This window comes from Artemia sp. Qi Xiang Cuo, chromosome 1, assembly GCF_049724085.1.
Source record: "Artemia sp. Qi Xiang Cuo chromosome 1, ASM4972408v1, whole genome shotgun sequence".
In the NCBI taxonomy this organism is placed as follows: Eukaryota; Metazoa; Arthropoda; class Branchiopoda; order Anostraca; family Artemiidae; genus Artemia; species Artemia sp. Qi Xiang Cuo.
This window is the reverse complement of record NC_142794.1, coordinates 84,359,754-84,464,482: the sequence shown is the minus strand read 5'-3', so window position 1 is coordinate 84,464,482 and position 104,729 is coordinate 84,359,754. Positions and strand designations below refer to the sequence as shown.

Genomic DNA, 104,729 nt, shown 5'->3' with positions numbered 1-104,729 from the left:
AACAAATGAACATAGTCAGTTTACCTTGTAACTTTCTCTTCATAGTTTTTTTTCTTTTCCGCAACTTCAACTATTGTAATTTTATTTACAGTTCTCTAATTTTAGTGACCAGAGATTTTGAGGTAACGTGACTGAAAGCAATCAAGCGGCCTCACTGATGACATTACGCAAGAAACCAGGGAATGATAAAAAAAACAGTAAGCTCACTGGTGTCCAGGAAGAGTACATATTGCACAGTAAATTCTTTAGAGATCGGCCAGTAACGCATGAATGGGCTCTGGCGGTTATTTACATGCAGCAGAGAACCGCATAAACTTGTATTGGTGGTTTTTTTTTGCTTGGCCATATTTCAATGCCCACTATTTGTACAAGTCATTCTACTACATGTAAGCAAACCCCAAGAGATGGGAAAATAGCACTTTAATATCCGAGTAAACAACAAACTGCATTGTCAAAAAGCTTTTTCCACAAAATGTTTTTCAAAGAAAAATAAAGAGCTCCATCAAGCCAAAAATGAGCAGAAATAAAAGTCAAATAACCTTCCAAGCGAAAAATTACCAAAATCACCATAAATAAATAAATGAAAATCAAAACGAATTGATATTACAATACACGACGGGGTCAAACCCTAAACAAGCAACAATTACCATGATCAGTACTGAGATCCCCATCCCTTCTCAAGACCCGAACATAATTTGTACTTTACTGAAAAAAAAAATGACCGTGTATTGTCAGTTTACTGTACATACAGACATTTATCCCTTGAAGTTTTAATAATTTTTATTTATCAGAGTAAAAAAATATGAAATCAAGTGAAATGTTTTTTTTTTATATTTTCAGTAAAGTATAAATTATGTTCCTGTGTTGAGAAAGGATGGGGGTTGTCAGACCTACTCATGTTAATATTTGCTCGTCAGCTCTTTTGATTTATTTAAATTGCAAGAGCAAGAGTAGTAATAGTGGTAGCCCCCTAAGTTCCAACTCAGTACCCCAAGTCGTTCTTTATAAATTGCTAAGGTTTCTCAATGGTAACCATACACACAGTGCCTTTTTATTTAGTTTTAACGCAGCGTTTAATTTCAAAGCATAATGTGCCAATTGCATAACTATGGGGCGTTGAAAGATCCAATATCCCTAGAGACATAGTTGCTGAGCCGTCCTGCTATGCTGAAGAAAATGGCTGTCTCAAAATTTTGATTGGATTTATTTAAATAAATGGGCTTTTTGAGGAGGGCTGTTTGCCCTCTTATCTCTTTGTACTCTTAAAAATAGCACCAGGACTTTTATTTTTGAATCGAATTAGCTCCTTTAAAAGTTTCAATCACATTTCTCTGAAAGGATCACCTGAATACCCTTTGTCTTTTTGGAAAGTAAATGTCAAACATGCATACCTTTCTCAATAACATATACTATATGCAAAAAGGTAACGAATTGCCTAACTTACAGCTTTTGCCCTGGGGGCTGTGAGAGGGGTTGACATCCCTAAAGTCATAATTACTGGATCTTTTAACAACACTGAAAAAATAATGTCTGAAAATTTTGATTGGATGTTTGTTTTGAAAAACAATGGGCGTGGAAGAGGGTGGGTGGTGGGTCTGGTTGCCCTCAATTCACTTTTGACACTTAAAAGAGCACTATGACTTCCAATTTCTAATCAAATGAGCCCTATCCAAAGTTCATACGACTACCCATTAAATAAAACCTCATATCCCCCCGGGGCATAGCTTACAACCCTTGCCCCAGGGGTCTGGTGGGTTTCTCAACCCTGGAGTCTTTGTTATATGTTCTTTGGACTATTTTTAACCAAATGGCTATTTCACAATTTTAATCAGATACGTTTGCGTTAAAGAGGGTGTCATGGGGGGGGGGGGGGGTCTAGTTGCCCTCTATCACTTTTGCTCTTAAAAGGGAATATAACTTTCAATTTAAAGTTAAATGAGCATCCTCTAAAGCTTATACGACCACGCTTTCCATAAAAACCTTATAGGCCTTCGGGGCATAACTTACAACCTTTGTGACCAAGTTCTTTGGGGTTGTTTCAACCCCGAAGGCCTTTTTATAAAATGTTTAGACTATTTTGAACAAAATAGATATTTCAAAAGTTTCATCGGATGAATTTTGGGGAAAGAAGGCGTGGGAGGGGGCTAGTTTCTCCTATTACTTTTGAATTTTAAAAGGACACTAGGAATTCTGACTTGCAACTGAATGAGCGACATCCGAATTTTATACTCATATATTATGTTTAAGAGGTAATTACTTGGCAAAAAAAAAAAAAAAAAAAAAAAAAAAAAAAAAAAAAAAACTGTCGTCCAAAGCTATCTCAAAATTTTGGTCGGAAGCACTAGGGGGAAAAGGCACGGGGGGGGGCTGGTTGCGGTCCGATCACTCCTGATTTTTAAAAGAGAGCTAGAATTTTACACTCAATGGCTATATCATAATTTTGATCGGATGTGTTTGGGGAAATAATGAACGTGGATAGAGGTGTTCGCTTTTTACGCGGATGGAGAAGGGTTGCCCTCCAATTACTTTCGACTATTAAAAATGATAGTAGAACTTCTGATTTCCGATGCAATGAGCCCCCTAAAAAGTTTATTCGACCACGCTTTCCATAAGAAAACCTTATATGCCCCCAGGGCATAACTTATAACCCTAGTCCTGAGGGCTCTGGGAAGAGGTTGTCATACTCAAAGACATAATTTCAGGACTTTTCAACTGCGCTGAACAAAGTGGCTATCTCGAAATTTTGATTGGATATACATGGGGAAATGATGGGCGTGAGGGAGCTTGTCGTCCTCCAATCACTTTTGACTATTAAAAAGGCCACTGGAAATTTTCACTTCAGATCCAATGAGACACCTATGAATTTTATACCGCCACCCTTTCCATAAAAACTTATATGCTCCCTATGCATAAATTACAACCCTTGTCCAGAGATCGACGGGGGTTTTAATCTTCAAAGTCATATTTACTGGACCTTTCAACTACGCTGAACAAAATAGCTATCTCAAAATTTTGATTGGATGTATTTGAGAAAATGATGGGCATGGGGGGGGGGGGCTAACTGTCCTCCAATCACTTTCGACTATTAAAAGGTATTATAAGTTGCAGTTTCTAATCGAACGAACCCCTTTTAATGTTTCTACAACAACTCCTTTTATACGAAGTGTCATGGTCTAAAAACAAAAAGAAAGAAAAAAAATACATTGTACCCAAATCGTTCCTGTGTTTATTTATGCTTCTTTATAGCCCCGGTGTTTTAAATATCTTTGTTTTGTTTTTTTTTGCACTTTTGTTGCTAGAGAATTCATTGTATAACACCCGAATCAGAAAAACTTAGTGAAAGAAAAGACTGTTATTTTTTGTTGATTTTTTCTTCCAATAATCTTGCTCTCTAGACACCATTGTGTTTATCAGTATCTTTTATTATCACTGACTTTAACTATTAAGTCGACTTGACTTGTCACCATTATATGTAATTTTTAGCTTGCAAGCTACTAGCATATAGACGCTGAGGCCGAGAAACAATATTACTAACTTTTCTGTTTTCTCTTCCTTTTTGTGGGTTCTTACTTACTTCCATGCTAAAATATAGGATTAAATCACATCAAATTCAAAACACATATGAATTCTTCAAATCTTAAGGTTCATTTCACATCCTCTGAACTTGCTCACTGTCACCTAAAAAAAAATGCCACACCACTTTTACCGCAGCACGAGTAGCAAAGTACAGAAAAGTCACTGCTGGTAATTTTTTCTTTCGTTTGACACGTTAAAATTGATTTTCAAGTGAGCACAGAAAGCTGTCACACCTTTCTTTGGAAAAACAGACTTTCCATGGAAAAGTACAATTTTCTGTGTCTACACACTGCAGTGTAACAATGACCGAAAAATTGTGACAAAAAGTAAAAAAAGCTGACTGAGTTTATCAATGCTGCCAAATCTAAAAGTTCTCTTTTGTCAAAAATTGAAAGTAAAACTAATTATTCGCTAGAAAAGTTGATAAATAACTTTTTAGTTAGGATTATTGCAATTTTGTTTTATTTTCTCTTATAAAAATTATGGTAAATAATGCAAAATTACCGCAAAGTTTTAATAAAAAAATAGACAAGATTGTTCAGTTAGAACAAATATTTTCTATTAAATTTTGGTTTCTTTTGGAGGATTACAATAGCGTAGTACTTTCATTATTCTTTTATATAAAAAGGTGGGGGAGGGTCAGGGTTTTTCTGAAGGGGAAGGGGGGTCACAGGCCAAGGAATGATGGATAAAACTTTAAATTAAGGTTTATATTTTCAATTGATTTCTAGAAGGGGGGGGTTATAAGTGCATTTGATATGGGGTAAAAGGTCTTCGTAAAATAAAATTTTTGTATGGGCCACAGAGCCAGAATACCTGTGAATGCCCTAAACTTGTTGGATCAATGTAATGCAATTTTCCTCTCATTTTTATATTTTTAAAATGATCATATGCTAATAATTTAATTTTTTTCAGTTCAACAATGTCTTAAAATTAGAGAAGGATATTTACCTAAATTTCCTTAAATTATCTTACTGTCCTTTAAATAGGTTTTTAAAATATTTCAAGTGACCGTTTATTTTCCAGCTTTCTTCTACTAGATTACAGCAATCATGATCGGAAGAGAGGTCGGGTCTCGGGGATTTGTGATTGACGTAAGGGACATGGGCCCTTGATCAGCCCAATATTTGTATTGAATATATAAAAAGGTTTATTACTTTTTGATGACAAATAATGCTTTTTTTCACATAATGCTTAATGTTTTTTCACATATCATTTTGCTGCCGAGAGACAAAAACAAAATTTGTTCCCCAAGTACTTGCGGACGAAGTTTTCAATCCACAAGTTCCGATTTTGCATAATTAGGAAGAAAAATGGGCTAACTTGCAGTGTATTGCATAAGTATGCAGTGACAAAGATCCGCCCATCAAAGGATAAAAGAAATTAGAATAACGATATTTTCTCCATAAAATCTTTTTCCAATATACGAGTCTTTTCAAGATACTTTTTTACATCCAAATCAGAAGTAACAGAAATTCAAATTTTCTGCCAGATTCAATGACGCTGCTGAGAAGCTCTAGCCAAACGAACAGATTGCTTCATATCTTGAAGGCGTGGAGTCTTAATCCTGAATACTTCTATATAAACCTATATATATATATATGATATATATATATATATATATATATATATATATATATATATATATATATATATATATATATATATATATATATATGTATATATATATAAATGTATATATATATATATATATTTGTCTTTCCTGCATTGGTCTTCAGAATAAAGATATTGAAAACAGTAAGACGCCACACGAACAAAATTTTCCAAAAACAAAATCCATGTATCTTTTTTCTTGTATTAGGATTTACCTAATATTAGTCGAATCTATGTCGAATCGATAAAACTCGGGACGAAAGGGTAAACTTGTAAAAAAAAAAAAAAATTGAACGACGTACAAAATTTACTTAAATATAGGAAGTATAACGATTGAAGCAAAACAGAGACCGAATCAATTCAATATTTAAACACAAAATGAGCACTTCACCTTCAATACGATTTAAATATTCTTGGAAGCAGGACCATCGTGAGGAGGACCGTCTGTGCTTATAACACTTTCTGAGAACTTGTACATAGATACGGAAACATCAGACTTTTGAGTGACATTTGATTGGTGAGAAATGACAGTGTTTGGGTCGGTCATGGGATTCGCTTGCCAGGAAGCCATTTCAGCGTTCACTGATCGTAGCTCCGATTCCATGTCTTCCTTTAAAAACAAAACAATTTAGCTCTCTTCAAATAAGCATATAGTTAATTTAAATAAGGCATAGCTAATAAACAAGTCACTCGTATTTAAATATTTTGTTGTTTATTGGTTGTTTTTTTTCAATGTGACCGTTCCCTTTTATCTTTTTTTCCTGGTTTTCGATTTTTTTTTTCTTGTTTATATTCCATATGAATTTTCGTTTTTGCATTTGAACAATGCTTTGTTAATGCATGTGGTCTGGTTTTAATTTTTGTCTTCTCATTTTGATTTTGACACAAAACCAGACGCCAACTGATTGAATTTAACTCCAACTGTGAATTTGAAGTAAAAATAAACCAGCTATTACATCTTGATTAAATACTGGAGTTACCGTAAAAGTTCAATTTACCGTGACTTAAATTTCTAAGGAGCAGGGCTTTTTCGTACGGTCCGTTTCAATCATACATTTAGAAACTTAGTTACAGTGAATTTATTAAACTTGGTAAATTAGGATAATTTTTTTTTTATTCTTTTACATATCTTTTTAATTACCTTTCTAATATCTAATAACAAAAAATGTGAAAGACAAGGTTAAAATCCTTGGAAAAAAACCTAAAAACCCATTGGCATGTAACATTAAAAAGGATTTTTATTCATCTCTTTTCAAAACAGTTCTCCTAAAATTCGAAAACAAATTCAGAAAATAGCAAAAAAATAAATAAATAAATGCAGCGTAATAATGGTAAAAAGTAAAACTAAGGACAATTACTGAATAAGGCACGGACAATTCTTCAGAAAACACCCAAATTACATATTGAAAGGTGGTCTGGCGTATTCCTGCCATAAAATACCCCATCCCCGGAAAATTCCCCTGGAGAAATGTCTCCAAGCGTAACATTGAGCAATCAAAAAGACTAAATTACTTCAAAGAAAAATAAATACGAGAAACACAAAGCGAAAAAATTCGGGTGGAATTATCAAGTGATACTTATAATATAAATAACACCAAGCATGTGATAGTACGAAAATAACCTTCTTTACACAACTGAGAAATAGTTCTTAGTCCCCTTTGGCAAAATCATGCACTCAATACTCACAATGAAATCAAATCAAGATAGGAACAAGTTTCAAGGTTAGATTGAGTATTTTATAAAAATATTTTCAAATAGAAGCTTTTGCTGTAAAGTCTCACTCTTTTGTGTCATATTCTATACTACAAAGAGAATGGGAGACTTATTGGAGTTGGAAGGACAAAAAAAATTACAAGCCTTACTGAGTTCATAGCGCATGGCCAATAAAAGAGAAAAAATGAAAGGAAACTGGATAACTGATATGGTTAAACTAGCCTTAATGACTGTATAACGGCTAGTCACTACATATGAAGAGAGTTCAAAAGGAAAACTGATATTGTTTTCAAGACCTATTTTAAGTCAAAATCCAGTCACACAAGGAAGGTCTAAATTAGTTTGCAGATTTCAGCATGTCAAGTAGGCTCGTTGATTTTAAGCTAACAGGCCGACTGGTGACGAAATTCTGTTTTATTTTACCCTCCCCTCTCCATATTTTAGAATGAACAAAAAGACAATTATGCAGCAGCTTAGGCTGAAATGGAACAAAATCACAAACACTACAAGGCTATGGTAAATCTTTTTTTCTGACACTACTGCCAGTTTTGCATTCTCACAAATTCTCCTCATCATTTGCCACACTCATTTAGTCTAGTTAGAGATAGCACCAGTCCTATTTTCAGTGATATCTTCAGCACTGACCTCTCCTAGTGACTCTTCAGTAGATTAAAGCTATTACTACAAAGACGATATACAGTTGCTCTCTCTTTCGAATGGTGCTGAAGCAATATCAGAGCCAACGATAGGTAGAAAAAACTGATCACAGAAAGATGTAACATGAGTACTTTAAAAATTCAAATGCTTAAAACATTCTGTGTAAAAAATCTAAATAATGTATCAACCCTTATATCTTCAATCAAGACCATATGTCAAAAACATTTATAAACGTTTTGATCTTTATAGCTTACTGAAGAATTTTAATTTATTGGTTGCAGCAGTTGCAGCCCATAGTAGTTGCAACTTAATAACGCTTTTTGAAAAAAAAACCGCAAAGTTCGAAAAATTTTTGTTTAAAACTAATCCAGGAAGGATTATTGCTATATAGGTCTATCTTGATAACGAAAGTCTGGTGCGTAAAGAAGCATTAAGAGATTTGAAAATAAAAGAAAATTAAAACTCCCTAAAACAGCAAGGGATCGAAAACAAAAAGTTAACCATTGAAATCACCCTCATCCAAATCCTACACTGGAGGCTTTGAGCCCCAAATCTTCAAAACCAGAAAAATTGCTTGAATACCAGTGAAACGTCTCCTTTTTGCATTTTTGTTTTCAGCTAAAGAAACTATGGGTTCTAAAGAAATACAGATTTAAACAGTACCCTAACTCAAATAAGCAAAATCAAGCAACCACAGTTAAAAGAGTATCTCCAACATTCCACATCCCACAAAGATTTAGAAAATAAAATTTAACGTAACAAAAAGTACCATGGTTAAAAAGTATGGTTAGCACGTTATAGATAACCGCATTATAGTTGAGATAATGAAAATATATCACCGAGAAGAGAACAACTTCTCACAAACCAATAAACTGAAATTTAATAACCTCTTCTTTCATCATCTCTTTAGCAGCTTCCATTTCTAAGTAATATTTAGGGGCTGTAATTCCAAAAAAGTCTGCCAGAGCTCCACCAGCATAGTCACATGCCGCTAAAGTTTTAGAGCCAGCTTGAGAAACCATAAACAAAATCCAATCTGACCATGGCAGATCGCGCTGAAATTAGGAATTTTACAAACTAAAATTGACTGAAAAAACTACTTAAAAATGACGCAAGAAAAACTTCAAACTAAGAAAAGTCACATACAAAATATAAAGAATAAAGAAAAAGATAAAGAAAAATAAAAGATAATCTGACCGTGACAACTCATACATAAATACATGAGAATAAAGACGAAATAATCCAAAACTACAATCAACCACGAAAAGCCACATATAAAAGCCAAGCCAACCAAGGTATCGTACAATGAGATTTACGATTCTTACAAACAAATATTGATTTGAAAAAAAAAAGCTGAAAAATAGAGCATAAAAACTCTAGATTAAACTCAAGCAAGAAAATGATCATATTAAAGCTAATCTAACAAAGATAGGTTGCGCTGAAATGATTAATTTTCGAAACTGAAATTGATTAGAAAAGCAAAAAAAAATTCTTGAAAACAGTTAGAATACCACACATTAAGGTTAATCTGCCCATGGTAGCTCGAACTTATATGACTAATTTTAAACCTAAAATATATTATAAAATAAAAAATTGATTGAAAATGCGGTCCGAAAATTGGCAAAAGATATTAATATCTCCAAACGACACGAAAATCTCCAACGACTCGCACTTATATGAATAATAATAAAACTAAAATTATTTAGAAAAAAACATGCTTGAAAATTCTGCATTAGTATCCCCAAACTACACTCAACCAAGAAAGTATAATTTTTCTCCAGATCGTATTAGATCAATCAATATATGAAAACCTACGGAGCAACGAAACCAGAAAGTCCTGGGCTATAAGCCAATATATCCACAACCATTCTTAAATTTGATAAATCTATGGAATGAAGACACGTTCCTAGTTACGTAGCAAAAAAAATAAAAGAACTGATAAAACTAGTGAAAATTTAATTATTCCCCAAATAACACAATTAACTATGAAACATGTGTTTTTATTTGCCATAGTAGCAGCCATGCTTTCTTTAGATTTTCTCTCATTAGATGGATAATTTCTATTATCAGTCTACAAAATTTAATTTCCTTGGTCTAACGATTTGGTTTTTTTTTCTTTTTTTTTATTATTGCTGAAGTTCTTTTAATATTTTCAATGAAGGATTTATATTATGAAAGGTTTTTCTTTTTGAAAAATAGGCTATCTTTTTGATTTTACTTTCAAATTAACAGGTAAATGAGTTATATTAGTGCTTGCAGCTTTCCTTGTAAATTAATTAGCGTCGCATAACAGACTATAGAATGAACTACACATGCTTATACCTATTATATTTATACTTATTAGAGAAACAAATATATTAAGTAATACCATTTTTCGAATAAAACAAACACAAAAACTATCCGTGTTCTTTTTACCATGAATGTCCGAAATCTACTGAATGTCGACAGTCAACGGTGAATGTCAACAAAAACATAGTCATAATAACAAAAACATAAGGATATTTAAATATCCTTATTTTTGGTTTTTACCGGAGAATGTCGACATTCATCGTGCATTAATGGTGAATGTTGAGCATTTTTTAAATTTATATTTTCTTCTCCGTAATTCAGTCGCGATACATTTTTCACCACTATTTCTGGGAGGAATGACTAAGAAGTAATAACAAATTTTACATAGCGTAAATTCCGGATATGACTTGATTACTGAATTTTATACCATTATCTGATTGCAATATCTTATTTATTGCAACAACTTGAACTACTATGGCATTTGAATTGCAGAAAAGACCCATGTTTTTAAAACTGCATTTGTTTGTGGAACATTTCTTTTTGCAATTAAACCATATACAGCCTTGCACCCGCTCCTCGAATTAGCTGCAACTGCTTCTCTCAGCGAAATTTTGTGAAAATCAAATCTCATACGATAGAAAGTAACTTTTCTTTACAAATTACAAACTGATTGCGTGTGTAAAGCTGCTTGAGGGTACCATTTTCATTTGCAAATTTATAGAAGTCGGTTGTCAACAGCAACCGGTAAAACATGTTACATTTGAAAACATTTCAAAAGCAATGACAGTTTCTGTAAGTTGTTCTGGTTTCGATATTTGCCATTTCTTCACTAGGCAAAACAGAAGAGGCTTTTCATGCACTGTCTTAACATCTTTCAACATAGCGCAAATTTCGGATATGACTTGATTACAGAATTCTTTACCATTATTTGATTACAACAATGCAGGAACAAAAAATGTTAAAAATCTTGAAAGAACAAGATGGGCTACTTTTTCCGCCCTATTTGTTCAATTTATTAAATCTAAGGATTGGGTTTTCAAGATTTGGGGTTTTCCCTCTCTTTTGGACATTCATAGGATTGGGCTTTAAGGATTAGGTTTTTTTCTCTTTTGGACATTCACTGAGTATATCTATTACTGTCGAGATACACCGGTGAGGGTCCGAATGCACAAGAACTGATGCATTTGGTGTTTGCTGACATTCACCATTTTTGGACATTCACGGTAACAAGCCCATATTGAAGGAGGTGAAATAAGAATGAAATAAAGAAAAAAAAAAAAAAAAAAAAAAAAGTCAGAAAAAAAAACCAATTTAAGGTTTTATTCTTACCATTCCTGACAACAGCCTCAGCACCAGTAAGAGTAAAAAAGAGATATTTTAAAATTAACAATACATTTTTATCAACAAAACTAAACAACAAATTTAAAACTTGAAACGATTAGAAATGCTAGATGATTTCGAATTCTAAAAGTGTTATTTCTGTTACCGACCCCTTAGTTTGCTTTGTCCAATATGATACTGATTATGTTGTATTTGCTATTAGCATTGTTATTGTTGTTTATTGTTGTGTTGTCTTTTTATTGTGTGTTGAGTTGATTATGATATTGTTGGTTTGGTATGTAGTGTTTAAAGGTTTGATTATGATATGATATTGTATGATATGTTGGTTAATAGCGACGAAGACCCCACTGCCTTTCGATCATAAACAATAAGTAGAACAATAGGGCAATTTTTTATAGAAGACAGTAGAACTCGACTTTAAATGAATATTTCGACCCTACATCCAAGGGCCGTCCTAAGCAAAACAAATGAAGAAAAAAACAATATAAAAGAAACTCATATGAAAATTCAAGTGTAAAAACTAAAAAAAAAAATTCAAAACAGTCTAGCGTCATTACTTCAATGAAGTTGAACTTAGGCCTATAAAATTTTCAAGTATAAAATATAATTATAAAAGTAGACAATATAAAATTTTCCTGCATAGAATTTCAAGAAGAAGTTACATTAGTATCTTCTGAAAAAGTGGTCCGTATCATAAAGTCGGATCCTGAAGATCCTGTCATAAAAACAGTTATTAGCAGAATTCAGCACTCCTGCTATTAGCACAAAAGACATCAAATCACCCCTGAAGGCACTTTTAAATTCATAAGACATTTTTCACTTAAAACTTTTCACTTAAAAAGAACACAACCATTTGTAGGATTTTAAACATTCTTCAAAGGGCAACTCTGATAGAAATCAAACATTATATGTTGAATATTCACTCACTCTGTTTGAATTTCTGACTTCTTAATTACACCATTATCCTTAGACTTATAATTTAATGGGTGCAATAATTCTTAAGCTCAAATTATGGAAAAAAATTGAAAGACGTTTGTAAATGCGCATGCTATATACAGTTATGTACTAAGTTTCCAGACACTCAAATTATATTCCTGGCCTAATATTTGTACTTATTTACTTAAAACAATTAAGAAAAAAACATAGTTAACATAAACCACAGTTTCTGTAACATGCTTAGTTTTATTTAAAGCTATCGCAGAAATTGAAAGCTATTTGAAAGACATGTAGGTTAAAAACTGTAATGTGCTTTTTGATACACATGTTGCAATTATAGCTACATATGTGAAATCAGTGACTTCAAAACAATTAAACACCAAGAACGGTTTTGAAATATTAAATTATAATGGTTTGATATAGCACAACCATTTTACAAATTTAATAATTTTTAGTCAATTAAAATTTGCTAATTTACAATAAGTCCCGTAATCCCTAGCTGGTCATGAGTAATAAAAAATGGTGTCTTAGGATAAAGTTGTGACATGGTAAAGGCAATCCAGTATAAATGAGCCACTCAACGTGCACAAAGGATAGTTGGGGTGTCCTTTATTACAAAAAGTCAGAAAAACACTTTTGAAACTCGTCAGAAGTGCATTTATAGGGTCATATTTATTTATTTATTTGCTTTTTTTGGTTTTTACAGCTCAAACAACGATTTTCAAGTCCAAACATCACATTTTCAGATTCAGGCATACATGGAAGCTTATAGGCTGAATTTTAGGGGGGGGGCTTACCTGGCCCAATCGGCACTTCCAGTGCTGTATAATTGAAATCGCAAGACAAAATATCATAGGCAGGGTGATGCGCTGACTATGATAGCTGCCTATGTCTTGATTTTTATACCAGGGCACTTCTTATAGAAAGCAATGTCATAGGAACTTCAAAAACAGCTCATGGAGGGCAACCAGCTCCCCCTCCCCAAAACACACCCGATCAAAATTTTGGGATAGCCATTTTTTTCAGCGTAGTTTAAAGGTCCGAAAATTATAACTTTGAGAATGACAACCCCCCCCCCCTTCACAACCCTCAGAGCAAGGATTGTAAGTTATGCCCGGGGGGGGGGGGGGTTTAAGGTGTTTATAGAAAGGGTGGCCATATAAACCTCAGAGGGGGCTCATTTGATCGGTAATTTCTACTGGCCTTTTTAAAAGTCAAAAGTGTTGGAGGTCAACCAGATCCCCCCCCCCCCTTGTACACCAATCATTTCCCCAAACACATTCAATCATATTTTTTTAGATAGCTATTTTGTTCGTTGTAGTTGAAAGGTCAAGAAATTATGTCTTTGAGGATAACTCCCCCCCCCCTCTCCATATACCCCAAAGGGCAAGGGTTGTAAGTTACACTCTGGCGGCATATAAGGTTTTTATAGAAATGGTGGTCGTATAAAGTTCAAAGAGAGATCATTGGATTGGTAATCAGAAGTTATAGTGCTCTTTTTAAGAGTCAAAGTGATCAGAAGGCAAATACCAACCCCCCCCCCCCCACACCCAAACACACGTCGTATTTTCCCGTAATGTATTTGATAGAAATTTTAAGATGACCATTTGTTGTCGTAGAAACTTCGGAAAGGGCTCAATCGGTTGGTATGAGGATGAGAACCCCCTCACAGTCCTCAGGGCAAGTGATGCAAGGTATGCCCTGAGGGCATTTAAGGTTTTTATGGAAACGGCATGTCATATATACTTTGGAGGGGCTCATTCGATCGGAAATCAGAAGTTGAAGAGCCATTTTTAAGAATCAAATTTATGGGAGGGCAGCTATACTCTCCCACGTCATATTTTCCCCGAATGCATCCGATAGAAAATTTAAGATAGCCATGTGTTCAAAAATATTCAAAAGATCTCATAACATGGCTTTTGGGGTTGACACAACCCCCCAGAGTATTGAGGTAAGGGTTTTAAGGTATGCCCCGGGGGGATGTAAGATCTTGTGAACTTTAGGGAAGGCTCATTTGATTTGAAATGCAAAGCTCTAGTTCCATCTTAAGAGTCAAGCGTGATGGAGAGAAAATATCCCCCCCCCCCTCCCTGATATCCTCTTTTCCCCAAACACATTCGATCAAAATTGTCAGATAGTCATTTTATAGCCAATAGTCCAAAGAGAAATTAACAATGTCTTCAGTAATCAAATATAATAAATTTTTGGGCGGACGTTGAACTAAGTCAAAACAAACTATGAGCATGTGGACTTTCAAAAAGGTGACAAAGCAATATCTCAAGAACAACTTATATTATTAAGTTAGATCTTTAAGAGTTAGTTGTGGGGGATTTTGAACTAGCCAGAAGGCACTATATGTTTACGTTTATTTTCAAAACTATAGTTACTGTAACTAATGACACTAATAGTATTAAGGTGAAATTTCTAGGAAGCGCTTAGGGGGAGTTCCAATTAAACGAAAAACTGTACAGATGCAGATTTTCAAAAAGGCACATGAGCAATATCACTGACAGCAGGACTCTATAATACCTAGAAATATCATTGATACATTTAAAGAAGCTACGGTAATTCGATTCAAAATTAAAAGTTCTAGGGTCCTTTCTAAGAGTAAAAAGAAATTGGAGGGCAATCAGCTCGTCTCTCAAGTCGATTTATTCACTAAATCCATCTAGTCAAAATTTTGTAGACAAATATTTTGTTCAGCATAGTAGAACGGTCCAGAAACTATGTCTTTAGGGAACTATGTCATTGGGCATGTCAAACCCCCACAATTATGCAATTGGCCAATTATGCTATAAAACTAAATGCTACTTTAAAAATAAATCAAACGGCTTTGTTTTTGTAGTTGCCAATAAAACAATACAGCAATATATCGACAACAAATGAGGGTATGAAATTGAAGCTTTTGGGGCGAGACTATTACTACTTCTGCTCTTAAATTTTAAATAAATAAATATATTGTAAATGTATCTAGGCTGTCAAGTAGCATAGATAGAATCTTTTGGGAGTTATATTAAGTTTTATTTTTTTCAGGTCAACTTGAGGAGGTATAAAATAAAATAAAAAAAACTATATGTGTCAGGATTTAAAATTGTTGAAAAAGTTTCTCCCAACATACAAATAGCAAGCCAAACTATGGATTCTTATAGAAAAAAAATCGAAAAGATATAAAATATTATTTTTTCATGAAAGTGACTGTCAATAAAAAACGAACAGAAATTAATCTAAAAAAAACTTTTTCCACAAAACAAGTTTTTCAAAGAAAAGTAGAGTTCCATGAAGCCAAAACTGGGCAGAAATAAATTCAAGTAGTCACCCAAGCGTAAAACTACCACAAATCACTATCAATAAATAAATGAGACTCAAGGCAAACTCAAAACGAGCAAAAACTAACATTAGCAGGGCTGATAGCCCCCTTCTCAAGACCAGAACATAATTTGCGCTTTACTGAAAACAAAATATGTTTAAACGTTTTCCCTTTTTTTACTTAAATAAGTAAAATACTTTTTTTGAAACTGACAATCCACGGTCATTTTTTTTCTTTTTTTTCAGTAAAGCCTAAGTTATATTATGGTCTTGAGAAGGCATGGGGGTTATCGGTTTTTTCTTTGAAAAATTATACTGTGGAAATAGTTTTCAAATTGATACAAATATATGACCCCGTCATTCAGCCAGGGGGGGAGCTGGCGCCCGTCCCCCACCCCCTTAAGGGTGCCCATGCCAGTAATCATCTAAGCATAAAACTACCACAAATCACTATCAATAAATAAATGAAACTCAAAATGAACAAAAATTAGAACAACTGGCAGAGTCAAACTCGAAAGAGCAAAAATTAACATTAGTAGGGCTGATAACCCCCATGCCTTCTCAAGACCAGAACATAATTTGCGCTTTACTGAAAACAAAATATGTTTAAACGTTTTCACTTTTTTACTTAAATAAGTTAAAAACTTTTTTTACTCATTTTCTTATCAATTCTTTATTTTAAGAAATAAATTTCTGTATATGTAAATTAAAATGAAAAAACCCGGTCATTTTTTTTTTTTTTTTTTTTTTTTTTTTTTTTTTAGTAAAGCCTAAGTTATTCTGTGGTCTTGAGAAGGCATGAGGGTTGTCAGCCCTTCCAATGTTATTTTTTGCTTGTTTTGAGTTTGACTTGGCTATTTATTATAATTTCTGTTCGTTTTGAGTTTCATTTAATTGTTGATAGTGATTTGTGGTAGTTTTACGCTTGGAAGATTATTTGACTTTATTTCTGCCCATTTTTGGATTAATAGAGCTCTTTACTCTTCTTTGAAAACTTATTCCATGGAAAGTTTTTTTTTTAAATTAATACAAATATATGACATCGTCATTCAGACAGGGGGTATCTGACCCCCCCCCTTGCCCCTCTTTTATGGGCGCCCATGCAGGCATATTTTCTTTAAAACTTTTACAAGCAAAGGCTTAAATGACCAAACTTTTGAAGAACTGTACTGGTGTACTCCCAGATCTTTCTTTAATATACATCTTCCTATGGAGGAAGACAAGGCTAGCACTAATGGACGTGCTTCAATAGGCTAAGATGATTGTATTTTACATACAGGCATACACTCAAGATATCCCACCGAGATCTACTCACTCATCTCCCACTAGAACAACTTCTGGAGTAAAATAATCAAGTAGCCTAACAAAACATACTAGACGAAGTAATTTCTAAGCCTAAAAAACTAGAAACATTCCTCCAAAGTTGTTGGCTGAGAACACTGAACATGGCTTACAATATTTATGTTTTCTCGAAATGAATTAACAGCCTCTTCCACAATAATAGAGTCCATGTCAGCTTCGTCTTCATCTACCTCTAAAGTCCCGTCACTGAAGTGGAGTATCTTTTTCTTTTTTGAATACTCAGTATTCACATTTTCTTCTTGAGTGTCTTGCATCATTTCGAGTAGGTTGACTAAAAACAAAACAGTAAAATCAAACGTTTTCAATATAAATGTTACAATTACAATAGCAAACAAGTCAAAAGAAGCCTATTTTTGGACGCATCCTTCCCCTGGGACCTTTTAATTAGTTTTAAAATTAAAAAAAAAGGTAGGGAGCCCAAAATTACTGCCCGTTTGGTATCTTTTTGAGGGGATTTACTGTATCATGAGACTACAACATAGCGACCCAATTTCTTACTAATTTTTTTCAAACAGTTTGTGGTAACAAACTTTGAGGAGCAAAACAAGTTAAAAGTAACCAAAATTCTAGAAAAGGCTTTGGTAAAATAAAACATGTACATTACAAAATCAGATTTTTATGGTGACTGCAAATATATGAAATTCGTCTAGTTTTAAGTTACCTATAAAAATACAAGCCGAAGAACATCTACGTGTTTTCCGAGGAAAGGGGAAGAACAACTTCCAAAAGGCAAGCGATCTTCATGAAAGTTACACGATCAAATTCAATAATAATAATAATTCATTTAAACCCTTTTTACATACATAAAATGCAATTAGAGGAGTACAAAAATACAGAAAAACAAAATAAAAATGTAAACAGTAAACAAGAAAACAGTAATTCAACATATGAAAGGACTCTTTAGAAGTTTAAAGAACCTATCGAAAAAATTGTTAAATTTTGTTCCTTTTTTTCAAGAAGGAAAATCACGATATGTTTTTGTTATTATTTTTGTTCAGGGGCTATGATCTTAACCACTAGTCATAGATGTCTCGTTTGGGCGGAAATCAAAAGTTCTAATGGCCCTTTTAAGAAACCAAAAATATTGTGCCAGGATGAACTGTCAAGTAAGTTTACAGACTACTACAATATAATTTTTGATTTTACACGGATCTGTCTTTTATCAAGCGCCTGATGTCATAAGTTATCAAGTATCACAGTATTTGACCCATATTAATTGAGTGCTTAAAAGTCAAAGTTGTCGGTAATTGTGTGTAATTTTTTTGTAGTGTTCTTCTCGTTTTTATTTTTATTTTTTATCAAACTCCTCTAAGTAAGTTTTGTTGCGTACAGAGGGTAAAATCAACTTGTTACTATACTAATTAGAGAAACTGGAAAATAAACTCAGCAGTGCAAAAAGAAAGCTCAACCTATATGACAGAGCATATTGAAAAGAAATTGAACCCACATATAGGGATATAATTATATGTCCTAGGCTCTTTCCAAGTAAAAAACGGTGTGATCCCACCACTTCTATTATAATCTGAGATCATAATTGCCTTATAATCCATGAAAAAAGACAAAGCTCTGGGACTGGAAAACTATGATATTTTGATCACAGTATCAAGACGTTTCCTTAAGTCTTTATCTGTTTTCATTACATGCCTACTCCTATGCAGTGGGGTCAATTCACGAAAATTTAGGGGATGATGGGATGTATTTATTGAATAATATATATATATATATATATATATATATATATATAATGATGGCTATTTTTAAGTTTTGATGTTACAAAAAATTAAACAAGAAAAACGGGTTTTAATTTCTATAAAGCAGTGAATACAAACACCTAATTAAACAAAAATACTCCGAATATTTCGGCCCCACATCCGGAAGCCTTTCTCAACGGAAAAAAGAAATTGAAACAAAAAAAAGTTCTTTTTTAAAAAACCTTAACTTACATGAACATAAAAACATACTAAACAAACAAAAGAAAAAAGATAAATAAATAGGAAAAGAAAACTCACATATTAAATAAACACTTCCATTCACTAGCCTATAAAACAAAATCGAATGTTTATATTGATTGGAACACGCCTTCTTACAGTATATAAATGGAAATCTATCAAAAAATGAAAATATATTTATACTTAAACTAAAACAATAAAGGTCAGCTAACCCCCGGCCCATAACCCATAATTAGACCTCACAAGTTCATCACCCAATATTTGAACTACCAATTGAACATATTCGTTTGCTTGCAAGCTTAGTTGCAGTTCGTTTACCTTCCCCTGTATTTAAACAAGTCTGACCTTGGTCCACAAGGTCCTATTTTTTATCAGAACAATTATTAAAACCATTACTTGTTGAAAATTTCACCTACTTTTTAATTAAACTATTATAAATCGAATTGATCCTAAAATCCCCTTCATCTCTATTGATACTAATACCCCCATATATTATCTTTTTTATTTCTATAATTTCCCTGAAGCTTTGTAAAAGTCCTACAGACGTATCTGCTATTTTTGTTTGATCAAATAAAATACTGTGATTAGGAAAATTATAAAGATATTATGCAACAGCTGACTCAAACGTTTCTGGTGTTTTGTTTTGTTTTAGAGAGCAATCTATGGCATTCTTGTGTTGCTGTAGCCTATTTTCTAAAATCTGTTGTGTTCTTCCCACATAAAATTCACCACAAGAGCATGGAATTTTGTATACTCCCTTTTGCAAATTTCTCGGTAACTTGTCTTTCCCTTTATTTAACAAGGAGCTTATAGTTTGTCCTGATTTAAAAGCTGTATTTATATTATGTTTTTTTTTAATTCTCTTCTTAATTTTTGTGACAATATTGGGATAAAAAGCAAAGTTATGTAATTTGTTTCTTGATTTGACCCATCTTCTTCTAATATTTTTGGTTCCGTCAGCTTTTTTTCCCTTTTTTCAATTATTTGAGAAATCATATTTTCCGGATAGCCATTACCTACTAGAATATCCTTAGATATTCTAGTTTTAGATTAAAAAGTAAATAACTTTTAGTTATTTGGAATTACGGGGAATCACAAATTGAAGGTTTTTTGGAACATTTAAATAATCTGGGAGGAGAATTAATTTTTACAATTGAAAAGGAAACAGAGAATAAGTCACCGTTTCTAGATATTTTGATCCATAGAAATAATAACGAACTAGCGTTTTCAATTTACCGTAAACCGACTAATAACAACCGTTACTTGTCTTTCGCATCAAATCATCCGATCCAGGTAAAAAGGGGTATGGTTACTTCTTTAGTTGATAGGGTATTAAAATTAGCATCACCAGAAAACATAAGCAATGAACTAATTTTTATTAAGGATATTCTAGTAGGTAATGGCTATCCGGAAAATATGATTTCTCAAATAATTGAAAAAAGGGAAAAAAAGCTGACGGAACCAAAAATATTAGAAGAAGATGGGTCAAATCAAGAAGGCTAAATAGTACCAACTGAATAGCCCGCCTGCTGTGAATTAGAAGAAGAAGAAGAAGTCTCATTATAGCCATAGAAAGCAGAATAGAACCATACTTTCCATGCAGCTTACTATTGGAAAAACGATCAGTCAAATGGGTAACCAAAATAATCCATAGACAGTTTTTCAGGAAAAAAATCAAAAAATCGTCATCCATCTTTTCGAACACCTACACTTCCAAACCACACTTGATCACTGTGATCACTTTAGCTTCCAATATTCTAGTCTTTGTTTACAAACTTCCTATTTTTTCAAACTTTCTTCAACTGTGAGGAAACACTGTGACCTTGGCTATTCTACTTTTAACATATTCACAGCACCCACCATCTTTACTAATACTACTGCCTAGATAAGTGAAGCTGTTCACTTGATCAATCATCACGTTACAGCACATCATCTCTTCACCTTCACTTATTCCCATTCAAAGTGACTTAAGTCTCCTTAATATTAATTTTAAAATCTATTCTTACACTCTGAACTATGAAAATTGCCGAAAATTAATTCTTTTTGCTAAACATTTTCATCTAGGAAATAATAAGCAAAATTTAAGTCCAGGAGAGTTTTACTTCCCTATTTGGTTCCATTCTCTCCCAAGTCAAGTCAGTGGAAATGACCAAAATAAATGGGTATAGAATGCAACCTTGCTTAACCTCTGATTCAAAACGAAACCAACTACTAACCTAATTTCCTACCATTATCATATCTCTTTATCAGAAGAATGAAAATGAGCATAACTATCAAATCAAAAAGAAATTACCTGACACTGATACCAGCTTGAAAGATTTAGCAGTGGCTCTACAAGCCATTTTTTCATATACAATTTTGTAGGGCCTTAAATAATACGGTACTAAGAGAAACAAGTGAAATCAGAACACAATTATAGCCATTGGTGCTTGCTTGGCCTTGAAACATACCAAGTATAAAATTTTTCTAAATTTTGAAACACCAAGCCCAAAAGTTTTGCCATACTGTCCTAGGGCCATATCTAGGAGCATTAAAAGGGAGTTTATTACATTGTCAGAAAAGAATCCATGATATTTGGAAATGGAACAAAATAAGAAACCTAATGGTGCTACTTTTATTTTATCAGTATTAGCATGTTCCTTTGGGAAATGGTTGACCACTGAAGTGATACCGCACAAAAAGACCTTCCTAAGCAGTAATTGAGGTTCTGGATCCATTCTTAAACATTTCATTTGGAGAAATTCTTGTTGGATGGCTCTCCTGAAGCAAACATGGTAATAAAATAGAAATAACGCTATTAGATTATTTAGGCGTATTTTATGCTCTTTCCAAATATTATGGTAGATTTTTTGACAAGGCAATCTCCACTATTGATGGTACCATTTACAGTCCTGAATCATACGTATTTTTTTTTTTTTTTTAATAATTTCATACATGTTGGTAGTTCCATTTTTGACTGGATGGAATTTAGTTTATCCTAAAACTAAAGCAGAACTGGGGATAAAACTATCAGTTGAAATGATTTTGAAGTGTTGATAGGGTAAAAATGGAAGCAAATATGACAATCTGATTAGGCTAATAGAAACTTACTGCATATTAAAAAGTAATGATTTAGTTGTGTTCTCATAGTTTTTTATAAATTACCATGAAGAAGGGATATATTTGGGACATTGAAGGGGAATGGGGTGCATTGTCAGACAATCTACCTTGATATTAGCCATAAAGAATTAGCATACGGGTACTTTTTTCCGTTGCTTAGCGAGGATAGAAGTTAATACACCACTTGCTTTTTTTCCTCTTTAGAATCTTTTTAGATTCCTCTTCCCAGAAACATAAAGACCCAAAAGTACCTTAACCAATTTCTGATCCATGTTTCAGAGTTACATCCCCCTGGGTTAAAGCCATCCCCTTACAGAGCTGTTGAAGCTGAAGCTGCCCACAATAATAACTAGTTTCCAAAGCCACGCTGAAATAAAATTCGGCGGCAGCAGACACAATTATGTAAAAGTTTTCAGCAGCACACCACCAAAAACTGATCAGCGGCATGTCACCAATTAATTGGTGTTTGTAATATTTTTAGATTTTTTTGCTTGTTTTTAAAAGCTTCAAAAACTATATTGGCATCACCTCCTGCTCCAAATGTGGAAAAGACAACCATAACTCAACATTTCGTCCTGCTCCTGAGCCATATTGCAAAAACTGTAAGACAGTAGGACACAGTGCATTTCAAAATGATGAATGCCCCACTGCCCACCCACATGTGGATATTCTGAGAATATCAACTGAGCAAAACATTACTTTCTCAACTGTTGCAGCTAAGTACTCCAAAGCCAAGTATTGTCCCCTTCCATAATAAACAACTGGGGAAAACCCCCGACATCCAAGCTAATCCCCATGCAAGCATTTCTTATGCAAACATCCTCAGGGGTAAGAACAATAACGAATCTGTCCCAGGAATAACCCAGTTGGCCAATGTTAAGACTTGGGCAAATCAAAGCACAGCCCCAACATCTGCAGTTACTAATCAGATGAATAGCTCCAAATTCCAAAATCTGGGCACATTTCTGACCCTAAATCACCTTATGTTGACCTACAGACAATCAGAACATGTCAAAGCTAAACTCACAGGGAAAGCAATAACCACACTTCTAGGCCAAGAAGCTTAGAGATAAACTAACACCACATTCGAGAAACTTATAAATGAAGTGACGTTTCCTCCTGCTTCTTAGAAAGGAATTCATTTAAACTAGTCCAAACAGAACACAGAATTCTAAAGTCAACATTCCTTGGGTCCTATGGAAGAGGGATAAAAAAAGACAAACAGACTGCAAAGGAAAAATGCTCCCTCAATAACAAACAAACAATAACTCTGAATTTATGTCTTTGGAATAAAACATGAAGGAAATATTAAACAGCAATGAATAGTTTCAAGATTTTGCAATTGAATGTTGTGTCACTAAATGAAGTGATTGAAGACATAGATCTATGTCTTATGTCATAGATCTATGACTAACCATATTGCAACCCTTATTAAAATTCATGCAGCCAAAAACATTCCTGTTCCCTCAACAATGTGATTCAAACTAAAGACAGCAAATTGGATCCTTTTCAAAAACCAACTAGATAGCACAAATGACACAACTACCAGCCTAGAGGATTATATTGAAATTAAAGCCAAAAAGCTAAGTGACACTCTTTTAACAGCAGCAGAAAATTCAATAAAGAAGTTCTCAGACCAAATTTCTCTCTCTTCATAAAAAAGAGTCTAACAAAATCTGGTGGAATCTAGACTGCAGAAGTGCAGTTCTAAGTAAAAAGAAAGCAGGGAATATGTTCCATACGTATCCAAGCCAAGTAACTTTCATTGCTCTTAGGGAAGCTGAAGCTTTAGTGAAGAAAATAGTCGTAAAGGCCTAGCACTCAGCCTGGAAGCACTTTGTATCCAAAATTGACCATAATTTGCCTTCAAGTCAAATTCATTCATTTATAAATCGAGTGGCTGGCAATAATAAAACTTATAATTCAAAGAACCCATGTCTTATAACAACAGAAATAACCTTAAAGACCAACAATGATATTACCAGAGCAATTTGTTATTCATTTCAAAAAAGAAGCACCCACAGTACATAGCACAAGATCTAGAGTGTGCAAGTTGCATGAGAAAACTAATTTCAAAAAGGAACTTGTATGTCTATTTACTAAATCCAAGCTAAAGGAAGCTTTAAGGATGTACAATTCCTCTTCAGCATCAGGAGAAGACAAAACAAGCATTCAATGGATCATAAAACCAAGAGAAACTTTCCATGATGCCTTACTTCATGTATACAACCCTGCATGGACTACAAAAATATTCACAAGGATATGGGAAAAGGCCATTATAATTCCAATCAGGAAACAAGGTAAACCTCTAGATCTAATCAATTCCTACAGCCTAATCTCACTACTACCAGTGCTTGGAAAACTTTATGAAAAAATGCTGCAGATGAGGTTAGAGTGGTTTTTAGAAATTTATAGAATTCTACTTAATTCCAAGAATGGCTTTCATAAGGGTTGTAATACTGTGGATAATATAATCCAACTTGAAGCAGCTGTAAGAAATGCTATAAATAGTGGCAAAGATGTGATAGCAGTATTAGTTGACTTTGAGTCAGCTCTTGACCAAGTTTGAGGTATTTCATTTGTCAAATTCTAAAAGGGATGGACTGTCTTAAAGAAGTCATATACTTCCTCTTTAATCATCCATCAGATAGAAGCTATAAATTTTGGGTGCAAAATGAGCTATCCAGTATTTCAGCATTGTATGTTGGGCCCACACAAGGGTCCCCACTCAGCCCCCTTCTTTTCTTATTAGCTTAAGCAAGTTTCAGCTTAGCAGTGATTCAATATCCAAACTTGAATTTGCAGATGACTTGGTTCTATGATCAGCAGGTAGAGATATAAATAGTATTTCGAATAGTATTAATTTAGCATTAAAGGAGTTAGTATCCTTGTCTGCTGTATTTTCACTACCTATCTCAAACTCCTAAGACAAATGCAATCATGTTCCACAACAAAAAGTCCATTACACCACCAAATTTATTCCTCAACAATGTGGAAATTGAATATATTGTAGCACCCCAGTTTTTAGGAGTATCAAAAATTCCAAAAGAGTAGTGTTGCTCTCAGACTCAAAAGGTGCCATTCAGCTTATTGATACTATCCAATGGAGTACCATGGACACAGACCTGAGGACAATCAGAGATGAATTAATCAGTATCCAAAATAGCTTTATTAATGTCGAATTCCAGCACATCCCCAGCCACCAAGGCATCAAATGTAATGAGGTAGCAGACCAGCTGGAAAGTAACTCCTTGAACAATCCAATCAACAGCAATTTGAAAGCCCAGACCTTCAGAAACATATTCAGAAGAAGAGTTCCTTCAAAAACAAAAATACCCCTTCCATGCTTATTTTTGTAAAGGGCCAATAATATTCTTTAATGTAGAATTAAAAGCAAATCTGTGATCCTGAGAAATTAGGAGTTTACTTGGCACAAACAACTTTATTCCAGAATCCCTGGACCATGTGATTTTTTAATTCCAATTCATCAAGCAAGAAGTAATCAATATCAGAAAGATGTTCAGTAAAGCAAACCTCCAGCCTGACATCAATGTGTTACTGCTCTCAGGCCTAACAGCTGAAAGATGACAGTACAGAAGTATATTCAACTTCCTCCAACACAATAATATCTGAGAGTAGATTAGTAAAATTGTTGTGAAGCCAAAAGGAGACTGCTGTGGACTCCAGAAGGCTTGACATTTCAAGAAGAAGAAGGTATCATTTTTTTATTGAATCTTCACCTAAGCAAAAGTTCTTGAGGTCCACAATTCCTTTTCAGCTTTATTGCCATGACCAAACCTCAGACAAAATAAAGACAAGACATCAATCTTAACTTCTCCCTAACATTCTTTTAATTCAAATTATCAACAGTGAGACCTTAAACTTCCTTGAAATTGAATTAATATTACCAAATCAGGACATTTTAGTTGAATTTAAATTCAAAAACTTAAATTAAAACAAATTGATTTGCACTATTACTAGAGCAAAAAAAAAACTCAGTGGGCACCTCAAGGGAATATGCTGTATATATCTTACTTCCTGTCAGGATTTCCTGGTCTTGCAGCCTAAATTCCACTTCTTGAACTGTCCTATACCTATTTTGCAATTTCTCTGATGTCTCTTCTCTTCATTACAACACTCAGAAAAAACCATTTTTATTTCCACTTTACCATTGTTTTCCTTCAATGGCATTGCAAAGAAAACTAAAGCTAAAGGTAAAGAAAATTCTATTGGACTTTACAGTTCCTACTGTCAGTTCTAATCTCTGTTTCATAGCCCTTCAGCCACAAAGTGCAATGAGGGTTTGAGGGCCAGCCATCCTTTGCTTTTGCACATCCTTCCTCTCTACCTTCCCTAGATTTCTCTAGGTAACCAATTAGAGCTGGTTTGACTCCAGCTAAGCATACAGAATTATGTCACTGACTCCTATTCCAAAATAAATAACCATCAACACCAGGATTCAAACCCCTGTGCTCATACACAAAGGATTTTTAATCCAATTTTGACCCAACTTTGGCAAAAAAATAGAAGATAGCCAATTGGCTTAGGACTTCTAAAAAGCTATATGAATATTGTCCTAGGTTTACAGGTCACATTGCCACATGGTGCCAAATTTACCTCTAAACACTAAGTTACAAAGTCCACACAAAATGGAGGGAAAGTTATCCCCTATTATATTATTGAACACAAGTTTTACACAAATTGGGAAAGTCAGTGGAATTCCTTTCTTTGGGGAAGGGGTTCTGGAAACTCAAATTTGCAGTTTTCAGGGCCAAATTCTTGTGAGTAGTTTTTCATATCAATAGAGAGAGAGAATCTAACTTCTAGTATCTTTTCAACTGGAGAAGTATATTTAAAACATGCATAAAAATACAAAGTATTTTTATAGTAGAGCAAAAGATCATATTTGCATTATATTTTTAGGCAGATTTTATGTCAATCTGTTTATTATATCTGAATAACAATCTGAGTAAACCTAAATAACATAAAGAAAAAGGGATGATACACTGAAATATCATTTGAAAGATATTATACTGCCCCAATTCAATATATAGAGAAAGCAATAAAAAGTCATACAGATGACCTTTTATACCACATAATATTACAGAACAGCCTAAGTAATGTTGTACATATGCCATTTTAATATCTTATTATATTATATAGCAACACAAATCAAGTGATGCATGTGATTATCACTGCTGCTTCTCTTCTAACCACAGTTTTTGTTTACAATTTGATATGATCATCCCTAGTCACTCATCCTCTAACTGTTGATTTCTTTGTCTATTATTTTCATTTGGGATTTGTTGTGATGCTTGTTGTTGCATACCTTCAAGTCACAGATCTTATTCCACTCCTTTCTCTTACATCATTGCCTCAGAATTTTGCCATGCCTTTTGCTTTAGCTGTTTGGATACATGCAAAATTATGTGTAATTTCGTATGACATCATAGATACCAAAGAACTTCTTTCCCAGCTTTTCTCTAATGGTTACATTTTTGCTTTAACAGCATTGTTATATAATTCAGTAATTACCAAGAATGTTCCACTGCCTATGCCCTCTGAAATATCTAAATTATGCATTGGCATAATTATTGTTTTATTCTTCAGTTTCAAGTCACAGGTTGGAAAATCAGCAATTGAAGTTGAATAAAGAAATTCTGGTTTGAATTCAATTCCTCCTTCCTATTTATCCTTTATAGACGCTAAATTAACATGTTCTTATTCTATTGTAATTTCTGAAATATCAAAATTATGCCATAAAATATTTATAGTGCTATTCTATAGTTTTAGCCACAGAGTGGCAAATCAGCAATTTCAGTTGAATAAAGAAATTCTGGCATGAATTCAATTCCTCATTCCTTTTGAACCTTCACTGAGCTGCTAAAATAACATGTGTCTTATTCCATTGTAATTTCTAAAATATCCAAATTGTGTGTTATAATAGCTATTGTGTTATTCTTTAGTTTTAAGTCAACAAGTGGTAAATCAACAACTGCATTTAATTAAGAAATTCTGGCATTCCAGGGTGGATAAAAAATTCAGATATAAATTTGTTTTCTCTGTCCTGTGTCTCTTTGCAGATGCTAAAATAACACTTCTTTATTCTAGATTTTTTCTTTAGCTGTTAAGAGTCATTTGTCATCTTGTTTAATTTTGTCTGAACCATAGATACTAAAAACAAAATGACCACCCCTGGGGGGAAATGAATTTTTTTTTTCTTGAAATATATATAAATATGACATCACTCACATATTTTGTGTTCCAAAATTCAGGCTTTAAATAAACTTTTTCAAACTTGTAACCTATCTAAATTATTTTTTCAGGCAAAAAAATCCTAGGTTGCCAATTAAAAAACATAATGACATAATGGTTGCTCTATAATAGCATAATATATGAAAATTTATCTTTATAACTATATTCATGCTAATTTACAACAGATATTATGCATAAAAAATTATCTGTGTGACTTTTATTATGGAGTGTTATAACAGTAGACTATGATGTGCAAAAAGTCATACAGATGCCTTTTTATCATTCTTTATAATTAGACAAATCAGAATAATGTCTTTTGTTTGACTCTATATTGTTTTCAATATAAGAGCAGATGAAAATATTTAATGCTTAATATATAAAGGGCCATTGACTATAATGATTAAACATTGAAAACCCTTACATTTTCAACCACAAGAAAAGCTACAAAATGAATACAATTGCCTGGTTTATAGTAGGCCTAAGTCTTTTTTTTATATAAGTGTATCAGGGGTTGGCCGCGACGAGATGCAGGAAAAAAGTGACTTTAGTTACTTGAGGACACCAAAAAAGTGACTGCTCAGAAGCTGTCAGAGCATAGTCAGATGAAATACACGGATCAAAATTACTACCGTCAGATCATCACAGGCCTATGAGAGTCCAAGAAGTTACGGACAGAAAGGCTGAAATCCTTATTTGTTTCTTCAACTGATTTTATTTACTTATACAAAACGATAACTTCGGTAAATGCACAACTTCGATTATGGCACTAGGAACGAAAACTGATTTATTGAAAAACAAGCGTCCGCCACGACTAGGTATAAGCAATCGCTGGATGTTATGTCATCACTTCTTTGACTTTTTCGAAAGGTGATCAATTAGTTTGGATTTCCTCTTCAGAACAAGTACTTCAACCAATTCAGTATCATCTACCCTTTCCCTTTCTTCGGAGCGAGCTTTTAATGCTACTTCCAGCATACTTTGAGCAAGACCAATGTTCAGGAGGTCCTTCTCTGCCACAGCTTTCTTCAACCGTTCCCCTGCCTCTTTCAGAAGGGTATCGCCAATTTCCTTCTACTTAACCATCTCTTTTTTTTTTGCACAATGTCTGACTCTATGGCCGCTATTTTCTGCTTCTTCCACGCCATCTCCTGGATTTATTGTTCAGCATCTTCCTTCTCAGCTTCAAGCTGGTCTCTCTGATTCTTCCTGTCTTTGTTCAATAAGGAATAGTTCACAGCTGGCTCTAGCTGACATACCCAGACAAAGCAGCTTCTTTGTGATCAGCACATGCTCTGGTCTGTTCTCATCGTTGCAGAGCGCATTCACAGCAAAAGCCTTAGCATTCAGTGTCCACTCTTCTGTACACGCTTGAAGGCTAGTAATCAGCAGAGCTTACCACGAAAATTCTCTTTCTATGTCTGCACTTCCATGACAGAGCTGCCCAGATGATCCGACAAGTCTGATATTTGGTTTCACTAGATGGCGTCTTCAGTTCCAGGATCTTTTGCCAATAGCTGTCGATTCGAGTACTCTCCGTGGGTGGCATAAAAGGATCTGACTGTAATACCAACCATTCTCCCTGGACTTGCTTGATGTTCGTCTCAAATGGAAGTTCTCTCGCGATGTGGAAGATACCATTGCAACTTGTTCTTTGGCAATCTGGACTGGGAGGGCTTAGGCAGGCAAGGCTTCCGAAAAACTCGTTGTTCACAGGGCATTTTGTCAGCAGGTACTGTACAACAGCTTTGATATGCTTTCTAATTCTCAGGAAAAAAATTTCCTGTCTTTCAGAATAATGAATCCAATCTAAGAATCCAGGGCAGCCAGGACCCTTTCATTACACAAGGATTGCTGTAGGTAAACATCTGCAATACAAACTAAGCCTTCAAAACCACTGAAGATCTGGAGATTGACATCATCAGCCGACACAATCTGCCCCCAAAGAACTGTGCATAACTGTCTCAGCTCAAAGTGTACCACATGTATTAACGGCTCCTGTTGTTGAAATACACTAGTAAAAGTGGTGAAATTTGCTGCAGAGCTTACAATAAACTCAATTTTGGCTTTCATTGTTTGCTTTTTTAGCCATTTTACAATTTTCAAATATTTTGCATTTGACATCAGGAACTCCAGACAATTTTTCTTTGGCACAAATTCTAGGAAATATTCTATCCATGTAGGCCACTGTTTCATCAATCGGCTTGCTGCTTCCCCTATGGTGAGCCATCTCGTGTGGACATGCTTCATAAACTTACACTGAGGAACTTTAACTTTCCGTTGGCACTGGTTGAAATTGTCAGAACGAGCTGGCCATCCCGTGAAAAAGTGGTAAACAGCGATGATCATATCAGAGCACTCCTTCCCAAGTTCTTGCAGCCCTTTCAGGAATGCATTATGCACTGCATGCATGTTACAGGTTCCCATATTCAATAGGCCTTTTGAATACCTTTTTCTCTTTTCTGAGTCTACAGTGGGTCACACTTTTTTATTGACTGCTGAGCCATCAGTTGCAAGCATTGGCAATCTCTCAAGTGAAAGTTCTTCATCTTCAATACTCTGCAGGATTTTCTTACTCAGATCTTCACTGGTTGCATGTCCCATATAATATGTCCAAAGATGCCAACTAGCCACTTTTTTCTGCTCTTTTGACCAGTATCAAACTCTTATTTGGAGCTCCTCTACAACATCATTGTTTGTTGTTTCATCATGCTCCAGCACTAAGTCAGATTTCTGGATGTCTTTGACTAGAATTTCTTGAAAGTACAAATAAATAGCCTCCGTCAACAAGCATGTAATTTTTTAGCATTTAACAACAAGCCTTCTGGTACAGCATCAGGGGACATTGTTCAGAACACCTCAGCAATATAATCACATGAAGCTGCAGCAAAAGAACTAGCAATAGTCTTTAAAACAAAAACTATCTCTGCCCTTGATGCTGCATTTTGCTTGCAGAGCATTTCCATATTCTTTTATGGTATGCTATCAGTACTCTGTGAGTTGGTTGGAGCTGATACAGCGAGTCTCAACTGACACTGGTTTGACATGACAGAAGCATGATTTTTGTGATCTTGTGTTGTTGCATGTTGAATAAGTGCCTGGAACCCTTTCTGGCAGCTGAGTGTCTTTTTACAAACATTACAATAGAATGAGCTGCCAATCCCTTTTATTGCACCACTCTTTCACTTTATGCTCAGCACCGTCTTCCCTACTGAGCCAGCTCTCCAAAAAATTTGTCTTGCCCATTATTTTACAGCAATCTGAAATAAGAATGGGTTTTAGGACGGAATTTGAAAACATATAAAGCTAATACAAATACAAACTGACAAAACCAATGAAAACATGAACTTAATCTTACATTTTAACATCCTCAGACCTGTGGGCATGCATGCCTTTTGCAGGAAATGGTACAAAATCAAAGAAACTGGCTAACACTGAAAACTTACAGAAGGAATATTGGCCTAACTGTCCATTTGCTAGGCAACCAGGCAAGAAAGAATGCTAAGTAAACCAAGGGCCTGAAAAGAACCATTGGCAGTTATGGTAAGGTAGAACTAATTCAGTCTATCATCTTATCTGCAAAAGCCTAGATCTTAACACACCCACTAACCACGTCTATCACAGCCATATACATTGTGCGTCTTGAAATACAGTCCAAACTATCAAAAAATATGCCACAGTCGACAGTCAACTATAAGATACTGTTTCACCAAAAAAATTAGGTCCAAAACGTCAAAAAAAAGTGACTTTAGTGACAAAATGACAGAAATAGTGACAAAAAGTGACAAGTCCCAAAAAAAGTGACAAAAAGTGACTGCAGCCGATCCCTGGTGTATTGTTGAGGATGGCCCTTGGATATATAGCCAAAATATACCTTGAAAGTTTCAGCAAATTTCACTGTCGTAGATTGCCTTTTGTTTTAACTGTTGTTTGTTCTTATCCTTAGTACCATTTTGAAAATTTGTTTTCTCACAAAAGGCAAAAACAATAAAAGGAAATTTCATATTAACTGTGCCTAGTGTTAGCTGTGTGAGCATTAGGCCTATACAAATCCAACTTTTAAATTGTTCTAGCTCCAATATTCTTCTTCTATTTCACAGCAGGCAGGCTTTTCAGTTGATACTATATAGCCCTTTTCCTTTTGCTTCACTCTGTGGGCTACAGAGCTACAGGCTTGGTTGTCTCTTATTTATTAGATATTCTCAGATATCTTTCAGTAGATCTTTCAACTCAAGGAGTTCAAATATAAGATGATAGATATTGATTTCTGTGCTCTGTGTGCAGGTATAGTCGGCTAGGCTCTTGGCTGATATTGAGATTTTGTGGTGTTTGAAGCGTTTTTACTTTAACAGTTTACAATGCAAAGTATGCTGTGCAGACGTCAGCATATTACATTCAAATAGGCAGTGGTCAATTGTTTCATTATTCATAATACAATACCTGCAAAGAGGGGACAGGGGAACTGAACCACTTGAATTAGGAAACTGATACAAGAATGCAAGAAAGTTTAGTCCATTTGTTCCAGAACAAATTTTATGATTAATTTTAGAAAAATACTTATTGGTAAAGGGGGAAAGGATAGGATTATTCTTATTAAATATAATATCTGATAGTCTCCATTGGTAAATATCTCTAATGGGGATTGGTCTCCCACTTGGCTGGTCAATATTTTAGCATTTTTTGCTATTTCATCAACCTGATGATTACCACTTATACCAGAGTGGCTAGGAATATACTGAAGATAAGTTCTTATGCCACTTGAAGCAAGATAATCTATAATACTAAGACAATGATAAGTGTCAATATCCAGCTTATACTGAAGAGCTGAAGACAGCAACTCAAGGCTTGATAAAGAGTCAAAATAAACTATAATATTATTTGAATTAGCAATCAAGGGTTTATTTTCCATAAGGTGTTCTAATGCCATGATTATGGCATTTAACTCTGCAGACATTATAGATATAGGTCCTATTATTATACAATCTCTCACCCATTGCAATTTTCCGGTGAGAAAGGAAGGCACCACTTGCTACCTTCTCATTCATTTTGAACCCATCAACAAAGATTCAGAAATGGTTTTTATAAGTAATTGTATTAAGTTCAGCAAATTTTTTCTGGACAAAAGCAATGGGGTTTAAACCTTTAGTCCACTTTGAGAAATCAGTATTTATTATGGGGATTGACCAATTCCATGGAGGGGATTAGGGGAAAGTAGGTGCAATAGACTTTTGGGTACAGGGAACTTCTTCTGAATATTGGCATACTCATCTGCAATGCCTCTATACATGGCTGGATTTCTTAACCAATTATGTAGGGTATACTAGAATCTTACCTTCTTATTTTATTCCTGTGCTTCCTTTAAAAGAGACTTTTGATTGCAACTATAGCCTAATTAGCCTACATTTATCAAACTCAACCACTTCTTAGGATAGGCTAGCCTAGTGGCAAAACTATCATGTAGAATTTTACCTTACCTTTCAGGACCCATTTGTTCAACTGTTTATTTTTTTTCCTAAGGGTCTTATTTACCTGACATAACATTTTCACGAGTTTTCAAAATAAGCAACAAGGAAAGGCAGATAGCCTAGGAACTCCTATAGGCCTATCTTCCTGGAACTGAAAAAAATTGAGCCGCTTGGCTCAAAAATTTCCTAGACATTTTTGAGATGTCCATAACCTAGATTTTATTCAATTTTTTATCCTCAAAAAAGTCTAATTTTAGCTAGGTCCCATAGTTCATTTTACTAGTTTATACATTCATGTGTTTGAAGTTCAAATCTCGGCGAGAGATTTTCGGGCCGCGAAATTAGTGCTAGTGATATTTGATTTGAATGAAACTGTACTTTCATCAAGCTGTAAAATAAAAAGCTGAAAATTAAGCGGAATGTTAGGGAAGCAGATTACAAAATTGTTATCCCAAAAATACTAAAAAAGAAGAAGCCGAAACTTTCATTCTTGTACTGTGATACACTGTGTTAGACGAATTTGAATTGGTAAATTTTTTGCAGTTCATATCATTGACTTACGAATAAAGTAAACATACAATTCGATGCCTTTTTTATACTCTTTACGAATATAGTGGCGGATCCAGGGGGAGGTCAAGGGGGTGCCCCCCCTAAAGTAGTCTAAAGCAGTGTAATATCCCTGAAGTTTCATTTTCCTAACCTAACCAATTTCCGAGATAGCCAAAAGTAGATAAAATAGAACTTTACCAAAATGATTATTATATTTGGAAAGAGTAAAACAAAGCATCGACTGGTATATTTACTTTATTTGTTAGTCAATAATGTGAACTGCAAAAAATTTACCCAAATCAGTTCCACCATACACTTAATATACTCTTTAACTTTTAATTTAAATAAGCTAGTTGCGCCACTTACTGAGACTTCAACAGTCAAATCAGTTTCATCCAAGACAATCACTTTACACACCAGCCTGTTCTTGTCTGTTTTGACAGGTTGGATACTTTTCTGAAAATACGCCAAGCCACCTCTCACTACCCCATTAGACTGAGGATGAGGCTGCTTAGTTGTATGCTATGCACTATGCCCTGGGACATTTGACTTTTATATAGAAAGGGTGATCGTATAAACTTTAAAGGGGGCTCATTGGATTGGTAATCAGTTGTGTAAGTGCCTTTTTGAGATTTAGAGTGATCGGAGGGTGGATACCCCCCCCCACACCTCATATATTCATGAAATGCATCCAATAGAAACTTTGAGATGGCTATTTATTGTTGTAAAAACTTCAAAAAGAGCTCAAACGATTGAAAATTGAAAGGGCTAGTATCCTTTTTAATAGTCAAAAGTTATTGGAGGACAACTAACCCCTTTCCCATGCCCTTCATTTCCCAAACACATTTAGTAAAAATTTTGAGATAGTAATTTTGTTTAAGGTAATTGAAAGGTCCGGAAAGTATGTCTTTGAGGATGACAACCCCCACACACATGCTTAATAAGAGTTGTAAGTTATGCCCTGGGGGCAGATGAGGTATATATAGAAAGGGTGATCGTAAAAACTTTTGAGGGGGCTCATTGGATTCGTAATGAGAAGTTCTAGTGCCCTTTTAATATTCAGGGTGATCGGAGGGTGGGTATATGGGTTTTGAGATGGCTATGTGTTGTCACAGAAACTTCGAAAACAGCTCATTCGATTGGAAATTGAAAGGACCAATGCCCTTTTTGCTAGTCGAAAGTGATTGGAGGGCAATTGATCCCCCTCCCACGCCCACCATTTCCTCTAAAACATCCAATCAAAATTTTTAAATAGCCATTTTGTTCAACGTAATTGAAAGGATCGGAAATTATGTCTTTGAGGATGACAACCCCTCAGCCCATAGACCAAGGTAAGTTATGCCATGGGGTCATATAAGGTATATTTATCTTTTGCAACCCCCATACCTTCTCAAGACCGGAACATAATTTGCACTTTACTAAAAAAAAAAAAATGGCGGTGGATTGTCAGTTTAGTGATATATACTGATATATTCTTTAGAGTTTTAATAATTTTTAATTTATTAAAGTTTAAAAAGTCAAAGCATTTTAAACATATTTTGTTTATTTAATTAATACAATAAATAACTAAGTCAAACTCAAAACGAGCAAAAATTAACATGAGTAGGGCTGACAACCCTCATGCCTTCTCAAGACAAGAATATAATTTGCACTTTACTGAAAACAAAATACATTTAAAATGTTTTTACTTTGTTTTTATTTGTTTAATATGTTTTTACTTAGATATATGAAAGGGGATGTACTCCCCCGTGCACTCCAATTCCAGCAAGTGTGTCTAGTACCCTTTTTAAGAGAAACGAGAGATCCACGCCCACCATTTCCCCTTAAACATCCAATCAAAATTTTTAAATAGCCATTTTGTTCAACGTAATTGAAAGGATCGGAAATTATGTCTTTGAGGATGACAACCCCTCAGCCCGGAGACCAAGGTAAGTTATACCATGGGGTCATATAAGGTATATTTATCTTTTGCAACCCCCATACCTTCTCAAGACCGGAACATAATTTGCACTTTACTAAAAAAAAATGGCTGTGGATTGTCAGTTTAGTGATATATACTGATATATTCTTTAGTTTTAATAATTTTTAATTTATTAAAGTTTAAAAAGTTAAAGCATTTTAAACATATTTTGTTTATTTAAATCATGCAATAAATAACTGAGTCAAACTCAAAACGGCAAAATTAACAAGAGTAGGGCTGACAACCCCCATGCCTTCTCAAGACAAGAACATAATTTGCACTTTATTGAAAACAAAATATATTTAAAATGTTATCACTTTGTTTTTACTTGTTTAAAATGTTTTTACTTAGATATATGAAAGGGGATGTACTCCCCCTTGCACTCCGATTCCAGCAAGTGTGTCTGGTACCCTTTTTAAGAGTAACGAGAGATTGGAGGGCAAGCAGCCTTTTTCTCAAGGTAATTTATTTTCCAAACGCATCCAGTCAAAGTTTTGAGACAGCCATTCTGTTCAGCATAGTAGAACAGTCCAGCAACTATGTCTTTAGGGATATTAGGCATGTAAACCCTCCACAATTGTGCAATTGGTCCATTATGCTTTAAAACTAAATGTTACTTTAAAATAAATCAAAAGGCATTGTGTTTATGGTTGCCAATAAGACACCTCAGCAATATATTGAGAACAACTGTGGGTATTAAGTTGAAACTTTTGAGGATACTATTATTAGTACTTCTACTCTTATAGTTTAAATAGATAAAAAGGGTGAAGTTTATCCATGTTGTCAAAGAGCATAGTTAGAATCTTTTGGGAATGATTTTAAGTTTTATTTTTCAGGTCATTTTCAGAAGCTATAAAATTAAATTAAAAAATATTGTTTGTGTCAGGATTAAAAATTGTTGAAAAGTTTCTCCAACATACAAATAGTAGCCCATACTATGGATTCTCATTGAAGAAAACTGAAAAGATATACAATACTATTTTCCCCATGAAAACGACTATGTCAATAAAAAGCGACCAGAAATTAATTTTAAAAACTTTTTCCACACAAGTTTTTCAAAGAAAAGTAGAGAGCTGCATTAAGAAAAAAATGAGAAAAAATAAAGTCAAATAATCTTCCAAGCGTAAAACTATCACGAATCACTATCAATAAATAAAAGACCTTTCTTACTTTCATAAATGAAAAATTGTCAAAACCTTAAGTAAGAAATGTCAGCAAATTGCATAACTTAAAGCCCTTGCTTTGAAGGCTGTGGGAGGTTGACATCCCCAGAGACATAATTACTTTACCTTTCAACTATGTTGAGCAAAATGCTTATCTCAAAATTTTGATTGGATGTGTTTGGGGAATTAACGGGCGTGGGAAGGGGGCTGGTTGCCGTCCAATCACTTTTGACTCTGAAAAATAGCATTAGAACTTTCAATTTCTGATCGACTAAACTCCTCCCAAAGTTCCTATGACTATACGAAGTGCCTTGGCAAATAATAATAATGATAATAAATGAATAATACATCGTGCTCCCATTGCTCTTTAATTAGGCAGCGCTTTTGCGCGGCCTATTATCTTCAGGATATATAAATCTTCAGCTGGTAATCATATAAATTACACACTGATTACTAAACTTTTCTATAAATTTTGAAATAAATGGGTAACAAAAGAGATCGTGGTAAGCAAAGGGGCACTTTCAACCACTGTGGGCCATAGAACATTAATTTTTTACCCCAAAAATACTAATAAGCCCGGAAGTGCAAGTTTTAAGATCCTATACGCAATATCGTATTTAAAGTAAAATATTATACTGACTTGGAATGGAAAATGGAAAATAACGCAAATTAGTTTATTCAAGCTAGTTTTGTAGATACATCTTGCGAATTCGCCAAAACATTAATTTTTTTCGTTTTAAGTTTCAACTTCGCTCTTTACTTCCGCCAAAAAAATTCCAATTAATAACTATAACTAGGTTTATTAAATAAATAATAATCGAACATGACAACACTGCTTAGAGGTTTAACGTGTAAGAGACTAAAACACAATACGGCATTAACAAAAACAATAGAATAAAAATGAGGGCAGGAAAACAAAAAGGGACAAAATGAGCTTGACTTGCTCAGCCTCTGAAACCCATACTACAGTAAAAGATCGGAATCTTCACAGAACACACAATATCAGCCATCCCAAGAAGAACCCCCCGAAAAGCTCCAACAATATGATGCTGTTTTATTTATGGTTTGTTTGGCGTCAAATGATTAGAAGCTAAATTTTATCTCTTTCATTTTCTCCTCCACTTCGATACGATCCACGCGAGTAATAACAATGAAAGCCGCTTCCACACCGTGTCCACTGAACATTATTCCAGTGGTAGGCCCAGCCCCTGGTCCAGGGAGGGTCCATGGGGATTTGACATATTAATGTTGGAGGGGCAATTGCAGTTTAGGTAGCAGCAATACCAACTTATATACAAGCATACCTATGAAAAACGAAGGGAAAGTCATCGTTTTCAATTATGGCAGAAACAAACCCCTTAGGGTTATTAGCATATGTCTTTGTAAGACTGAGGATTTAGAACAAATTCCTGGACTTTCTCCTCAAGAAAAAATTATTTTCTAACTGCGTTTTCAAAAATTCTAATAGTTCTATTGAATATTCCGCAACAAATTTCTTGTGTCGCAGGACAAGCTGTACTGAACAATCCAAGAAAACTATTGAAAAATATTCTGAAACCAGATCTGACAAGGAGATTCTGACGATCGAACTCACCTACAAGAGTTTGAGTATACATTCTAAAAAAAATAAGCAGGCTTTGACCTGGCAATGTCCTCCTGCTATCTGCAAGCTCTATCTGACGGATATAGAAACAAGTCAAATTATTTTTGAAATACTTGAAAATAATTTCATTCAAATTTTCAACAGACAAAATCGTTAATTTCTACCTTGACGGTTTGGATTGTTGTGAAATCAATTACAAGGGCACACGATAGCATGGGCACCAATGCACTATAGCCAAAACAACAGATGTCATAATTTTTTGCGGTCTCTAAGGGTACTAGCTCCATATTTTCCTGTCTTGACCTGTTTCATTAATAATGTATATAAGGCAGCATCGAAATCTAAAATTATACGACCAATTTACATAAAGGATCGATAAAGTTCATCATAAATGGTGTCAGTCAAGTGGTTATTAATAGAAGTTTTGTTTAGACTTTAACTTGACAAATATGTAAAAATTGCCTGCGGCAGGAATTAAACCTGCAACCTTTGGAGAACAATATCAACACGCTATCGATTGCGCCAAGCATACTTAGAAGGGCACAATTTTAAAATAGTTGATGTTATAGTTAAATGATACTATCAAAAGACGATGATTAGAAAAACTAACCATTGCACATACTGGACTTAGTCCGGGTTGTAGCGGTTGTAAGCAAACAAGTAAGAGACGACTAGGTCCCTTAGTAAAAACTACAATAACCCATAAATTCTAAGAAAAGAATCAGATCAAAACAAGAAGTGCACTATTAGAACTGCCTTGTCCGAAATCCCTATATATGTAACTTACAGTCCTTTTTCTGGAACAACAAGGAAAATATATTGGCTTGAAAATGGAAAAGTGGCTGAAATCACGATATTCTACATATACGGCACCTTTTTCTTTAATTTTTTTTTTTCCTCAAATAGTGGGGCACAGAATTACATAAAGGATCGACATAAACATAAGGAACGACGGCCTCTAGTTAAAATGTTAAAGAAGAAAAAAAAAAAGCTAAACGTAAAACATAAAGACAAATCGTGGTCATAGTTTTCCCCCTAAATTCTCAAGGTTAAGATTACTTAACCCCTTCAAAAAAAGAAGAAGTTTCTTGAAAGTTCATACTGGATCCCCAAGCCATGAGACAAGACAAGGTATAGTGTCAGAGCTACGTGATAAAACCTAACGACTGCATGCAATCTCCGTGATGAAATAGTCTCTTGTCTGAAAAAAAAACTCATTTTCTCTTGTGAGCATCCAAAAACCAACGGACTGATCTGATTCCCACTCTCTTGGGTCACTGTTCTGTTATCGGCTCTAAAAATCCATAGCATCATCTATTTGTTTTCATATTTGCTGTTGGCTGGCTGAATATCAACGACACTATCAATCATATATAGCAGATGAGAAGGCATATCTCAGAAATCATTTAAAAAGAAAAAACATACTTTATAGAAATCATTTATTAAGGCAAATTTAATTCCATCTCCTTTAAACAAACTAACAAAAAATTAAAACTAAAAAAAAATTGAGCATTTCATGCCAGTTGATGAACAGAACTACAGCCGTAACCATCATAAGTCAAGCAAAAATACAAAATTTGACATAAAATCATAAATTTAATTTTTTTTTGTAATCAGCTCTGTTAAAAATGAACCAAGAAATGTATCCTTTTTTACTTCAAGCGTAATAATATTTGACTTTTAGCATAAATTATCAATTTTTCTTCTTCTTTTTTAATAAAAAATCTGCTTCAGCAAAAAAAAAGAAGACAGAAATACTTATTAAATTATGCTATGATTACTATGATTTTTCAGTACAAACTAAACATATTGTTAAATAGATAAAATATATAAAAAAACACAGTCTTTGAAAAAGTCTAAAAAAAATGTACACACACCCATTTTAAATTAAGTTTACGCGAAGTTTAGATAAGCTACTTAATAAATATCCATTGAAGTAACTTCGAACACATAGGCTCGATAGTATAAACGACTAATCAAACGCCTTACATTCGGTTATTATTGTGCATTTTCAGTGGCTTACTGTAATGAATATGACAATGCCCCGGTAAATACTGAAAGCAATGTCAAATAGTTTGTGGTTACTATTGAAAGGAATATAGTAACTTCAGAGCGTATCAGCAACTGCTGAAATATATCAATCAATGCACACAAGCTTAATCGATGGCGATATCAACAATGTTTGGGTATGGTACTTTGAATATGTAACCAAAAATGAATCTTTTCACTTTCGTGTTAACTCTCAAACTTATACATTTATTACTTAATAAGAGAAAACAAAATTCCTAAACATAATAATAAAAAAATAACAGGCACATTTCTGGGTTCGAAATTGAATTAACGGTAAAAAAGAATGAATATTTACTAATAACTCTGAATTCCAAAACCAACATCAATAGCCTATTAAGCAACGTTTGGCAAAACAATTGCTATCCAAATATAACATAACACTAAGTCTTAGTTTCATCAAATTCAAGATTAAAAATTGAAGCATTAAAAGAAAAGAACCCACGAGGGGGTGTAACCTAAATGGGCAAATAAAACCATTTGTCTTGTCCAAGAAAAAAGTTAAATTTTTGAATTATTGTTCGCATCTCGATGTTATTGTCGTTGCTTACGAATCATTTTTGGGACTTTTATATTTAGCAAGGTGCAATTTGCCCCACCATTTCTACTAAAATGTGTTGGTGGAGAAAAAACCAATTGTGTTACTAAGTAGCCTACCCTTACAAGAGGGCGATTTCCCCTCCCCCAATGATTCGGGGAAAAATTATTATATTGCCTTTTCCCCTTGACTGTCTGGACATGGACCCATCTTGTCCCTCATCTCCCAATACAAATGGTAAGCTCCTGACTGTAGGCTACTTGCTGCTTTCAGCAGGGTCAGGGTCAACGCAATCATATGCGTTGTTAGAGGGCATAGAGATCTACCTCCAATCATATGCATTCAAATTCTTTAGGTTATACTGGTTTTAGCAAGGTGCAATTTGCCCACCATTTCTACTAAAATGTGTTGGTGGAGAAAAAACCAATTGTGTTACTAAGTAGCCTACCCTTTATGAGGGTGATTTCCCCTCCCCCAATGATTCGGGGAAAAATTATTATATTGCCTTTTCCCCTTGACTGTCTGGACATGGACCCATCTTGTCCCTCATCTCCCAATACAAATGGTAAGCTCCTGACTGTAGGCTACTTGCTGCTTTCAGCAGGGTCAGGTATTTTCGGCGTTGCCTGGCACTAAGAGCTCAGTCTTTATATGGGAATATGTTTAGCTGTAAGCTCCCAAGGCAAAGGTTTCACTGTAAGCTCCTCAAGAAACAAAAGACCAAGTCTGAAAGTTGCCCAGCTGAAAAGTGTGACTGCAGTAGATGCAAGTAGACAATGAGCTTTTCTACAACTAGAGAGGTGAGCCTCAACGGTGTTTCCCTTTTTGTAAAAGGAGGGTTGAGATTTTTTTGGAAGTTCAGAAATTTTGGACTGTTTATTGTGGTGTTTAATTTAATAATTTAAAATCACAGATGAGAAACATTAAAATGGGACGAGACGAAATCAAAACTTTTAGTTGAAGACAACTTCGAATACATTTGCTTAATTGCCCTTCTTCTTGTAGATTTTGAAAACAATCTCTTTTTTTTATTAAAAAAAAACAACAAAAAAACAAAACAAAATACACTTAAAATGTTTGTGTCTTCATTAAAAAAAATCTTGCCCCCTCCCTACATTTCCGCGAATTTGGGCAACTGTGGCTACACAATTTAAAGACACATTATAAAAAGTAGCTTATATAGTTTCATACATTTCATATTAACAGGTTCAATTCCGCCCGAGGAGAGAGTACAGTTTCATTAAATCAATCTTTTTGGAAACTAAACGAACACATATAAGTTACTACTCGGACTATTTTTTCTTGGAATATTCAAAAAATTCCAGCCAATTGCAATATTATTTTATAAAAAATTAAATAATAATACTAGGAAAGACTACGTTTTCCAGGTATTTTGTAAGTAAATCCCGAAGTTTTGGCCAGTTCCTGAGACAAGATTCCCGAACATTACATGTTTTTGTAACAGAATTAATAAAATACCACGAAAAAAAGGAAAATAAAACATATTAAGTTTTTGGTTGATTTTTTTCTTCAACTTCAGTTAGTTAATATTTACAAATTGAGACATCGTAAATGGGTTTTTCTTAACTTGGGGGGGGGGGGTAGGCCATTTTTTCATAATCTGTTTCGCATAGTAAAAAAATTAAACATAATTAATAAAAACACTTTACCCATAAAAACACTGGGGTTAAAATAAAATATTCTAAAAATCCAGATATACTAAAAACAAACTTATATAACAAATCAGTCCAAGAAGATATGGGTTGGTCATCATCAATGTAAAATATAACTCTTTAAAAAAAGGGGGAAATCAGTGGTTAATATTGACCCTCGGCACGTAATTTGTGGTGTGATTTGTCTGAACCAAGGGAATATCCTCCGCAACTACCATCGTTTTTTATGCTCGTCCTTTGATACACCACCTGGTCGAAGAGACACGACCATCAATAGTCCGCCAATGACAGATAGCATCTAGAAAAAATACGATATTAAATAAAATGAATAAATAGAAAGCACGATGATTAAATAAATATTATAAATAAATAAACAAATAATGTTACGATAATTTAAAACTTTAAAATAAATAATACAGAAGTAAATGATAAATAAATAAAAAAAAACAAAGAAAATAATATCCAATATAGCTCTTCTAGATAGGTAGATAATGCAGTCAAAGGCAAAGGACAAAAAAACCCACAAAATCTGAAATATAAATTGAATATACTCGAAATTCAAGTTTAAAAACATTAAATGGAATCTTTTTCTCTGAATTGAGGCATTATTAACAAATATTCCTATTCGTTTAATGATATGGAGATTAATAGAATTAACGTTATCTGGAGAGATTTCCCCATAAAAGCTGCAGCCCCCGAAATACTGCATGCAAATGGTACAGATCATTGCTAATACCACTACACACTGGATATGTCTCCAGGTTTACCTCATTTTAAAATTATTTTTCGGTCCTATCAGTTTTTCCCTACTAAGAGTAGCAGTGAACGGCGTATCCAGAATTTCTGTTCGAGGGGGGGGGGAGAACAAAAAAAAACTTTACAAATGTATCAACATTTCCTTATGTCCATTTTCACTAATTTTTTTACGATCCGGGCAAACACTTCAAGGGGGGGGGTCAAGCCCGGAACCATTTACCATAATAAAAAAGGCTGAAAACAATGGCATTAACCTACCCTCATACATGACACCCCTGCTAACAAGTATAGCACAAGATACCAGATCAACCCTTGCGACCAAGAATGCGTCCATTAGGCGTATATAAAAAGATTTTCCAGTCTGAACTACCCTTAAGGGATTTTTTTGCAATTTAAATAACAAGGAGTCGAACTCTAATTCAGAAACAAGCAGACTTAAAATTACAGAGCTCTTAATTCAAAATAAACAAGATTATTTTTTTTTTATAAAAGAAAGTTTTCAAAAAGTCATCTTGCCGTGTAAACAAAAAAGTAATGGGAAACATCCACTAGGCATACATCACAAGGTTTTCCGGTCTGACGAGCCTTTAGTTGTATAAACTATGTGACTTTTCAAAAATAAATGCGCAATCGTGTGGCATATGGGAAGCTCAGTATATAATTTTGGAAATACTTTTAAACAGATTGGCTATCCAAGAATTTTTAGTCGAAAGCAGATTGGTCCTCCGTAGAGCAAAATCGTAGTTTGGAGGCCGGAAATGGTAAAAAAGGCCACTTTCCCATGGCAAAATACTTTTGGTTAGTTTGAAAGGGCTCTAGAACTTTGAGATAGCGTTCGAATGCTAATTCTGATCTTCTAAGACCATCAGTTTGGCACGATCACCCCTTGGGAAAAAACCACAAACAAATAAACACGCATCCGTGATTTAATTCTAGGAAAAAACACAAAATTCTATATATTTTTTTTTATATAGGAGCTTGTAACTTCTATAGTAGGGTTCTCTAACACATTAAATCTAATGGTGTGATTTTCGCTAAGATCGCTTGCCTTTTTGGAGGTATTTTTCTAATTTCCAAAAATCAGGCAAATTTTCTAAGGCCCGTAGTGTTTTCTGTGTAGCATTAAACTTGATGAGCTTTATAATTTGGAATCGGCACAAAAAGCCAATTTTTTTATGTCTTAAATGTTATCAATGTAATTTTTTTTAGAGTTTTGGTTATTATTGGCCCAAGATGCTCCTTACTTACAGTTCGTTTCTACGGACAGTTTGACTCTACACCATATATTCCGCATGTATTTTGGAATAGAATATCCCAGAATTCCTTTCTTTTCTCCATTCTTGTCATTCGTCTTTTTTCCCTTTGGCTGCACAACTCTACACGTGGGGAGAATTTTCAGGGAAAAATTTTCCAAAGAAACACGCTTGACCCCTTAATATCCGAACTGGATGATAGAATCTAGTATCAATTTTTTTGGGCTTTTTATTTTAGACTATCTTAAACTATGTTTTATTTTGGAATACCTTTAAACAGCCAAACCATCGTAGTACACACCTCAGACCATGGACAATGATTCCATCTTTCTACTAACTCCCAGATACTATAATTTATCAGTTGACTCTGTTTTGGGGTGAAACCATCGATATTTTTCCCGCTTTGATGTTATCATACTATATGAGAAAACAAGGGCACTTTTTGAATTAAATTACCACAGAGATCAAATGTTCGCTAAATATCTCAACAGTCAATTCTTTGATCTGGAAAGCTTTAGAGATAACAGACATTTACACGGCATTCAAGTTCTATAGTAACAAAATAAGAGTTAACAAGCCTCCTTACCTAAAACACAAAAATTCATATGTAGACTCTTTTGTCTAATTGTGGAAAAAAAATTGTGGAGAAAAAAAAAGCCAAATCAAAGCGAAAAATTGGATCAAAGTGGGCAATTCCCCAGCAGCAGTGACCCCCCAGCCAAATCGCCGTGGTCAACTGCCACAGTTGTCCCCTCCTCTTTGAACGAATCTGATATACAGCATCTTCCCCTAGGACTTAACTCAACTTGACACTTGACGAATTACATCAAACAAAGCGTCTTCTTTTTCAAGTTTAGAAAATCGCTTCAATATCAAACCTAAAAGCCTTGGTGGCAGATCCCTAACCAGAAGGAATCTTGTCTTTGGAACCATGCTGCCCTATGATGTATACTGCATTTTACTTTTTCAGGAACATAGACATGGAAGCGAAAAAAAAATTGGCAAATATGATATCAGGGGATAGAAGAAAGCTGTATATATGGCTCAGAAGTCATCTGTGGTGATGAGAGATAGATAGATAGATAGATAGAGAGAGAGAGAGTGGTATTTTTATAGTTATTTAGAGATAGCGAGGGAGAGAGATATAGAGATAGAGAGAGACGCATAGAGAGAGAGAGAGAGAGAGAGAGAGAGAGAGAGAGAGAGAGAGAGAGAGAGAGAGAGAGAGAGAGAGAGAGAGAGAGAGAGAGAGAGAGATAGAGTGAGAGATAGAGAGATAGAGAAAGAGAGAGACAGACATAGAGAGAGACAGAGAAAGAGAGAGAGAGAGAGAGAGAGAGAGAAACAGAGAGAGAGAGAGAGAGAGAGAGAGAGAGAGAGAGAGAGAGAGAGAGAGAGAGAGAGAGAGAGAGAGAGAGAGAGAGAGAGAGAGAGAGAGAGAGAGAGAGAGAGAGAGAGAGAGAGAGAGAGAGATAGAGAGATAGAGAGAGAGATAGAGATACGGAGAGAGAGAGAGGGAGACACATAGATAGAAAGAGATAGAGAGAGACATAGAGACAGAGATAGACACATAGAGAAAATGATAGAGAGAGATAGATAGATAGATAGATATATATAGATAGAGAGACAGAGACAGAGACAGAAAGACAGAGAGAGACAGAGAGAGACAGAGAGAGAAAGAGAGAGATAGAGATAGAGAGACATAGAGATAGAGAGATAAAGATAGAGAGAGAGAGGAGAGAGAGAGAGAGAGAGAGAGAGAGAGAGAGAGAGAGAGAGAGAGAGAGAGAGAGAGAGAGAGAGAGAGAGAGAGAGAGAGAGAGAGACAGAGACAGAGAGAGAGAAAGAAAGAGAGAGAGAGAGAGAAAGAGAGAGAAATTGTCAAACTAGCTCTAATCTTCCAGCGTCTAGCCATATTGAATAGCACCAGTGGTTCTGACTTGAACGAGGTTGTGTCGTTCGAGCTCTGTATTTTTCCACCATCACTTCTTAGTTCGGTCGAGGTGATGTGGACAGCTGACATCCCATCTTTAATAAATTTACTTACGAAAACTGAGGGGATCGATAGTCCAGAGACATTGCCAACCTCCAAGAGTTTTGGACGGTGGCTGGCTAGTCCACAAAATACCGTGGACTACCCGATCCATACACTCTAAGGTGGCAGGATTTTAAGTAGACTATGTCAAAAGACATTTCGGCCAGACAGTGGTAGTTTTTGACTCTTTAACTGTTACAGCAACGACGAAAAATTGCACACAGCTGAAAAGAACCAAAGGTTTGTCGTATTCAACGATTGAATTCTCTGGTAACATGAAGATCGTCAAAAGTAAGGAGCAATTTTTGAAAAGACCAACAAATAAACAACGCTTCATCGACATACTAACTGAAAGGCTGGCGAACTCAGAATGTCAAGTTCTACATGATCAAAATGATACCGATGTCTTAGTTGTACAAACTGGATACACTTGTGCTGAAACTTTGTCGACACCTTTGATTGGGAATGATACCGATCAATTAGTCCTTCTACTGTACCATACTAAGCTTGATGCATGTGATATTTTTATGCAGACAAAAACGCATGAAAATAACCGATGAGTGTATGACATAAAACGGATCAAGCACAGACTAGGAACCAAAGCAGCAGATAATCTACTCGTTAGCCACGCAATGTTTGGCTATGATACAACATCTAGACTTCCCGGCGTCGGGAAAACAGAAGTAGTTTCCTTGTCACTTAAAGATGGTATTTTTTAGAATGCTTCCAAGATCTTCGTGACACCAGGATCCGACCGCCAGGCGATCACCGAAGCTGGATAGAAAGCTTTGCTCCGCATATACAAAGAGAAAAGCAATAAGAATATCCCGAAGGGTGTCCGGGTGCGGTTATTTACTATATGGGATGCAAGTTCAAATGCTTTTATACAGGCAGAGCGGCTTCTACCAGCTTTGGCTGCTACAAGGTACCACTTTTACTGGTGCTATTTGCAAATAATTAAGTGACAAGACACGTCCAATTCCCTAAAACCCGAAGAGTGGGCTTGGCACCTCTTTTCATCACGAAATATATATATTCCTATTATGACAGATACTTCATCAGCACTATAGTCTCCTGAAGATGGTACAGTGCCAGTGCACCAGCGGGTGAGAGTCCCTAAGATGCAGCTGCGGTCGGAAAGGTTTACACTAAAGCTTTGCTTGCGGAGAGTATAAAGAGGCGTTAAGTGCTGACGCTGCAGCAGGACAGGATGAAAACGATAATGAAGACGAGTAGGAAGAAGAATTAGCTTGAGGTTGTGCTTTAAAATCCAAATTTTTTTGTGATTAATTTACCTGAGTTCCCAACGTTCGTCTTTATAACTGATTGATCTTAAGTTTTTACCTTGATTAAAGAATTGGTTTTCAAGAAGTTTTACTTAGCAGCCTTCATATTATAGGGTCCTCAGAGGTGGAAATCTGGTAAATAATAAAAAGCGGATTTTCGACCTTATATTTGGCATTACACTACTTTATTTGATATAAAATGATCCTGTGGTTGCAGGAATCAGTCAGATAATGATCTGCATAATTTATCCACACCTCCCCCCATTCATGAAGTTGGAGCTGCATTTCAATTTTTCATGCATCCTTAACTGAAAATCTCTTCGAGCAGCTTTAGGATTGCTAAAGCTGCAATCCTATCACAGGATCTATGTGAATAGTTTTTAGGGACAGCCCTTTCCCAAAATTTAAAAAGAAAACACTGCTCTATTCAGAAGAGAAAACAAAATTTATACTTTCTAGTGATTTAAGTTTTTCTAAGTCTGGAGATGTTAAATAACCTTTCTAAGAATTCGGGAAAAGTAGGTGTCGACTTTTGTTTCTTTTTTTTTTGTCGTTTATTAGGATCTTTTATCCAAGCTCTAAAAATTATAGCAAAATCGCCTATCAAGACTTAATAGTTTGGCACACCCCCTAATAATTTTTTTTATAATGGGCGAGATAGGGGTACCGAATCCTATTACTAAACCTATTGAAGAATTTTGAAAGATAGAAAAGAAAAACGTTCATCATACCACAATTATAAAGGGAAAATATACAAAAAGACTCACTTTCCTTAATCCACTGTTGCTACTTATGAAAGGCACGGCAGCATCCAATCTTGGCTTTCTACTATTTGAGATAGTTAAATCTTTGTCTGGAGAATATTGTATTCTTCTCTTCAATTTATTTCTTCCTCGTCGAAGCCCGTAGTTGCTTCTCTTTTTCTTTTTGCTCCTGAAACAGTGACATAAAAAATTTTCGACAAATTTGAAATTGTCACAAACATTTCATGAAACCTAGGTAGCATTATTAGTAAAAACGATGGGTGCTCTCAAGATGTTAAAAGTTGAATAGCTAAAACCCAGGGTACTCTTTATCAGTTGAAAATTTATTAGAGGAATAAATCTGCTAACTAAGATTTTAATATCGGAATCGACAGAGTTCGAGTATGGTTTTGAAGTATGGACACTCCTAGAGACGGAGGAGGATTTGCTGGATGATTTCCAAAGAGATTGTTACGGATTGATTTGGGTACCGACTTACTGATTTTGGTACCGTAAGCTGCATGGTTATAGCTGCAGTGGGATATGGTTTAATCCCACTTCCTAGGGCTATAGTAAGAGAAAAGTTTAGAAGGTATAATATAACTATAAAGTGGGGATAATTTTAAACTGGATAATACCTTTTGTTATATTAGCTTCTTACGAGGTAGAAAGCCGCATAAGGTGTATCAGAGCCTCAATCCCATTAAAGAAAAATGTAAAAACATTTCAAATGTTTATTACATTTGTAAAAATGTAATAATGGGAATGTTGCTTTTTCTTTAAGAAAATAACCTTCATTTAATTCAAATATGGAGCAATGCTTATTATTGAATAATAGTAGGCTATCAGAGGAGAAGGTTGATCAGAAAAAGACAGACAACGTCAATAGAAGGTTAATTTGCAAAATCACTGAAAATTTAATCAATGAAAAATTAACTGCAGCATTCTTTTGTCCAAAGGTAATTGATTGGACAAAAAAAGACTGACAAGTGGTTTTGTACAGATAAATATTCATACGATTAAATGACTTATTTTATTTAATAGTATAATAATGGATTTAAATCTAATTATAACCTAAATGAAAACTGTAGCTCAATATTATTTTTTTCCCCTAAAGTTGTTTTACATTGGGATAAAAATAAACGGATTAATGCTTGTTTTTTTGTGGGTAAAAAATAAATTATTATTATTATTTAATCTGAGCAATTAGTATATTGTGATTTAAAAAAGAAGCATACGTTTTGCCTCCTCACCCAACCCAAACTACATAAGGATTTAAATCTATATGATTTAAATGAAAATATAAATATAAATGAAAAATAGTGAAAAAAGTCTATCAATTTACAGAAAATCTAACGTCGAGCCCGATAAACGAAATAAACTATAGTTACTAACAGAATACAAAAGTAAATATAGTGGTTGAACCTTTTTTAAATATATAAATACATGCATCTTAACTAAGTTTGCTATACATTAAACCAAAGAAAGAGAAGCCTCTTTTACAAAACGGAACAATTTGATAGTCCAAATGGCACAAGGATAGGCCTAGAAGGGTACAGAGCCCACAAATTCCATCCCATCTCTAGTCTAATTTAGATTGCTACATTTATGGAAGTTGGGATCAACTCCTAGAACCTTGAAAGCAAAAGACTTTGATGTGTTTAGCTAAAATCAGATGTAGATACATCTAGTGTAGTTACAAGCAATATAATTATGCTAAATAATAGCTTGAGTATCGTTGAGATTTAGAATCTACAAGATAATGCTACAGAGTGGATAGATTCCCTCAGAGGACATACGAGATGAGTCACTTGACTTTTGGATGTTCATAAGAGAGTATGCGTTTTTCCTCAAAGACAATCGAATATGTTTCATTAATGGGATTACACGCAGTCAATATGTTTCCCCAAAAGGTGACAAATTTTATACCTATATTCTATTCTGTCTCATAGCTCGGGGAGTAAGCACGAACTATCAGTGGAAATGTTTCTATTCTGGAGGGGGGAAGGGGACTAAGAGTTTTGGGCGAAGGAAGACGAACTATTCTTGCCAAGTTCTCATAGAACGGTATGCGCTGGTCTTTTCTGTTTTGTGCTTGTCGTCTAACAGGCTCTTTGGCCTCTAAAGTATATGTAAAGATTAACTAGACAAAGTATGAGTATCATAGATTCAATTTATAAAGCGTTAAAAAAAAGTTGCCCAACAGGCTATTTGACTAGTAAAGTATAGGTAAAGTATAACTAAATTAAGTAGAATAATAAAAAATGTAAGTAAAAGTCATTTGTCAAGCTCTTCGACTAGTATGGTAGAAGTATGTAAAGCAAAAGTTTAAAGTATAAGTGATCAAATGAAATATATAAAGCATAAGCAAAAGGACCTTGTCGTCCGACAGGCTGTTCGGCCAGTAAAGTATAGGTAAAAGTATATAATAAATGAGATACAGACATTTAGCCTCCCAGATGTTGGCCGAAGAAGAAATGAGACATACCAAAAGCGAATGAATTTTGAAAGTGCTTTTCAGAATATCTTTAGGTAGGATAGCCATGCTGTTTATGTGTTTATTTGTCTTTTTCAATAAAAAAAAACATTAAATTAATATTTTTAGTTTGTACAATCGGGTTATGTAGGAATCTTCTGCTAAAGCAAAATTGAGATTCAATTCTAGATATTTGAAAGTGCTAGCAATAATGGACGTAATTTCACGGAATTAAACGATAGTGGAAAAATTTCATTTAATATAAAAATATTAAAGAAAAATGGCAAGACAGATTTCTTTTATATATCTTTAGGGAAAAACACCGATGACCGTGATGATTTAACAGGCTAAGCAACTGCGTTTATAAATTAGAACTCATTTTTCCATGGGTCTAAAATTTCAATTTTGCTAAAAAACGCAGTTTTCGGCCCAAACACTTTCATTGAACTAATATAATTCAACTTTTCATGATGAATTCGAATATACAATCTGTATTCTTCCACCATTAATACTTTATAACTATTTTTTTCGGAAAATTTGGGTATTTTGGATTCCTTAAGAATATTTAGAAAATTTCTAAAGAATTATTTAGGAAAGTTGTTTAATTGCTTTTGTTTTTTAAATTATAAACAAAACTATAGAATCTTTTTTTATAGTCTCATACGGTAATAATTTTTTAAATCATTACAGTATGATAAACTTTGATAAACATTTTTTTTTAGGTTGTTGAACTTTTACTTTTTCATGAAAGAACTTGCATATCATAGGAGTGTCCGGGGTACCTCTGGTATATCAGCCCCTATAAAAAAGTAAAATATATAAAGACTAAATGAAAGCAGAAGCATATTTTGCCTAAAAATGCTTTCAACCAATGATGTTGGTTTTTCAAATTAATTTAAGGGTTGACTTGAGTATACTTCGATAATAATTATTTTAAAAATAGACATTTCAGGCAGGATACAAATTATTCAACAGCATAGTTTTCCCGTTTAAAATTTTGGAAAAAGACTGGCACCCCTTCAAGGGGGTGCCTCCAAATCTTCAAAAGATTTACGAACATCAGAGAAAGCTGAAATCTTCAATGCAACAAGAAAATAATTAAAACAGAATAAAACCTTAAATTGTAACTCTGGAATTTTGAATGACATTCCTTTTGCACCCCTTAGCTTGGGTGCCTCCAAAAGGTCAAAAGATTTCCAAATTATCAGAAAAGAGGAAAAATTTCAATCTAGCAAGAAAACATCAGAAAACAGAACGCAGCTGAAAACTGTATCTATTTTTGGAAGGTCCTTCTTCATGAGGTGTTACTAGAAGTTCCTATCCACCTTAAAGTTTATCATTACATATTTTGTTACTTGCACAAATCAGCCTCCTGTATAGTCCTCTACCACTCAACGCCTTTCAAAGTACACCAGACAGACTGCCATGCGCCTTAGTTATACAGACGACCACACTTGACCAAAACTGTGTGGAAAAGAGAAGAATTGAAACCCAGACTTCATTGAAAATGTTAACATACAGGGTTTTATTTTCGGTCGAAGTTCGAAAAAATAAAAATACAAACAAAAAAAACCTTGAAAATAATAATTTAAAGAAACCTAAAAAATAGAAAAATTATTATAACAAAAATATGCTACCCCCCCCCCCCCCAAAAAAAACATATTTCAGTGACTACTCATCACTCTCAGCTGAGTTCTAATACGTGTCTGAGGCTGCAAACTTCTGGACATGGTTGATCCTAAATCTTGGCATAATTTTTTGGTCTCCAATTGCCTTCAAATGGCTCATATGACTGATCTGATTTTGAAATATCCGTTTTGCCTTACTCTAATCAGCCATGGCTCTCAAGTCTTTCATCACTTCCACCAAGTTGATAATTCAATCGAATCTACTGATTTTTTAGTTTGATCAACTTGATCGAAGTGACGAAAGACTTGACAGCCATGGCTAATTAGATTGAAGCCAAGACACATAGGTCACGACCAATAAGTTCTGTGTGAGCCATTTGAAGACGATTGGAGCCCGATTTTCCCAAAAATTTCCTGAATTTTCGGTATAATTCACTAATTTTTTGCGACTTAAGTTAAGACCCACCAAATCGCGCCACCTGTCCAAAAACAAGACCTAATTACGCACATGGATTTGTGTATTTCACTCTATGATAAGTAGTTAATCCTTATGCAAGGTTAAAGTTAAGTTCAAACTATTAATGTTATACTCTTTTGATTAGAAAAAATAAAGAAAGAGAGAAAGAAAAAAAAGAAAGAAAGAGGCAAAAGAGGAAAGAAAAAGGGGGAGACAAAATTTACTTCGTATTCTTTTTTTTGTTTTCTGATGAAATCTACGACTCTCTCTCCATAGACCAATAGAGGTGTTTGTGGGTGATCCTTATCGTAGCAGTTAACAGCTCTAGCTACTTCACTTTCTAAGCGTGTTAGATGTTTTCTCTCTTTCTCCTCTAAAAGTAGGGCCCCTCCACGATTTGAATATCTATTGGTGTTGGGTGGTTTGTCAATAAGCTTGCGCCGAAGCTCTTGGTGTTGACGGAACTAAAAACCAAGAAAAAACCATTAGTTTTGGATGTTGTTTTAAGCACAATTTCCTAGATTTAAAAAAAGAAAAGTTGGTTACTGAAAGAGTTAATATGAATAGTTGAAGTAAGAAAAAGGGAGAAAAAATTGGAAATAAAAATAAAATAAAACGGCAGAGAAGATTTGAAGTTCAAGAGTGAAGCCATGGTCTAACATGAGTTGAATTTGAATTTCATAGTTTCTTAGGCCAGCAAAGCTGTATTTGAAATAGATAGTGGCTTCCGCTTATTAACGACGCATAGGACGCTATAAACTGTCGATATTTCAATCACCGAGTCTTTCTTAGAGGGCAGGTGGCAAGCCTGCTGTACAACCTTGTCTCAGCTGGATCGAACCCTTGGATTGAACCTTAAAATGTAAAAATATTTTTACTGTTATAACTTTAATAAATCAAATAATATTAACATTTTGATTACTAAATATCAGTATATGTATATTTAACTGACAATGCACATTCATTTGTATTTTTTTCAGTCAAGTGCAAATTATGTTCTGGCCTCTGGAAGGCATAGAGGTTTTGAGCCCAACTTATGTTAATTTCTGCTCGTTTCGAGTTTGACTCGGTTATTTATTGTAATTTTTGTTCGTTTTGGGTTTCATTTATTTATCGATGCTGATGTGTGGTAGTTTCACGTTTAGTAGATTATTTGATTTTATTTTTGCTCATTTTTTGTTTAATGGAGTTCTTTACTTTACTTTGAAAAACTTATTTTGTGAAAGCTTTCTAAATTAATTTCTGTTCGTTTTATACTGACGTAGCCTTTTAAGATATAAAGAAAATAATACTTTAAATCTTTTCGTTTTTTTAAGACTTTATAGTTTGGCCTGCTTTTGTATGCTGGAGAATAATTTTCCGCAATTTTTAACGACATGGACCCTTTTAAAAATCTGGACACAAACAGTAGTATTTAATTTAGTTTCATACCTTCTCTAGTTGAACTGAAATGGAAAACATGATGCCATTCGCAAAAAAATCTGTTTACTTTCTTTCATAGCTTGGATACACTTACGCTATTTTTTTAAATTTTAAGAGCAGAAGCAGCCCCGACAGTTTGAACATAATAACCTCGGTCGTTCTTGGGATACTGCTGAGATGCCTTATTTGGAATTAGCATTAACGCAGTACATTTTGATTTAATCTTATGGCAACATTTAGTTTTTAAACATAAAGTCAAATGGGAGTGTGGGCGTGGGAAGGGCTTTAGTTTCCCTCCAATCACTTTCAATTATTAAAAAGGGCATCAGCCCTTTCTATTTTCAATCAAATGAGCCCTTTTCGAAGTTCCTACGACAACTCCTTCGATACGAAGTGCCCTGGTCTAAACAACAACAACAACAACAAAAATAATACATTATACCCACATCGATCTTTACTATAAAATTTCAAGCCTTCCAATCACTTTCGACTATTAAAAAAGGCACTAGCCATTTCAATTTCCAATCGAATGAGCCCTTTTCGGAGTTTCTACGACAACACTTCCTATAAACACTTTATATGCCCCCCAGGGCATAAATTACAACAGTTACCCTAAGGGCTGTGAGGGTGGTTGTCATCCCCTAAGACCTAATTTCCAGAACTTTCAACTACGTTAAACAAAATGGCTATCTCAAAATTTTGATTGGATGTGTCTGGGAAAATGGTGGGCGTGAGAGGGGTGTTAGTCTTTCTCCCATCACTTTCAACTAATAAAAAAGGCACTAGCCCTTTCAACTTCCAATCAAATGAGCCCTTTTGAAGTTTCTACGACAATACTTTCAATAAAAATATTATATACCCCCAGGGGATAACTTAAAACCCGCAACCTGAGGGCTGGGGGGGGGTGTCATCCTCAAATAACTAATTTCTAGAACTTTCTACTACGTTAAACAAAATGGCAATCTGGAAATTTTGGTTGGATGTGTCTGGAGGAATGGTGGGCGTGAGAGGGGGGTTAGTTATCCTCCAATCACTTTCAACTATTAAAAAGGGCACTAGCCCTCTCAATTTCCAACTGAATGAGCCCCTTTTGAAGTTTGTACGACAACTATATCATTAAAAGACTTATATGCCCCCAGGGCATAACTTACAACCTTTGCCCTGGGGACTCTGGGGGGTTTGTCATCCTTAAATACATAATTTCCAGAACTTTCAACAACGTTGAACAAAATGGCTCTCTCTAAACTTTGATTGAATGTGTTTGGGGAAATGGTGGGTGCAAAAGAGGGGTTAATTACTCGCCACTCACTTTTGACTATTAAAAAGGGCAATTTCAATTTCCAATTAAATGAGCCCCTTTTGAAATTTCAACAACAACTTTCTATATAAACCTTATATGCCCCTAGGGCATAGCTTACAACCCTTGCACTGAGGGCTCCGATGTGGTTATCATCCTAAAAGACCTAATTTCGAGAACTTTTTACTACGTTGAACAAAATGGATATCTCAAAATTTTGATTGGATGTGTTTGGGGAAATGGTGGGCGTGAGGGGAAGGGTTAGTTACCCTTCAGTCACTTTCGACAATTAAAAGAGCACTAGCCCTTTGAATTTCCAATCGAATGAGCCCTTTTCCAAGTTTCTACATATGACAAAGATTTCAATAAAAACCTTATATGCCCCCAGGGCTTAACTTATAACCCTTGCCCTGTCGGTTGTAGGGGAGTGTCCTCCTTAAAAACATAATTTCTATCTAGAAATCCACAACACTGAACAAAACTGCTATCTAAAAATTTTGATTGAATGTGTTTGGGGAAAGGGTGGGCGAGAGAGGGGGGCTAGTTACCCTCAAATCACTGTCGACTATTAAAAACACTAGACCTTTGAATTTCCAATCGAATGAGCCCTTTTTCAAGTTTCTACGACAAAGATTTCAATAAAAACTTATTTGCCCCCAGGGCATAACTTATAAACCTTGCCCTGAAGACTCTGGAGGGAGTCTCCTGCTCAAAGGTATAATTTCCTGAACTTTAACTGCGTGGAACAAAATGGCTATCTCAAAATTTTGATTGGATGTGTTTGGGGAAATGGTGGGCGTGGAAGGGGTGTTAGTTGCCTTCCAATTACTTTCGACTATTAAAAAGGGCACTAGCCATTTCAATTTCTAATCGAATGAGCCCTTTTTGAAGTTTCTACGACAACGCATTCTATAAAAACTTTATATGCCCGCAGGGCATAACTTACAACCCTTCTCCTGAGGGCCGTGAGGGGGTTGTCATCCCCAAAAACCTAATTTACAGAACTCAAAACTAAGTTCAATAAAATGGCTATGTCAAAATTTTGATTGGATGTGTTTGGGGAAAAGGTGGGCGTGAGAGGGGAATTAATTGCCCTCCAATCATTTTCGACTATTAAAAACGGCACTAGCCCTCTGAATTTCCAATCGGATGAGCATTTTTTGAAGTTTCTACGACAACACCTTCTATAAAGACCTTATATGCCCCAAGGGCATAACTTACAACCCTGGCCCTGAAAGCTGGGGGGGGGAGTGTCCTCCTCAAAAAAATAATTTCTATGCGGAAATCAACTACGCTGAGCAAAATAGCTATCTCAAAATTTTGATTGGATGTGTTTGGGGGAATGATGGACGTGGGGGGGGGGCTAGTTACCCTCCAATCACTTTCGATTATTACACAAGGTAGTATCCCTTTGAATTTCCAATCGAATGAGCCTTTTTTGAAGTTTCTACGACAACACCTTCTATAAAAACCTTATATGCCCCCAGGGCATAACTTAAAACCCTTGCCCTGAAGGCTGTGGGGGAGTGCCCTCCACAAAAACATAATTTCTATTTGGAAATCAACTACACTGAACAAAATGGCTATCTCAAAATTTTATTCGGACGTGTTTTGGGAAATGGTGGGCGTGGAAGGGGTGTAAGTTGCCTTCCAATAACTTATGGCTATTAAACGGGCACAAGCCACTCCAATTTCCAATTGAATGGGCCCTTTTCGAAGTTTCTACGATAACTTCTTCAATACGAAGTGCCTTGCTCTAAAGGAAAAAATAATATATGATACATTGTGCCAACATCGTTCTAATACGCCCTCAGAGCATAACTTAAAACCCTTGCCCCGAGGGTTATGGGGGAGCGTCCTCCTCAAAAACATAATTTCTATCTGGAAATCAACTTTGATGAACAAAATGGCTATCTCAAAATTTGATTGGATGTGTTTGGGGGAATGATGGGCGTGGGGGGGCCCAGTTGCCCTCAAATCACTTTTGACTATTAAAAAGGGCACTAGCCCTTTGGATTTATATCCATAAAAAAGGAATAAATTAAGAAGTGAGTATAGTTTACATATCAGTAAAAAGCGAAAAAGACTAAAAACAAGCAGAAATTACTGAATAAAGTAAGAAAAAATATTATTCGAGTCATAATGGATAATATAATATAAGTATACTATTAATATTATCAATAACAGAAAAAAAATCTCATTTTACTTTGTGGAGGCTAAAAGTGACATCCTTCCTCTGATATTGGCATTGTTCTAATTTTAGATTTTAATTGATTTTCAACATATATTTGAATTGAAAACTGAAAATCCTACGCTGTATTCATCGATTAAGGCAAACAAAACGATTAGAAGATTACTTTAAGCCATACAAAAATAAAAAAATGTGATTAAAGACTAGTTTTTTTACGTTTCTCCAGCAAAAAATAAAAAAAAACTTTTGTGCACAATTTTAAATAGGCACAAGGATGATCTTTCTCCTTTCATCTGCATTTACAACCCAATATTGATACAAAAAAAGCACATAAGAAAAACGAAAAAGAAGCACAAGATAATAACAGCCCATAATCCGATTGAACGACATATTGATCCGATTGAGCGTCATATTGGTCCCTATTGGCCCTGATAAAATATATGTTCTTATTTGTTTTTTCTTAATCAAAAGGCTCAACAAGATAATAGTAATTGGACTATTAAATAAGCAACAGAAAAGCTAGAACACTCTACATGCTATATCACGCAGAAAGAGAAAAGTACAGAGTGACAGAGAGAGAGAGAGAGAGAGAGAGAGAGAGAGAGAGAGAGAGAGAGAGAGAGAGAGAGAGAGAGAGACAGAGAGAGATAGAGTGAGATATCGAGATGTAGAGAGAGAGAGAGAGATAGAGAGAGATATAGAGATATAGAGAGTGAGAGAGACAGAGATAGAGATATAGAGAAAGAGAGATAGAGATACAGAGATAGAGAGAGAGAGAGAGAGAGAGAGAGAGAGAGAGAGAGAGAGAGAGAGAGAGAGAGAGAGAGAGAGAGAGAGAGAGAGAGAGAGAGAGAGAGAGAGAGAGAGAGAGAGAGAGAGAGAGAGAGAGAGAGAGAGAGAGAGAGAGAGAGAGAGAGAGAGAGAGAGAGAGAGAGAGAGAGAGAGAGAGAGAGAGAGAGAGAGAGAGAGAGAGAAAGAGAGAGAGAAAGAGAGAGAGAGAGAGAGAAAGAGAGAGAAAGAGAGAGAAAGAGAGAGAAAGAGAAAGAAGAGAGAGAGAGAGAGAGAGAGAGAGAGAGAGAGAGAGAGAGAAAGAGAGAGAGAGAGATTTTACCTGAAAACAGTGATTTCCTAAGATTTTTCTTATAATTGTTTGAAAAAAAATACGTTTTTGGAGTAGTACATTTCCGTCAGTCTTGCCACGCTGAATCGTGAAAATAAATAGCGAAAACTAACGATTTATACTTGACAACGCTTATCATCTGCAAGAATTAAACATAAACAACATGTTGATTCCCGAAGACAACTATAAAAAGTAAGAGAGAAAGAGGACGAAAAAGAGAAAAGAAAGAAACACAAAAAGAGGGAGACAGAATAAACCTACTTTATCTAGTGCCTCTTTGGCTTCTTCTTTAAAAATTTTGAGTTTCTTCAACTCTTCTTCATACATTTCTAAAAGAACTTCTGGATCATCAGCAAAAGGGCTAAAGTCTTCCTTTTGCTCCAAAGAGAAAAATAAATCGTTCCAAGTGCGATTCAAGTCCAATTTTAGTCGGTCAAGAAGCTTTGAAGCCTGCTTGCGCTTTATTGCACGAAAACCTTCAAGACCAGTGCGCAACTAAAAACAAAACAAAACAACAATACATTCGTAATTATATATTCATATACACGTATAGAAAAAACGAACTATGGTCTTGGTTTGAAATCCTTGAAAAAACGATGAGAAGCGTTAATGTTCCCTTACATTTCTTTTTTATTACTTCATCAAGGTTATATTTCCTTTGCAACTTTTGTAAGTTCTTTTGCTGCACAGCTTTAATGTTCCAACTTAGGATGACAATTTTAATATGATTAAATAAAAAAAAACAAGTTTTTTTAACTGAAAGTAAGGAACGACGTTAAAACTTAAAACGAACAGAAATTATTCCGTATATGAAGGGGGCTGTCCCCTCCTCAACGCCTCGCTCTTTACGCTAAAGTTTTTTTATTGTTTAAAAAAATATAGTTGTGAGACAGTCAAACTTTAGCGTAAAGAGCGAGGCGTTGAGGAGGGGACAGCCCCCTTCATATACGGAATAATTTCTGTTCGTTTTAAGTTTTAACGTCGTTCCTTACTTTCAGTTAAAAAAACTTGTTTTTTTTATTTAATTTTTGAACGTTTTTGAATTAATGCAGGTTTTGATTTTGGCTCACCGTACATGAATAATTAAAACAAAATTTGCTTATTATATTTGGTTAAATGGCTTTCTCGAAACTTGTTTAATTTTATTTACGAACGTTTTTATTAGTAATAAATATACGTAACTTAGAATTAACTTACGTAACGAACTTCTATATTCATAAATTTTTAACACGTATATTAGGGGGTTCGCCCCCTAGTCAGTACCCTGCTCTTTAAACTATAGTTCGAATTTTTTTCCAGTTCTTTAAAAATGACCTCTTAATCACAATCAGTTAATCAGTTGAAAAACTTGTTTTTTTTTATTTAATTCCTGATCTTTTTCTTTAATAATGCTGGGAAATCAATCACCCCCTTCATGGCAATGTCCCTTCCCCCATGAAAACTTCCTTCATGGAAAGATCCTTCCATATAGCCCCACACCCACACCTTCCCCCACCAACCACAAAAAATATCCTCAGAAAAAGTCTGTATACGTACAAATAAACAAAACTAAATGTTAACATTGATTAAATTTAATAAATTTCAGCCACCCCCAAGGGGACTTCGGGGGATCAAGTCATCCTAAAAGACATTTTTATCATATTTTCGACCATGCTGAACACAATGGCTATCTCAAAATTTTGATCGGGTGACTTTGGGAAAAAATGAGCGTGGGAGGGGGCCTAGTTGCCCTCCATTTTTTGGTCACTTAAAAATGGCCATAAAATTTTTAATTTCTGTTCCAATGAGCCCCCTAATGATATTTTAGGACCAATGGGTTGATACAATCACCCCTGGGAAAAAGAGAAAGATAATACAAACATACATACAAAAAAATAAACAACCAAACGTTTTCTTTATTCTGCAAAAAAATGCAAAAATACCCCTTTTTTTTTATAGGAGCTTTAAACCTCTACAGTAGGGTTATCTGATACGCTGTATATGATGGTGTGATTTTCATTAAGGTTCTATAATTTTTAGGGGGTTTTTCCCCCTTTTTTCGAAAATCAGCCAAATTTTATCAGGCTCGTAACTTTTAATGCGTTGTCCTAAACTTAATGAAACTTATATATTTGAAATCAGAATTAAAATTTGATTCTTTTGATGTATCTATTGGTATCAAAATCCCGTTTTTTAGAGTTTTGGTTACCATTGAGCCGGGTCGCTCCTTACTTACAGTTCGTTACCACGAACTGTTTGATTTGATGAATGAAACAAGGTTTTTATCCATCCACCGAATTACACTTACGTACTTTCATCTGCATTTTTTAGATTAAAAAATATGCAGCAAACATATAGAAAAAACACTTACGTACTTTCATCTGCATTTTTTAAATTAAAAAATATGCTGCAAACATATAGAAAAAAGGTAATAAGCAAAGGCAAAAACAATTTAAAAAATAAGGTTTGGTGAATAAATAGATCTAGAACTAATGAATACAACGACATAAGTATCTTGTCCTCTCAGCACAAGTTACAGCTGTAGAATTGTCACAAAGTTGAATGCTTTACAGGGAACATAAACTTGAAGAAATGCAATTCTGAAAATTTTCTGATAATTATAAACCACAGATTATAAGTCTGAATGTTATTTTATTTTATATTAAAATCCTTTTCAATATTCAAGAATTTAATATTCGATAATACAAATAGTATTCAATAATTTAAATATTATTATAATCCTGAATATTTTATGATCTTGGATGATTATACTGCAAAGATTATAGCCACCACGAATATTAAAATTGATGATTATAAACCTGAAGATCATTTCTGATGACTGCAAATATGTTATTTCTGTTATCACAAGGGTGTTACAAGAATCATATCTAGTTTGTTTTTTTTTTTAATGGGGGGGGGGGGTAGGTGTTTATAAAAATATTTTTTTCGGACGGGGGGGGGGTAAAAAGCACATAAAAAATTTGTTAAATCTCATTTTGTTATGTTTTTATGAGTCGGACAAACATTTCGGGAGGGGGGGGGAGGGGATCAAACCCTCTAATCAGCCCCCTGGATACGACCTGGCTGTCACCCATCAATTGTCAAAGCTAAAATAATTACTTTACCGGAATGCAGAAAATAGGCCTGGTGGTTTTATTGAAATGATGAATTAATGGCAAAAATTTGCGATAAAAGAATTCAAAGCCAATACCTACACTCCCTCCATTTAATTTGTTTTGTGGAAGAGGAATAAGAAGCACAAGAGAAAGTTATTTGCTTCAAACTCTAGTTGGAAAATTAGAGATGACAAAAAATTTACAAATGCGGGGACCAACCGCTACGGACCAAGAACTTGAAAAAGTAACTTCGATTATTTTGAAACAAAAGAAATTTGACGAAAAGTAACTCCTCAGAGGCGATCAGAACTAAGACAGAAGGACCAGAGAAGCTCCATTCACTAGCTTTGGGTCATCATTGACCTTTAAGAAGCCATGAGCTTACAATCAGAAGGCTACATCCCTTTATTCTTTTTTTATTTTTATCAATAATTTCATTTATTTATACAAAAAGGCGCTTCGATTTCGGCACTACGTATCAAAATTCGGCCAAGGTAAAGCTAAATTTTGAAAAAAGAGGAGTAACTAACACGCAAGAGAGCATTTACGGCTAGGTATGTGGAAACGCTGGTGGAATTGGCACTTCAAGTCAGTACTGCCAACCCTTTTTTCTTTTACAAAAGGCGATGAATAGGTTCCAATTTCATCTTAAAAACAAGTACTTTGACCGATTCACCATCGTCTGCCCTTTCCTTTTCTTCAGAACAATTTCTTTGACCGATCCACCATTATCTGCTTTTCCTTTTCTTCACAACAGTTTCTTTGGTCGATTCAACATCATCTGCCCTTTTCTCTTCTTCAGAACAAGTACTTTGACCAATTTAACATCATCCGCCCTTTCCTTTTCTTCAGAACAAGTACTTTAGCCAATTCGACTTCATCTGCCCTTTCTTTTTCTTCAGAACAAGTACTTTGACCGATTCAACATTATCTGTCCTTTCCTTTTCTTCAGAATAAATTCTTAGAGATGAAATCAACTCGCTTTCAGCTAAACCCTTCAAAATCCTTCTGTAAATTGTTTTCTTTAAACGTTCGCCTCCCTCGTTCAGGAGAGTATCGCCAATTTCCTTCTTCTACTTAACCATCTATTTTTTCGTGAAAAATTTTTAATTTACTGACTAAGTAAAGTGATAAATTCACTGAAAAGTGATTTTAGATAGTACCTGTTAACTGAACAGACAAAAAAGGACAACTCTGGACATCAATGAAAACATTTGTTGCATAATGATAAAATGATAAAGTAATATGTAAAAGACTAGACAATGTTACTTCGCCAAACTCCTTCCATCCAACCCTCTTTAAGCCTCTAGTCATACAGTATAGTTATAGGAAGAAAAAATCATAAGATTATCCTAAACTACTATGAGCCAGTACCTGCCCCCTTCTGATGAAAAAAAAATCAAATCATTATTTACCGATTTTATATCTTCAGACGTCACACCATTAGTATCCAAAAGCGTCTTAATGTGAGAGGTTTGTTGAACGTCAAGCTCCAGTCTATCCATTAGGGTGGTCAATTCAATTTTGATTTTTCTGGATTCTGTGATAGCTCTATCCACACGATCTTTATACAAATCGTAGATTTTCTAAAACAAAAAAATTAAACATCATTTGAAGTGAGGATGTTCTGAGGCGCCGTTTAACAACAATTTTGGGGGACAAGGATTGACCAAAGATTTAATGAAAATATAAAAAAAAGTATTTTTCAGAATTTATGCAGATACATTTTTTATCATTTCTTTCAGAATGAGTCGGAGGTAATATGCTTGAGATTGTCTGTGCAGGATTCCGACTCTTGTTGATAGAAGAGCATCGACAAGTGCTGAAAACCATGTTGTGACCAAGATGGCCCCAGGATTGCACAAAGCCTTCATTCATGGAGGTCCCAGGGACTTCTTGCTGTCCGGTTCTTAGCAGGCTTAAGCACTTCGGCGTAGACTTGAGAAGATATGTGATCCCCATCCTGCACTGGTATCTAGGATTATTGCTTTTCCAGAGGCGAAAATAATTTCAATGATTTAAAGAACATGAAAATTGGAACTTGTAATGTTACGACGTTAAAAAATGACTATCGTATCGACATTTTGACTGACGAATTCAGACGATTCGTACTGGATTTATTATGATTTTCAGAAACTCATATCCTAGGGGCAGGAAGCATGAACTTAGGTGATATAGAATTTGTTTACTCAGGCAGGAAGGATGGGGTACATAGACAGGGAGTAGGGCTCATGATGAATAAGGAAGCTGTTCTTAAGTCTTGTTTAGGCTGGGAAGGTATTAACAATAGAATACTAATTTCTCATTTTATGACTACAAAGTTCAAGGTATCAGTTATAGTAGTATATGCCCCTGTAGAACCGACTGACAGAGATACTAGTGACTCAGATGAATTTTGCTTACAGTTACAGGAGCAAACAGACATGGTCCCAGGTAGAAATATGATGTTTTTAGAGGGAGATTTTAACGGAGATTTTAGGTCGGTAAAAATAGGGAAAGATGGTATCCTAGCCTAGGTAAATTAGGTGTAGGAAAAGAAAACAGTAATGAATATAGACTTTTGCAGTTTTGTAGGTATAACAATCTAGTTACAACCAATACGGTGTTTGGTCATAAAATAGCTCGTAAGTTAACATGGTATTCACGTGATGGTGAGACAGCAAACCTTATTGATTATGTCATTGCAAACCGAAGACTGGCAGGATTAATACAAGATACTAGGGTATATAGGAGTGCCGTTATTGATGCTGAAAGTAAAGATCACCGTCTAGTGGTGTAAAGAGTTAATTTAAAGCTGAAATATCGGAATGGTAACTACCTCCCGAGAAGTTATGATGTTGGCAGACTCCAGGATGAGAATTTGAGAGAAACTTTCCAGGAATAATTTTAGAAAAATAATTTGTGAAGTTGCTGAAGGTGTATTAGGGAAGAAAGCTAGAACTGCAGCTAAGAATATTAGTGAAAAAGCTTTATGTTTAATAGAAAGGAGAAAGGACTTGTACAAGAATTATCTGAGTGATAGATCATATGAAAACAAAGGGAATGTAAAGAAAGTGGAGATAGCATTAAAATATGAACTAAGGAGGTGTGAAGAGAAGGCCAGGGATAAAACTGCCGAGGATCTGGAAGATGCAGCTAGACGGCATGACAGTAAAATATTGCACTGGCATGTTAATAAATTGAGAGGGAGTAGTCAATCCGGACTTGGCCCAGTTAAAGATAGGAATAGGACCACAATTAGTGATAAGGAAAGAACTAAAGAGAAATGGGTCGAACATTTTGAGAATTTGTTTAACCGAGATAGAGTAACAGAAAAAGAAATAGAGGAAAATGAAAAAGTTTGTGATGCCTTGAATGTGAAGGAATATTTGTTTTGTGAGGAGGAATTAACAACAGTACTAAAAGGATTAAAAAATAATAAGGCTCCAGGTGCTGATAGGGTGGTAAATGAGTTTCTCAAATATGGTGGCTCTGAGGTTAAAAATAAGTTACTGAAGAGTATTAATATGATTTTTGAAAAAGGGGAAGTACCTAACGATTATAGGAAAACCTTAATTAATCCACTTTATAAGAAAGGTGATAAAAGTGAGTGCGGTAATTATCGAGGCATTAGTCTGGTCTCTGTAGGTAGCAAATTGCTTAGTAATATGATACTTTTTAGACTGAGAGATGCCGTAGACAAAGTTTTAAGAGAAGAGCAGTGCGATTTTAGAAAAGGTAGAGGATGTGTTGACCAAATTTTCACTCTTAGGCTAATAATTGAGAAGTGCCTAAGTTTTCAAACACCTTTGGTCCTCAGTTTTATAGATTATGAGCAAGCGTTCGATTTTGTTGATAGAGGAGCTTTAGTAAAGTTTTTATCCTTGTATGGTATACCAGACAAATACATTAAATTGATTAGTGCTATTTACGAGAATAACACTGCTGCGGTTAAGGTAGGAAATGAGGTTAGCAGCTGGTTTTGTATTAAATCAGGAGTTAAGCAGGGTTGTGTTCTATCCCCCTTTATATGGATTATTTTGATGGACTTTGTCTTAAAGACCACAGGAGAGGCAATGGGAGACCAGGGAATCAAATGGGGAGGAAAAAGTTTCCTGGACTTGGATTATGCTGATGATTTAAGCATCCTAGATGAAAGTGTGAGCAAAATGAATGAAGTTTAAGAGGGTTTGCGAGTTCAGGGTGCTAGAATAGGTTTGAAAATTAATGTTAAGAGGACTAAGTCACTAAGGCTAGGAAAAAGTGAGATGAAAAGGTGACGTTGGGTAATGAAAAGACTGAATAGGATGAGAAGCCTGCAAACCAAGATTGGAATAATAGAAGCTACCGGATGACAGTGGTCAAATATGGCTCTGAAACCTGGGCGCTCCGAAAAGCGGACGAAGATTTGCTAGATATTTTCCAGAGATATTGCTTAAGGATTGTTCTGGGTACCCGTCTGACTGACCGTATTGCAAACAATAGGCCATAAGAAATGTAGTTCATTACCACTCCCTACGGCTATAATGAAAGATAGGTTGAGGTGGCTAGAGCACGTTGTGCGGATGAACGATGACATATTGCCGAAGATTGTTCTTTTCAGCCAACCGTCTAGGGCTAAACGAGAAGCAGGTCGTCCTCGTCTGGGGTGGGAGGATGTCATAAAGAAAGATTTAAAGGAAATGAGAACTTCGTGGGCGGGTGTAAAAAGGGAGGCTTTTGAACAAGTTTGTGTGTAAGAGAAGCTTGCTTAACTGTCTTGACCTCAGGCGGTTTGGTGCTGCAGTGAGTTTCTAGTAGTAGTAGTAGTAGTAGTAAAGAAAAAAAGAAGAAGGAATTTCCCAAAACTCAGGGGCAATTGCCACTCTCCTTCCAATTGGAAGGCATGGGATTGTTTGAGAATTTCAGAATCCAATAGTGCCACATCAAATCATTGAGGAACTACTCCATAGACAGGCGGAGATTCCATAAAATGGTGGTTTTTGTTTATAGCTGTTACCGCCTCATGTTATATCATTTATTGTTTTATTTTTAAATTTAAAAAAGCATTAGCTTTTTAAAAAAAGACTTATTTTTGTACAATTTTAACTTACAATTTGAACTTACTGTATTGAACTTACTTAGGTGTATTCTAACTTACTTGAAACGAATGGACTTGAATTGGATTCAGTTGTTTTCAAGAACCTGAATTTAAAAATAGTCTTTACAAGAATTTAAATTAAAAAACATCACCAATTAGGGATGGAAGCAAAAAAGAAAACCTGCTTTCGCATAAAAGTTTTGCTACATATATAGGAAAACCAGAATTGAACAAAACGAAATAAATAAATAAAGAAGACAATCCAGAGAAGAAAAGTAAAGAAGTCGTTATCTAGAAATCCTTGCAAACACTAATGTCACTTTTCAAATCACACAAAACAAAATAACCAGAAAAAATAAATAAAATAAAAACGAGACAAGGAAAATGACTCAGGTTAAATTGAATATATTCTTTCATCCACATATAAAATTATCAGACACGTATTGCCTTTTGAACCTGGTAAGAAATAATTTTTTTTGATTAGAGAGGGAGAAAAAAAAACAGAACAGCTAAAAAAATCGGGAAATATAGCTAAAGGCCTCGACTCATTCGCTAAAGGTCGTGGATTTAAGTTATAATTTTCTTGTATGAGACTTGAACTCGAGGCCCTGCACTTCGTAGTTTAGGCCCAGAGTATTACACCATGTCACTTGTCGGATCACATAAGACAGAATAAAAAAAACAAAAAAAAACAAACAAGACAAATAATCCTAATGTTCAACTGACTACTTTTTGTTATCCACACATAAGACAAGTAATAAAATTAAAAAAAGAATAATAATAACATTTAAAGAATAACCGCATAAAAATAGAATTTTATCCACACATAAGGCACATAATGCTTGTTAATACTTCCTTATAAACTGGAAAGAAGTCGTTTTTTTTACTAGAAAAAAAATGAACAGCTGAAAAAGTAGGGACATAATCATAATGCTGTTATGATTGAATAATTATAATTTGTAAACAATTATGAACAGTAAAACACTATATACCTCTAAAAATCAATAGCTTCATGGGTCCATGAAATTTTGGTCTTTTGGTAACTTCGACAAGTCAGTTCCACTTTACACAATGGTGGACGGCGAATCGATAATTTCCTTTCTAGGCCATTGAATATATCCAGCTAGTTTCGTACTATGGACACTTTGGACACATGAAACTTTAAAAATTCTAAGGCCTTTAAAAAACAAAAGTACCCAAAAATGTCTAGATAGAACCAAAAGCAGCGGCTTTATCTGAAGGCACACTTTTGAAGCAAATTTGTGAAATAATTATCATGATCATTTCTGATCTAAATTAATTCCTTGAGTTCCTGAATCGGAAGCAGATGTGCATTTTTGATTTCAAATCAAATTTTTTATGTTGAATTTTTTTTTTTATGATTAAAAGTATTGTACATTTTTTGCACAAATAATAAAACCTTAATCCTATCTCTGAACGGACATAAACCATACTGTTCACAAGAACGTCAATTTTCAATTATTTGTGACTCACCTCCAACTTATGCATTGTGTCTATTGAGAGCGGGAAAGAAGGAATTTCTTCACTGACTACCAGCTTTTCAAATTCAATGGTTGGTTGAGTTTTCAGAACGTCCATGAACGTCTTGATGTCCAGTCGTTTTTCTTGAAAAATTTCCGTCCTCTTTACAAGCTCGACTCTGAGATATTCGATGCGACTTTTTAGGCTGGTCATATCTTCAGCAGAGGGTATTGTGCTGAGTGACATCATGATTGAAGCTTCACCAAGTTTCGTAGCCAGATCTTCCTCCTGTAAACGAAATACAACACGATAAGCAACTACGAATGGTCTGCTGTTAATTGTCTTGCAAAAAAAAATATAAATTTTTCTATTATCAAATTAATTTTTAAAAACAAGATCCTGTATAATTTCTGACAAATTATTACACCGATTTTTTCTTTTTCAAAGAAGAAGATTAAATATAATTTTAACTGAATAACGTTTTTGAAAAACTATCTAAGCAATTTTTTTCTAAGAAGAAGATGTGAGATTGGCAAATGGCTGCTTTCAATTCATTAAAAGCATATATATATATATATATATATATATATATATATATATATATATATATATATATATATATATAAATATTTACATATGTAGCTCTTTACTTTTCTTTGAAAAACTCCGATTGAGGAAAGTAATTTTTAGTTAATTTCTCTCTGTTTTTGACATACTTTTTTAAAATCACTAATGAAAGGAATACGAGTACTTGCAAAGCTTGTTTCGGTCTTTCTTAGTTTTAGCATCGTACAAGCAGCAGTTGTGGCAGTCGTAGTAGTCTTCATAGTAGTAGTAGTATTAGTCGTAACAATTGCAGCCATAGTCGTAGCAGAGGCGGATCCAGGATTTTTGTAGGGGGGGGGGGGGGCACAAAATAGGTTGATCCGATAAACCTGTGTTAGGAGCAAGTTTATTTAATGCAAACTTGCGTTAAGTAAATTACACTACTTTAGACTACGTTAGGGGGAGCCCCCTCGCCCCTCCGCTGGATCCGCCACTGAGTCGTAGTCGTAGAAGCAGCGGTAATTATCGCAGTCGTACTAGTATGTAAAAAGTGTCCTTTGATTTTATCTATATACATATATATATATATATATATATATATATATATATATATATATATATATATATATATATATATATATATATATATATATATATATATATATATTATATATATATATATATATATATATATATATATATATATATATATATATATATATATATATATATATATATATATATATATGTATATGTATATATATAATATTTACTTATATTATATATATATATATATATATATATATATATATATATATATATATATATATATATATATATGTATATATATACATAATATATATATATATATATATATATATATATATATATATATATATATATATATATACATAATAAATAATATATATATATATATATATATATATATATATATATATATATATATATATATATATATATATATATATATATATATATATAATTAAAATACTATATAACTATGTATTATAATAAATTTCCTCTATAATGAATACTTAAAACCTGCTGAAAGATGAAACTAATAGGACATATATTTTGGACGATTGCTTCACAGAAAAGGCAAGAATGCTACGATTCTGAAACTAACAGTTTATTTCCCTCCATAACTTTGAACCTCTTTTTTCCTTTTAGTATTCCTCTTGATGGTCGCACATAACATCCACTTAGTACAGATGTCAAGTAGAAGAACTATAGCTTTCTTTTTTAAAAGCAAAACTATACAGAAAAAGAGAGAGGAGGGAGAGAGAGTAAAAGAGAAAAATAAGGAGAAAATTTTTTGAATGACTTTAGAGTAGAACATACTTTTAACATAAATTTTACAAAACACAAAAATCGCAAAAAGAGAGAAACAAGGACAATAAAAGTTAGTGAAAAAAACAGAAGAAAAATTACGCAAATATTTCGGTAAAACATTCTTAAAGGCTAATCACTTACCAGGTAGGGTATTATCAGAGATTCTAATAGGTTGCAAAATATATTTTTGTGGATGGATATAAAAACAATCAGAATTAATAAGTTCATAATAAATGAGACTTAGAAAAGTTTCTCCGGCGTCTCTATTGAGGGCAACCCTTAGGTGAATGTGCTTTTTTATTTCAACTACCTGACTGAAAACTTGCATGAGACCTTTAAGGTTAATCTACTTATATTCTCTACAGTGAAGATACAGACCATGTGAACTTGAAACACGCTCATCTGTAACCCGCTCGCTAATAAATTCACACCCATAGGGTTATTTATTCGTTGATTGTATAATGAGCAGCGTTGTCACAGGTGAAAAATATTAAAAAGAATAAACCAATTACCTGTTCTTTGTCATGCCTGACATCATTCATAATTTTATTTTTCTCTTCAGACACTTCCCTGTATTTGTCTCTGAAGAATTTTTCTACAGCCAATATACTCCAGGATTCTTCGGGTGTTTCGACCTCCCTCCCCAGCTCCTGCAATATAATTCTTTTTTATAATCATGAGTTAAAGCAAAAGAGAACTGGAGGCTATAATAAAACTGAAAAGAGTCCCTAAGCAACTGAAGGGGAGGGATTTGAAGTCTAGAAGGCTCAAGGAATATGAAAGACTTCAAAGACAATGAACCATCCTAATCTCTCATGATTACCTTTTCTTATTCTTCTTTGAATAGACGTAGGTTTGGCCCTGATATGGATGGGGAGAGGAATGGATGATTTTTCCTGGGACAGAGCTGAAATCATGTAAAAAATCGATTTCCGGCTACAATTTTTCTGGGGAAGCAGAACCCTTTGGACAAACCTCAGAGAGGATTTCCCTCCCCCTTCCCCCATACATTCTGTAAATGTAGTTATAAATATATTGCGATTGAGCGGTCTCCTTCTAAATTGAAACAAACAACTTGCATTTCTTTTAGAAGCATACTTCCCTGTTTCCATCTTTTTCTCAAGGAAGAAATCCAATCTTCTTCTTTGAATGGGACTCCAAGTTCTCTGGTTTTTATGATTGACTTCAGTGCTTAACATAAACTGAATTGAAGATTTGTGTCTTAGAACAAAGGCAAACAAGGTCTATTCCTTATACGAAATCATAGAGCCAGTTTGTTCAGAAGTAAAATACTACTGTGGTATAGAAAAAAATTATTTATTACAAGTAATTTTTACGAGTCATGGGTTTTTATATTTCTTAACATTGGACGTGATCGTCTCTTATTAGATTGCTAGCTACCGCTGCAACCCGGATCATAGACCCAATTTGTTCAGAAGTAAGACTACTGTGGTATAGGAAAAAAATATTTTTCAACTATCTTTCCCACATATTACACATTCAGTCTAAATCACCGTCGTTCAGAGACATTTGAGCCTTTCTGGTGAATTACATTCTATTTCAAAGAATTTTATGCGCCCATAAAAATTATTACAATAAACCAGAATACCTTCTTTGAAGAAAAACTGAGCAAATTCTCTCTCTCAAAGCCTGTACCACAAAACTGAAGTCCCAGACGATAGCACATTTTTGTTTTTTAGCCATATTCCTATCAATTCAGCTGCATCTTTGGTAAGACTTACATCTCTTACTAGGTCTTTGAGCTCACTTTGAGAAAAAAGTTAACGTTCATCGTCAACAGAAAAATTTAAATAGATTCATCCTTAGAAATAATTCTCCCTTGATGATTTCAAAATCATCAATTTAGGGAAGGAAGGGGTTCTGATACTCTGAAATAGAGGATTTATTAACTGAAACCCCTCAACTTTTTCTTGTGTGGGGATCCTTCAAATCAATCTGTGTGCATATCCCATATAGATTAAGACCTCAAATATGCTTCTCTAAAATAATTAAAATATTGATTTGTTTTACAAATAACAACAGTTCAATATTGAAGAATTACCTTCAGACAATGAGATTTTATTTAATAAATATTTTAGCTCTACATCTTATAAAGCAAAAAGAGAGATAAAAATAAGAATAGACTTACTATAAAATACATGAAAATTAGAACCTGCAAGAGCATAAGGCCCGATCTGCCAGCCATAGTGAGCTAGAAGGAGGCCACAGAAACCCACAATGTGGCGTTTTCCGTAACTAAGATGTTAACTTTTTGCCGTTTTTGCGAGTAATAATTATATATCTGTAAATTTTTCTCAACAACCGTACTACATTTTTTTTTCTGAAAATTGGTATGCTGCCATTTCCTGGTGAAAAAAAAAATCAAAATAAATATTCGAAGGCGTGATTTGGCGTCTACAGTTTATTTTTTAGAAAAAAACGAGAAATATGGAGGGAAATTGAGACATTTCAAAATTTCTGAGATTAAGAGAAAAAGAAACGTTATGTGTGGGATTAATTACGAATTATTAATTTTCAATTTTACTCTATAATTTCATTATAACTTTTTTGACAGAAATCAAACTGAAAAGTTCTGTCTTTAAATGAGGGTAAACAAGGACTATTCCTAAAACAAAATCATGCAGTCAGACTTGCGCATAATATATACCTTGAAATAAATAAAACAAAATGTAAATAAATAATAGGTTTAAATGTATCTATGAGCTTAACTGAATTCGAATTTGAAATGAGTCGTATCTAGATTGATCCCATTTCAAAATTGAATTTTTGGATATTTTTCCACAACTAATTTCCTTGTTTGTTCCCCATTAACATTAGAAAAAGTTCCAAACTGGTTGTATATATGATAATATCAAATTTCCAAGGTTACAAAAATAAAACGTATTTTTTGCCTGGAAAATCCATCTCAAGTTAATTCATTCCTTGAAAACCACGATTTTCTGAATTTTTTCTTATGGTTCTTCCAAATTATAGAACTTTAAGGGCAACAAGGAACTTTCGTCAGTGTTGTCACAATGAACCGTGAAAATTAATTAAAACTAGTCATTTGAATTTGAAAACATTTTTTGACTTTACACACACATACAGAACAAAAAATAAAAGAAAAATAAAACGAATCAAGCGTTAGCAACAGGTTGACATCAAAAGACAACTACAACTTCAAAAAAACCTACCTCTTCTTAAGTGATTCATTTTATTCTATTTGACGTCCACTACTACCAGAAACAATATGAACGTATATAAGGGTCGTTCTTAAGGTTGGTGGTGCCAGGGGCAAAATTCATTACGGTCTCCCCCTGACTCAAACATAAAAAAAAATCAGAAGCTCCCTGCCCTCACCCACCCTTGAACGGCACTGACTGTATTCTTCTTTATTAAAAATTCAATTCTTTTTTTTCTCCTTTTTTGAAGACGAGTGTAAGTATGACAATTTCCAATGCATAATTTGAATTTTTTATAATTATAGCTTTTATACATAATTAGTCTTTTCAATTAATAAGTTTTTATTATTTCTATTACAATAAAAAAATGTCTTTGACACTTTAAAAGTCCAATAACGTCAATTTTGGCAGCAGAAATATTTTAATTGTGGGCAACATTGTTTGAGCAAAATATTATTTCACTAGTTAATAGTGAAGCTAAAAGTTACCACTTCTTAAGTTGTTCATGCTTTTTCAATTTGACGCCCCTTACTAACAGGAACAGCATGAACGTATATCAGGGTCGTTCCTAGGGTTGGTGGTGCTCGGGGTAAACTTAATTAGGCCCTCTCCCCTTTCCCGAATCAAAAAAACTGAAGTTGCTTGTCAAGCAGCAACAATGCTTCTCATAAGGCCAAACAAGGATTTACATAAGAACACCGGGCTACTCATAATATAAAAATAAGAAGAGAAAAACGTACTTTACAAACTTCCATATACTCATTTCCCCTCTTTTCTATCTTCTTGATAATATTTTCTATATGGAGTTCTTCCTCTTCTATCATATCTTCTAGTAAACTCTAAGGAAAAGAAGCTACTTGAGACTGACAAATATATTAGAAATTAAACAGTACATTGAGTACAATACAAGATCACCCATAAGTGAGAACCCCCATAGAAGAACAAACATGTATAAAACGGTTTATGTTATGTCGCACAGACACACAAACAAAACAGAAGAATCCCACATGGATTTTTTTGTATCATTCCATCAGTGGCGCAATATCATCATCAAAATCCTGGAAGGGGCAAAGTTGGAGCCAATTTTCCTAAATCAAGTGAAAATGACTGAGAAAACTGAAAATGAGCCGTATAGTACCATAAACGTAAAGATATCCTAAAGGAAACTGACCCGTTTCTGTGGACACCTGAATTATAGAGGCTTATCGTACTTTTGACAAGATTTTTGAAGAAAATAAATTTGAGCTGGGGGGTGGGGGGTATTTTGTTATTTTATATTATTTCCTCATAATGTATTTGTAAGGAAGTACAAATCGAAGAACAGCGAAATTGTCTTTCCTAGATTTGAAAAATAATTCCCCCCATACAATTTTGTAAACTAACATCCTTGTAAGAAGGGAGATACCATACCCCACTACTTAGTATTCCCAAAAACTAAATTTTTTCCCTCTACATTAGTCGGGGGGGGGGGGCAACTACCACTCCTGCCACCCCCAAATGACACCCCTGCACTGATGGAATATATGAAGCTGTTCCACTTCTCTCACCATGGACAGATTCATCTGCATAAATTTATCTCTGATTAGGATATTTTTCGAAATTAGATTTGAAAAAATATTTTTCATCACATGATGATATGGAATCAGGTTTTCATTTATAGGAATAAGGTGATATTTATATTATGGCCAGCCTATCTCTTCTGGAGAGGGTACCAGCACATAAGGCTGATTAAGAAAAACTTACCAGTTTATCTTGACGAAGCTCATTCAAACAGCTCAACCGATTAAAAAAGGCTAATTATTTAAATCCTCTGAACTGAAACAAGTCATGTTCAAATACTGTTTCAAAATATTACAATTTATTAAATGAAAAAAAAAATCTTCCTTGAACATAAAAAACAAGCTTGAAAATGCATAGGAACTTTGGTGGTATTGATAGCACAATGTTGCAACAATATTCAGTTTACCTATCCATTGGGAATCAGATTAACTGTCAATTAGGAATCTGATGGAAATCTTCTGCCAAGACTTCAAAAAACATTAAAAAAAGGTCAAAACACTATTGTTAACATAGGCAGTGCAATAGCGCTTCCTAAGTAAAGCACAATGTTGGCACAATGCATTTGGTTTTTTTTTCTTTAGATCAGGGCACTCCGCATCGAAGGAGTTGTCGTAGAAACTTCGAAAAGGACCCATTCGATTGGAAATTAATTCGATTGGAAATATCGTGAACTTAAACAAGTCACTTACAATATATGGTTTCTAAAAGAATGAAAACAATTCTGAAAAGAACTAAGAAAAAGGGCTTATAAGACCCCTATGCCTTCCCAAGGCACAATTTGCACTTTACTGAAAAAAATATAGATCTTTTACTTTTATTACTTCAATAAATAAAAAATACTAACATCTTGATAACTAAATATCAGTATAGGTGTATTAAGCTGACAATGCACATTCATTTGTATTTTCTTGATTTAGTAAAATTATAGAAGTAAAAACATTTATATTTTTTCTCAGTAAAGTGCAAAATGTGTTCTGGCCTGGGGAAGGCATAGGGGTTTTGAGCCCAACTTATGTTAATTTTTGCTCGTTTTGAGCTGGACTCGGTTATTTATTGTTATTTCTGTTCGTTTTGGGTTTCATTTATTTATCGATGCGGATTTGCGGTAGATTGTTTAATTTTATTTTTTCTCATTTTTTGTTTAATGGAGTTCTTTACTTTTCTTTAAAAAACATATTTTGTGGACAAAGTTTTTTTTAATTAATTTATTTTCGTTTTATATTGGCATAGTCTTTTCAGGGAAGGAAAATAATACTTTAAATCTTCTCATTTTTTTAAGACTTTATATTTTGGCCTGCTATTTGTATGCTGGAGAAAAATTTTCCGCGATTTTCAAGAACATATACCCTTTTGAAAATCTTGACACAAATAGTAGTGTTTAATTTCGTTTAATACCTCCTCTATTTGACCTTAAATAGAAAGCTTGATACCATTCGCAGAAAAATCTGCTTACTTTTTTTGATAGCTTTGATACACTTACGCTATTTTGACTTGGTTAAATTTTAAGAGCAGAAGTAGCCCCGAAAGTTTGAACATAATACCCTCTGTCGTTCTTGTGATGCTGCTTAGATGCCTTATTGGGAAATAGCATTAACACAGTGCATTTTGATTTAAGCTAAAGGCAACATTTAGTTTTTAAACATAAAGATAAATGGGAGATTGGGCGTGGGAGGGGGATTAGTTGCCCTCCAATCACTTTCGACTATCTAAAAGGGCATCAGTCCTTTCTATTTTCAATAGACTGAGCCCTTTTCGAAGTTCCTACGACAACTCCTTCGATACGAATCGCCCTGGTCTAAACAGCACCAACAACAAAAATCATACATCATCAATCTTTACAATAAAAATTTCAAGTCTTTCAATCACTTTCGACTATAAAAAACAGGGCACTAGGCCTTCGATTTGCAATCGAATGATCCCTTTTTTTTATGCCCCCAGGGCATGAATATGCCCCCAGAGCATGAATATGCCCCCAGAGCATGAATATGCCCCCAGAGCATGAATATGCCCCAAGGGCATGAATTACAACCCTTACCCTAAAGGCTGTGAGGGTAAGTGTCATCCCCTAAGACATAATTTCCAGAACATTCAACGACGTTAAACAAAATGGCTATCTCAAAATCTTATTTGGATGTGTTTGGGAAAATGATGGGCGTGAGAGGTAAGTTAGTCGCTCTCCCATCACTTTCAACTGTTAAAAAAATGCACTATCCCTTTCAATTTCCAATCAAATGAGCCCTTTTGAAGTTTCTAAAACAACGTTTTCAATAAAAATCTTACATGACCCCAGGGCATAACTTACAACCATTCCCCTGAAGGCTGGGATTGTTATCCTCAAAGACCTAATTTCCAGAACTTTATGCGACGTTGAATAAAATGGCTGTCTGAAAATTTTTATTGCATGTCTAAAGGGGGGAAAAACTGGGCGTGAGAGGGGGTTATTTGCCCTCAAACCACTTCCGAATATTAAAAAGGGCACTAGCCCTTTGAATTTCCAATCGAAAGAGCTCTTTTTAAAGTTTCTACGACAAGGATTCCAATAAAAACTGATATGCTCCCAGGCATAACTTATAACCCTTGCCCTGAATACTGTGGGGAGAGGGTCCTGCTCAAGGTATAATTTCCTGAACTTTGAACTGCGTGAATCAGAATGCCTATCTCAAAATTTTGATTGGATGTGTTTGGCGAAAAGATGGACGTGAGAGGGGGGGTTAGTGCCCTCAAATCACTTCCAACCAGGGCACTAGCCCTTTGAATTTCCAATCGAATGAGTTCTTTTTTCAAGTTTCTAAGACACATATTTAAAAAAAACCTTATATACCCTTAGGGCATAACTTATAACCCTTGCCATGAAGACTGTGGGGGGAGTGTCCTGCTAAAAGGTATAATTTCCTGAACTTTAAACTGCGCGGAGCAAAGTGGATATTTCGAAATTTTGATTGGATGTGTTTGGAGAAATGATGGGCATGGAAGGGGTGTTAGTTGCCTTCCAATAACTTTCGACTATTAAAAAGACACTAACCATTTAAATTTCCAATCGAATAAGCCCTTTTTTTATGTTTCTTCGACAACGTGTTCTATAAAAACCTTATATGCCCTCAGGGTATAACTTACGGTCCTTACCCTGAGGGCTGTGAGGGGAGGGGGTCATCCTCAAAAACCAAATTTTTCGAACTTAAAACTACGTTGAATAAAATGGGTATCTCAAAATTTTGATTGGATGTGTTTGGGAAAACGTGGGCTTGAGATGGGGTTAGTTGCCCTCCTTTCACTTTCGACTATTAAAACGGGCAGTAGCCCTTTGAATTTCCGATCGAATGAGCCATTTTTGAAGTTTCTATGACAACATCTTCTATATAAACCTTATATATGCCCCCAGGGCATAACTTTCAACCCTTGCCTGAAGGCTGTGGGGGAGTGTTTTCCTCAAAAACATAATTTCTATCTTTAAATTTCTATCTTTTATACTACGCTGAAAAAAATGGCTACCTCAAAATTTTTATTGGATGTGTTTAGGGAAATGGTGGGCGTGTTGCCTTCCAATTTCCAAGTGAATGAGCCCGTTTCGAAGTTTCTACAACAAATTCTTCGATACAAAGTACCCTGCTCTAAAGGAAAAAAAAATCACAGACAGCGCAATCGCGCTGCCTAAGTAAAAGATAATTTCTAAGCCACTTTTTCACTTCAATTGTTCTCTCGAAATATTCGCTTTGTTGTGTTTTTTCAGTATTTTCATTTGGCCTTTAAAAACCCCAGTTTTGCTCGTTTTTCTTTCTTTATGCCTAAGTAAAGAACGATGTTGGCACAATGTATTATCATTTTTTTTCCTATACCAGGGCACTTCGTATAGTAGGAGTTGTCATAGAAGCTTTGAAAAGGGCTCATTCGACTGAAAATTGGAGTAGCTAGTGCCCTTTTTAATAGTGGAAAGTGATTGGAGGGCAAATGTCCCCCCATCATTCCCCCAAACACATCCAATCAAAATTTTGAGATAGCATTTTGTTCAACGTAGTTGATTTCCAGATAAAAAACATGTCTCTGAGGAGGACACTCTCCCACAACCCTCAGGGCAAGGGTTTTAAATTATGCTTGGGGGCATATAAGAACAATGGTGACACAATGTATTATTAATTTCCTTTAGAGCAGGGCATTTCGTATCGAAGAAGTTCTCGTAGAAACTTCGAAAAGGGCTCATTCAATTGGAAATTTGAGTAGCTTGTGCCCTTTTTAATAGTCGAAAGTGATTGGAAGGCGACTAACATCCCTTCCAAACCCACCATTTCTCGAAACACCCAATCAAAATTTTGAGATAGCCATTTTGTTCATGGTAGTTGATTTTCAGATAGAAATTATGTTTTTGAGGAGGAAACTTCCCACAGCCCTCAGGGCAAGGGTTGTAAGTTATGCCCTGGGGGCATATTTTTTTTATATAGAAGGCGTTGTCGTAGAAACTTCAAAAAGGCCAATTCGATTAGGAATTCATTCAATTGGACTCATTCAATTGGAGATCGAAATGGCTAGCGCCCTTTTCAATAGTCTAAAGTGTTTGGAAGGCAACTAACACCCCTTTCTCGCCCACCATTTCTCCAAACACACCCAATAAAAATTTTGAGACAACCATTTTGTTCCACTCAGTTCAAGTTCAGGATATTATACCTTTGAGCAGAATACTTCCCCCACAACCTTCAGGGCAAGGTTTTTAAGTTATGCCCCGGAGGCACATAAGAACGATGTTGGCACAACGTATTATTTATCAATTTTTCCCTTTAGAGCAGGGCACTTCGTATCAAAGAAGTTGTCATGGAAACTTCGAAAAGGGCTCATTCAATTGGATATTGGAGTAGCTTGTGCCCTTTTTAATAGTCGAAAGTGATTGGAAGGCGAGTAACGCCCCTTCCACATTCATCATTTCCCGAAACACATCCAATCAAAATTTTCAGATTTTGTTCGGCGTAGTTGATTTCCAGAAAGAAATTATATTTTTGAGGAGGACACTCCCCCACAGGCCTCAGGACAAGAGTTGTAAGTTATGCCCTGGGGGCCTATAAGGTTTTTATAGAACATGTTGTCGTAGAAACTTCAAATAGAGCTTATTTGATTGGAAATGGAAATGGCTAGTGCCCTTTTTAATAGCCGGAAGTGATTCAAAGGCAACTCCCTTCCTCGCACAGCATTTGCTCAAACACATCGAATAAAAATTTTTAGACAGCCATTTTGTTCCACGCAGTTAAAAGTTCAGGAAATTATACCTTTGAGCAGGACACTCCCCCCAAAGTCTTCAAGGCAAGAGTTATAAGTTATGCCCAGGGGGCATACAAGGTTTTTATTGAAAAATTTGTCGTAGAAACTTGAAAAAGGGTTCATTCAATTGGAAATTCAATGGGCTAGTGCCCTTGTTAATAGTCGAAAGTGATCTGAGGGTAACTAACCCCCCTCTCAAACCCACCTTTTCCCTAAATATATCAAATCAAATTTTTTAGATAGCCATTTTGTTCAACGTAGTTGAAAGTTTTGGAAATTAGGTCTTTAAGGATGACAGCCCCCCCCCCCCACAGCCCTCAGGGCAAGTAAGGTTGTAAGTTATGCCCTGGGGGCATATAAGGTTTTTATTGAAAGCGTTGTCGTAGAAACTTCAAAAGGGCTTATAAATTAGAAATTGAAACGGCTAGTGCCTTTTTTAATGGCTGAAAGTAATTGGAGAGGGACTAACGCCCCTCTTACGCCCATCCTTTTCCCAAACACATTCTATCAAAATTTTGACATAGCCATTTTGTTCAGCGTAGTTGATTTCCATATGGAAAACATGTTTCGGAGGAGGATACTCCCCCACAACTCTCAGGGCAAGGGTTTTAAGTTATGCTATGGGGGCATATAAGAACGATGTTGGCACAATGCATTATTTATTAATTTTTCCTTTAGAGCAGGGCATTTCGTATCGAAAAAGTTCTCGTAGAAACTTCGAAAAGGGCTCATTCAATTTGAAATTGGAGTAGCTTGTGAACTTTTTAATAGTCGAAACTGATTGGAAGGCGACTAACACCCCTTCCAAACCCACCATTTCCCCAAACACATCCAACCAAAATTTTGAGATAGCCATTTCGTTCACCGTGGTTGGTTGATTTCCAGAGAGAAATTATGTTTTCGAGGAGGACATTCCTCATATCCCTCAGGGCAAGGGTTGTAAGTTATACCCTGGGGGCATATAAGTCTTTTTTATAGAAGGCGTTGTCGTAGAAACTTCAAAAAAGGCTAATTCGATTGTAAATTCAAAGGGCTAGTTACATTTTTAATAGTCGAAACTGATTGGAGGGCAATTAACCCCCCTCTCACGCCCACCTTTTCCCCAAACAAATCTAATCAAAATTTTTAGATAGTCATTTTATTCAACGTAGTTTTAAGTTCTAGAAATTGCGTCTTTGTGGATGACGGCCCCCCAAACCCTCAGGGCAAGGGCTGTAACTTATGCCCTGGGGGCATATAAGGTTTTTATAGAAGGCGTTGTCGCAGAAACTTCAAAAAGGGCTCATTTGATTGGAAATTCAAATGGCTAGTGCCCTTTTTAATAGTCGAAAGTGATTGGAAGGCAATTAACACCCCTTCCTCGCCCACCATTTCCCCAAATGAACCCAATAAAAATTTTGAGATAACCATTTTGTTCCACTCAGTTCAAAGTTCCAGATATTAGACCTTTCAGCAGGATACTCCCCCCACAACCCTCACGGCAAGGGTTTCAAGTTATGCCCTGGAGGCATATAAGGACAATGTTGGCACAATGTATTATTTATCAATTTTTCCCTTTAGAGCAGGGCACTTCGTATCGAAGAAGTTGTCATGGAAACTTCAAAAAGGGCTCATTCAACTGGATATTGGAGTAGCTTGTGCCCTTTTTAAAAGTCGAAAGTGATTGGAAGGCGACTAACACCCCCTCCACACTCACCATTTCCCGAAACACATCCATTCAAAATTTTGAAATAGCCATTTTGTTCAGCGTAGTTGATTTCCAGATAAAAATTATGTTTTGAGGAGGACACTCCCCCACAGCCCTCAGGGCAAGAATTGTAAGTTATGCCCTGGGGGCATATAGTTTTTTTTTGAAGACGTTGTCGTAGAAACTTCAAAAAAGGCTCATTCGATTGGAAATTCAAAGGGCTAGTGTCGTTTTTAATAGTCGGAATTGATTGGAGGGCAACTAACCCCCCTCTCACGCCCACCTTTTCCACAAACACATCTAATCAAAATTTTGAGATAGTTACTTTATTCAACGTAGTTTTCAGATGTGGAAATTAGATCTTTGCGGATGACAGCCCCCCCCCCCTACAGCCCTCAGGGCAAGGACTGTAAGTTATGCCCTGGGGGCATACAAGGTTTTTATAGAACACGTTGTCGTAGAAACTTCAAAAGGGCTTATTTGATTGGAAATTGAAATGGCTAGTGCCCTTCTTAATAGTTGTCGGAAGGGATTCGAAGGCAACTAACACCCCTTCCTCGCCCACCATTTCCTCAAACACATCCAATAAAAATTTTGAGACAGCCATTTTGTTCCACGCAGTTCAAAGTCCAGGAAATTTCCCTTTGAGCAGTTTTGACTCTGTCACTCTCTTTGCTTATGTGTCTGGGCGGGGTGTTTGCCTATCTCAATGCCTGTCATTGTTGCTTTGTATGTCTGAATCTATATATTTGTATGTGCTTTTGTCTCTCTCAGTCTCTGGGCCTATATGTCTGGACGGGTGTTTGCTTATCTCAGTGCCTATCTTTGTCAGTTTGTATGTCAGAATCCATATATTTATTTGTATTTTCTCTCTCTCACTTCCTCTGCTTATGTGTCTGGACGGGTGTTTGCCTATCTCAATGCCTGTGATTGTTGCTTTGTATGTCTGAATCTATATATTTGCATGTGTTTTTGTCTCTCACTCTCTGGGCTTATGTGCCTGGGCAGGTGTTTGCGTATCTCACTGCCTGTCTCTGTCGGTTTGCATGTCTGAATCAATATATTTGCATGTGTCTTTATCTCTCCCACTCTCCTTGCCTATGTGTCTGGACGGAAGTTTGCTTCTCCCAGTGCCTGTCTTTGTCGGTTTGTATGTCAGAATCTATATATTTATATGTGTTTTTGTCACTCTCGTCACTCTCACTCTCTTTGCTTATGTGTCCGGGCGGGTGTTTGCCTATCTAAACGCCTGTCATTGTTGGTTTGTATGTCTGAATCTATATATTTGCATGTGTTTTTGTCTCTCTCACTCTCTGGGCCTATGTGTCTTGGGCTATATGTCTATGTGTCTATGTGGGTGGGTGTTTACTTATCTCAGTGACTGTCTTTGTCGGTTTGTATGTCAGAATCTATATATTTATATGTGCTTTTGTCTCTCTCACTTACTCTGCTTATGCGTCTGGGCGGGTGTTTGTCTATCTCAATGCCTGTCAAAATTGGTTTGCATGTCAGAATCCATATATTTATATGTGTTTTTGTCTCTCTCACTTCCTCTGCTTATGCGTCTGGGCTGGGGTTTGCCTATCTCAATGCCTGTCATTGTTGGTTTGTATGTCTGACTATATATGTGCATGTGTTTTTATCTCTCCCACTCTCTTTACCTATGTGTCTGGGCGGAAGTTTACTTTTGCAAGTGCCTGTCTTTGTGGGCTTGTATGTCAGAATCTATATATTTATGTCTTTTTTACTCTCTCACTCTCTTTGCTTGTGTCTGGGCGGGGTGTCTGCCTGTCTCCATGCCTGTCTTTGTTGGTTTGTATGTCAGAATCCATATAGTTATATGTATTTTTCTCTCTCTCACTTCCTCTGCTTATGTGCCTGAGCGAGTGTTTGCCTATCTCAATGCCTTTTAGTACGGTCAGTCTAGCGTCAAATAGGACTCGACCGCAAACAAATTGCAACAGAAATGATTTTTACACCATCTTGTAGAGAAAAAAAAACTGTACAACATATCAAAAGTAGAGAAACCCAGCGGGGTGCAAAATTCGTGTTTTTTAGCGTTTTCCGTTTGTTTTTACCGGAAATTTTCCGTTATCCTAGAGCTTAGCATTTACTTCATGGGAGACATGTTTCTGCACTAGTTTTGAGTGCTGAATTCGAATATCACACCAGATTCAAGTTATGTCCCACCGTTAGGGTTTCACATTCATCACCAAACAAGAAATTCGGATTTCGTGGCCATATTTCCCTTTTTTCGTCCTTTGGGGCGAATGAAGTCAGGAATAACGTCGCCCTATCGACTGAACACTATATTTTTGGAAAGTTCTGTACATTCTAAGATTGTCATCATTAAGGTTTAACAGCATATACGGCCATCTAGCGGAAAATTTCGTAGCGTATTTCGCTAAGGTCGGTGTTGGAACCCATGGTCCCAGTTTTGTCAGATAAATGTCCCTCCCAGATTCATTTCTTTGGGCCCCTTCATTATTTTCCTTCTTTAAGTAATAAATGTTAATTTTCCTATTATTCTTTACAATAGGCCCCACACAAGGAGAACGCAGGCCCCAGACAAGAACGAGACTTCAAGGATACGCAGGCGATGGTCACGTACTTTGAAAATGGCTCACCATTCGGAGGGGATACCCAGCTTAGAAGCATTGCTACCGGTTTGACTGCATATGAATCTGCAAACGTTGACCGTGCGATGGCTGTCGGGATAAAAATCCTTGATGCTTTGACTGTAAATGTGGCTATGTATTTTGTCTTCCTAATAATGTAACAGGCAGTCCAGATAACAACAAAGAAAACAGCTGGAGGAGTTTGCAAGCGACTGGATCCAGCTTTGCTATTCCAACGCTTCATTGCGTTAGCCAAAAGGACAACACTTCCTGAATCAGAGTGCTTCCGGTATGAACTTTGTTCGTATCCCGCTGCTCTGTTTGACAGCTCATTTATGCCAAGAGTGCCGAACAAGGCCGAATTCGCCAAGGCCATTGCACTTGCATGCGAACTCTAAGAAATTCCGTGTGTTCTGAACGACGGGACACACTACGTACTTGACGGCGGATCTCTATTGCACCGAGTCCCATGGATAAAAATGACACGTATGCGAGTATCATACAGAGCTACTCTCTGTATATTTCGCGGAAGTACCCTGGCGCAACTGTTGTTTTCGATGGGTATGATAGTGGACCTTCCATCAAAGATATGGCCCATTCGTATCGTAATCGAACGATTGGTCGCGAGGTTTTCTTCACGAATGACATGCGTCTGAAAGTTAAGAAAGAAGAATTTCTCGTGAACAAGAAAAACAAGTCAAGATTCATTAGTGCGCTTGCAGTTCATCTCCGGCAAAAAGGCTATTTTGTAGTCCAAGCCCTCAGTAATGCAGACGTGCCTATTGTAAAAGCTGCTATCGAATCAGCTAAACAGAAGGTAACTGCCGTTATTGGAGAAGATACGGATCTTCTGGTCCTTCTCTGCTACCACTGTGATGTCTCCACTAACAAGGTGTACTTCGCCCCAGAGCCAAAGAAAAATAAAGAGCAAAGGTGCTGGGATGTTCATGAAATGAAAAAAAGATTAGGCCAAGAAGTATGTGGTCTGATCCTCTTTGCCCATGCTTTCCTTGGGTGTGATTCTACATCACGTGTCCACAACATCGGAAAAGATCTTACCCTGAAAAAAGTGATAGAAGACGAAAGTTTTCGAGCATCTGCCAAGGTCTTTATGAAGAAGGCAGCAACAAAAATCGAAGTCAAGGAAGCCGGAGAAGACGCACTTCTTATAATATATGGTAAAAAGAAGGGTGAAATCTGAACGAGCTTCGAAAGCAGCTCTTCGAAAGAAAGCTCGTCACAGCAACGGCTTTTGTTCACCCAGAGCAGCTACCTCCCACATCCAACTCTGCAGCATTTCACAGCTATAGTTTACTTTCAGGAACACGCCTGGAATGACGACCGTAATCTAGAATTGGACCCTCAAGAGTGGGGCTGGAAGGACCGAAATGGTACATTATACCCTGTGATGACGAACCTACCCCCAGAACCTCCCCAACTTCTTAAGATTGTTAAGTGTTCCTGCCGTTCAAACTGCACCTCTGCTCGGTGCACTTGTGTCAGAAACGGCATGTCTTGCACTCTCGCGTGCAAAACTTGTCAGGGAGCAGAATGTGATAATTCTCCCAAATCAGAAGATCTCATCGACGATCTCGACGACGAAGTTTCAAACTACACTGCCAGTGATTAATGTCGCAAGTCATTTGAAAAGTTGCCTGCCTTTTACCAATGTGATTTTTGTTACCTGTGATTTTAGTCAGTAAATACATTAAGAGATGATTGATTATTTTGAAGAAACCTTTTGGTGATGAATGTGAAACACTGTCGGTTGAACATATCCTTGATCTGATGTGGTATTCGAGTTCATCGCATAAAACTACTCAAGAAATGTGGTCAAACGACTATATTATAATAGAATCGCGAACTTCGTGAATGGTGATGAATGTGAAAAACTTTTGGTTCACCGCATCTTAAATCTGATGTAATATGCGAGTTCAGCACATAAAACTACATCAGAAATGTGTTTCCCATGAAGTAAACTCTAAGCCTTGAGAAAATCGAAAATTTAGGCTTAAAAACGAAAAATAAAACACAAAACGCTAAAAAACACTAATTTTGCACCCCACTAGGTTTCTCAACTTTTGATATGTTGTACAGTTTTTTTTTTCTCTACAAGATGTTGTAAAAATCATTTCTGTTGCAATTTGTTTACGGTCAAACCTTATATTGACTGTACTATTTCATTGTTGGTTTGCATGTCAGAATCCATATATTTATATGTGTTCCTGTCTCTCTCACTCTCTTTGCTTATGTGTCTGGGCGGGATTTCTCCCTGTCTCCATGCCTGTCTTTGTTGGTTTGTATGTCAGAATCCATATAGTTATATGTATTTTTCTCTCTCTCACTTCCTCTGCTTATGTGCCTGGGCGAGTGTTTGCCTATCTCAATGCCTTTCATTGTTGGTTTGCATGTCAGAATCCATATATTTATATGTGTTCCTGTCGCTCTTACTTCCTCAGCTTATGTGTCTGGGTGGGTGTTTGCCTATCTAAATGTCTGTGATTATTGCTTTGTATGTCTGAATCTATATATTTGCATGTGCTTTTGTCTCTCTCACTCTCTGAGCCTATGTGTCTGGGCGGGTGTTTACTTATCTCAGTGCCTTTCTCTGTCGGTTGGTATGTCTGAATCAATATATTTGCATGTGTTTTTATCCCTCCCACTCTCCTTGCCTATGTGTCTGGGCGGGTGTTTGCCTATCTAATTTCCTGTCATTGTCGGTTTGTATGTCTGAATCTATATATTTGCATGTGTTTTTTTCTCTCTCACTCTTTTTGCATGTGTGTTTGGGCAGGTGTTTGCTTATTCCAGTGCATGTCTTTGTCGGTTTGTATGTCTGAATCTATATGTTTGTATGTGTTTCTCACTCTCTTTGCCTGTGTGTGTCTCGGCAGGTGTTTGCTTATCTCAGTGCCTGTCTTTATCGGTTTGTATTATAAATCTGCATATTTGTATGTGTCTCTCACTCTTTTTGATTGTGTGTTTGATCAGGTGTTTGCTTCTCTCAGTGTCTGTCTTAGCTTACCCTAGAAATAATGGGAATAGAACAAAGTTATAGATAACATATTTTTCATGAAATAATGACATATATGATATTAATATAAATATATGGTAGATACATTATTATACATTATTAATATCAATGACCAACTTTGGACCATTTTGAATTTGTTTATAAAATAGTTCTCCGTTTTCTCTCTTGATATTGTAGCTATTGTCTTCTCTTAACTCGTAATCGGTAGGATAATCATTATTCCATTTTGAGGCATACACAATATTTACTGGTGTGTAACCGACAAGTTCAATATGCGTTTCGTCTTTGGTATGATTTGATTCATTGACTGTGATTAATGGTAGTAACGTTTGCTGGCACTTTGTTTTTCATCGATTCATCTTTATATTCCTAAGTGATATTTTCTACCAATACCGTTTTTATTTTTCCGGCAATTTCACTGTCTATTACAACATCATTTTTACAAAGCTAAGAGTTCCGGCACGTGGACAAGATATGGTTTATGCTATTAGTAGAAGATTAGGCCTTTCTTTTTGTCTTTGCTTTCATTTGAATGATAATACCTAAAAGATGACGATAGGATCTATCAACAGGTAGCACGTTACCGGAGGCACTAGCAAGAAGATACCCCTCTTCATCCACTATTACTTTTATGTTAGCGCTCTCTTTGAGTGCAATCATCTCCGGATCTCTACATCTCGCATATCCACCATTTGTACAATGGAATTTTTTTGGCACTCCAAAGAAATTTAATTCCTTACTGTCATGACAATGCGTGCATACGTTTCCGATAGTGCTACCACTTGTACTTATTTCTTAGTTTAAATACTTCTCCTTTTCAACATTCAATGCTACAATAACACTATCATGTGAACACATTTTCTTAAAATGTTTCATCTTTACTTTTTATAGATATTAGTTATGTTTTTATTGTTCCACTATGAAAAAAATACTGATTTATTACATGCAGAAAACTATGTAGTGTCGATAACCGGTCATAGAGTACCAGTGGGAAAGCCGCATCGTGTCTCTGAGCAAGCATAGAGTACAATTGTTAGAGCCATAAGCATATTTCATGTTATTTTTAAGATACGTGAAAAAATCGAATAATTTTGGTCCAAAAAATTTAGTTAAAAAAAAGTGCTACAACAAACAATATATTTCTAATAGTAAAAGTCACGACTAACATTTCTATATCATTCACATTTTGATTTTGGAAAATATTAAATGTGATTTTTTTATATTTTACATGTTACATGCCATTCTAAGAGATGTAAAAAAAAGGTTGAAAAAATATATCATGTTAAAACAATAATTTAAAAAGTTAAAAAAACTTAAAACAAAAGTTAAAAACAATTCAAAAAAGGGGAGAGGGGCCAAAAATTGGAGGAGAGGTCCCTTGGAGGTCGGGAATAGGTGATCTTTGAAGGTTGAGGTCCCTGGTGGTTCGGGTCATTGGTGCTTATGATCCTTGACGGTTAATACTCCTATATACCTCTCTACTTGATTTGCAAGGATTTCTAAGGGTTGTTCTGAGTTTCATTATTAAAATTCTTTTCTTGGCATCTACATCTCTATTAGTATCAACTTTTTAGTATACTATAACGTTAGACCCTATTTTATATTGGCAAGACTGTTCAAACGGTACTTGTGTAATATACAGAACACATCAGTGAAAGGTAGGTCAACTCAGAAGACCATTTTATCATCGTTAACCATTCCCATAAATTGATGTTATTCCAAATTTATGATAAATAAGCTATGAGTTAACAACCCCCTCTGGGTTGTTATCTCTATTAGGTTGTTACATCAACTTTTTAGTATACTAAACCTGAAAAACTGCTAATAAAATTAGCAGTTTTGGCAGGGCCTGCCAAATTTGGCCCTGAAGCATGGGTGCTCCAAAAAGCGGATGAAGATTTGCTAGACGTTATCCATAGAAATTGCTTAAGGATTGTTCTGGGTACCCGGCTGACTTACCGTATTTCAAACAATGGGCTATACGAAAAATGTGGTTCAATACCGCTCTCTACAGCTATAATGAAAGAAAGGTTGAGGTTCCTAGGGCATGCTGTGCGGATGAACGATGATAGTTTTCCGACAATTGTTCTCTTCGGCCAACCGTCTAGGGTTAAACAGAAAGCAGGTCGTCCTCATCTGGGGTGGGAGGACGTCATAAAGAAAGATTTAAAGTAAATGGGAACTTCGTGGGCGGGAGTAAAAAGGGAGAATTCGAATAGATTGGGATGGAGGAGGAGCGTGCGTAGCTGTGTTGGCCTCAGGCGACTTGGTGCTTCGGCGAGTTGTTAGTAGTAGTAGTAATTTTACGATTCTGACAAAATTTCAGAGGGGTTAAACCCCCTCTGGATACGCCCCTGCCCCTGAAAAAACATTTCATTTTTCAACGAGTAGGGCAAACCCAATGAAAAATCAAGTTTTGAATTAGGTTTTTAACAAAAGTTTCTTTTAGCTGCTCAAGTATTTATTGTGTCAGCTAATTCCCTCCTCAGACGTTTCCCCCTCAGAAAAATTCCACGTATAAAATTTTCCTTAATCTGAATAACCCCATTTCTTAAAATTACCAGTTTATTTAAAATCACCTCTGATTCAATTTTTGTATTTTCCTACGTCAAGGTACAAGGCCTTTTGCATAGAAACATTTGCTCCAATTTATTCATATGAAAACTTCAACCAGTTCTTACTCCCTTGTTACTAGTCAAGCCACACATTCTTGATGACAACTAGTCATAAATGTTAGATTCCTGCTAAAATGTTACAGATTCTTGCCACTAGATTAAGTAATCTCTATGCTTTTAATTTTCTGGAAAAAAAAAATCAGAATCGGTAAATATGTTATCTTGACGTGCTATAGTCACACTTCATCCACTGTCACGTAATACGAAGAACTTCATTTGAATGATTTGCAATATGTAGACAATTTTCCATAATTATGTAATGCTGAAACGAAATCTTTAATTTTTGTAGATTTTCCATTTCCTGAGACACCTGCTTTTTCTTTATATACTAAAAGTCTAAGCTAGATTAAGGCAAAGAAGATATTAAATTGAAAATATTTGCCTTTCTATTTTCACGGGTCAATGGTAGGCTCATTTATAAGAAGGGAGGGGGGACTCATTAAATAAATGAATCATTTAAAAATCACAGAAATAACGAAAAAGCTCCCTCCCTCCTTATTTGTATAGTTGGTAGACATAGTTAATTTGAGAAAGGCTTAAACTCACAAAAGGTGGCTTTCATAATTGTAACTAAGCTGATTTTCAGCAAAAACTAGAACAAAAGCAGCATTCACAGTGAGTTTGGTTACTCATTCCCCCCATTTCTCCAAAATAAGGATAACAGTGGCCAACAATAAAACTAAGGGGATACAAGGACACGTTGAATTAACTGTCACTAAGTTATACCCCATACTGCATGAAAATCAGCAAAGGAATTTATAGATAGAATATAGTCCCTGTATTTAAACATTTTTTTTAACTGAACATTTTATTGACAGTGAAATAACTTCCATAAAAGATAGAGAGAAAACAACAGAAAATGCCAAAAATATTTCATATTAAATAATTCCCTAAAGAAATAACTGAATTTATTTTACCTGTAAATGGGTCAAGACTATTTCGTTACGCTCACGAATGCTTTCTTCATCCATTCCCACCTGGTCCCACATATATTTAAGGGTACCAAATCTCTCATTGAATATTTTATATGCCTTGCCTTCCAGTGACAGACTGAAAGAAAAAGAAACATGAATTATTAACAAATCTCACAACTAACCGTACTTTCCATCAGAAGCAAAATAAATTCTTGAAATTAACTACCCAATAATTTCTTCTTTGAGCTTCAAGGTCAACATTCCAAAACCTAGTCTAAGTGTTAAAATAAGACATTTTTATTTGTTTCATTTGAGCAATATAAATGGCTTTCAATAAATGACAACATGTCTGGAAATATACCCTTAAAAGCCTCCCCCCTGCCCACCCTAAAATTTGCCCTTACAAATTCTATCCAGATATAGCAAATGCTCATTAGCTGACATAATACAAACATTTGAAAGCAGTTAGAGATCCATGGCAAAAGGATTACTTATCAACACTACTCAGAATCTGTATCTTTTTTCCCCGTCTTCTTCTATGTTTCAATATTTGTTTTTTGTCTTATATTTTATATGGTCATTCAGTTCATTTTTATTTTTCTTTATACTCTCAAATTATGGAGGTTAATAAAATACTTGCATTGAAATAATCTTTTTTAACTTAATTAAAAAAAAACTTTCCGAAAACTATTTTTTTCAAAGAAAAGTAAAGGTCATTTTAAACTTAAGCTCAAGAGATATGAATACCTGTTAAAATTCAAACTAGAAACGACCAGAAATTACTATTAAAGAATAAATGAAACCAAAAACGAACAGAAATAAAATAAACAATCATAGCAAAAAACATACAACAAGTAATAACATAAATGAATAAATAGATCTTAAAGCAAGTAATGCCTAGATTGAATATGAAAATCAAGCTTAAAACGAGAAAAAAATAGTTTGTTATTAAAGTACAAATGAAACTTAAAACGGACAGAAATTAACTACTGCGCCGATGACGAAGTAGGTTTTAGGCTTCCGCAGTGAGGCGATACCCAAACTCTTGTTTGTAGTTATTTTTATTTGATTCAAACTTGATTTGCATATTCAATTTAAGTTTCACTCGTTTTAAGATTTATTTATTCATTTACATTAATATATATTGTATGCTTGTTCGCACTGATTGTTTCAATGCGTTTTAATCGTTTTAAGTTTCATTTATACTTTAATAGCAAACTATTTTTTTTTCGTTTTAAGCTTGATTTTCATACTCAATCTAAGCATTACTCGCTTTAAGATCTATTTATTCATTTATATTATTACTTGTTGCATGTTTTTTGCTATGATTGTTTATTTAATTTCTGTTCGTTTTGGGTTTCATTTATTCTTTAATATTAATTTCTGGTCGTTTTTAGTTTTAATTTTAAACTGTATTAATATATCCAGAGCTTAATTTTAAAATGGCCTTTACTTTTCTTTGAAAAACGTATTTTTCAGAAAGTTTTTTTCCAATTAAATTTTGTTCGTTTTTGATTGCAAAAAGTTTCAAGTTTTTATTGCATGGGGGGGCGTGCTTACTGTCCGGTTATTCTTGACTTTGAAAAACGGATCTAGAACTTTTAATTTAAATCGAATGAGGGTTTTTTCAAAGTCTATACGATTACCTCATTGATAAAAACCTTATATATGAACAATAGACAGCTTGCATAACTTGTGGACAGCGATTGGCAACAATGAATTGATTGAAAAATAGCTCAAATATGGGTGTTTTGACCATTTCACTTGCTGACACAAAGGGATCACGACTGTTTGGAATTGACCCTAATAGGATTTTGTGTGCTAGAGCAATTTTGCATCTATCACAGAGTATGTATTTTAACCTTATAATTGGATAATTATAATAGATTCACTAGGTGTTCTTCATATACAAAACTTTACCTTATTAAAGTCTTTGGGGTGGGGGCGGCTTAGTTAGCAGAAGGAAGAAAAGTTTAGCATAGACAGTAGGAGAGGGGAAGGTGAGGCTGAAGACTCATTCAATACGGGGCAGAACTTCACTTGTCTCCTCCGTTCCCGATTCAGGAGATTAGACAAACTCATTGGGCTGTAGAATGTTGGACCGTTGGAGTTGTAGAAGACGTTAAAATACTCAAAAATACTTTATATTTTCAGTTATTGCAGGATTGATTTCAAAGATTGTGGTGAACCCCCTGGCCAATCATTTGGGTGAGCCTCAACTCATAATATGCAATTTTGATCAATTGTTAGTAGTAACCATCTTTTGAATTTGCTGGGGCCCCTGTACCAAACAGGTTTTTCTGGTAGGTATTCTATTCTACAGGACATTACACCTTTGCCAAGAGATTTACACAATTTCTAGTTCAAGGTATATACATGTCTTTTTTTAGTGATAAACCAAAACCAGCACGTCTTGTTTCGCTGTTATGCAATTATTTTTTGTATATATTCAGGTTTCAAATTAGGTTCTTCAACAGTTTTGAATAGTTCATTCAACTTAACACTACTGACATTTTTTGTGAACATTTACATAGAAATGGATAATTCTAAGCAATTTCTGGTGAGTAAAATTTTCTCATTATTATGATAAAAAGAAAATATCTTGCAATTAAGTTAATTAAAATGTTATTTCCTCAAACTATGAAGCTGCCTCTTTTAAAAAGCTTCCTTCATCATGAAATATTAAACGACCCGTGCATTTTAATTTTAGTAAATATTCAAAAAAGAGAGGCATATACACTGATTTTGGTTCATTGTGTATGAAAAATTAAAATAGAATGTGCATATTAGTTTCGGCAGATATGAAAGGCTGCCTCCCTCCTAAATATCTTGCTCTTTATACTAAAGTTCGAATTTCGTTCAAATCCCAAAGGTTGGTCTTCCTTTTTTTCTGTGATTTTAAGTATTTCGTAATTTAGGTATATAACTTTTAAAAGCTTTGCATATAATTGTCGACTTTTTTATGTTTCGATACAATGGAATTGAAGATCCTATGCCCCCCTTTTAATATTTTGAATAAGTAGGAATTGAGCTAGCTAATTAAATTTTGTCATTTTTTTTTATTTCAAATTTTGAGGGTTTAATACCATGATGTTCGTATGTACGCGAGGCTTTTATAAAAATATATGACTGGGAAGAGGGCAATGAACCAATTCTAACACAGTTTTTCTTTATCCGTTAAAAACGAAATTTTTGTGTTAAATAAGTAATTCTTGTATCTTTTAAAAGAGCTTTACGGAGTTTGAGAGAGACTCTGTTCCCCGATTCCGTGTGGTTAGAGGGGGTTGTTTGTGCAGATTAATTTTTTCTTCTATAAAAAAGGGGGAAATTATTTTGATATTCAAAAAAGAGAGGCATGTTCACTTTGATTTTGGTTCATTGTATATGAAAAATTAAAATAGAATTTGCATATTAGTTTTGGCAGATATGAAAGGTCGCCTCCCTCCTCAATATCTTGCTCTTTACACTAAAGTTCGAATTTCGGTCAAATCCCAAAGGTTGGTCTTCCTTTTTCTGTGATTTTAAGTATTTCGCAATTTAGGTATATAAGTTATAAAAGCTTTGCATATAATTGTCGACTTTTTTTGTGTTTCGATACTATGGAATTGAAGATCCTTTGCCCCCCCCTGTTAATATTCTGAATAGGTAAGAATTGAGTTAGCTAAGTATAGATAGCCTTTTAACCCATGTTTGTAAATTTAGGTCTATAGGCCACTGGGTTAACGATCTAATTTAAAGCCTATAGACTAGAACATTTAATATTTTTTCTAAATTGTAAAAATAGAAAACAATGATTCCTATCCTATGGCTATAGACTACTGATTGTCTAATAAAAACGTTTGATTTCAAAGCCTAATATATTTCTCGTGAAATTTTTACTTTTTGCTTTACTGAAATGAGATAAATGCTTTTCTAAACAAAATTATATGGATGATGATACTAACTTTCTTTCTGTAAAAAAAGGGGGAAATTATTTTGATACTAATTTTTTCTCTTCTTTTTAAGGCAAATTATGAAGAATGCTCCTCCAGCTGTAAAGAGAGCTATGGGTACCGCAAATAGCGAAGAATGTACCCCTCCTCCATCAAAGAAAGCGCAAGATGACGAGGCCGCCTGGTCAGTGTCTGTCCCAATGCAGTCCAGTCAAAAACCGAAAAGACAGTGGGCCATAAGGATGGAGAACTCCGCTATACAAGCTAGCGACATCGATACTGCATCAATGCAAGTTGCAAGGCCAACAGTAATCAGATTTGCTAGTTCATCGGACCAGCCAGGACTCTATGCAACCTAGCAAGAAATTCGAGTCAGCCTCATCCGATCAAGATGGTGGGAACACTCCTCTTCACGCCATGCCAGGGACTTCTGATGTACAAGTGCAGCCAGAACTTGTAAGTTTATATATATTTGTTTTCTTTTCCGTATTTGTTTTCAAAAATAAGACAAATTTTCTTAGGTGCATAGCTTTTGATGAGTAAAACTTAAAATTTGTTTCTATAATAATAATAATAATAATCCCATTTCATTTTCTTTCATTAACCAAATTAGCAGTATATAAAGGAATGCTTATAACACTGAAATAGCTTACCACGCATTTCTATAAAAAAAAAACCTTACCTTGTAACTTCTATCTTCTCTTTTAGCCAAGACGTTTTCTAATGCATAAATCCAATTATTCCTTTTAAACAAAAACTAACTATTTGAAAACAGACTATTCGCTATTTCACAGTTGACAAATCATTTTTAAGCTGCTATATATTTTGCACTAGCCTTTGCGTATATCCGGTGTTTATCAAATTATCCCATCCCAACAGGCTGAATTTTAATCCGCTTTGATATGTATTATTCGAATTTTAAATAGGGTTTAATGTAACAGGATATCTTTTCACAATAAGGTCTTTTTAATAATCTCCAATTATATCTTTCACAGTGTGGCCAATAAAAAATATTTTGGGCGAACTCACTTCAAGCAATTGTTTTCATCGAAAGATTCATTTGAGAAAGAATTTGAGGCTGTTCTATTTGAACACTGCTCTGAAGTCAGATATCTCAACTTGAAAGGGCATCAATCCTCCTACCTCAAAGGAAGCTCCCGGTTCCCAAGGGTCCTCTCAGGGGGAGGGGGGTAACTTTTTAGTTAAAAAAAAAAGAAAAGTGTGTTATAATTGTAATAAAACTTTCGTCAAAAAAAACACTTACTCCATTCATTTTCTAGTTTCAGAGGGAAGCTGTGAAAACTTCTTACGTCCTTGGTCCGGGACTTTAAAGTATTATTGGTAGTGTTCCCCACATACCGGATAGGTGTGATCCCGCATTGTTTGATAGTCTCATGGATTTTCAATTTCCAGCTGACGAAATGGACAGTCTTATTCAAACTGTTGGGCCTAATTTTTCCGGGGACATTTTTAACGGCAACTTTACTATTAGTGTATTGAGTCCTTAACAAACAGGGTCAGGACTTAAAAATAGTGCTACGTCCCATGAATTGCGTGAATTTTATTTGTTAGAATCTGCTCTAAGTCATTTGCAAACATACAGGGTAGATTTTAGCTCCCCCGAGGAAAACGCTAGCATTATTTTAAATGACCCCGTGAAAGTTCTCCATAGCTATATCGACCAAATTCGAGCAAAAATTGAGATTCAGATCCAGAATTGAGGTGGTCGGGGGGGGGGGGAGTTAAAGCATCGGTTAATCAAAAAGTTTATTTACAAAAGGGGACATCTGGGGATATTTTTTATTTTCACTTTTCGACAGGCAACTTTACTTTCTATCAAGGTCTAAACAAATTTGAAGAAAATTTTTTCCACTGGTTAAATAAACTAATATCAAATTTCGACACATGTCATGAGAGAGGTCGTGGGTCCACCGTTTTATACTTTGAATGCATGGATATTAATCTCATTAGATTTAAAAAAAACTTTATTTTAAGGGGTGGGCGGGGTAAAGGAATAAAATATCATCCGGATTTGTCGAGTACGGTAGGGGTACCGGGTTTCGCATTTGACACTGGACTACAAAGCTTTAAGTATACGTTTTTAGCAGCAGCCCATAAAACACTAAAAGATGAATCATCAATGAAAAATCTCTACAAACTTGCTCGTAACGGTGGAAAAAATTTCCCTAAATTAATTTTTTTCTTTTTTTTAGTTATTTAGCGGTTGTCATTGAAAGAAATACGCATATTTGAGAACGAAATGGAAAATCTTGGGGGGGGGGTGGTTGTTCTCTAGTATGACAATGAATTTGTAGATGGGGGAAAAAAACCGAATAAAAAAGGAGTTTTGTATTCAGTGAGGACACATTCGGTGGAAAATATTAAAAATTGGGTATGGGTTATTTACGAGCCCCCCAAGGATGTTAATTCCTCTGGCAATTTTTTTCCCGTCACTGCGTTAAGTCGACTCGTCTCTCGAGGTAGAAAATATGGAGACTGTTTTTATTGCCCCCTGTGCCTTGGGGCATTGGAGCATTGCGAGATTCATGCGAGTCACAGGATAGACGTATCGGCAGAACGCAGACACTTAAAAATTGTAAAATTTTCAAAATTCCATTCTGCAATCTGTTAAAGTGTGTATAGACTGTGAAACAAGACTGATTGAGGCATCGGATCCATCAAGGCCAAATATAGTCAAGGAACACAAACTAGTTAAGTATTCCTATGCGCACGTTCGTCGCGACTGCAAAAATAAAATGCGCATGGAAGAGTTTTTTTTTTACTATGGATGAGAAGGGTAGTATGGAAAAGCTATTTGTTTCTTTAAGAAAAAAGGAAAACAAGGCAATTTCAGGATTACGTCATACCAATTATCCAATGACATTGTCGGATAAAGAGCAACTGGCGCTGGAAAAGGGGACAATTTGCTGGGTATTTAGGAGTGGCCTTGCCCCAAAAGACGCGGTCCAGGACCATGACCACCTTATTGACCCCAATTCATCGGGTCATAGTAACTTTCGTGGGTGGGCTCACAATTCGTGTAATTTAAAAATTAAACAGCAACTTTTTCTACCTGTTTTTATACATAATGCTAACTACGATCTAAAGTATGTGCTACCTGCATTGGCTCATCTTCGAAGAAATGGAACAATAGAGGATGCATGGGTGATAGACGGCTTTACCTACAAAATCATACCTAAATCGTCGGAAAAGTTGCTTGTTATGGAATTTATGTGGAAATTTGTTGTAGCTAGCATTGAGTACACGAATAAAATTTGCTTTTTAGATTCCTACAGTCTTATCCTTAAATCATTGAGCGAAGTAATTCAAGTGCAGAAAAACGATGACGGCAGCAATGCTTTCCCCCTTCTCAAGCAACAATTTCCAAATGATTTATATGATTTGTTGACGGTCAAGGGAATATATCCTTATGACTATAATTATTCAATGTCAGGATTCGCCGAGACTAGTCCTTCAGTTGAAATTTTTTAAGACAGTCTTCCTGATCGTAGTTGTTCTCTCGGTGAATACAGTTTTTTTGACAACATTTGGCTGGAGGGATGGTTTAAAAACTGGCTCGACTGTTCTAAACTTTATTTGATAAGTGACATGTTAAATCTGTTATACATTAAACTTAATAATACGGATAAAATCTATAATGACTCTAATCTTGATTTAGACTATAATTTTTGTTCGCCTCATCTAGTGATGGACCTCCTCCTGGAAATAAATGGGAAAAAAATTGGCCTAATCACCGACATTGACCAGAACATATTCATAGACCGATCAATGAGGGGGGGGTATGTCTTTCATGGCGGCCGTATCTTGGAAACTGATCCAACAGGAGAGAAGACGGGGAGAAAATTGAATGCAGTTTTCCTGGATATGAATTCTCTCTACCCCTCGGCCATGTCCCATTATGCGCTACCGGGCGGCGACTAAAAGTGGCTCAATGACTCAGAAGCTCCTCATTTCCCCACTATTGACAGTGCTGAGGAAAGTGGCCCGGCTGGACGGTTTTTTGAAATTTACTGAGAGATAGCATACGAACTTCAGGAGTCAGAAAAGGATTTGTTTTCCCACGTATAAATATAACTATGATAAAGCCCTCGCAAGACTCTTTTATCCCTAGAAATAGGCGTTTATTTAAGCTTGGTGGAATGTATTTGACGTAAACAAAAAAATACATATTTGATGACATTCTTCTGAAAAAAAACATAGTTCTACATAATGTAGCTATTAAATTTATTTACAACAACGGTTTCAATGTCAAAAAGTTTCAACGAATACTCGAGTTTAGTAAAAAACCCTATTTGAAAACATTTGTTGACACTTTTGTCAACAAACGCTCTGCAGCACAGACGAAGGCCGAAAAAAAAATTTATAAACTCATTTTGAATTCGGCTTTCGGCAAAATGTGTGAGTGTCTGTAATAGGAATCGTTGTGGCGTTGTGACTGATCCCGAACAATGAGCTTGAATTATTGCCGATCAAAATTACACTTCATTTGAAGCCATTGGTCTGGATATGGTATTTTTGAATATAAAAAAAGGATGCATAGTCTTGAAGAAAAACATTGTTAAAGGCAGTGCTCTCCTGCAGATCGCAAAGAACCTCATTTTGGAATCCTACTTTAATGTGACTAGGGTAGAGTTGCCTGAAAACGGAGAAGTAGAGGTCTACTACGGTGACACGAATTCTCTACTGTTAAAAGTAAAAACACTAAATCTAATTGATGATTTAGCGCACGGTGAAATTATCAGTACACGGTTGGACTACAACAATTAGTGTAGTATTTACCGTGAGCTATTAAACCGTTGAGCACCAAATAAGATTTTTTTTTTTAAATCGTAACCAGGAAGCGACTTGATTTCCCGTGGTATGTTTCTAGGTCCGAAGGTGTACTTTATACAGACAAATGACGAGGAAATCAAGAAACGTTGCAAAGGAGTACCCACGCGCTATGTGGACAAGAATTTCGACATGGACATTTATAGGAATTGTATTACTGAAAATACAATTCCAAGAGCCAAATTGTTGGCAATTTGTTCTCTCAACTACAGGAACTTTACTGTAAATGTAGAAAAAATTGCCATGAGTTCTATCTCCGACATGGTTTATGTTTGTCAAGATGGTGTGAATACCCTCCCCCTTGGTCACTATTTAACCTCAGACCGGGCCGAATGTGTTGCCCATAGGGAAAGTCTTGGTTTAAATAAAGTCCTGTAAATTATTTCCTAAAAACCTTTAGGGGGGGGGGGGGCCTCGCGGCGGGGGGGGGCGGCTGCCGCCAGCGGGGGGCGCACCGTCACAATATCAAAGTTATCTTTTTTTGACTTAGAGCAGATTTTTTTTTGTAAATTTTTCAAGTGCTCTCTCTCTCTAATTTAATGTTGTATTTTTTTCTCTATAAGTAAACAAAAAAAAAAGTGTTTTTTCTCCGTGTGTACCTATGTAAATGTTGTATTTTTTATTATAAATAAATTTTAAAAAAGTGTATTTTTTAAGTATTGTTACTTTTTTATGTGCATATGATAAAAGAAAAAAATATGATTCTTTATTCATCTTCGTCTTCTTCTTGAAGAACAGAGTAGTAGTAGTAGAAGGGAAATTATTTAGTCATTAGACAATTAGGGTCTACAGTTAGTTGTCCAAGTGAACTGTTGAAGGGAAAATGCATCAATTTAAAAAACCGTTCAGATCGTTTCTGTGTGGGCCCTCAATTTCGGGCAAAACAACACTCTTAACTAAAATAATTAAAAATTGTGATAAAATGTTTGCGGAAAGGCCGAGAAAAATCTACTATTGCTATAGTATTTGGCAGGAATCATACAATAAAATAAAAGCAATTGCTGCCACCACCATGGGATCGGTGCAGATACAGTTCATACAGGGACTTGATGTTTTCAACATTATTGAACCAAACTCTTGGCTGATCATTGACGATCTGGCTGAATCTATTGAACAATGGTCCCAGCATTTGCTGCAATTGTTCACTGTTCGCTCTCATCATGAACAGATGTTCATTACTCTGGTTCTCAAAACTCTCTTTCATCAGAGTAAATGTATGTGAACACTTGCTTTGAACTGAACCTACTATCTTATTTAAAGGGCTGTTAGTGATTCTCGCTCACGAATAACCCTCAATAAACAAAAATATCCAGTAGTCCCTAAATTTCTGCTCTCAGCATACAATCAGGCAACTAATAAACCCCACGGTCATATCCTATTGGATCTTAATCAAAATACACCCGAGGATCTACGTGTAGTCACAGATATTTTCGACAATGAAATTACAGTATATCTCCCGGTGAACACTAAAAAGACCTATTAGTCGCTATCATGACACTGAAGAAACTACATGAAAAAAGGCACTTGTTTTCAGTTCTAAGCACTTCAAAACCTCAGCTTAGAAAAGCAATACTCAAATATGGTATTGACAATGATTTCATTAATCTAATATCTGAAATTTGTCTAAATTTGACCGAGGGTAATGTATAACTACCATAAATAAATAAGAAATAGGAATAGCAGTGTTGTTCAATTGTTCGTACTTGGGCCTCTAAAATTAAAGTAAAGAATTTAAAAGGACACGACTTCTTCAGGCAGGCGGTAGCTTTTTCACACTTTCACTGCCAATAATTGCAGGACTTGTAAACAGTTTTCTCTAGAGAATGGCAAAACCCTATAAATTGACTCCAATAGAACTCGCTCTCTCACCCGTGGAAAACTTAGAGGACAATCTGAGTAAATTCCTCGACAATGAAACTATTGAGGATGATAAAACTGATTTTACTTCAAGATGCACTTCGCCAAGTGGACAAATACTATCGATCGAAGCCCACTGCTGCTGCTGACCCCAAAAAAGAATCATCTTCTCAACAGTCTGCTGCTGTTGTAACGCAATTAAAGAAAGAGGAATTTGATTAATTTATATTGTAAATTGGAAATATAAGGCATCATAAATTTCGTGAAAAATGAAAACGACTCTTAGCCTATCTCCTTGGCAATGGTCATATTCAATTTGAGATCAAATGGAAAAGGATTGTAATTGAAAGTAAGAGCTATAATTATATCTATTTAATGTATGACATAGGAAAAAATCATAAGGACTATTAAAATTTGACACTCATCTATACAACTTTCTGAATATACTAAACTTCCTAAAAAGTCTTATTAGCAATAAAAAAATTCTAAAAAAAATTAAATGAAGCTCTATCACCATAAACAACAATAAAATATGAACTTAGAGAAGAAGATTTTAAATCAATTTTGGAAAATACTAGCATACCACTGATAGCTAGACAAAAGCGAAGACGTATCAAGTCAGCGTCACCACCAACAGCCAATATGCAACAGTTGAGTGAATGATAAACAACTTCTTTACATTCAAAATGGCTGACATTCTGAAAGGTGCATATAAACTATTAGATGTGGCGGGGAGTTTAGTTTTCCCCAACCCAATTTCCGAGTTCAAGAGTGTTTATACTAATAGAGTACGCGACTATCTGCAAAATGAACCAAGCTACACTCTACATAGAAATCATAGACTTCGTGCCAATCCATATCGAAAAACTAAAGACTTTTACCCATGGCATATACTGGAAGCAGATCTCCTGACTCTAGATGAGCTTCAAAGATGTCACCAGACACCGTACAAGTACATTTTACTTGCAATCAATGTTTTTAGTCTCTATGCATATGAAATTCCATTGCGATCAAATAGAGGTGTTGAATTTGCACAGGAAATTTAAATTATTCTATAAAATGATTAATATAAAAAAAATTCAAACTGATATCTTTTTTTAATATGTTAATCATAATTTTTCAAAATTAATATAATAATATAGTAAAATGCTATATAACAGTCACAGTCCTATAAAGTCTGCATTGTCCGAACGATTTATAAGAACTATTCGGCTTTTAATTTCAAGATATTGTACATTGAAAAATACATCAGCTTTTATTCATGATCTAGATAAAATCATGTTGATTTATAATCAACGACCTCATCGATCATTATCCAACTCTACACATACGGAAGTTCATCATTCGGATCATAATACAATTGACACCTTTCTTAAAAAGTATTCCAATGAAACAACAGTCAAGAAGAAGAAGAAATAAATTCAATGTTGGTTATACGGTTCGAATTAATAGAACAACTAATTTTTTTGAAAAGGGGAATTACTTGTGGTCCACCGAACTTTTTAAAGTGGCAAAAATCCTAGACACTAAACCCATAATTGATCTCCTGTGTGATAACAAATATGGAGAGATTCTCGACGGCTTTTATGACTTTCAATGGAAAAAAGTTAAAAATGCCAGTGAAATCAATAAAATTGAAAAGATATTAAAGGTACATACTCTTAGGGGTAAGAAACAGTTACTTGTTTGATGGCTAGGATAAAACTCTGACTTTTATTCTTGGATCGGTGTTGAAGATATTCACAATGCTCAATGATTTCTATGTAACTTTCATGTCCAACGTTTCCGATCCTCTCTACAATGACTTGAATACGACAAGTGATGTTTGGACAAAACTCTCACCTGCCGTAAAATTTGACGGTGCGTA

General features: G+C 35.1%; 3 protein-coding genes across 4 annotated transcripts; all 3 read right to left on the bottom strand.

Moving 5' to 3' along the window:
• Window positions 1-5,485: 5,485 nt before the first annotated feature.
• On the bottom strand, window positions 5,486-33,865 carry LOC148956834 (protein FAM177B-like). Of its 2 annotated transcripts, none has more exons than XM_089096545.1 (4): window positions 33,850-33,865; window positions 16,887-17,065; window positions 8,448-8,615; window positions 5,486-5,800 (listed from the first exon to the last, which is right to left on the bottom strand). In XM_089096545.1, the coding sequence occupies exons 2-4, from the start codon at window positions 17,049-17,051 to the stop codon at window positions 5,594-5,596; spliced, it is 540 nt and encodes a 179-aa protein (XP_088952671.1). In that variant the 5' UTR covers window positions 17,052-17,065; window positions 33,850-33,865; the 3' UTR covers window positions 5,486-5,593. The 2 variants fall into 2 exon arrangements, with proteins under 2 accessions (XP_088952671.1, XP_088952674.1); XM_089096548.1 differs by lacking the exon at window positions 33,850-33,865 and adding an exon at window positions 18,804-18,820.
• Window positions 33,866-40,310: 6,445 nt separating this feature from the next.
• Window positions 40,311-49,323, bottom strand: LOC148956833 (uncharacterized; the record flags this gene model as incomplete). The annotated part of the gene is made up of 2 exons (XM_089092176.1): window positions 40,311-43,410; window positions 49,210-49,323. Coding segments are annotated over 2 exons (201 nt in total), but the record flags the coding sequence as incomplete, so codon positions are not given.
• Window positions 49,216-92,522, bottom strand: LOC148956832 (protein regulator of cytokinesis 1-like). Its single transcript, XM_089096534.1, has 8 exons — window positions 92,226-92,522; window positions 75,234-75,332; window positions 71,824-71,961; window positions 69,425-69,700; window positions 64,287-64,457; window positions 60,038-60,271; window positions 53,971-54,210; window positions 49,216-49,375 (listed from the first exon to the last, which is right to left on the bottom strand). The coding sequence occupies exons 1-8, from the start codon at window positions 92,295-92,297 to the stop codon at window positions 49,325-49,327; spliced, it is 1,281 nt and encodes a 426-aa protein (XP_088952660.1). The 5' UTR covers window positions 92,298-92,522; the 3' UTR covers window positions 49,216-49,324.
• Window positions 92,523-104,729: the final 12,207 nt, after the last annotated feature.

Coding starts and splice junctions, on each gene's coding strand:
- LOC148956832 (XM_089096534.1), bottom strand. CDS start 92,297: ATGTGGGACCAGGTGGGAATGGATGAAGAAAGCATTCGTGAGCGTAAC. Junction 75,333..92,225: donor TAGTCTTGACCCATTTACAG/GTAAAATAAATT, acceptor TCTTTTCCTTAG/AGTTTACTAGAAGATATGAT. Junction 71,962..75,233: donor AGTATATGGAAGTTTGTAAA/GTACGTTTTTCT, acceptor ATTATATTGCAG/GAGCTGGGGAGGGAGGTCGA.
- LOC148956834 (XM_089096545.1), bottom strand. CDS start 17,051: ATGATGCAAGACACTCAAGAAGAAAATGTGAATACTGAGTATTCAAAA. Junction 8,616..16,886: donor TTCGAGAAAACATAAATATT/GTAAGCCATGTT, acceptor TCCTAATTTCAG/CGCGATCTGCCATGGTCAGA. Junction 5,801..8,447: donor AAGAGATGATGAAAGAAGAG/GTTATTAAATTT, acceptor TTGTTTTTAAAG/GAAGACATGGAATCGGAGCT.